This window comes from Lissotriton helveticus, chromosome 5_1 (genome assembly GCF_964261635.1).
Source record: "Lissotriton helveticus chromosome 5_1, aLisHel1.1, whole genome shotgun sequence".
NCBI lineage: Eukaryota > Metazoa > Chordata > Amphibia > Caudata > Salamandridae > Lissotriton > Lissotriton helveticus.
The window spans coordinates 2,045,332,087-2,045,476,265 of NC_136065.1; the positions used below are offsets into that span (position 1 = coordinate 2,045,332,087).

At 46.4% G+C, this 144,179-nt stretch overlaps 2 protein-coding genes across 2 annotated transcripts; both read right to left on the minus strand.

The window, feature by feature from the left end:
* Positions 1-18,093: 18,093 nt before the first annotated feature.
* On the minus strand, positions 18,094-38,895 carry LOC144756250 (uncharacterized). The gene is made up of 2 exons (XM_078645888.1): positions 38,158-38,895; positions 18,094-19,903 (listed from the first exon to the last, which is right to left on the minus strand). Exons 1-2 carry the CDS (start codon positions 38,698-38,700, stop codon positions 19,328-19,330), a joined length of 1,119 nt encoding a protein of 372 aa, XP_078502014.1. The 5' UTR covers positions 38,701-38,895; the 3' UTR covers positions 18,094-19,327.
* A 7,318-nt stretch (positions 38,896-46,213) lies between these two features.
* LOC144753966 (uncharacterized) lies at positions 46,214-108,674 on the minus strand. The gene is made up of 4 exons (XM_078641488.1): positions 108,541-108,674; positions 64,239-64,601; positions 62,226-62,333; positions 46,214-46,929 (listed from the first exon to the last, which is right to left on the minus strand). The coding sequence occupies exons 1-4, from the start codon at positions 108,596-108,598 to the stop codon at positions 46,886-46,888; spliced, it is 573 nt and encodes a 190-aa protein (XP_078497614.1). The 5' UTR covers positions 108,599-108,674; the 3' UTR covers positions 46,214-46,885.
* Between the last annotated feature and the right edge of the window lie 35,505 nt (positions 108,675-144,179).

Here is a 144,179-nt window from a genome sequence, read left to right on the forward strand (position 1 = left end):
CCCCACCGAAACAAGAAAGACGGTCACCCAAGCACTTGTCACTAGCCGACTGGACTACGGAAACACCCTCTACGCCGGAACCACAGCCAAATTACAGAAAAAACTCCAACGCATCCAGAACGCCTCCGCCAGACTCATTCTAGACATCCCCCGCCACAATCACATATCCAGTCACCTGAGAGACCTCCACTGGCTCCCCGTCAACAAAAGAATAACGTTCCGTCTCCTCACCCACGCACACAAAGCCCTCTACGACCTAGGACCTAAATACCTCAACACGCGCCTGACCTTCTACACTCCCACACGCCAACTACGATCGTCCAATCAAGCCCTAGCCGCAGTTCCAGGCATCCAAAGATCCACCATGGGAGGAAGATCTTTCTCCTACTTAGCAGCCAAAACCTGGAATTCTGGAATTCTCTCACCACCCACCTCCGCCTCACACAGAACCACCTCTCCTTCAGAAAACAACTCAAAACATGGTTATTTGATAAGTAACAAACACCCCCTCCCCCAAGCGCCTTGAGACCCTCTGGGTGAGTAGCACGCTATATAAATTTTGACTTGACTTGACTTGACTTGGCAAATGTGTGCAGGGGACTGTGCAAAAAGTGTGCAGGGGACTGTGTAAAAAGTGTGCAGGGGACTGTAGTAAAAGTGTGCAGGGGACTGTAGTAAAACTGTGCAAGAGACTTGCAAGGGACTGTGGTAAAAGTGTGCGGGGAACTGCAGTAAAAGTGTGCGGGGACTGTGGTAAAAATGTGCAGGGGACTGGTAAATGTGTGCAGGGGACTGTGCAAAATGTGTGCAGGGGACTGTGGAAAATGTGTGCAGGGGACTTTGGAAAAAGTGTGCAGGGGACTGTGGTAAAAGTGTGCACGGAATTGTGGTAAATGTGTGCAGGGGACTGTGGTAACAGTGTGCAGGGGACTGTGGTAAACGTGTGCAGGGGACTGTGCAAAATGTGTGCAGGGGACTGTGGGAAATGTGTGCAGGGGACTGTGGAAAAAGTGTGCAGGGGACTGTGGTAAAAGTGTGCACGGAATTGTGGTAAATGTGTGCAGGGGACTGTGGTAACAGTGTGCAGGGGACTGTGGTAAACGTGTGCAGGGGACTGTGGTAAACGTGTGCCAGGGACTGTGGTAAAAGTATGCCAGGGACTGTGGTAAATGTGTGAGGGACACTGTGGTAAATGTGTGCAGGAGACTGTGGTAAATGTGTGCAGGAGACTGTGGTAAATGTGTGCAGGGAACTGTGCAAAAAGTGTGCAGGGGATTGTGGAAAAAGTGTGCAGGGGACTGTGGTAAAAGTGTGCAGAGGACTGTGGTAAACGTGTGCAGAGGACTGTGGTAAATGTCTGCAGGGACTGTGGTAAAAGTCTGCAGGGGATTGTGGTAAAAGTGTGCAGGGGACAATGGTAAATATGTGCAGGGGACTGTGGTAAAAGTGTGCAGAGGACTGTGGTAAATGTGTGCAGCGGACTGTGGAAAAAGTGTGTAGGGACTGTGGAAAAAGTGTGCAGGCGACTGTAGTAAAAGAGTTAAGGGGACTGTGGAAAAAGAGTGCAGGGGACTGTAGTAAAAGTGTCCATGGGGCTGAAGTAAACGTGTGCAGGGAACTGGAGTAAAAGTGTGTAGGGGACTGTAGTAAAAGTGTGCAGGGGACTGTGGTATAAGTATGCAGGGCACTGTGGTAACAGTAAGCAGGGGATTGTAGTAAAAGTGTGCAGGGGACTAAGGTAAACATAAGCAGGAGGCTGTGGTAAAAGTGGTCAAGGGACTGTGGGAGGAGGTGAGGAGGATGAAGGAACAAACTGAGAATGTTGACTGAAGTGGGGGGAGCATGTAGTTCTTCTCTCATGCCTTGTACGAGCAGTCATGGAAGGGGTCCGGGCCCCAATGCAGGCTTTACCTACAATGATTAGGGTTTGTTGTTTCAACATTCAGTAAATCCGCATGTAGGAACACTGGTTTTCGCATAATTGTGTGGAACAGAATTCCACATGGGAGTTCACCTCCTCTCAGTTCCTAATTGGAGCTTATGTCTTTTACGGAAACCTTACAAGTGAACTCATTAGGCAGAGATATCTCAACAGCATGAGGCAGAAGAAACCTCGCTTTAAAATGCTTTTCGATGCAGCAGCGTCTTATACAATTTTGTAATTCAGTGATGTCACTGACCATGTCATGAATGGTGTAATATTTGACGTCATCAGCAGTGCATAGCGGGGGCGCAAGTTATAGTTAGCTGAACTAACTATAACAGCCAAATTTCTCTTGTTTTGTACGAGTGAGATGTCTAACTAACTATAACGTCCCTGAAACGTGTTTTTTTCAGTGAATTTCTAAGGTTTTTTAAGTGCTAATTTCTAATTAAAATGTCCCTGAAAACTTTGTTTTTTTCAGTGAATTTCTAAGGTTTTTTAAATGATGATTTCTAACTATAACGTCCATGAAACCTGTGTTCTTTTCAGTGAATTGCAAAGGTTTTTTAAATGCTAATTTCTAATTATGCCTACAGAGGTAGGATATGCGCAGATAGAAATGCGGAAAGAAAGTATTGCGGGGAGTCTGCTCATACATAGAACCTTGCACAGAGACCCTGGACCTCAGTGAATTGTGGTGTACCAAAAAACTCACCTCAGTACCTAGAACTCCTAACCGACTAGCATCGGTGTCTCATTAGATCTCCGTCCTGTAGCAAAGCTACCAATGATTAGACTACCCAGAACATGCGACTTAGGTTACATTCACGAATGGTGGGAATCAAGAACACTCTTTCGTATGTCATTCTCATACCAGTCCACAACATGAGTAAATAGAGACACAGAAAAGTTTAAAATGTTTATTTTAACGACATGCTCCAAGATGCAGTATTTTTGCTGTACAGACTGAGGTCGCGATGTAAGTCTAGGGATGTTGAAAACAAGCCTTTCTCATGTGAAGAAATTCAAGCAGTCTAACTTACAACAACAGTTACACGCAATGTTGTGTGCAAAAGCTGCAAAGTGGCAAAATGGCGTTTAAACGTCTAATAAGCTTAGGCTAACATAGCAATGTGTGCACGCAAGGCCCTGCCTTCACTACAAAATAAGCAAGAGATGTGCTCAAAGAACCAATAGAGAAGCAGAAAGAGTCCTTGTTGCAAAGTTATCCTGTGCCCCCAACTTTTTGCTGACTGGTACTGGTGGTAACTGACTCTTACTAACCAGGCCTAGCACCAGTGCTATGCTAAAAGACACTAGGAAAACAGTGAAAACACCTACATACACTAGGGAACACTGTGCGTTGGGGTAACCCTGTGATTGGCATGACCTGCTCTGTAAGGCCCTAGTACATAATAGGGCAGGGGGATTAAAACTACCTCTATTTCAGAGGTGCAGAAAGATGCTTCTTTAAGTAGTAGTTACGTTTGCAGAGTGGTGGAGAAAGGGTGCTGGGCCTCCGTCCGGCGCTCAGGAATTCCGCTGCATAGGACTTAGAGGAGGTACCAAGAGGGCTTCTTGGCCCCCAAAGTCCCTCAGGAGTAAATTGGACTTCATCCCCCATCCCGTAGTCTGCCAGGATGCGCGTTAGAAGGGAATGCCTGGGGTCAACTACCCCTCCTATTACCCCCAGTAAGTCCCACACAGGAGGATTGCTAAATTCTCATAGCAGGCCTTGCCCCCTTTGCCCACCACTCTGCAAACGCGCTCCCTGGCACGCTCATGGATGGGGATTGAAGTCGCTTTCGCTGCTGGGGGTCCTTTAGGGGCCAACTAGCCCACCTCTTACCTCCAGTAAGCCCTACACAGTGGGATTGCTGAGAGGTGGCCAAAGGCCACGCCACCTTTCCCCACCACTCTGCAAATGCGCCTCCTCCTGGCACGTTATAAGTTGGGGTATTAAGTCCCCTTGATTCCTGAGGGTCCCTGGGGGCCAACTAGCCCACCAGGTACCTCCAGTAAGTGCCACACACCACTCTCCAAACGCAGCTCCTGGCGCACTGCTGCTCGGGGGATGAAGTCCACTTGTGTCCTGAGGTCCTCAGGACACAATAGGACCTCATCGTCCCACCAGCAGTGCGACAAGAGGCGAGTTTGCAGAGTGGTGTAAAAAGGGGCGTGGCCTCGATCCACCTCTCTGCAACACAGCTCTGTGGTGCATACTGGAGGTACCTGGTGGGCTAGTTGGTCCCCAGGGACCGTCAGTATTCAAGGGGAATTAATTCCCCAACTTACAACGCACCACGGGCGCGTTTGCAGAGTGGTGTAGGGAGGGGACGGGTCTTTTTTTTCTTTCTTTTATTTTTTAGAAGGGGGCTTCTTTTACCATTTTTGAGGCCCTGGAGACCCCACCCCCTAGGGCCTGACCCCTTTTTATAAAAAACAATTTCTAAAAAATAGGGAAGGCGGGCCGCGTGGCCCCTCTCTCCCGAGGCCAAATTCGGCCCCGGGGAACCCATCCCCCGGGTAATGTCCAGACTTTAAAATGTTTTAATTATTTACTTATTTGGAGGGGGGCCACGTGGCCCCCCTCCTCAGGCCAATTATAACCCCCGGCATTTCCGTGTTTTTGTTGTTTCTTTTAATTCAAGGGAAGGGGGCCGCGTGCCCCCCTCCCGAGCCATTTCTGACACCGTGGAGCCCATCCCCCAGGGCAGGCCTTTCGATTCATAAAAAAAAATCTTTATTACAGGGGAGGGGAGCGCGGGCCACCCTTCCAGGCCACTGCAGGCCCCTGGGACCCCATCCCCGGGGCCTGGCCTGACCATTGGGGACCGTGGGGGGAGCCCCAATACCCCCATGGTCCCACGGGCACCCGCCCTGCCATAGCAAACAGCAAATGTCCCAGGGTTGGGTACCCCGGGACATTGCAGGAGCCGGCCCTAGGGGGTGGCAGTCCCCAGGGCCATTAAGGGCTCCAGAAGGGGGCCGCGCGGCCGCCCTCCCTTCATTTACATAGCCCCGGGGAGGTGGTGGTCCCCGGGGGTCGATTACGGATCCCCAAATTTGCATAATCAATGCCCTGGGGAGGTGCCGGTCCCCGGAGCTTGGAGGGGTCCGTGAGGCCCCCCTTATTTCATGATGCCCCAGGGAGGTGGCGGTCCCCGGGGCTTCAGGGCGCTGTGTGCCCCCACACATCATAAATCAAGCCCCTGCAACTTAAACCGGGTGGGCCAGGTCCCGGGGGGCTTAAATACAACGAAGCGCGCGAGACCGAGCTTCGTTTTTTAAAAATTTTGCCTACCGTATTTGCGCACCCAGCGCTAATAGGGGTGTTTAAAAATAAAAATGCTTTCTTTGGCCCTGCGGTCCTTGTGGGACCCCCTGAGCAGGCCTTTTCTTGTTTTTCACTTTTTTTTTTTACTCTTTTCTTGTGACTTGGTTACCGAGTCACAAGATGGCTGCCAACACTTCCTGGTTTGGAGTGTTGACAGCCAATCAGAAGAAAGCTCGTGCCCGGGAGGGTTCACGAACCCTCCTTGGTGCTCAGCTATTGAAAGATTTTTTTTTTAATTTCTCAGGAACTACTGAATGGATTTACACCATTTAAAAAAAATTGTGCTTTCTGAACCAAGACCTACCTTTTTGCCAAATTTGGTGTAATTCCGTTCAGCAGTTCGGGCTATAGCTTTGTCTAAAGTTCCTATAGAAATTAACATGGGGAAACCTCGTTTTGGGCCCCCCCTTTTTTCTCGGCCCCCGCTTGACGAATCACCCCAAAACTTTCAAGATACGAGCTGACCGGTGCTCCCATTAGTTTTGAAAATTTCGCGAAGATTCGTCAAACGGCGCCAAAGATATTGTCAAATCAAAAAACGCTTCTCCTAAGGAAACTAGGTTCTAACTATAACTACCTACTGGCGACCTAAAAATTGAAGATGCTCTCCTCGGCCTTTGATTTCTTCAAGAACCTTTATTTTCAATAAGCAGAAACCAGCATTTGCATTCTGATTATTTTCTTGTCTGACGGTTTCGGAGCAGCCAGCTCCTTGTTCACAGTCTTTATGAAACTTTGCAGTTGAATTAACCAACAACTTTATCTGCATTCTTAAATACTTATATTGCTCTCCGGTGGGCCTCTCAGGTGAGATCAGCTGTAATATGCATTCTGGGACTTGTGGTGATTTTTAATCTAATTCTTACCCTCCAGTGGGTTCTGCTCCATGACGTAGCATTTATAATGTTATTCATAGACCTCAAGTGGGTCTAAGAATACAATTGCCCGTATTATTTATTTTTCCTAATCTGTTTTTTCCGTTGACAGGCTCCGATCATTTCCAAGCCCTGCAACCCCACATTTCAATTCGGTGGTGGTGCAATCTTCCCAGCTTGACTGCCGTGATTTATTGTTTTCAAGTTGCCCTCAAAATTGAAAATGCACTCCACTCATGCCTTTACAATGAAATGTGTTGAAAAAGCATGCGTAGTAAAGGCATATGTGTTGTAAAATTCTGCATAGGTAATGGTAAGGCGTGGTAAATGAACTCACGTTGGAAGGGCCATGTTGTAAAGGTAATGCGTGGTAACGGCCGTGTTGTAATGACTGTTTCCCCAAGGAAACTAGAAGAGGGTTTCTCAAGTTTAGGACGAGGAAATAAACCAAGCAGCACTACTCTGGGAATTTGTTAGCGTGCGGCCTGTCCTGGTCTACAGCAACTCAAGAATTCACAACCAGTCTGAGAAGAGCGATGGGCAAGACCAGAGCATATGGAACAGGTTGGTATTTAGGAATGTACAGAAAAGGCACACATCCACTGCTCCTGGATATATTTTAATAATCCGGGCAGACATACGCTAGGCCTGGTTCAGGATATTAAAATGGATATGTATTTAAAATGGGAACCACATAACACTTTGTGGGGATATTCCAGTATATTATCCCTTTCGGAATCATGTAACTGCCTGGCCAAGTCTATGTCTATATCCCAAGAAGCCCTGAGAGAGACCCTTGATTGCACCCCCCTGTTGCAGGAAGGCACTGGCAGGAATTTGATCAATATGCCGCCAGTCCCTGCTGTGGGAGGCATCCCGTATGCCTCGGGTGGGCTTGGTGCAAGATCACTGATGCGAAATAGAGGGTATAGTTACTGCAAAATATGTTCTTAAGTGAGAAAGTGACCTGGGGAAAGACCATAGTCTGTTTTAAGCACCAGGAAGTCTAGTAACGTATAGTTAACAAACAGATACCCCAATGATGAAAGACCAGAGGTCTTCCACTTGCGGAGTGGACCTGAACGTAACCATCCTGTGCGAGTGGGCAGGCCCAGCAGGGGGATAGCGGGAGCATAGAGTGTTGTGGCTTTGGTAAGCATACGGGTTCTCGTGAGACAGGACAGGGCCAGGATATACAGCCCCATGAGACGCATACTAGGATGAGTGTTAAGGAATAATGAGTAGTGTAGTAAGCCACCTTAAAAGTCTTTGAGAGTAAACCCCATCTCAGACAGATATCATCCTGGTAGTCAACAAAGGTGGGGTCTTGACATTCATTGTTCTGCCCTCTGGCTCTGAAATCTATTCTGGATTTTCTGAATACCTGCCTAAAGAAAGACAGAGTTCTAAAAGAGTAGTCAGAGGCTGAAGAACCTGGAGTATACAACATGGCCTCCGATTGGGTGGGATCCTCTTTAAACACAATCATCTTGAAGAAGTCCCACCTGGAGCGAAACATCTGACGTGTAAGGTGATTGGTTTCCTGCATCACCTCATAGCCTCAGACATTTTGGAGTTAAAAGAAAGAGGGAGCACGGTGCAAGTTACCTAGTTCATTCACAGTCTCAAGCCAGATCTTTCGTACATATACAATAAATAAACTGAGATTTTACATATAATGGCATTCAAATGGGTTATTTGCAAGTTTCTTGGTCACTCTTGAACCTAACTTGATTCTACAATCTGGTGGTTTGATGAGGCCAGCTGTAGTGCACAGAAGCAAACAAGTGACATCATGGACAAATGGAGAGTTTGGGTGTGTTCATATGGGAACAGTGGTTGATGGAGCACATGTTTGAGGATGTTTGGGGGTGGGATTTATTGAATTGGAGAAGGTGATTTGAGTATTTTTAAAGCCCAGAGGCTTGTAATTACACTGAGAAGAAGATGGCTCAGACTGAACGTTCTCCAAGATCACCTGCCTTGTTTCTTGAGGTGGAGGTGAGAGGATGGTAATTCTCTACTGGCAAAGATGAGTGATTTCGTTTGCCATTGTGTCTATTGATTGAGTGACGATTGCATTATATCTGATACCAGGCAAGTTTTAAACCCAGATTTGTTATTGATGGTAAATCACAAGAGATGTGTGACAGTGGGCAAGAAGGTGTCCCAAGAATTGGCCATTTTTAGTTTACTTGTTACATTTTATTTGGTTGGTAGTGCGTGGTGTCTGATCCCTTGAGGCCTAAAAGTGGTAGTTACAACATTTATTTGTGTTTGCCCCTGGCAAGCATTTTGATCAAACACTATGTACATTTTGTGGACTTTGTGGCATTTTAGTAGGAAGAGGTGGTTCTGTAGGAGGCTATGAATGCTGGCAAGAATATGGCCAGCTCTAGTCTACGTTGATTGGCCCGTCTACAGTGATTGGTCAGTGTACGGTCATTGGCCAGTCTCTAGGGATTGGCTAGTCTATGATGATTGGCCAGAGTACGTTGATTGGCATTCCAGTAGAACATTTCTATGAAAGAGAAGCATCTGAAACCCCTGCCTACTGTGGAAGCTGCAAGGGTGGAAAGGCTGTGTTTGATTAGTGAGTGAAGGTGGTAGCAAGGTTGGCGTGCAAGATGGTCTTTGTGGAGTTGATTTGAAGATTAGGGCAAATACTTGTTATATTCTTAGTAGTGGGCAGTGTTCCAGCCTGCCGATTGTAGGAAGAGGCCAGTGTGTATTTGGCATGGCTAATGAAGATGAGAACTTGCTCGCAGGGCAAGTATTGGGTATCAGGAGGACAAACAAAAGACTGGTGAAAGGTTTCAGCAACAGATTAGGGATGATTTTCAGCAATTACAATAAATTGCAGAGGTGAATATTTAGATGTTGAGAATGTATATGTTTGGGGTGATGAAAGTGAAAATACATGTGACAATGTATATGAACTTCAGGACTTCCTTCTGATGAGAAGGGAGTAATGAGAACAGAGGAATGAGATGCGAGATGAAAAGGTCTTTGGAGTCATCGATGACAAGCAGTAAATAATTGATATCTCAACTATGTTCAGCCTGAAGACCTTCTGTGCAGTTCAGGGTCAAATTACTTTTAGGATGCTTGTAGTTCGCTGCTTGAAATGAAGGGAGGATGGAAATGGAGAAGATTAGGGTGTTGTTGATGCAGAGCTGGTAGAACAGTGCAAAGGTGTCCAGTGGGGTGAAGGAGAAAGAGAAGAGTAGAGTGAAAGGTACAGCCTTTGGACGCCTGTGTGCGGAGGCATGCGTGGAGTCACCTGAGCACCAGGAGTAAAACTGAGACAGAAGGCAGATGGTATACTAACATGATGAATATTACGGCTTCTGTGACAGTTCTGAGGTGCACTGGTGGGAGGAGGAGTTTGAAATTTTCTTCAGAGATTAAGGTCGTTATAGAGAGTTAGGTACCATTTCTGATGGAAATATCTGATGCAGAAATATCATCAGAAAAACTATTATGACAAAAAATATCGCTGTCAAGAATATCGATTTTTTTGGGTAAGTAATATCGTTTTCAAGCATATCGTAGTTGTAAATATTGTTTTCAAAAATATAGTTGTAAAAAATATTATTTTTCATTCATCTTTATGTATGTTAATTTATATATACATTTTTGGGGTTATTATTGTTTGTATAATTGTTAATAATAGTTTTAAATATAGTTTATTATGTTAAGTGATATAATAATAATTTATATTGTCAAAGCGGGTTTCTAGGTTTGTATGGGTGTAGGTTGGCAAGTTAATTAAGTATCATTAATTAATAATTCATTATTAATGTATTCATAATTATTCAATTGATTATTAATTACGTAACGCGTGCAATAATTATATTTTTAAGTTATTTGTTAGGTGCAGGTTGCTGGGATTGCAGGGCTATAGGGTGGGACGTTAATTAAGTAATATTTAATAAACAATTAATTCGCAATTTATTAATTTTGATGTAATTGATTATTAATTATGTACATTTTGTAATAATTATATTTATTTATTTATTTGTTAGATCCAGGTTGGTAGGTTTGTAGGAGTTTAGGGTGGGAAGCTAATTATTAATGAATAAATATATTAATAAATAAGTATTCATTGATTAATGAATTCATAGTAATACATAATTGATCGATTAATTATTGCATGATTAAATATTCATTGATGTTTGGTTAGTTATTAGTTATGTTAATTGTGTTACATTTATTTATTTTAGTTATATTTTAAGTGTTGCCTGCTATATTTGTGGTGGCATGGTGTGCTAAGTTAATAAAGTAATAAATAATGGCAATTTTTCAAAATTGATAATTAATTATTAAATAGTTTACTAAATATGTTAATTGTTTGTTTTTTACATATGATAGTTTTTTGGGTTCATTTATAAAGTTTATATTAAGAGTTTAATATTTGTATTACATTAATAGGGTTATGTTTCATATATCTTATGTGTTTGAAGTGAAATACTTTCCCTACTGTTGCATAGACTGGAGTGGGAATAGCACATTTTACCCCTCCAGACTCCAATGCTCTCCCTACTGTTGCAAAGACTGGAGTAGGAAAAAGTAGATTGTACTGCTCCAGAGTACAATGCTTTCCCTACGGTTGCACAGATGCAGTGGGAATAGTAAATGTTTAAAAAAAAAATGTTATGTTACTTCTCCAGGGTCCAACGCTTTCCCTACTGTTGCACAGACTGGACAGATTGGAGTGGGAATATTAAATTTAACATCTCTGAAGTCCAGTGCTTTCCCTACTGTTGCAAAGACTGGAGTTGGAATAGTAAATTTAACCTCTCCGAAGTCCAACGCTTTCCCTACTGTTGCATAGACTGGAGTAGGAATAGTAAAAAAAGAAATGTTGAAGTCCAACGCTTACCCTACTGCTGCACAGGCTGGAGTAGGATTAGTAAATGTTACCCCGTCAAAAATTGTGCTACTGTTGCAAAGATTGGAGTGGCAATCGTAAATGTTATCCCTTCGAAGTCCAGCGCTTTCCCTACTGTTGCATAGACTGGAGTAGGAATAATATATCTATTATTCTGGGACTGCAATACTTTTAAATGTTGTTTAAATATATTTAATATTATCGTTTGTTTATTTGTTTAATTTTACATAATTTTTTTATATATACTTTTTTATATAGTTTATAAGTACCTGTATTTATTGTGTTTTTTTATGTAATTAATTTGGTAACTTATAACATGTTTTCCAATTGATTTGTAAAAGTTTTTTATGTTTATATGTAAATATATATATATATGCTTTTTATAATAGTAAAATATAAAACAAATTATATGTCATATTTTTTTTATAGTGTTATATCATATTGATTTTATTTGAATGGGGATTTGATTTGAGAGGAGAGTTGATAATTGGCAAAAAGAGTTTTGAATTTTTGATTTTCTGTTCTGTCGATTTGTGATCCGTGATTAAAACATGTTTTTTCTGTCAGTGGCACAGAGCCAGTTGGAGAGACAGTGGCCGAGACATCAACAAGCAGTGGAGGTGCATTGTCTGGACCTTGTATGACGACACTTTCATCAAACATATCTATCTATGTGATTTGTTAAGCACAAACCTAATTCACAAATTCAACTGCAGATATATAGGGCCTCATTCCTGTCCTTTTGCCCTGCGCCGGCGCACAATGGCCTGCAGTGCACCAATGCAGGCACCTTTGCACCATAGTGCAAGAGTGCCCTTCCTGCACAAAAACAATCACAAGAGGCTTTTTCCTCTTTCTATGTGTACTGCATAATGCAGCACGCGTAGAAAAAGGAAAAATTAGGAGAAATAAAGATATTTCTTCTAGTGCGTTTTGACGCTGCCTCAGATTTACGATTTTTAGTAAATCTAGGACAGTTTTTAAAAAGCCATGGATGTTGCTGGGAACGCCCCCAGCAACACCCCTTTGCACGCCCCTTTTACGCGGAAACTGGGTTAAAAGGAACAATATTTAGGAGCCAGCATTAAGCCCAAAAAAGTGGCTTAGTGCTGCCTCGTAAATATGGAGCAGGCTCCTGCGCCATGGATGTCACAAAAAGTGATGTTCCGGCGGCACAAGGGATCTCATAAATGAGGGCCATAGAGTCAACAAGTGATTGCAAGGGCAGCTGGGTTCTCTGAAGTGGAGAGGGATCAGGCACTCCTGATGGATTCGGTGATGTTATTCCAGATCCTGCGTGCAGAGATGGAGAGCGCCTGTTGTCTTGTCAAATAACCTGCACCAATCTTCCTTGATGCATCATGAGGATTTGTACATGACTTGGTACTATTTTATCACTGAACACAAGCCTGCATGCTGAATGCCCCATTGTTGCCTAAAGAGTTTTACGGTAGAAAGGAAAAAGACAGAGCATCCTTTAGGTACGCAGTGGGTAAATGCAAAACACCTCGTTTGAGGGACTGTCATTGTTATAGACCATAGGGCCTTGTACTAAGACTGTGTTTTAGGGTATGCAGTGTTATGAAGTGGAAAGTTCACTGTGTCTGAGTCTAATAATGTAAAAATAAATGGTAGAGCTGCTGGAGAAAATATTACCATGGAGGCCCAGCTTTGCCGCCATTTCACCCCTGGTATTTCAAAAAGGGGGTGGTGATGGACAGCGTATCTGAATTAATCAGAACACTCCTACCCAGTCAACAGATCAGGGCTTGATCTATCACCGTTTTTTAGCTCGCTGCACCATCCCAGTTCAGAACCTGGCTACATGCAAATTAGTCTGTCCCTGGCCCAGTGCATCATGGGAACAGGGCAGACCAAACTACCAAGCCAATTCTTTACTGGAAAGGAAACAAGCTTCCGAGGACCGGTTTCTGGCATTGCAGCCGTCTTCGGCCCGGCTTGCTTGAATCCTGATGGTGCAGTGAGCAAGGGACTCATGTCTGAGCATACCCTTCCACACTTGTGGTGGCCAAAATATTTCAAGAAGGGGGTGGTGATGGACAGCGTATCTGAATTAATCAGAACACTCCTACCCAGTCAACAGATCAGGGCTTGATCCATCACCGTTTTTTAGCTCACTGCACCATCCCAGTTCAGAACCTGGCTACATGCAAATTAGTCTGTCCCTGGCCCAGTGCATCATGGGAACAGGGCAGACCAAACTACCAAGCCAATTCTTTACTGGAAAGGAAAAAAGCTTCCGGGGACCGGTTTCTGGCATTACAGCCGTCTTCGGCCCGGTTTGCTTGAATCCTGATGGTGCAGTGAGCAAGGGACTCATGTCTGAGCATACCCTTCCACACTTGTGGTGGCCAAAATATTTCAAAATAGCCAATTCTTTACTGGAAAGGAAACAAGCTTCCGGTGATGGATCAAGCCCTGATCTTTTGACTGGGTACGAGTGTTCTGTTTAATTCAGATACTCTGTCCATCACCACCCCCACTTTTTGAATCGTTTTAGCCACCAAAAGTGTGGCAGGGAATACTCAGATGTGAGTCCCTTGCTCATTGCACCATCAGGATTCAAGCAAGCCGGGCCGAAGACGGCTGCAATGCCAGAAACCGGTCCCCGGAAGCTTGTTTTCCTTTCCAGTAAAGAATTGGCTTGGTAGTTTGGTCTGCCCTGTTCCCATGATGCACTGGGCCAGGGACAGACTAATTTGCATATAGCCAGGTTCTGAGCTGGGATGGTGCAGTGAGCTAAAAAATGGTGATGGATCAAGCCCTGATCTTTTGACTGGGTACGAGTGTTCTGTTTAATTCAGATACTCTGTCCATCACCACCCCCACTTTTTGAATCCTTTCACCCCTGGGGCAGTGCACCATATTTAGTGGTGCCCACCTTCCTGATAGGGATCTCTGTGATGAAAGTGCATCTGCCTTTTCATCACACTTTAACACTGAGTGCAACCCCATGCTGATGCGGCTCACCCAGCATTCTCTTTTGCGTTTGAGCAACTGAGCTCCAAACCAGGGTTTGGTTCAAAAGCAAAAAAGACAAACATCCCTTATGCATCAGAGACAATGATTATTTAATTGTTTCTTTTACCTGCCTGGGAGTCTCATGCCTCACATGATAGTTCCGACTGGCCGAAGCCAGTCAGTCAGACCGGCCGGTTTACACTCCGACCGCCTTCATTGTCATGAGGTGGTCGGACTGCAAACCTTAGATCTGGCTTTCCGACCGACATCATAATAGGGCCAATAGGGTTTAATGTCTGATGCCTAGGCCAATAAGTGGCTTTCATTCTTTTTATTGTATTGTATTGTATATGGATTTATATAGTGCTGTGTCACACAACGGGTATCCTGGCGTTTAAGATTATCCTGCAGACGCTGTGCAACCTGCAACTATACAGCAGAGAAGACAAAGATACTAAGATTAAGCCATGTTAGACCTTAGGAAAGAGCCACGTTTCAGCTCTTTTCTGAAGCTCTGCAGATTTTCAGTTTGTCTGAGATCAATCGGTATTTTGTTCCACAGACGCGAGGCTGCAGAGCTAAAAGATCAACCTCCCATCTGGGTCTTCTTAAATCTGGTTGTACATACTAGTTTGGCAGATGATGAGCGGAGGTTTCTAGCTGGGACATACCAGGAGAATTTGCTCTGCAGTGGTTAGGTCCCACTCTGTGTACTGTTTTGTGGGCAATGCAGAGAGATTTAAACTGTACTCTCTGCAGGATCGGCAGCCAGTGGGGATTCTTCAGTGATAAGGACGCCGAGGACCTACAATGTCTCTTTAAGGCTAGTTTGGCTGCTATTATTTGGATTCTCTGCAATTTCTTTATCAGAATAAATAGTGCTTCAAGTAGCAAGGTATTGCAGTAATCTAGCCTGTTCATGATGACACTCCTCACCACCTGTGTCCTGGCGGACGGTGGCAGCAGCGGAATTATTTTCCGTGGGGCTCTAAACAAAGCCATGCAAGTGCCAATTGTTCTGTTTACTTGCAAGTCTAGTTGTAAATTACTATCAAATAGTACCCCCCAGATTACGTACTGTCTTCGATCGAATCAGCTGGTTATCTGTTGGAAGAGGCCAGAAATCAGCTGTGAGAGGGCAAGGTATCATATTCGCTGTGCAATGTACAATCTCTGTTTTACCCCCATTAAATTGCAGACTTGTCCCCAAGCCATTTTGAGTTTTTTTTGCATACATTCATAACATCTTTCCAGAAATACTGCTTTAGAGTCTTCTTGTGAAAAAATAAGCTGTATGTCATCAGCATAATTCACTGCTTCAATTCCGAAGGATTTAATAAAGGAGATGAGAGGGCGCAAATAAATATTGAATAGGATCGGGCTTATTGCTGATCCTTGAGGGACTCCATGCCTCATAGAATTGTTTTTAGAGACAAACGGAGGAATGGCCACAACTTGCTGTCTGTCTGACAGGTATGACTGAAGCCAGTTAAGTGCCGTCCCTCGAATCCCAAATTCCCTAAGCCTTTCGAGTAGAATCTAATGATTCACTGTATTAAATGCGGCCGACATGTCCAGTAGTATCAGTATAACCGCTTGACCGGTGTCAGCACACATTCTCATCTCATCCAGGACTGTCACCAATGCTGTCTCCGTGCCGTGTGCGGGTCGAAACCCGAATTGGACATCATCTAATAGATGATTTTCTTCTAAGAATTGTGAAAGAGCTTTACTAACTAGTCTTTCCACAATATTTACTGGATAAGGCAACAGAGAAATTGGTCTGTAGTTGGCTGGGCATAGTGGGTACAGTGTGGCTTTTTTCAATAAAGGGGTCCCCACCGCCTTCTTCCAACACCCGGGGGCCGTACCGCTACTCAGTGACTGACATCAGATTTGGTAAAGCAGAGGAAATAGCTCAGGATTGAATTTTTTCCCCAGTCTATGCGGAAACGGGTCCATTGATGATCCAGATGAGACACTGAAAGCAGTTTTTTAAAATTCTTCCTATGTGGGGATCTGAAACTGACCCACAGTTACCTGTGTATCTTTGCCTATTCCATCATTCTGTTTCTCTAACGTCACTGATTCCAATGAATCATTTGTATTATTCATCCCGGCCGCCTATGTTCCAGGCCATCAATGATTTTGTTAATTTTCTCCTCAAAGAACAATGCCAGGCCATCGCATAGCTCTTGTGTGGCTACAATCTTATTTTTCGTACTGTCGGGTTTGGGCAGATCCTTCACTATATTAAAGGTTGTCCTGACCCTATCGGGTGCCTGTAGGATGAGTTTCTCATAGTACTCAGCTTTGGTTTTCGCAGTTGTTCCTTTGTAAGTATACAGTTCTTTTCTTAAAACTATTTTGTCCTTTTCCTCAAACAGTTTCTGCTATTTTCTCTCTGCCTCTTTACAAATTTTCCTTTGTACTTTTAGTTCCTCGCTATACCATGGGGCTGAAGGTTTATCCCTATTTTTTAGCTTTTTCATAGGTACCAAATGGTCAAGCGTGTGATTGATTTGCCTACAGAGGTTGAGGTCATTTTCTTCCCCCGTTTTGTTGATATCAAAAAAGCCCTCTCCAGAGCATAACGGGGGGTGTTTCATTTTCATCAGCTTGGCCCATTCCCTTCCCTGGCAATAATATCCAGATTGAGTAATTTTATTACTCACTTTAGGAGGTGTTAGCAGAAAGTGAATTAAGAAATGATCAGTCCAACACATTGGCAATATTTCTCCTATCGTTACCTCTGTGTGGTTCGCAAATATTAGATCTAAAATATGGCCACCCTGAAGTGTTGAACGTTGCACCAATTGTTGCATGCTTATATTTTCACATGCTTGTAGTAGTTCTTTCAGAGCTGAGTCAAGATTCCCGTTATCCCACAGATTAAAATCTCCCAAAATAATCATTCTAGAGTGGGTAATTGACATATTCTATATAGTGTCAATCAAGGCTTGGTTATGGGGGCTTGATCCTCCTGGGAGTCTGTAACATACTATGCCAGAGAGCAATTGTCCTTTCGACTCTTGCGGGAGAATCCTAGTGTTTCAATGCCTTCCACTTCATCAATGTTTATAGAGGCAAAGTTCCACTTCTCTTTGTGTATCACTCCCACCCCTCCTCCTCTCCCGCTTAGCCTGGGTTTTCTGGAATAATTTATAAATCGGCGGCAGGCTAGCCCCAGTTCAATTCCGAGTCAGGCTGTGTCCAAGTTTCTGTTAAAAACAATGCCTCAAAACCATGGCCTTCCAGTAGCATATAGATCTCTTGATGGTGTTTTACATGGGATCGTACATTGATTACACCACATTTGAGACTATCTGATGTGGAGTTTGATGAGGGGTTCCTGCCTTCTGTCAATTCCTCATCTTTCTAGCCTGTGACTCCCTGCTTACCTATTGTCAGTGGTTCCTCCCTCAAGTAGCAAAATCTAGTATTTCCATGTATATGGTGTTCTTATTTGGCAGCTTGGCTGGCGCAGACGGGCTTGCCTTAGGCGCCCCTTTGGCACACCTGTGGCGTGCCCGCAGCGCCCTAGCATAGCCTCTCCTTAAATAGGAAGGAGTGTTAGGGGATTCCAAGTGGAGCGCTAGACCGCTGACAAAGATGGCATGGGCTCGGTGACCCGCTCTAACAGGCAGAAGTACACCAGCTGACCTTGGCCAATCAGCGTGAGTTAAAGTGCTAGTGCAGGGCTCTCAATAGGTTTTCAATACTATAAAATCCGTTGAAAAACACAAAGTCAGAGAGAACACAATCCCAGTTTTAAAACAAATTGGTGAGCGTGTGCAAAGTGCTAAAGCTGAGTCGCGATGTGTCAATGTCCACATTCATGGACGCTCCAAGGGTAATCTTAGATTCCTCTGGCTTGCATAGCCTCTCCTTAAATAGGGAGGAGCGTTAGGGGATTCCAAGTGGAGCGCTAGACGGCTGACCAAGATGGCGTGTGCTAGGTGACCCGCTCTAACAGGCGGAAGTATACCAGCTCACCTTGGCCAATCAGCGTGCGTTAAAGTGCTAGTGCAGGGCTCTCAATAGGTTTTCAGTACTATAAAATCAGTTTAAAAACACAAAGTCAGAGAGAACACAATCACAGTTTAAAAACAAATTGGTGAGCGCATGCAAAGTGCTAAAGCTGAGTCGCGCTGTGTCAATGTCCGCATTTAGGGACGAGCCGAGGGTGATCAAAATCGTACAGCAACTTTTAGCATTAATTTGTTACTGCACAGAGAAATCAATGCTGCTTACACAATCTTTGTTGGTACGTAAGCTGCTAAGGCCTGAGGATCTAAGGTAAATTGTCCAACATTTAACATTGGGAAACATCCATTACAACTCAGGCATTACAACGCAATGCCTTTACAACACAGCCAATACAACGCAAGTTCCATGACAACTCATGCTATTACAACACATTCCATTACAATGCGGGCCAGCACCTTCTCTGATGTAAGCACCCGGCTGTGTTAGAATAGTAAATTATGTTGTAATGGTGCATGCATTGTAATGGCTTGCGATGTAATAGCATGCGTAGTAATGATACTTGCGTTGTAAAAAACATGTTGTAAAAGCATGCGTTGGGAAAATTTGATTTGTAACGTCATACATCCTTTAACATTGCATCCCGAAGTGCCCAAGCTATGAGCACGTTTATCAGAAAGGATCTCTGTGATTTTCATGCACCTCCATTTGTTGGGGGTCCGCCCTAACACAAGTCAGAGCTTGTAGCCACTCAAGTTAGCTGGGAGATCCAACATTCAGATGTTCTTTGAGTTCATGTCGGGGCAGCAGGAAGGCTGGGACTGTCCATATCAAGTTCACTGTAACACTCCCAACCGGTCATCCTTGGAGACCACTGCTGGACAGTCAACCCCTTCTTTCAGTTTTGCACCCTTAAGTTACTCCGGTGAACCTGAAACTGAGCTGTTACTCCATGACGACATATAGTGACTTTTCCAAGACTACATCAAGAGTCCGTATGGAGCAGGTGGCTCTCATTCTTTCTGCTTCTGGAAATTCAGGATGCACTGAAAACCTAGAGTGCAACATCTGCAAGATACCCTCCCAAAACCTATCTCCATGAGAGAGTTTGTACCCTGATGGAATATAGAAGATTCCAAATACCAACCCACAGGACAACTGGGAGAACCTATGGCATTTTGACTCAAGAACATGAGTCTGCTTTTGATTGACTCCTTGACATGTGCAGTGTTCGGGTGGCTATATTTGCTCCCTCTTTTGTTGCTAATTGTAATCCTAAAGAAAAATCTGGATTGACCTGGAAGCCTCAACACGGCAGAGCACCTCACTCAGCTGTCCCACCAGCGCCATGAGATGCACTGCTGCTGGCGCAGCATCTGGATTTCCAGGACATTGTGTATCAAGATGGCTGCCAAGGCTTTCTGTCTGCTGTCCTCCTGCCCTGTCAGCAGAGCCTCTTTAAGTATGGTGGCTGCTAGCTCGGTGGGTGTTGGAGGATTATGGCTGATGTCCTCAAGCTGCATCTGTAGTGCTTTTTGCAGTATGGTGGCTGTCCGCTTGGTGGTTGTGGCAGGTTGTATGTTGGCGTCATCTTGTTCTATGAGCAAAGCCTTCTTGAGTATGTTGATTGTCTGTTTGGTGGTTACTGACGATTCACCCCTGATGTCTATCAACAGTGCTAGCCTGGTCTCCTTCAGGAGGGCACCCATCAGGTGTGTGGATGAAGGAGCCTCTTGGCTAGTGCAATCCTGCCCTGTCAGCAACTCCTTCCAGAGTAAGGTGGGAGCTGGACCGCCCTGCGGAGTTCTATCCGGTTCTGCCATCAGACGCTTGTAGCGATGAGAGCCCTCTTCTTGTTCTTCTTTGAGGGAGCCATCTTTACTGCTTGAGCCTGCAACAAGTTCCTTGGGAAGAAGCACAGAAGAAATGTTTCAGGTATGTTAAGTTAAGCAGTCATTGCATTACATATATTTGGTATTCACACTGCCTATAGGGGTGACTGGATGTCTGTAGGACCCCACTCTGTGTGATGAGTGGAAGAGTATGTGTAGCAGGTCAATGTATGTTTCGTGGATGAATGCTATATGTTTTTGCACTTGGTGGAATTTACTAGGCCCATCCAGGATCTTTAAAGCAGCTGTATTAACTCTGAGTGCTCACAATACCTGGTATCAGTCGTTGGAGGTTCACCTTCATTTTACTTGGTGACTTTAATGATGCATCCATATGTTCTACCCTCCTTTCTTCTTCTGATCTACAATTACTACCCTCTCCTTACTTGCATTGTGAGAGGCTGTGTTGGACTTCATCTATTTGTCTTTCAAGTATTTCTAGTATTTCTACACTGGGTTCCATTGAGACTATCTCGCCTGGACCTTCCAAAATTACTATATGTCTTTAAAAACTCCTTCAAGCTTTGACTCTGTTATTACTGACTCTTCTGCTTACACGTTATTCTCTAGTGGAGAAATGTGACTCAATGGTTAGAGCAGGCAGACCTCGATGCAGAGCTCTGGCCAGGGACCAGGGTTCGATTCCCGCCTCGGTGGGTCTCGGACTCATTAATTCCTCTGACCGGATATTCTCGCCTCAGTGCCTATTCTGATCATGGGTCCCACGCTGCAACTCTGGGCAATAGCTTGCTTAGTCTCCACAACGCGAGGGATGCCTGGTCTGCACCATGGGGGTGCCCAGGAGTGGACACTTCACAGGGAAAACCAGGAAGGGTTCCCCTGCGGTATTCGTACAAGCGCCGGGAAACCCACTGCGGGTAGCTGTGCGCTATACAAGTACAAAAACATTTACATTTACATTTACCAGACTTCAGTCATTACATTCACTCTGTCCTTGCCAACTCCATAAGCTCACACATAAACCTTGATTTACTCCAACTTTTGTTGCTCAGCCTTACTCTGTAAAACAGAACACCAGTGGCAAAAGTGTAAATCTCCATTACTTCTTAAATCCATTCTTCGCTGTCACAGTTCTTATTGTCAATCTCTTAAAAATGCCAAGGAGGGTAATTTTAGGTCTCTTATTTCTTGTTAGCACTTTTCTCAACTAAATGTGCTTCTTACCTCTGTTCTCTGATCCACTTCTCCCAATCTAATCTAATCTAATCTAATATTTCTGCAAACAATTTGTCTGATGATTCAGGTGATTCATGCTTATTTATTCATGATGCCTCTGAGCCAAAAGTTGTTAATTTTATTTCTTGTGCTAATCCCACGGACTCATCTGCCTGCTCATCCTCTTCCTGTTATTCCTATTAATTCTGTCTACCCTCTGCATGTATATCATCGTTTATTTTCTTTAATCTAACACTTTCATCTGTATACTAGGTTAAATGCTGAGAAGGTCTGTTGAGTACCTTTCTAGATTGCCTGAGGAATGGGCAACTCCTCCAAGTTGCCACAGTGTGAGATGATGAGCGAGAGGTGACACATGCCTACTTTAGAGGGTCACAGTTAGGAGGAAAAAGTCACAAGGGGTAAAGACTTCTTTGGCACTCTTGTAGTCCTTGACTGCTGATGAAAATAGAAGACTTCAGCAAGGCATCAAACTCCTCACAGAGCTAGACTATGTCAAGAGATGAAGCCAAAAGAAAAATATTTAACCTGCTGCAAGCAAACATCTGTGACAATAATGGAAGCTAGTAGTGAACATTGCAATAAAAAATATGGAAACGGAATGCAGTGTGTTGTATCTTCCTCTTATACAGCCTCCATCATATATACTTTAAACAGGAGCTGACATCATAGGAAAGGGTCCTGCAACATCTTGGATTGGGAAACTCAGACATCCTCCAATGCCAAACCACCATCTTGGAAAGGGCTGTTAATATAGTTTATGTCCGCTATTTCCAAGAGCTGATTGTATACATTTGACTGTAGGATAGGATGGGATAGGATGGGTATTTATAAAGTGCACTAAAACCAAAAGGTATCAAGGCGCTGGACGGGACGAAAGAGAGACTAGTACCAACCAACTACAAGGCAAGAGAAGGTCTTTAAGATCTTCTTAAAGGACGTGAGTGAGTTCGCCGCGGTAATAAAGGGAGGCAAAGTATTCCAAAGTCTAGCGGCCGCCACAGAAAATGAGCGGCCACCCCACCTGGACCTATGAAATCTAGGCGAGACAAGTTTTTTCTGAGTAGAAGACCTCAAGGTTTTGCCTGGGGTGTACCAATGGAACAAGGTTTTAAGATGTAATGATCACGTACAATGCATGGCCTTGTACACCAAGTTCAGAGAATTAAAGGTGATACGCTTCCTGATCAGTAGCCTATGCAAGGCATGGATTCCTTCCCTAACGGACTGATGTTTAGGGATGTTAAGAATAAGTCTTGCCGCAGCATTTTGCACCACATGAAGCTTGTTCAAGGAGTCTTTGCTGACATTGAGGTATAATGCATTGCAATAGTCTAGCCAAGAGGAAACTAGGGCAATGATGGTGGGCCAATGTAGATCCGAAGGAATGTATGGCAGCACTTTCTTAGGAGTTTTTAGAATATGGACACAAGAACTAACTGTGCAGTTCACCTGGGCATCAAAAGACAGGCCCTCATCAAAACTGACTCCCAGATTTTTAGCCATTGTCACTGGGACAGGAAGAGGACCGCAGATTTTGAGCCACCAGGCAGCAGACCAAATTGAGGACTGAGGGCCAAAAACCAATACTTCAGCTTTGTGCGTATTGATTTTAAAAGAGTTGTCCTTCATCCAACGTATTATGCTGGTCATACATAAATTAAACCTTTGAGCAACCAGCTGCAAATCATTAGAGATGGAGATTATGATTTGCATGTCATCCACATAGGAGAGGACCTGGAAGACAAAAGATCTCACCAATGAGGCCAAGGGGTCACATAAAGATTGAACAGAGAGGGGCTGAGTGAGGAGCCCTGGGGGACCCCACAAGGAAGACTGAAGGACTTGGCTTTGAACCCGCCGTAGCTGACGACATTGGTTATGCCATGCATAAAAGAATGGAGAAGGTGCAAGGCCTTCCCGGTGACACCTACATTCTGCAGTTGCTGAAACATGCGAACTGGGGAAATGGTGTCAAACGCCACTAAGAGGTCCAGCAGGATCAACACCGCTGATCTGCCCTGATCAACCTACATGCGGATGCAATTTGAGGCTGCAAGGTGGATGATTCAGTGCTGTGGCCTGCCCGAAAGCCATTCTGAGAGCTGTCCAAGATGTCATGAGTTTCAATAAATTTCATAAGTTCGATATTGATACATTTTTTCAGCATTTTGGCAGGACAGGGAGAAGGGAGATAGGCCTATCGTTCTTCAACTCTGAGGGGTTGGCATTGGGCTTCATAAGGAGGGGTGAGACTGTAGCTTCCTTGCAGATGTTCTGATAATGCCCAGATAAAAGAATGTTGTTAAAAACTTTGCACAGGAAATCAGCTATAAGTTCAGGTGCAAGTCTAAGTGTAGAAACCCTGCAAGGATCAGTGGGGGAACCAGGTTTGATGCAAAATAAGAGTTCCTTTATGCAAGTGACTGTGATAGCAGGAGACAATGCCAAGCTAGGCATAGGAGGAAAAGGCGAGATCTGCGGCAGGCTCAGTTTCCTCGGAAAGGGAGAGCTTGTGAAAAATGTTCAAGACTTTCTCCTGAAAGTAAAGGGCTATATCATCACAAAAATCTAGGGTAGGATTCAGGAGCGGTGCTCCTGGAGGTTCAGCAATTTCTTTGATGACTTTTAAGAGCATGCTGGATGAATTATCAGCTGACTTAATCTTTTCAGTAAAATATTGGAAGTTTGCCTGGAAGATGGCATGCTTATAGTCCTTCAGCAAGGATCTCTGTTTCACTTTTTCCAGAAGACAAGGGTCCGCCCGCCATCTCTGTTCTTGCTTTCGACAAAGTCGTCTAAGAGTCCTGAGTTCATCCAAGAATCACGGGGCTGAGGGGTTGACTCTATTAATGACACAACATTTGACTGGAGCATCAGTATCTAGTGCGTTGGTAATCCAATTACAGAACCCCTCTGCCGTTGTAGGAGAAGCAGTAGGGCTACTGGCCGAGGCTGAAATCAAAGCGGCCTTCCAGTCCGTGACCTTATACATTCTTCTACTTAATATGTTTTTGGGGGGTAAACTTAAAGTGACCTTAATGGGAGAAGGGAAAGTAATATTGTACTCAATCAGCCAGTGGTCAGCCCAGCTAAGAGGCTGGACAGCCTTGATTCTAAGATTACTGTGGTAGGCAAAGATGCCGTCCAGAGTGTGACCGGCCCTGTGGGTGGGAGAGTGAATAAGTTGTTCGAAGCCCATCGAGGTGATGAGGTCGAGAAGGTGTACAGAATCAATGTCCTGGTTACATTCAAGATGGAAATTGAAATCCCGAAGAACTGTGTAATGTGCCAAAGTGGCGAAGGGTTCAAGAGTCTGGCTCCATGTCTCAAGAAAGGTGGCCCTGAACCCAGGTGGACGATAAACCAAAAGGCCAGAGAATTTGCGTTTTTCTCCAGATTTGATACCAAAAATGTCTGCTTCTAGAGGCATTCCGGGGACACCCTCCAGAGGGGTAAGAGTGCAGTTGAGAAAGTCCCTAGCCACCAGGGCTAGGCAGCTGCCCATTCTGCTGGGTCGGTCATATCTGAGGATAGTATAGCCTGGGGGGATGTATGACGTTACAACGCATGCTTTTACCACGCATGCTTTTACAACGCGGTTTTTACATCGCATACCATTACAACGCATAGCGCTTTGGGGTGCTGGATAGTGAATAGTTTAATTTACTATTCCAACTCCAGTCCCCGTGGACACTAGGGAAGGTGTTGGATAGTAAATTAAATCTATTCCCTATCCTAGAGCGCCCCCCAGCGCAATGCGTTGTAATGGTTTGCGTTGTAAAAGTTGCGTCGTAAAGGCATTGCGTGGTAAAAGTTGCGTTGTAAAGGATGTTTCCCAGCCTGGGGGAACTGCATCAGTCAGATTGGGGCCCGAGTGTTCCTTAGTCCAGGTCTCAGTGATAAAGAGGCAGTCCAAATTAAGCGTTGTAATAGTGAGGGCGATTTCAGTCTTATGCCTAATCATGGAGCGTTGTATAAACCGCAGGAGCAAAAACCCATCAACCGTGTTGGGATTGGGGTAAATATTATAATATAAACATATGGTATCCCAACTGGTATTATTTAAAGACAGTTACAAAGGATATGTTGAAAACATTATCAGAAAGGAAAGAAGGAGACTCATTCGTATTTATAAATGTGCTCTTGGCATCATATTTCTCCAAAACAGGAAATGGACAAGTTACAGTTGTATCAGCACTGTAAACAATTCAATTAATACAACCCTAATTGTACTTGGTGCTCAAGTGGTGCAAGTGATGTACACGGTGGTGACGCAAGTGACAATGTGGTCAGCAAAGACGGCGCAAGGTGACTAGTGCATGAATATATACAGTGAGTTGAAGAAACAATATGGTTCCAGCTGAATTGTGGTCTTTTTGGTTCTACTTTGGGCTGGCTGTAGTTTTAGCCACATTGTATGTTGCACCTTGGCTTGCGCTGAGTGGTCGACGGCGTTTCGATCCTCTTAAATTGGGATCTTCATCAGGACTGGGTTGAGTGATAAACGGTGCTGTAAGCCGTGTCTGGTGGTGTACGCTGGAGTAGAAGAGTGGTTCCGTATCAATTTAGGAGCCTGATGGCTGGGTGTGCAGGGGTAGAAATAGGAGGTCCGTCCCGTCAAGTGGGAACAGGGCTCCGAACCAATTCGAGAATCAGGGTAAATCATGGAAGTCCCGTCGGGCGGGAACAAAGCATCGATCTAAACGTGATCGACGGCGAGAGAATGAATCTGAAGGCTGGGTGTGCAGGGGAGGTAATAGGAGGTCCCGTCGAGTGGGAACCAACTCGTCAATCAAGGTAAATCATGGAAGTCCCGTCGGGCGGGAGCAAGGCATCGATCCAAACGTGATCGACGGAGGGAGAATGAATCTCTTCGAGTGGAGCTGGTCTGTCTGATTCGGATTTAATCCAGGTTGCCCTTGACCCTTGGCAACCTGGATTGCCAAGGGCCAAGTTTCTTATTTTTACTTTGTACTGAAAATGTGTTATAGTAGTGCTTTGGATAAAATATATAAATGTAAATACAGGAAAAGATAAATAACCATTACCCAGCACCTGTGGACCAGTGGTCATTGTGCCATGGCAGGTGCTCAGTCCCTGTCGCCTTCCCTAGTGTAAAGATCCATAGTGCCGGGGACCTGGAACCTTCCCAAACACCACCATGTATGAGTGAGCTTAGTCAGTCATGTACGAGGCTGTTATGAGGTTCCCTTGGGCTGAGCCCAATAGTTTGGCCGGATCTTTGGCCTTCCCCAAAACCCTGCGCGTATTGAGTGGATCATTTGTATGGTGGTTGTTGATTCCACCACAGTAGAACCCATTTGGAGGTTCAATTGACCTTGCTTTAAGAATGTTGAGTTGCCATGTGTTTGGTTATAGTGGAGTTCCATATGATTTTTTTCTGCATTCGGTTTTGGTTGAGAAAGCATCCACAACACCCAGGCGGGTGTGCGTGATGGGCCATGACATGGCTTTCTCTAGGGTTGAGTCACATAAAGAAATTGGGTCTTCTGCCTTCCTTAAGACCCTTGTATGGTCATTTGTCATATGCTCAGTCTTACGCTGCAGGTACCATTGTTGGTATCAGTGTTGGTGTGAGTGAAGGGTCTGGTGTGAGAGCCTGAGTGGGTATTGGTTACCATTTATTATCTTGACCCCTGCAACCTGAAAGAAACCCCTAAGTCTGTTGAGCAGTGACTTGCTGCTATGTTATAAGGATTTTTAGAGCTCGAACAAATACCCCGAGGTGTCTAGGCGCAACACATAGGGAGCATGTAACAAGTTCTAAGGTAAGGCTAAAGTTGGGGGGTTTCTAGATCAGATTAGTGGTGAGGGTCTTAATAATAGGACGTTGATCTAAGGAAGGATAGGGAAGGGAGCTCTATGAAGGGAAAAGCCATGTTTTTTTTTTTTCTGAACGAGAGTAAGTTTGAGATGGATCTGATAGAAGAAGTGAGTGCATTCCTTTCTTTGACAGTGAACAGCTAAGCTGTAGGATAAAATAAGGGTGATGTACTGTACATTGGTACACAAAGCACATGATCTCAGGAAGGCCTAGCCCATTTGTGTTCTTCCGTATCATAGTGGATGGCCCCGAAACTCTTACATGTTGATAGGCGTAGACATTTCATGGAACTGCCTAAATCCATGGGCATTTAGATGTGGCATTTGAACTGTGCGGAAACCTGTAGACATTTGTGAATGTGGACATTTCCCAGAACTGCCAAAAAGCTGTAGAAATTAGTAGATGTGAACATTTGAGGGTACAGCCACAAAGCTTTACATACTTGTAGATGTAGTCATTTAATGGAACTTCTCCAAAGCTATGTCCATTTGTAGATGCATACATTTTATGGAGCTGCTCCAAATCCTTAAATGCTAATAGATGTGGACAAGCCTTTAGACTTCAGCAGAAGTGGATATTTCAAGGAAACGCCCCAAAGCCGTAGACATCAGTAGATCCGGAGGGTTGATGCAACTGCTAGGAGACAGTCTGAGATGTCACTGACACGTGGTGTTGTTTGGGTGTTGCATGGCACCTATTTGGTGTAACAGTGGTGGTGTTGAAATATTTTGGTATTTGCATCTCCCAGTTCTCACATGTCCCAGTGTTGCAGTCTCCTATGCTGAGTCTATGACTCGTTTCGTCTCCATGCCCATGTCATGCATTTTCTGGTCTTCCGAAATCTGAGTTCCTGTCTTCAACTTCTAATAGCCCTGTGTGGCGACTGTGTATCCCTGTCTCCTAGACCCAACGTATCTGTCTCTCAGCGACCTGTTTTCCTGACTTCTAGGCCCAGTGTCTCAGTCTTTCTCTGGCAGACTCAGTGATTTTGGGCCTCTTGCACAAAGAGGCTGCTTTCAGTGCAGTGGTTTGCATTTCACTGCAAGCAGCTTCACACTTTTGGGTGCAAGGGATTCTCAAAAATACCTTACCGTGAAAAGGAGCTTTTTGATGGGGTTCTCCATGAATATGGAATGGAAGGTATGGAAATATCAAGACCGTAATATTGAAAGGTAAGTAAGTATATATTTTCTAAACCTAACTCCATATATATGTACCTTGATGACATATATATATATATCTTCAAGGTGTGTAGATTTTAGGAACAGTAAATCTACACTTCCATTACATGCACTTATATTTTGATACTTTAGGCCTCAACACTATGTGGACTATGACTTGTAATGTTAGTTATGAATTGCAATGTACACTTTTGCATATGGTAAATTGAAGTTTCCATTTGCAAAGTCAGTGGCACTGGCTTTCCAACTATTCCCAGTATCAAGCAACTCAGTGACCTTGACTCATATTTCCCATTGCCCGGTCACTCGTACTCGGTGAACCCGTCTCATGTTCCCTCCTGGACTCAGTGACCCTGGCAGATATCACATACTCTTGGATCCCATGTTGACACCTGTTATGTGCTATTATGTTGATTTGTAACCGAGAGGGTGTTCAGGTGATTGGCTATCAAGACCTATGTCACCGGGGCTAAGACTGATGGATATTTTGCTGCATGGCTATAGATATATGATAGTTTTACCAACCATGTATCTTTCCTTCCTTCCACATTCACAACCACTGCAGACACTCTGCCACTGCGAGCCCGAGGAGACTCCCACTCCCACAAAGATCCCCCACCCAAAAGCATTCAGTACACAATTAGGTGCATTTGTTCACATAACCGCGTGCACAAAGCGAGCTACATCAGTGCCTCAGGATTGTTCCTAATGCATCGCAGAGCTTTGTCAAAGCATACCCTCAGGGACAGCAGGACATGCAATAATGCAAACTTTAGCTACCCAGAACATGCATAGGACGTTGGACTACAAACATCAAGAGGCCACGTGCCACATATGTATGACCTTTGCAGCCCCAGTCCAGTGTAAGGAAAACCTGTACTGGGGTTGGACTGTCAGTTAAAACAATGCCATGGTCACTCTCTTAATCTCCAAGCTTCACTATGCAATCAGCCTGTACCTCTGTGCACCTATTTCATCATACGCAAAATACAACTAATCCAAAATGCTGCCAAGAAGTTCCTTCTCAGCCTTCACTCAAGAAAAAATGCACCACTCCAGTCCTGCAGTTGCTCCACTGGCTTCCTATAGCCAGAAGGGCAATGTACAAGGCTCTGTGCGTTGTCCGCAGAGCTTCGCGAGGAAAATTACGGCTATATCTCTGAGTTAAATTCATCAGCATAAACAAAATAGGACACAGCTCTCCAGGCTTGCACCACAAATCATCATACCACCTTACCATAACAAATCCGTAGGAGGCAGTACTAGCCGCCAAACTCTAGTAGTCGCTACCAGCCAAGATTCAAAGCATTCGGGAACATATACACTTCAGAAACAGTTGCAAACATGGGTATTTCCAAAATAACCACATCATCCCACAACCCTGCGATTGAGCAGGGAGAAAGATAATTGAACTTTCAAGTTCAATCTACAGTTTACTACCCACAGATATGTAACAACCCAACCAGCACATTACTTTCTATATCCAGGTAAGCTAAGAAAGGCTACCAATGGTTAACCTGTGTATTATAGAGTATTGTAAATGTATATATAACTCTTCTGACCCACACTAATACTAATGCCATAGCACCCAGCGGTCAGCAGCCAAGTACAGCTTAATCAGTTTACACTCAAATAAGACATATACAACACTGGTCTTGTCCATCATCCAGTACTTTACCACACAGTAAACCAGCCATCACCAGCTGAACAGGCTGGAATAACTGAAGAGACCTGTCACACACTGCTGGACAACCAAAGGGCTGTTATCCAGAAGAATGGTCCAATTATAGACCTATCTCTCTCCTGCCAGGGGTTAGCAAAATTGCAGAGAAATATGTCAACCGCATACTATCAACATTTATTGAGGATGTGGGCGCCTTGCATGTCACCCAAACGGGTTTTAGAACGAGGCATGGAACTGAGACTGCTCTGGTCGCAGTAGTGGAGGAGGCAAGGAAAATTGTGGGTGGAGGAGGCTGCGCTGCGGTGGTCCTTTTGGACCTCAGCGCAGCCTTCGATACTGTAAACCACACACTCCTTCTCCAGCGGTTGCGGGAGGTTGGCATTGTGGGGACCGTCCTTAATTGGTTTCGGTCCTTCCTTGCTAACAGATCTTTTGCAGTTTTCGAGGAGGAAGCAGCATCCGATCAATTCCCACTGCATTACGGCGTTCCCCAGGGATCCTCATTGAGCCCGACCCTATTTAATATCTATATGAGGCCCCTGGCTAAAGAGGTCCATCTCTGGGGAATCCAATTGGTCACCTACGCCGACGATACGCAGTTGGTGGTTTCCCTGGCTAGGGCAGATGCTGTGGATTCCGGGGTCAATAACCTTTCCCCGTGTCTCACCAAGGTCCTCGATTGGATGGACGCCTCTTTTTTGAAACTTAACGGTTCAAAAACAGAGATTATGATGCTGGGATATAAGGCCCCCATCAATCTTGACGCTTGGTGGCCCATATGTTTGGGTCCTCCCCCTCCCCCGAAGGAGTAAATTAAAAGTCTGGGGGTGTGCCTTGATCCCACCTTTAGTTTTCAAGTTCAAGCCCGTAAGGTCGCCGCTACCTGTTACGGCCTTCTGAAGATCCTACGGAAGGTCCTGACCCTTCTTCCGTTCGAGGCAAGACGGATCCTGGTTCAGTCCCTAATCCTCTCGGGGCTTGACTATGCGAACGCGGTCTACTTGGGGGCACCATTAGGGACCATTAAGATACTCCAGTCAGTCCAGAACTGCGCAGCCCGAATGCTTATGGATGTCCCTAGACACAGCTCGGCGAAGACGGCCATCCGGGCTCTACACTGGTTACCTGTTCAGGAAAGGATCCAGTTTAAGGCCTTGTGTATGGCCCACAAATCAATAATCAACAAGGGCCCTGCCATTCTGTGCCCTCTTCTGAGGCACCATCAAGGGCCCAGAGCTCTTAGATCCAACCACCGCAATCTGCTCTCTGTCCCGAGGATCAAGCGTTCTCGTACAGGGGGCCGACGTTTTGCAGTACAGGCAGCAAAAAGTTGGAATCAGCTGCCCGATTACCTGCGGCTTGAGCCTAATCATTTACAGTTTAGAAAGCGCCTGAAGACCTTCCTGTTCTGCTGAGTGATTTGTCTGAGATGGGTCTAAAGCGCTGGGATGCCCCCGGGTAGCCAGCGCTATACAAATCTGTACTCATTCATTCCTTGATTATCTAGTCACCATTGCAGGTCCCAACGAGCTGCACACTATGACCAAATTGTTACATCTAACAATGACATTCAGAATGGAATGATAGGAACAATGTCCTCTCCGTAGATCCCCTGTGCAATTTCTTTCCAACTATGCCTGCTCAGGACCAAAACAAAAATGTTAAAGAAAATATCTGGTTGGATAACCCAGTGCATCAACTAAGTGGTCAATTATTATAACAAAGCCCATAAGTGGATGGCCAGAGCTGTTCAAAGCTGCCAGCCAACTGAAAACCACAAACTACGCATTTCTCTCTCACACTGCTAAGTGCTGTGTCCCGAAACACGATCACCACATCTCAGTGGTCATCATGCGCAACATGGTCACACTTCCCACATAGAATCAAAAAAATAAAGGCAATACCCTTCCAACCACACACTCAAAGGTATAGTGTCCTGCCCATGCACGCAAGAGCTTCGGCCCCCCACGTAGGGGTATAAGCGCAATGTAAATTCTGCAATACAACATGTAAAGCTACGCACTGGGGCTGGACTACAAGCAAAGCTGTTCAAGTGAAGACATGAGCTGGAGCTCACCACTTGCACCGGAGCATGACCGCGAGCAAAGCCTTGCCCCAGAGCGTGACCGCAGGCAAAGTCTTGCACCGGAGCATGACCGCGGGCAAAGCCTTGCACCGGAGCATGACCGCAGGTAAAGCCTTGCACCGGAGCATGACCACTGCACCGGAGCATGACCTCAAGCAAAACCTTGCACCGGAGCATGACCGCGAGCAAAGCCTTGCACCGATGCATGACCACGAGCAAAGCCTTGCACCGGAGCATGACTGCGAGCAAAGCCTTGCACCGGAGCATGACTGCGGGCAAAGCCTTGCACCGGAGCATGACCACGAGCAAGTATTGCACTGGAGCATGACAAGGGCAAAGTCTTGCCCCAGAGCCAGACCGCAGGCAAAGCCTTGCACTGGAGGATGACCGTAGGCAAAGCCTTGCTCCGGCGCATGACCGTGGGCAAAGCCTTGCACCCGAGTATGACCTTGAGCAAAGCCTTGCACTGGAGGAGCATGACCGCGGGCAAAGCTTTGCACCGGAGCATGGCCGAGGGCAAAGCCTTCCACCGGAGCATGACTGGAGCATGAGCATGGGCAAAGTTTTGCACCGGAGCATGACTGCGGGCAAAGCCTGGCACCTGAGCATGACCGCGAGCAAAGCCTTGCACCAGAGCATGACCGGGAGCAAAGCCTTGCACAGGAGTATGAAAGCAAGCAAAGCCTTGCAGCGGAACATGACTGCAAGCAAAGTCTTACACCGGAGTATGGCCGCAGGCAAAGCCTTGTACCGGAGTATGACCGTAAACAAAGCCTTGCACCGGAGTATGGCCGCAGGCAAAGCCTTGCACCAAAGTATGACCACAGGCAAAGCCTTGCACCGGAGTATGACCGCAGGCAAAGCCTTGCACCAGAGTTGACCGTGAGCAAAGCCTTGCACCGTAGTATGGCTGCAGGCAAAACCTTGCACCAGAGTATGACCGCAGGCAAAGCCTTGCACCGTAGTATGGCTGCAGGCAAAGCCTTGCACCGGAGTATGACCACAGGCAAAGCCTTGCACAGTAGTATGGCTGCAGGCAAAGCCTTGCACCGGAGTATGACCGCAGGCAAAGCCTTGCACCGTAGTATGGCTGCAGGCAAAGCCTTGCACCGGAGTATGGCTGCAGGCAAAGCCTTCCACTCGAGCATGACTGGAGCATGAGCGCGGGCAAAGTCTTGCACCGGAGCATGACCACAGACCAAGCCTTGCACCGGAGCATGACCGTGGGCAAAGCCTTGCACTGGAGCATTACCTCAAGCAAATCCTTGCACCGGAGTAAGGCCGCAGGCAAAGCCTTGCACTGGAGTATGACCGTAAGCAAAGCCTTGCACCAGAGTATGACCGCAGGCAAAGCCTTGCACCGTAGTATGGCTGTAGGCAAAGCCTTGCACCAGAGTATGACCGTAGGCAAAGCCTTTCACCGGAATATGACTACAAACAAATTCTTAAAATGTGGTCTTTGTCTAAGAAAAGAGATGCATTGAGGCAGGACTACAAGTAAACCACTGAAGAACTGCAGGTAAAGCTTTGTACTGATGGAGGACTACAGTCAGTGTCAATGACTAGAGTAGGACTATGTTATACAAGGGGGGTTGTACCCATATGGTCAGTGGGACCTGGGTGATCAGTAGCGTTATATATAGGGGGTCCCAGACCAAGAACACAATTCCTGTTTTTAAACACACACTATTTAAATGAATTTAGGAAACACACACTAAATGAAGGTGACCAGTGTTTTTAATCCACTGTACCAGGCAAACAATCAATATTGAAAAATCAGACATAAAATATACATGATTCAATGCGCCCACAAAGAGAGGAGGAGGGGGGGGGGGTGCAGGGAGGGGGATGTATTTCACTGGATTTTACATCACTAGTTAACATTCAAGAACAACAACATAATACATAATTCAAAACGTAATTCCACATACATGAAAAACCATGGAACATGACATATATCATAGCAAAAAATTCCTAAGAAGATACTCCTATAATGATTAATATATCAAACTGGGGTTAGGAGTTCCTGGTTGTAAGGTGTAGATGTCTACGTTTCGACCCCGATGGTGTAGGACAGTGGATCCTTACTGCGTGGGTCTTCGTCAGGACGTGATGGGTGAAGGGGGGGGGGATTGATGGGGCGTTTAACTCTGGCACACCGGGAAGGTCTCGTCAGGCGGTTATGCAAAAAAGGGGGGCTGCCACGTGTGGAGTCAAGATCTTGTTGTAAAAACCGAGGGTTAAGTCATGGGTCAAAGCGATTGCCGGCTACATCAGTGTGGGTTGTACACCGTGCTAAACCGGCTCTTTATCCACAAATTAATTTGAGTGACGTGCGTTGTCAAGCTTGCCTCCGCAGTATTACTCCGCAGTATGGTTTGAAGGGCCGACCGGCCTTATTCCAAAAAGACCAAATCTTTTTCAGTGGCGCGCGTTGTCAGAAAAGCATCTGCAGTGTACAAATCCGCATTGTTGTTGGAAGGGCCAAACCGGTTTTTTTCTTTTTTCTTAAGACCAAATCAGGGAAAACCTCGTCGGTATTAAATGCCGCGTGTCACCATCCGCGCTGCTGACGGAAAATTCCGATAGTGGTGCGTGCGCGCCGCGTCTCCTGGAAACAGGGGCCTGTTTCCAGGAGACGCGGCGCGCACGCACCACTATCGGACGAGGTTTTCCCTGATTTGGTCTTAAGAAAAAAGAAAAAAACCGGTTTGGCCCTTCCAACAACAATGCGGATTTGTACACTGCAGATGCTTTTCTGACAACGCGCGCCACTGAAAAAGATTTGGTCTTTTTGGAATAAGGCCGGTCGGCCCTTCAAACCATACTGCGGAGTAATACTGCGGAGGCAAGCTTGACAACGCACGTCACTCAAATTAATTTGTGGATAAAGAGCCGGTTTAGCACGGTGTACAACCCACACTGATGTAGCCGGCAATCGCTTTGACCCATGACTTAACCCTCGGTTTTTACAACAAGATCTTGACTCCACACGTGGCAGCCCCCCTTTTTTGCATAACCGCCTGACGAGACCTTCCCGGTGTGCCAGAGTTAAACGCCCCATCAATCCCCCCCCCCTTCACCCATCACGTCCTGACGAAGACCCACGCAGTAAGGATCCACTGTCCTACACCATCGGGGTCGAAACGTAGACATCTACACCTTACAACCAGGAACTCCTAACCCCAGTTTGATATATTAATCATTATAGGAGTATCTTCTTAGGAATTTTTTGCTATGATATATGTCATGTTCCATGGTTTTTCATGTATGTGGAATTACGTTTTGAATTATGTATTATGTTGTTGTTCTTGAATGTTAACTAGTGATGTAAAATCCAGTGAAATACATCCCCCTCCCTGCACCCCCCCCCCCCCTCCTCCTCTCTTTGTGGGCGCATTGAATCATGTATATTTTATGTCTGATTTTTCAATATTGATTGTTTGCCTGGTACAGTGGATTAAAAACACTGGTCACCTTCATTTAGTGTGTGTTTCCTAAATTCATTTAAATAGTGTGTGTTTAAAAACAGGAATTGTGTTCTTAGAGTAGGACTACACATTGAACAGCCATAAGTGAGGTCATGCACCCAGACCAGACCACAAGTAAACCATGCACACCCTTAGGACCTGGAATCTATACACTAGTGCTTGGCTACAAGGATAGAGATACGCTAGGGGGGGATGTGGCCTAACGGCTAGACTGGTCACCCTCAGAGCTGGGGAACTGGGTTTGAGTCTCGACAGGGATGCTCAACATCCTGTGATTCAGGGCAAATCACTCAATGTCCCCGTGCCTAACAAAAAGTAGCAACTGGTGCTCATGTAAAGCACTCTGATACCTTTGGGTCTAGTTTGCTCTATATAAAACTCCAAAAACAAATAAGGGCATGGCTAGAAGTAACAACTGCAGTGAGGCTGAACAACATGTGAGGTTTTGAACTGGGACAGGATTACAAGTAACTTATTGTACTTTGGCAGGACTCCAAGTAAAATGATTCAATATGGATGGACTACACCTGAAATTATGCACCTGGGCTGGACTACAAATAAAGCCATGCAGTGGGCGTGGATACCAAGTAAAGCCATGCACTGGGACTGGCCTACAAGTAAAGCCATGCACTGGGACTGGCCTACATGTAAAGCTACGTACTGGGGATGAACTGCAAACAAAGCTACATACTGGGGCTGAACTACACGTAAAGCCATGCACTGGGGATGAACTACAAGTAAAGCCATGCACTGGGACTGGCCTGCAAGTACAGGCATCCACTGGGCCTGGAACGGAAGTAGAGCCATGCACTGGGACTGGCCTGCAAGTACAGGCATGCACTGGGGCTGGAAAAGAAGGGCAGCCATGCACTGGGACCTGCCTGCAAGTACAGCCATGCACTGGGACTGGCCTGCAAGTACAGGCATGCACTGGGCCTGGAACGGAAGTAGAGCCGTGCACTGGGACTGGCCTGCAAGTACAGGCATGCACTGGGGCTGGAACAGAAGTACAGCCATGCACTGGGGCTGGCACAGAAGTACAGCCATGCACTGGGACTGGCCTGAAAGTACAGGCATGCACTGGGGCTGGAACAGAACTACAGCCCTGCACTGGGGCTGGAACAGAAGTACAGCCATGCACTGGGTCTGGAACAGAAGTACAGCCATGCACTGGGACCAGCCTGCAAGTACAGCCATGCACTGGGGCTGGAACAGAAGTACATCCATGCACTGGGGCTGGAACAAAAGTACAGCCATGCACTGGGGCTGGAACAGAAGTACAGCCATGCACTGGGGCTGGACAGAAGTACAGCCATGCACTGGGGCTGGAACAGAAGTACAGCCATGCACTGGGGCTGGAACAGAAGTACAGCTATGCACTGGGGCTGGAACAGAAGTACAGCCATGCACTGGGGCTGGAACAGAAGTACAGCCATGCACTGGGACCGGCCTGCAAGTACAGCCATGCACTGGGACTGGCCTACAAGTAAAGCCATGCACTGGGGCTGAACTGCAGGTAAAGCTACGTACTGGGGCCGGACTTCAAGTAAAGCCATGCTCTGGGGCGGGACTACAAGTACAGCCATGCACTGGGGCTGGACTACAAGTAAAGCCATGCACTGGGGCTGGACTACAATTGAAGCCAAGCACTGGAGCTGAACTACAAGTAAAGCCTTGCACTGGGGCTGTAATAGAAGTAAAGCCATGCACTGGGGCTGGACTACAAGTAAAGCCTTGTACTGGGGCTGTAATAGAAGTAAAGCCATGCACTGGGGCTGTAATAGAAGTAAAGCCATGCACTGGGGCTGGACTGCAAGTAAAGCTGTGCACTGGGGCTGTAAAAGAAGTCATGCACTGGGGCTGGACTACAAGTAAAGCCTTGTACTGGGGCCGTAATAGAAGTAAAGCCATGCACTGGGGCTGTAATAGAAGTAAAGCCATGCACTGGGGCTGGACTGCAAGTAAAGCTGTGCACTGGGGCTGGACTACAAGTAAAGCCTTGCACTGGGGCTGTAATAGAAGTAAAGCCATGCACTGGGGCTGGACTGCAAGTAAAGCTGTGCACTGGGGCTGGACTACAAGTGTGCCAGCAGTGCTTAATTTGAGCCAGTGGTTTCAGGTACTCAGCACCTGCACTTAATCATCAACACTTTTACTTTTCATGAGCACCAGTTACGTACACATTAATTTAAGGGGACATTAAGTGATTTGCCCAGAATCACAGGAAGTTGAGCCAACTCCGAGACTCGAACCTGGTTCCCCAGCTCCAAAGACTGCAGCTTTGGCCTTTACTCCACACCACATCCTCTCCTCACTTTCATGGTTAGCAGTTGATTCTGTTTTAGGCGGTGCTAACAGGAGAAATGGGCTGGTGCAAGCAGCCTTCTGAAGAGAACCCAACACTTATTTTTTTTCACGAATTAACCAGTGTGTGCGAGTAGCAGTCCTGCGGAGCAGACATGTCTGGGTCTGGGTGGTTGGTGGAAGATATGACTGTTCGTGTAGGTGGGTTGTGAGGATGTAGTGCTTTGAATGTGTGTGTGTGTGAGGAGTTTGACATGAGCATGTTTGTGTATCAGGAGCCAGTGGAGCTCCCTGAGGTGAGATGTGAGCCCTGTGGGGGAGGCCGAGGATGAGTCTGGTTGCCTGGCAACAAGTAGCAATGGGTCTGGAAACTCCTGTCCGAGCTTGTAAACAATCAAGGTCACGTGTCACCCCTGCTGCTGTTGGACACCCTTATGTGCTCCTGTGCTTATGCTCTGAGGCGCTGCACACATACCTCAGCCTTCTGCTTCCGGTCAGAGGGTGTGAACTGAAACAATATCCCTGCTGCAGGTCTTCCCACCTTCCACACCAGCGGCCACTTCCAAAGAGCCGGGGCCCCTGGCCCCAACATGAAGTGTAGGGTGGGGGCCTTCCGGGTACTTCGCAGCGTTCTGGGGGCAGCGACAAGGCTGTACTGATCCTGTGGGGACACCAGCCCTCTCCTCATCATCCACCAGTGGAAAACAAACCGGGTCTTCCCCAGCTGCAGTGACCCGCAAGGGGCCCGGCTGCGTGGGCAGAATCCACCGCTCAAGATAGGGCCAAACATCTGCTGAGCGTTGCCCCAGAGGCCTGTCGTGCCCACCTCGACCCTGCACTCCAGTCTCAGCCTGGCACCCCTGCCCTCATTCCCTGCCCAGCGGCAGTGGCCCCGGAAGGCCCCGGGCGCTGTGTCGTGCCGGCTTTGCCTTTTCTCTATCGCGCCCTTGGCTTGGAGCACTCGACGCGGGCACCGGGCGACGGCGGCCCTGGCAGAGGTGGAGGGCACAGAAGCCATTGGCACGGCTGCACACTCCGAGAAAGGGGCCGGCTGGGCTCGGGGCTGCGCTTCCCAAGGATGGACGGGGTGCCCGGAGGAGAGCTGGGCACGGCGCGCGCGTCCCCTCTGGATAGGATGGTGGCAGCCGGGGCCCCTCGCTGGAAAGACAGCTCGGACCTCTCCAAGTGCATGCTGGGGGGGAGTTGGAAGGGCCAGGCGTCACCTTTCCAGTTGAATGATGACAGTCAGAAACTCCACCCTAAAAGGAGAGCCCGCGCCTCTCACACTGGCATGTCCTTGGGTGGTGGGATTGGATGGGGAGGGCACTATCCACTCTCCAAGCGCACGTGGGGGGAGGCCCGAGGAACCTGCATTCTTGACGGACAGCCAAGGCCGGCTGGCTGCCGTCCAGCAGCAGCGCATGCCAGGCGCATGGACTGACCCTGCTGACCGGCCCCAGCCGGCGCGGGCGAACTCCCCGAACCCGGCCCGAAATAGACCAGACGGCAGCCTCGCCAGCTCTCCGCGCACATCACCGCCCGGAGCTTTCATCATAGGCGCTGGAAGCAGGAGCCCGGGGTGCTGCAGCACCCCCAAAATAACCATGCTGAAGTCCGAAGTAGTGAATGAGCTACAAAGACGCTTCCTACCTCGTTACATTTGCTGTGTCTTCAAAGAGAGTTAAAATCTCCGGCTGACTTCTGACAAACTGCTGCTTATTTTAACGCGGGGTCCCGGTTCGGTGTTTACTTTTCCTTCTTTAATTGCAAAATTAGAGGATTTTGTAAAGTGAACTATCTGACAATTTTGCTGAGGTACAGGGCATGAGAAAGGAAAGGCTATAATATATCAACATTTAAATTCCTGTAATTAAGCTGTACAAATAAATGTTTCAAACTATATCAGCAGTTAGGAAAGGACAAATGAAGCAATTTGTTTTGTAATTTGAAGTGTAATGGGAACCAACGTTTCAACACATCAAAACAAAGCAAGGAGTTCACTTGGTAATGCACAAATGATAAATATTCGCAGAAATCCATTTTCCACACATTATCATTTATGAGCTACAGAGTAAACGTGAATGCCAGTCTGAATTCTGTGGCCAGTTCAACGGAAAATGTACTGTCTGCAAATGGCAGTGTGCTATCACTGCATGTTTTAATAATATATTTGCAACGGTGCATAATGCTAAATACCACACCTTTATCACTCTGCTGCTGGATGGGCGTGGCTCATTAGCTATATTTTGGTGAAATGCTTAGATTTTCACAGCCCCTAAGACTTCAGTGATGTAACATTGATGGCAGCACCCCCACTCTGAAAATTGCTTCAGCACTACTGCAGTTCATTCATTTACCGTTGTGTCTCACATCGCACTCTCGCAGCCAGGCTCCACGACGCTGGTATACGAGGAACCGCCCTCAACTGGATCTGATTCTTTCTCTCCGTTAGAACCCAGAGGGTCAGACTCCCACCCTTCCTCTCTGAACCCACTGAGATCACCTGCTGAGTACCCCAAGGATCCTCTCTCAGCCCCACGCTCTTCAACATTTACATGGTCCCCCTCGCCGCAATCGTCAGACAACATGGGCTCAGCTTAGTATCCTACGCAGATGACAACCAGCTCATCCTTTCCCCCACAACGAGCCCCGAAGACACCAGACTCCGCTTCCAGGAAGGAATGAAGGACATTGCAGCCTGGATGAACAACAGCTGCCTCAAGCTTGACTCGGAGAAGACTGAGGTCCTTGTCCTTGGTCCCTCCACCTCCGCTTGGGACAACACCTGGTGGCCCTCTGCCTTTGGGAGCCCACCCACTCTGTCAGATCACGCGCGAAACCTCAGCATCATCCTCAACTCCTCCCTCACCATGACCCACCAGATCAACTCTGTCGCCTCCACCAGCTTCAATTGCCTCCGCATCCGCCACAAGACCTTCAAATGGATCTTCCCAGAATGCAGAAAGGCCGTCACCCACACACTCATAACAAGCAGACTGGACTACGGCAACGCCCACTATGCCGGAATCAACAGGACTCTCCTACACAAATTCCAAACCATCCAGAACACCGCAGCCAGACTCGTCCTTGGAACCCCATGGCACGAACACATGATCCAACACCTACAAGACCTCCATTGGCTACCCATCGAGAAGAGAGTAACCTTCAAATTACTCATCCATACCTACAAATCCCTCCACAACATCGGACCCAAATACCTCAACGAGAGAGTCTCCTTCCACAACCCAAAAGGAACCTCTGCTCCGCTGACCTCACACGGGCAGAAACCTCAGGCATTCGCAGAAACAGAACCGGCTGAAGAGCCTTCTCCTACGTCGCAGCCAAGGCCTGGAACGAACTCCCGGTCAACATCATTTGCACCAACACCCTGCACACCTTCAGGAAGAGCCACAAGACCTGGCTCTTTGACCAAACCGAAGCTGCACCCCCTCCCTCCCCCTGGCCCTTGAGACCCTCACGGGTAAGTAGCGCGCTTTATAAGACCCCTGATTGATTGATTGATTGATACATTGTTCGTCATTTGAGTAGTTCTGTAAATAAAATACAAAATATATTTGGCACTTAATTTCACTGATTTTGAAGTGCCGTGACAGCCGTAGCTGCCAAATTACCCAGTTACATAGGTAACGTGCTGCCCCAGTCCAGGTGTTTTATTTGAACTCTAGGACTGGAATAAACAAGACTACAAGTCCCATAATTCAAAAAAAGCCCTGGACTGGCGCAAGACAGAACAATGAACCTGGGAAGCTTTGCTAGGCTGGCGAGCCTGCGGGCTAAGTCACAAGAACTTGCCAGCTTTTATCATGTCTCACACCTTGCACACTTTATCGGGGAGAGGGCTCCTCATTCTATTACAATTTTTGTTTATCGCTGTCACTGGCCTTGTCCGCTGCTCCGTGTTGGCCAGCTCCTTTTATTTTGTTTTGATGCTCAGCAGATTCAGTGTTTGGCCTTGTTAGACCTGTCAGCCCTAGGGTGGTCTTTCCCCGTTTTTTTTCCGCCCTTGCCTTGTTTTTTCCACCACCTTGTTTGTTGGACCTAGGTCTCTGGGCACCTTACCACTGCTAATCAGTGCTAAGGCGCAGGTGCTCTCTCCTACCAATATGGCTGCCACAGGCCCCTGCTACTGCGGAGTGGTCTTTTTAGTAGCATAATAGTAGCCAGGAGCTGGCTGGGACATTAAGATACTGTAGCAATGCCAGCTCGCCTTTTCTGCCCATAGCTTAGACTGTGGAAGGTCCTGGAACCTTCCGGAATAGGGGAGGGGCTACACGTTACCGCCTTAGAGAGTGGTCACCTGACCCAGGGATATTTAGGGAAAGGAGGGAAACCTTTTTGTCAGTTGGGGCATCACTGAACCTAGGGGAACCCCTGCAGTAGTTTTAGGCGGTAGGTCCTAGGGGAGGAACCTATACCACTGGAAGTGACTGGGCCTAAGCACTGCCTTCTAAGTTGAGTAAGGGACTCTGCCAAACCCACTGATCTGGCCCAGTGCATGGGGAGCCCAGGGAATCACCTGCAGTGATCTAAGGGAACCATCCTGACTCTAATCCACCAACTCAACCCCCCCTTCTACCTATCCCTCAAGGAACTACCTGAGAAGGGCATAGAAGCCATCAAGTGCCAAAAGAGCACCTACTAACCAGAAGGACTGCTGGGGGATCAACCAGGTATTAGCGCTGTATCATCCAACCGCTCCCCTGCTCAACCTGTGCCCCCCTGTGCTGTCCTGCCACAGTTGTATGCTAAACTGCCAGAGACTGCCTTCAAAACGCTCTCCTGCTGGGCCCCCGAGAAGCGCTGTGACTCTGGAAGCTGTGGTGCCCCCAAAACGCTTTGTACAGCCCGAACGCTATATCTCCCAAGCGCTCCCCTGCTATGCCCCTTTGAAGCCGCGTGTTAGAGGTGCCGCGGCTTCTGGAGTGCACTGGGCCCTGCCGATATCGCCACAGCCTCGGCGCTTGGCTGGAGAGGCCACCGCGGCTGCCCTCATCATCGCGGCAGCCCTCGGAGCCAGGAGAGGGCCGCCGTAGGGCCGCAATAGGCTGTGCCAGGCCTGGGAGGCCGCGAACACTCCCCACACGTGACGGGGGCACCCGGCCGCGTCATCGGCAGCGCCCCGCCCTTGCATCACAGCCATTGGCCTTCCTGGCCACGCCCCCTGAAGGTGCTCCTGATTGGCTCTGGCGGCCGGGCCTGTCTCCACTGCCCAGCTACTGGCGGAGGCTGCCGCCCCCTTCCTGGAGGCTGGAGGTGCCGTCAAGAGGCCCGGGACCGGTCTCCCAGCAGCGGGGGGCCCGCAGGAGGGTCGGAGCCCTCCCCACCAGCCACTACACGTCCCGGGCGACCGCTTCACCGGCGGGAGGTCCCCCGGCCGGAAACCACTGCAAGAGCTCTCTGAGGAGCCGAAGACCCAGGAAACCGCTCCGGGGAGGAGGGCGGAAGGCCAGGGAGAAGAGCGGGGCCCCCAAGGAGCGGAAAGGGAGCCCTGTGGCCGCCCCGCCCCACGGGAGAAACTGCAGTTGGGCCCTGTTGGCCCCCGTTGTATTCATGAGGTGCCCTGAACTGGGCAAGGACCCTGATTTAGCCTTTGCTGACTGATTCATAATAGAGGTATCCCCTCGTTAGGGGACTGTTTGGGATAGACTGCCTTTACGCAGGAGCTGGGCCCATATTGTGGATGTGTCATAAAGGTTACATCGCCCCTGCTTAGGCCCATGTTGAGGTTATGCCACAGAGGTCCTGATGGTAAATGATTAGGAGACCCTGCTTTATTGAACCTGCTGAGGTCCCAAGTTGTTACTGAAGCCTGCCTAATGAACTGTTAAATGAGTTCTCCTTTAATGAATTATTTACCTATGTTTTTATGATGAAATGTTGCCTGAGTCCTCATGAAATGGATTTACATGTGCCTACAATAAAATGTCGCTAATGAGTTAATGCTGAATTGATTACCCTGAATGATTTGCCAGCCCTGAATTTGATCTAGATAAAAGTATGTTGATTTTAACAGACCAGCTGGTGTGGTGTCAATTATAGCGTGCATTTTCTGTCTCAGTGGGAGTGTATGCTGCACTGCTACTTTACACCTGAGCTTTCAGGTGCCTTCCTGCTCGCGCCAAGCTACCCCCGTGGAATTGGTGACCCCAGTTCTCACAGGCCTAATCGATTACCACCCGTCCCGTCCTCAGCATACTTTATGACGTCACAAAATAAGGACCCATTGCAACATCACAATGCAATTAAGTTACATTGGGACAATTGATTTCTCATCCCACAGAAATTAATACAAATCGCTGGCAAATAGATAGCAAACAATGTGGTTGGCATATTTATGGGTATGCATTTAACAAAATACCCCTTTCCCATTCTCTGTGGTATCAATACTAAATTAATGCAAAACCGAACGAACTACCCTAAAATCCCCCAAATGAGCATTTAATTGGGTTGACTTGAATCCCCACACTCTTAACTCCTGTAAGCTGCGGAGTAACATTGACTGGTTACCAGTGGTCATCTGTAATGGATTTGGTGCCTAGTTACATGAGTAACCTGCGTGTAATTTGGTGCCAAGTTACATGGCACATCCAAGTTACAAGAATAATCAGAAAAAGAGACCCGGTGTCAAGTTATGTAGATAATAAAAAAGCAACCTGGTGTCACTTGACATGAGTAATTAGCAAGAAATCTGGTACATTGCATCATAGCCTATTATTATAAAATTTTTATAGTGCCTTCCTACCTGTTTTTGAGGCCCCAAAGCGCTTCTAGTCCAGCTGTCAGTGGCTCTAATTCTGAGGTTCATGGAGGAGAGAAGGTAGTTGGTGACCGTGTTAGTGCTGCATATTGGTGTAGTGCGAGATACCCCTAGTGTGCTCCTAGCGTGACACAGCTGCACATAAACGTTACGCAGGAGGCGGAAACAGTTTGGGAGGACAGCTTTACAAGTTGGACATACAGACCAGCACGAGGCATCACAAGGGCTTCATTCTTGGTTACCGGAAGAGTTGATAGATTTGATTATATGTGGCAGCTAATTCCATAATTTCCATGTGTGCACTGAGAAGCAGGTTTTGTGGGAAGGTGGGGTTACCAGCAGTAATGTAAATGGCCATACAGTCTCCCCATAAGAAAACCCTAATAACTTACTTCCACCTAAAATGCACTCCAGACTGTTGGGCAGTAACAAAGTGACATCTCACCGGTACTAAAGAAACTTCACTCAGTAGCAGGAGCATCACAAGGGACAGGTGGGTGCCAGCGGGGGCTCTGTGCCCCAAGCCCCACGCATTATAAGTTCTCATTCACCTGTAACAATGTGTTTTCAAATATCAAAACAGAAAGACTTATCCGGTCCTATTTGTGGAATTTGGCGTGGCAACATCACAAGGGGGCATCAAATAGCGTGTTCACCCTCTCCCCACTGGGTGTCCCCTGAGGTGCTCCTCTGATCAGACGTCAAAGCGAGCCCCACAAAAGTCTCGGCCATGGCCCCACAAAAGTGTCTGACATGCCTCTTGGCTACTAAGACAAGCCAGAACTGGTTATTTGGCTGACAAGGCCTTTCTTCTAGGTACCCCTCCCTGGCTAGGTTCATTGTATCACTTCTCTGGACGTTAGCAGGCTCCATGGAGCAAGGACTCTCTCCTTTTACACACACCTGTCTTGATGACTGCTACTCTGGAGCTGCGATGGCCTTGTGGGGGGGTCAGTCTCAGCCTAACACTGGCCGTAGGACTATGCTACGCTCGCGGAGCGTGCGTAGTTTGCGCTACCACGCGCTATGCGTATTGCACATAGCACAATGCAAAAACGCGAAGCGGGCATTTATTGCTTGCTCGCTGTCCTCAACGTCAAGTTGGCGACCGCGAGTGAGCAAAATAACATCCCGGCGAGATTCTCAATGCGGGGAGGTCAGGTTTCTCATTTCGAGTGTTCGCGTATGCTCGCAACCGCTTGCGATGAGAAACAACCAGTCCGCTTTGAGAAAGCTGCAGCTCGAGTACAAATTAATTGAGCGGCAGAAAACGACCACTTGCACTGTGCAAGATGCGGTTTGCAATGATTGCACAGTGCGGACAAGCATCCGGCACTGTGCAATCAGTGCAAACAGCATTTTCCCTACCGCACTACGCAGTACGTGTAGCTTGCGAAGTGCACTTCGTGTAGCTACGCGTAGCGCTACTACGCAAACTACGCCCAGGGTTATCTCAGCCGGACAGCCTCACCTTCAGGAAACTGCTGAAAAAAGTCACCTCTTCCAGCGGTGCCTGAACCGACTGTACCTGTAACACATTTGTTTCAACTTTTCCTTCTTTTTATAAGGCCTTCCTGTTACATTCTATGATCTTGGAAATCTCGTCCTTCATTATATGTACCATGTTACTTGTGAAGGATGGTTCCCTTAGATCACTTCAGGTGGTTCCCAGGTATAGCTGCACTATATAAAACATACTTATTCCACCACTCATATCAACATCACATAAGAGGAAAAACACAAATAGTGCAACTTTTCAAATCTCACCACAGTTTTTTTAATTTTGATTCATAGTGAAAGTTTCACTCTTGCAAAAGACACGGAAGGCTTCCTCCCCCACGCCCCGTGACCAAAAAAGGTAAAAGCGAGAGATTACTGAATTTCGGAAAGGCTGCGGTTTACTTTGAACTACTGTAAACCCTGTTTTTTATTTACTAAAGGAAATACACGTGCACATATTTCAGAGACTCTCAGATTACAGCTTTCATTGGAACAGTCATTTAAAAGTTGTAAAACATAAGTAATCTATAACTAGCCATGAGAAAAAAAAAATTGAAACATGTTGCCAAGTTCCTCTCACTGATTGGTGAAGAAAATGAACCCATCATCATGAGTCTGGAATAATTGCTGCATGCAGGCTTTCACAAGACGAGGAAAAGTGCTTCAAAGGAGCCTTTAAAAACATAGCTGCTGACAGGAATATTTCCTTGCTGGGGTCTTGCCATAGTGTGGTTGCCATAGCTGTCAAGTCATCATTCTATTTAATTCTGTTCTTGAACTCTAGAAAGCGCTTCACCCTTTCCGCTTTCCGCTTTGGTGGCCAACATGTCCAGCCCATCTCCAGTTGTTACATCTTTTTTGCTTCTTTGTTGCTAAGTTGTTATTCGCCATCTGTGATTATTCAAAGATTAGTTCAGTTGTCTGGTCATTCGGTGACGTTGGCATAGTTTGATGAGCCTTTCTTCATACCTGTAATTGGGGGAAAAAGACACAGCTGTCTTACTTCTCTCTACACTCTCTCGGGGAGCCTGGCACGGAATCTAAAGTGCATAGGACGCCCTATTAAAGAAAACATAGGTATTTGCGTGCAATGCCAGGTGTACACACAGCTATAAGAACCAATCCTCCAAACAGCAGTGCCCAGTCCTATAGGTGTAGGAGTTAACTAAATGTATAAGTGTTAGTGAGACAGGGCCGCAACCCAACTAGTAACAGTTACCCAGTATGATGACAGCTGAACGTCTTTCACTCCATGTAACAGGAGCACTTCTCACTGACAGAGAATATACATAACTACTGACACTGACTACCTTCAACTAAACCCTCACCACACTTGCATTCTAGACACAGGCAGAAAAATTCTGCCTCCCCGCTCACAAAGAACTCAGTGCAACAGTCAATATTAGACCACTTTCGCTCAACCATCCACATACTATCTACAGCAACACAACATGTGCCGAACACTCCACTTTTTAAAAATTTTCCATCTGCGATGTTGAAGCTCTGCCAAACCCTTAATCTGAAGTACTTACTGACGTGCACTCTGTAACCACAACTGTGACAGACGTTTAATGCTCAGTAAATCCCCTGGTTCAGCCTACGTCTGCCTCCCATAATGCACTTCCCTTGGCACTTGCTGTTCCTCCACAAAATCTCTCAACTCCCTTGCGCTGGTTTTCTTATTGACATGTTTCCATTTGTCCCCAAAACACACCCATCATTGGCACAAAATATATGATAAGTTCACATGGCAGTAATCACATAGTGTTTTGTGTGGTCGTGTAATTAAGTACAACTTTGCTTGCACTGTCTCTTACGCCAAGATAACTCCACTTTCATTGTTTGCATAGACTCCATTAAAAAAGTCATTAGTTCCTTCAACTTGACGATTACACTGTGGATTGTATAATGCATACTGCCAATTTGTGCCAAAAACCATACATTCGTCGGGAAACATAATAGAATCTATTACAGTTTACAGTTTGCAAAGAAAGACCTTTCCTGCTACTAACTTGTTTAAAATACTTATCATTCTTTTTTGTGGTGGAAAGTTTGGAAACCACAAGAAATTGTATTTTCTTCCTTTGAGTACTAGCATCCAATCCAGATACCTGTACATCTAACTCCTTCAGTTATATCACTAAACGTTTGGATGAAGCAGCAGACCCTAGATTTATGACAAAGTGTTTCTGGTAGCAGTGCCAGTATCATCAATCTAATGCTTGTTACAAAAGATGTGTCCTCAATAAGTCTCAAAACAGAGGGTTGCATGAGAACATCCATCTCCTGATCAATACTGAAATACTATTTTAGAGAGGATAACGTTCAAAACACTTTGCTTGGCACATTTATTTATTTATTTATAAAGTTTTATATAGCGCAAACTTGATCCCGAAGGATATCAGAGCGCTTTACAATTTGAGGCAAAGGTAACAAATCAGAACATCACATAAAGGGCTTAACTTTAAAGGTTCCTCCATGATCAGGACACTTCTGACCCCCTACCTGCATGCTAGGACTCTATGGTGTGACACAGGACGGCTCCTGAAGTGCCCAAAATTGAAAAAATCCAGGTGGGATGGAAGGTCTTTTTCGCAAGTAGTTCCTAAACTTTGGAATTCACTACCCCTAGAGTTAAGACGTCTAGACAAGCATTGTATCAGAAATTGCTTAAGGCATGGCTCTTCCCCATTAATATACTCCCTGTAGTCATTCCCCCTTGGTGTTCTGCTAATTTCTCTCCAGCGCTGGGAAGCCTTAGGGTAGCCATGAGCTTTACAAATTTGCATAATAATAATAATAATAATACCAAAACCAACCTCGACTTTTTCTTAGTGCATCTGACAATAATCAGCAGACTATTACCTTCCAGCCATCAAGTCTGCCTTGTAGACGTATTCATTAAAGGCAGAGAGTCATTTATTCAACCTAGATCATAGTTTGTGAACCATGGGCCTCATTTATGAAAAGTGACGCATCGCTGCGTCAAAACAGCGACGCGTCACTTTTCATTGCGCCCTCCTTGCGACACCAATGTTGCGTCATATTTACAATATGACACATCATTACGCAAGGAGTTACAGATACGTCAGCATTTCTGACGTATCTGCATGGCGCAAAAGTGACGCATTGCTGGAGTGTGTCACAAAAGTGACGCAACGCCAGCAATGTGTCCTTTTACATGGGGCAAGCCCCATGTGAAAGGGCCTGCACCAGTCTTACGCCTGCTGTGAGGCAGGTGTAAGAAATTGACGCATTTGCGTCACTTCTATGACCTTTTCTTGCGTCAGAACGCCCTCCTGCATATGTATACCTGGCGCAGGTATAATGTAGTGCAGGGGTTTACAAAGTGACGCATCTACCTAGATGCGTCACTTTGTAAATTTGGTGCAACAAGACACATTTTTTACGCTGCTGGTGCGTCACAAGAAGTGATGCACCAGCGGCGTAAAAGTGACGCACGGCCTCATAAATGAGGCCCCATGTCTCCATGGTCAGTTTTCAACACAGTTAAGGCCAGCTTTCAACAAACTTTGATCCCATCAGAAAAGTTTCAATCCTCTACACCGCCCATATATCAGCTTTCATTCTGTGTTCAATTGCAAAACTTTTATGATTCATGCTCCGGTGCATACCCTTTGGTTCTTTACTTTTTCCATCATCTTGTGAAACACAGCACCCAAGCACTGTTAACAGCTCTAACAGATTTCTTTCGTCAAAAGATTATACATCTAGAAATAGGTGAGATTTTACTTCATGCATTTCCATCCACTTGGACACGAGCCATTTTGGAGAAAATAAGCATACTTCTGGGAATGCCCTGCTCTTCACTTAGAGGGTTATTGTGTGTACTGAGATTTAAGCAGTATTGTTATTTTGCCTGTGGAGTCTCAGTGCTGACTCCTAACCTATGAAATACTCTTTCATTGTCTCTGTGCCTCACCTTTAACCATGTTCGCTTTTGTGAAGGTCTTTAATTCTGCCGGGTTGCTACCTTCGGCTTGAAGTATGTGCTCCTGTCTTATATTGCGTTATGCTCTATAACTTATTTTGTGCACATACTGCACATTGTCCTACATTGCCTCCTAAGGCCTCCTTTATTTTTGGGCCTAAGAATATGTTATTTACAACTTTTTGAGCCTATTCCATTCCTGGATGTCCTGACCAAGGTGTTTCTTTGCATTGCTTCAACACTTCCTCTTGTAATCATTTTTGCTGGTAGAAATATTTTCTTTTTCCGGAAATAAAACTTCTTTTCTTTCTTTCTCTTAGTTGCATTTTCTTCAAGTCACTCTATTTCTTTTACAGTCTGCTTTATATGAAAGAGCAGTTTCTGAACTAGTGAACCTTGCTAGGTGGACACAATAGTTGGTGGTGAATTACCAACAGGCTCTGCTTCCTCATGCTCCTGTCGTGCATGCAGGGGTGCTCCGGTCTTATATGCGGCAGATTGGCTCAATTGGAGTCGGAAATTGGGGAGCTGGATTGGAGATACAGGGAGACAGCAGAGCAGCTGTTATTGGGAAATATGCAACAGCACGGGCATATGAGGAAGGAGAACGTCCAGGAGCAACACTTGACGCACTCCTACACCCTAGGTGTGAGGATGACACGATTTTATCATTACAAGATGAACAGGGGACGCCCCTATATACGACTGACCAGATCTCAGAATGGCTTCGCTGGTACTATTCGGACCTATACACGCCAAGACTCTCGCAGGATGACAGTGCCACAGCCGATTACCTTGCACACCTTGCCATGAAGTGACTTTTGGTAGAACATAGGGAGCACCTTATGGCCCCATTGCAACCCACTGAGATCTCGGCGGCTCTGAAGGGCATACCTATCAGTAAAGCACCAGGCACTGACGGGGTAAGGCCTATCAAGATTTGCTCGTTCCACACTTGATAACTCTATATGAAAAGATGGCAGAGGAGGGCTGCATGCCTCTATTGTTGCACGAGGCACTGTGGGCCACCATACTGAAACCAGGCAAACCGGCCGATTGTTGTGTGTTCTATAGGCTGTTATCACTACTGAACGTAGATACAAAATTATTTGCAAAGATACTAGTCAACCTGCTGGCACCGTTGAGCCTGGGCGTAGTGGGCCCGGAACAAGCGGGTTCATACTTGGTAGAACACTATCGTACAAACTTCAAATGCTTTTTGGTACAATTACAAACGTCGACCCAGATGTGCATGCAGTGATGATATTTTTGGAAGTTAAGAAAACGTTTGATTCAGTAGAATGGGGTTTTATGCTTGCAGTTTTGAGGCGCATGTGTGTTAGAGATGTATTTTAAATATCTCAATAAGGTGTATTATACTCCAGATCATCTATTCAGATATGGATTGGGCAACAACCCTAGTACCCGTTGTGCGGTAGAAGATGCAGAGTTTACCCATGTGGCTTGGTTTTGCCCAGGTATGCAACAGTTCTGGCAGGGGGAGCTGGAGGAGATTACGGGTGAGCGTATGGAGGCGACCCCTTTGCTCGTGTTGTTGGTTTACGATAGAGATGTTCCGATGGCTATTCGGCACCTAGTGGTCATTGGCATGCATCTTGCGAGGCGTAGAATAGCACTGAGATGGGCTCGAGGCCCACTCTCGGCTCTGAAAGATTGCCACGTAGATATGGCATACTGTAAGTAAAACACAATCAGATATCTATCGCAAATTGTTACTGATTTGCAGCCGTCCAAAGGATATCTGGGGGCCCTATCAGGCTTTCTTGGCCCAGGCTTGGGAAGAAGCAGGTCCCACAGTGAACAAACAAACGGGAGGTTGAATCCCTAGCAGCAGGGGAAACACTAAAAAAGCAGTCAAATCAACAATCAAAGTAATAAGCTGAAACGTGGCTGGATTAATCACCATGCTGTTCAATAAAGGCGTTTTTGAATACTTGAACACAGCGGCCATCCTATGCTTCCAAGAAGTATGAGCTACAATTTCACCCACCTCCATTCTAGGGTACCATGCAATCCACACAGCAGCACAGAAGAAGAACTTGTTTGGGAGACCTACTAGAGGCCTTTCCATCTTTGTCAAGCTTGACCTGTGGCTAAATACAAAGGAATTAAAAAACCTGATGCATGATCAACAAGCCCTTGAACTGGAAGGCTTGACAATGGATGGGAAAACCACTCCTCATTATGGTGATAAACTTGTACATCAACCACATAGGGACGAGAAAAGAAAGGTTTTTACAAACATCTCTGACCAGATAAAAGATGTTGCTCTACTATGAATACCCAGGGCATAAGTGAATCGTAGACGGCGACTTCAACATTCACAACCTGTGCCAACCTGGGGTCGATCCTAAGGTTATACATCATAATTTATTAGAGCACTGCATCAGGGAATTTGACCTCCGCTCGTGTGAACCGAAAGACTCCCCGGAGGACATATTAAAACCCCCTTTTAGAAAGATTTCAACACTGGATTATATCTTCCTGAGCAAATATCTTCTGAGCAAATGCAAGATTCACCAAGTTCAGACCAGGACTGAAGGTGGCCATCGTCTCCTCTAAATCACGGTCAGTATGAGCGCTAAGACCCACACGGCCCTCAATCCGGCTGGCCAACAGATCCCAGAATTAACTGGGGCTACGGCAACAAACTTTTATAGCACAACTTTAATGCAACTTTTACAACTCCTGCCACCGACCACAGAATTACTCTAGTAGGGAAAGACTGGGGGGCCATAATAAGAGAACTACACACAGCTTTAACTTCCCATAAGGATCAAACCAAATTCTGCCTGCTTATGAGACACAGGTCCTCCTCATACCCCACAAACAAAGGACCTCATTTATGGGTTTTTTGACGTAGGGCAGCGCAGCAGGCCGAGCTGCAGTGGTGCCGTACGGCAAAAGAAAAGGGCAGTGCATTTCTGTCCTTTTCCCCTGCGTTGGAGCACAATGGGCTGCCATGCACCAACGCAGGCACCTTTGCACCATGGTGCATGGGTGACTGCATTGCGTGGAAGATTATTTTTGTGCAGGAAGGGAAACCTTAACAAGAGGCTTTTTCCTCTTTCTATGTGTGCTGCAGAATGCAGCACACATAGAAAGAGGAAAACGAGGAGAAATGAAGATATTTTTCCTCATTCTCCTCGTTGTGCCTCCCTTATGCCTCCCCTGGGGAGGAGCACGTTTTTGGCACAGCCTCAGAGTGGGGCAGTGTAAAAAGCCATGGATGTTGCTGGGAACTCATGCAGTTTTCAGGTTGAAAGAGGAACATATTTAAAAGGCCATTAAAAGCCACGTAACGTGGCTTTATGGCCATATAAATATGCCAGTGACACATTGTGCCACTGGAACGTCAAACAAAGTGACGTTCCGGCGGCTCAAAAGTGCTGGTAGGGCCTCATAAATAAGGCCCAAAGAGTTTAAGCTTAGCAAAAGGACGTCATCTGGTTGAACTGAGATTCAGAAGAGAGAGGGGTTCAACTACTAAAAGCATGCTGAAAAAGGCAAGAAGGAAACACAAAAAGAAAACCCAGCTCTGAAACAAAAGTACATGGAGGATGAGTGGAATCACATTTACACTTAGGTGGCCTCAAGTAAGTTGTGAGAATTCTGGGGCTACATTAATGCCCTGTGAAGTAAATCCATGTATAAAGAGAACGCGGCCTCAGCAGAAGAATGGATCGACCATGTGACAAGCCTCTATTCAGACAAAACAAATTCAACTGCCACATCAGAAACCCTGCTCACAGGAGCTGTAGAGGGTCTAGAGGAAAACCCAATTGTAATAACTGAAAAAGGAGGCAGCAATCATCCTAAAGTTAATTCGCAAGGACGGAGGCCCATGCCCAAACATCCTACCTGGTAGCATCTTCAGGGAGGAGACCAAGCTGTGGGCACCTTACATGTCTAAACTCTTTAATGAATTCATTCTATCATCCACCATCCCGGAGTCACGGAAAGGCTACATCTTGCACCCAATACATAACAAGCATTGGCATAGCCAGTAGGTCTCGCTTTTGGGCCCTTATAAGTGGTTAGCCAGAGCTTTTGGCTTTACCAATGTGTTTAAACTATGGTGTAAAGCAGTGTGGCTGCTGTGCAGGATGTTGAAAAGTTATATAAAAAAGTGTTGTAAGCATTTTTGTTATCTTATATATAACCAAGCAGATATTATGTACAACTAAACAACCCTATTAAAAAAAATTAACATAAAAAATGTCTTCTAGTAATTTTGTTTTTTCAATGCTGGCAAATTATTCCTGCCTGTTCTAATGCTTGTTTGTTATAGCTTTTTTTGTTATGCTACACACTACGACAGTCAGACATGGGATGATCGCTACAAAGGCCCATTCCAGCAAATCTCCTTCACCATTTCTCGCTCCGAACCGCCCTCCTCAGAACTAACAACATTAAAGAAAATATCATGTTGGAAAACTCAGTACAGCAATCAGCTTAGTATACTATGATCATAAGAAATACAAAAAAGAGACCTGCAGGGCTGCTCAAAGCTGCCAGCCTATTGAAAACCATAAGTTTTGCACCTCTCTTACAGCTCTCCATCCTCCACACTGATACCTGCAGCCTTCTATAGCATAACTCCAGCTTGGTGGTCATCAAGCATGATATGGAAACACTCCCGACACAGAATCAAAAAACAAAGACAAAAGTATTTCGACCACACATCCTAGATGATGTAGCTTGTTGCACATGCAGGCAGCACCCCAGCGCCCCACAGGGATAGTAGGGCTAAATATGTGCAACAATACAATATACTGTGGTTGCTGTTTATAATTATCCTCCACTCTTTTCTCTATCTGATGGGAACCACTCCGGCTGGAGACTGCCAGCAACTGTTATACTAGTAGAATATTTGGATCATATTTTTTCCCAGAGTGACATCAAATCAACCAGGTCCAAAATCAGCTTTTCTGTTATGAGAAGTAGAGAGAACATAGGCTATTACAAGTAACTACACCGATGATGGAATATTTGAAGAAAGTGGTGTAATGACGAGCCTCACTATAATTTTGTAACACTAAAATAGTGCACAAACGATCACTCGTATTAGATTTGGTGCTTTTAAAATGTTATTTTTGCTCTGTGTTTAACTCTTCTCCGTGTTTACATTCCTCCTGTAAGGAGCATTTGTTATTCCCTCAAAGATATGTGCATATTAGGCAATACGGGGAACATTCTGTTAAATACTAGAAGCACAATATTATTAATAATGCTTACATGAAAATCCTTTCGAGTGAAAAAGAAGATTCCCAAACGTGCAACCTTACCTCCCTTCTCCTCAAACATCGAAATGCCTTTACTTTGTTTCTGACAGTAAACAACTTTAATATGCCCCAAAAAATAGAGAAGGGTTTTCAGAGAGCTGGCTTTAAAGTGACTGACATGGAAAGAACCAGTAGTAGGAAGGTCTTTGTAGCTGTCCTTCCCATTAAGGGTTGTGATTGGTTATAAAATGATGAGCCGCCCCGAAAACCACAGTCCACCCATCTCCGAAGCAACCTACAATAGCGGAAAAGTCTGCCCCTAAGCCTTTACCGGAAAATACCTCACAAATGCTCTGGAAACAATGGCCCAGTCGCAATACAGTCAACAAAAAAATAATAAAAATACAAGGAGGATGGAGAGCTTGGTTTACTGGTGGAAGACAAGCTCTTCACAACACAATCCAACACGGTCTTTTGAGCGAGGCGAGTGAGACTCTAGTTGTCGGTGGATCTTCACTTCATTTGCCGGCAGTAGCCTATGACCTACCAGGAGGTGTCTAATGTTCAGACATTGACAGACGTGGAGGTGTCAGTTGGCAGTGGAGCAGGAGGCGGGCTGTGTAGCGGCAAGAACAAGAAAGAACAAGCATTGGCCGCGCGGCTGCGAAAGTCATTGCGATCGTGATCAGGATGAAGCGCTCTGTGCTCGCAAAAAGCTCCCCAAAAAAACACGCGTAGTGACGAGAGTGTTGCGCACACGCGCGACAGGAAAAAGTGTTGTGCACGTCACGGCGCTTGTGCGCGTAATAGCAAGCTGTAGGCTGGCAAGGTAGCACTTTTGAAGCAGCTACTAAATGTTTAGCCAGACAGCGCATGCGCTGGCTCAGGCGAGACCTAAAAAAGGGAGTAAACTCAATACCGGGAACCTACAGGCCGATTGGGCTTTTAGATGTAGATAGGAAAGTCTTTGCGAAGGTCCTCCGGCATGAACTAGAGTCCTGGATAAAAGGTCAACAACATCATTCCATTCTACCAAAAGGGATTCTGGTCAAATGCATCAACAATGGACAATGTGATCACTTTGTCCGATTTGGCGTCCAGGGCCATTAAAAAATCTACAAACCCACTCTACGCCTTTTTCATCGATTACAGTGCTGCGTTCGACGGAATCGACCAAAACACACTATGGGCCAAACTCACCACTTAGGGGATCCCAAAACAACATCTAGCAGCCATCACTGCCCTGTGCACTTACGCTCATTAAAGAACAGCATGGCTTTTTGGGGGGTACTACCCATATCCATGGCGGGTAGGATTGCCCTGATAAAAATAGTGGCTCTGCCCAGATTACTGTATTTCTTTACCACACTACCTGTATGGGTGCAGGGTGCGTGATTCCGAGAACTTGATCCATGCTTGTTTCCTTTCATATGCAGGACTGGCCGACGAAGGGTGGCCTTCGCGACACAGAAACGCTCTGCAGCAGAGGGGGGTCTAGCTGTCCCGCACTTCGAATCATACTACCTGGCAGGGCAATTACAGAGGCTTACACAGTGGGTAGCTGGGAGACTGACATCAGATAAGGAGGTAGGCCCTTTCCCCCCTGAGGGAGACATACTACTGTGCACCCTCCTGAGAACCGCGGGACGCCGCAGCAAGCACAAATGAATACAAAGTGAAACGGCAAGGCTGGCACAGGTGCCTCCAGAAGACACGGACGACGACCCGACGGCCCTACTCCCCGGACCTACCAATGACCATGATCCGAGCACTACCACGTGGGGGTCAGTGGAGGGGGCTAAAGGACTGGACGCAGGCAGGGGCTACACAAGTGGAAGCTTTTACAAGGACGCATTTAGAATGGAGTGGGGGTATCCCCCAAGGCCAGTTTTTGCTACATAGAGCGATCACCAGAGCCATACGAAAGCACTGGGGGGTGGGTAACTTAGAGCAGACCATCACTCCACGTGTGGATACTTAGGAACAGAGGGGGCACCATAAAGGCCATCACTTGTCTTTACAGAGCAATAGGCAGTGACGCCATCATACCTCTGACAGCAGCTGAGAGACTGCTGGACAGAAGACCTAGGCAGATCCTTATCGGACAAGGACTGGGAGAACATAATGGATAGGACGCTCAAGGTCTCAAGAAATGTCTGCTTTGGACTGATCAGTTTCCACATTCTACACCGGGTTTAGCTCACCCCAAATCGTATTAACTGTTATTTCCATAGGGAAGATGCGGGCTGCCCAAGATGTGGAGAGGTGGGTGCGGATCTTCTACATATGTTATGGCACTGCCAGGATTTGACACCTTATTGGCAGGCAGTGACAAATGAAACAGCTAGAATTATCGACCGAGAGGTCACGTGCACACCGGCACACTGTCTTCTTAACCTATTCCCCCACTCGGCTAAAACAAAGGTCCCCGACAAATTTCAGGACTTGGCTTTCAATCTAGCCAAGTGGGAAATTACTAGTCGATAGAAAGCACCAGGGGGGGGCGGCATAGCTAGGTGGAAACATGAATTGGATAAATGGGTGGGCTGTGAGGGCAGGATCCTGCTTAGGAATGCACAAATGGAACTAGGCAAAATTGAGAGGGCCAGGGCATGGGAGGCACTAGCAGAGAGCATCAGCATGAGACACGAGGACCTGGAGTCTAGAAGCACAACACCGGCGACACAATCCCAACAGGGAAGCCCAATACATTACGAGCCAGAAAGGACCAGAGAGCAGGCACCACCAGCGGAAAAATCCTAGGATTAACCGGGGAGAACAGAGGGGGTTCAAAGATGAAGACCACCAAAGGGAGAGAGGGATATCACCATAGTAACCAATAAAGAGCATCACATGTACACATAGACTGACACACAGCGACCTGCAGTCGGGACGCGGGGGGGGAGTTGTGGGGGTTTGTTATCACAGGAACAGCTGCATGATATAGTTAATGCATTAAACAAAATGAATAATGGCCGAAAGCCAACACAAAATATGTATGTAACTGGACAAATGTTAATAAGCAAATGGAAATAAAATCTTTTTGCAAAAAAAAACTCACTGCCCTGAACACAGATACCTGAGTTCAGATTAATATAACTCAAATTCATGACACATCAGAAATTTACACAAACAAATGCCTGAAACAGGGATGTGTTATTGCCCCATCCAGTTTAATCTGTGTACATCAGATTTAGGCTCGAAACTGATGAAAGAAAATCTCTTTCCACCAAAGTTAAGGCCCATAAAAATACCCATTATACAGTACACGGGTGACCTGGTGATTCTGGATCACACACCCATTGGCATGAGGAGAGCACAGAGCATACTACACATCTATAATACTACCAACTCTCTGCCTGGTCGCAAACGCCATAAAACAAAGTTCTGATCTTTTGACAAAAGGTCACAAAACACCACTTATCATGACACCTGGGCCACTTAATCATAGCCACAACTTGTAAATATAACTATCTTGGTGTTTGGCTGTAATAAGCAAAGGCCTTTGAAGAAAAAGCTGCCAAACTATTGTTTGCCCTAACTTCACCTCAACAGCCCTATAACTACATTAAACTTTAGCACAGAATGCTTCACCAACCCAGCTGTCACAACGCAGCACATGAAGAGCACCCTAAAGAAACACTATCTGTCAAAGGAATGGGATCTAAACATAATCAAACACACCCCGGGCGCCATGGGCTTTGCAAAATCCTACAAAAACGTTTAATGCCAAACATACTTGACAGCGCCCATGGGAAGACACGCCCTAAGAAACATATTATTGACTACACTCCTGAGACTGCCTATGTGGGAATACAGATCCCACTGAGAAAAAAACCCAGGGCAAAGGCAGCGCAGGCTGCTCCCCTACACTTTGGAATCCACAGGACACCTAGTATCCTGCTGCCCTGTGTTGCTTCCCCAAAGGCAAATCCTCTTAAGGCCCCTGTTCTTGCAGCAGGGAATAAGAACGTTCACAGAAACCAGGGCTTATATTCCCTCGTCTAACGTCCCCATGGAAATAGCAAGCATTGGCAAGTTCTTTGCCACAGTCGGAAGGATACTGAGGGACCATAGCCCACGAGTGGGTCTACACCACCAGGTTGCAGCAACTACTAACTTGCACAAATTTAAACACACAGCCTGCAGACCTGAGGGCTTGCATACTCTATTTTACCGGGACTTTAAGGCATTGCTTCTTTTAGCCTTTCACCAATCCTCTTATCCAAGCAGTATCTTATTCTTGGCACATATTTGCACGTACGTGCATCGCGTGTTGTATTCTGCGTAAGTTGAGCACTCCTTGTCAAGCTCACACTTGACTGATTCAACCGCCTCTATTGCTCCTTTTATAGGTTGGCCGTTCTTAACTTGCTTTTATGAGATACACGCATTGGTCCGTCTCTATGGTACTTTGAAATATATTTGCACTCACTACCTGCACACTGCACCCCGGGCCCGCACCAGTCCATTTGTATGGCACTTTGCACTTTGAAAGATATCTGCATTGCTTGTTGCATCCTGGGCCAGTAAGACCCCTCCCTGTCAGCACTAGCATTACAACATTGTTTTTACTGTGTTCTGCGTTCAAATAGTTTTTTTTGATGAGTCACCCGCATTGGGGCATTGCATATTGCACTTTGAAACACTCTTACACTTACATTCTCTTTTTGCTGCTCTTTTGTGTGTTATGCACAAGCTTTATGCCGCCTAAGCCACACGATAAGAGACTATGCCTTATGACTTCGATGCAAGTGCCCCCAAAGCAGCTGGTATTGAACATTGCACTCTCATTTGCTGACATAATACGTCCGTCAAAGGGCAGACCATATTCCACGCCCTCCATTCAATTTCTGGATCTCAAAGGGTTTTAAAGGATGTATGGTCTGCCACCTGGATTGTAAGGATTTTCGGTACAATGTCATGTTAACTTGTGGATTTTAATGGACGTATTGCCTGCTTTTATGTCATATGATGGAGTTGTAAAGATGTTAATTAATCGTACAATAAACATTCATATTCCTTCATAGGGAAGAAGCAGCGAATGGTGAGGGGAAGTGTGGACCGGGCTGGGGCGGTACTGATCGGCAGAGGTGGTGTCTACCGACAGACTGGATCAGAGGAAATGTTGGTGTGTCTCCTTCCTAGAGGAGCTGTATTTACCCTGGAATTAGTGTAACCAGAACCATAGGACCTCCTTGGGGTGCTCTGTATCCTGTCAACATACTGGTAGCCCTGAATGTCTGATTTTTGCAACTCACTTTTTTGTACTTCACAACTCAGTTTGGTCTGTGGAATGCCAATAACATACCAGTCATTATTTTATGTATGGTTATTTGAAATTCAAAATAAAGTACTAAAAGAAAAACACTGCTTAAGCACTAGAAGGATCTCAACTATTCACCAATCTGGGTGTTTTATTGAGCAGTTAATGGTTGGGTCTCACAATCTGTCACACACCTGGCTGGATGAATGAGACTGTGGCTCTGATACTGAAGCAAACCCATCACTCTTGTATCTAAAGGGAAGCGGATGTGAGAGATGGTGCAAATCTGCAATAGAAACACTCCAGTTGGCCCCACCGCTCGCTCTTATGTTGGGGTTCATCCAGGGAACCCCTCCCTCAGGGCTCATGTTACTTACCCATCGGCTTCTCATAGTAAACAAGAACAAAACTCTAAAGACCATTTATCAATGCATTAGATCACATCTCATACTTATGTGATGTTCCTGGGAAGGGGCAGATGCCAACCCCAGAGTCCAGCAACACTCCCCAAGCAGCATCAGCAGTGGTCACACATGCAGAGCGCCAACAGGATCAGTAGTTAACATACAAAGCACAGTTCAGACAAGTAATGGGTACCAAGGTGGGAAAAAAGGAGAGGCCTGGAATAGAGGGAAGATAAGTACAACGAAAGTGCAACAGAATGCCAAACAGTGAACGAGCCCCCTGCAGCGGGAAACCTCACAGCGATTGAAGTTGCAAGGCAACTTCCACCTTCCTGACTCTACTTAAGCTAACCCAGAAGGGCAGACCAAGCTGCTTCTGTGCTCCTATTGGTCCTCCACCAGTCTCTGATCTGGCTCCACTTCCTGTTCTGTCTCCCCAGCCCCCACAGGCCCAGTCTCCACCTTCACCATCCTTCTTTCAGTTCTGATTTTCTCTGTACCCTATTCTCCTGTTATTTCCCTCATTTCGTGTCCTTCATTAAACAAGCTTTTGCCTCAAATTATTGACACATACAGAGGCAGCAGATCAAGATCCAAAAAGTATACTCTTGGTAGGAAGGTTTTTTTCCTGGAGCACTACATACTGCTTTACCGAGTAGTATGCTGATGCTAAATCAAGGATAGAAAGAAAACTCTGAACTTCTCTCATAAACACAGGAAAGGGAATTTGTCCACCCATGTTTTATGCTTCACACCCCGCAAATCCTTGCACAATCTCATATCTCCCAAATTTGTTATGGCAATGTTTGTTGAAGAAAGCCACAATGAATCTGTAACAGGTTATGCAATTCCCAGATCGCACCATTTCACTTATTTGTTTACCACCTCCTGCCTCACCATTAAGGGCACGTTTCTCAGATTGTCTTAATTGGCGCAAACCCAGATTTATTGAAGAATCCCTTCAATTCTGAACACTTCCTTGAATACTTGCTGCATCCCACGGACTAGTACAAGTCGCATGGTCAGTCATTTCGGCCTGAGGGTTGTCATGTAAAGCTGTGGTGAGCTTTAGATTCAATATGTGTCTGCTTAGTCAGACTGTACTGGATGAGTTGGACTGACCCTTTATGTCCTTTTCTGGTGAGGAATAGCGGTGGAGTTGCTCACTCTTCAGCTGTTGTAATTTTTATGCTTGCAACATAGCATTCGTACAAGACCCTTTCCAAGCATTCATCACTCGACTGACTCCAGGCATTCGTACAGAGCACGCTACTCTGTATAACAACTGCCCCACCACTCTACTTCATACTGCAAATATCCAGAGAGTAAATATGCGGGTGCCTTGCAAGGATTTCATGTTCAAATAGTGGTTGAAGGGATGGGGAGGATGTACTCACCTTTTACAACACAAAAGCTAACAATCAAGATCAGCATAAGAACTTTGGCACCTAGTAGGGCTCCCAGCGAAGCGTGAACTCCGTAGGATGTGCCTTCGATATCAGGACCTGCGTATACAAAGGATAGTGAGATCTGTCAGAAATGATCAGTCTTCCACAAAATGCAGATCTACGGATCAATGAGATGCAGTAAGAAATGTAAACAAGCCCTTTATCAACAATACTACCAATGCCTGTACTAGGGGCGCGGGACCTGTCTCTGGGCCACCTTCATATTCTCGTATCTGCACCTGCCGGCTGCTCTTTTTCCTGAAGTTCCCTTTTACAATCTACTGAGTGGGAGAGTCCGTTTACTTCTCACCAGGTCTGGTGGGTTTGTCAATGGGACAGTAACAGCACCTCTCAGTTGGGAACATCTACTTCTAATAGCACAGCACTTACACTTCCTAGCAGGAGGCTTCTTTACTGGAAACAAACAGTGATATCACTTCTATGCAGGGCCACTATCCTTTAAATAAACAGGACTAGCGCCTTGCAGCAGGCCAACAATACTTTTAATGGATAGATACTGTAAGTTTAATGAGGAAGTTGCATCATTCTCAGGAGACCTGCTATAATTTCATGGATAAGCTGGATCACTTTCTAGCAGCCTGCTGGATTTATAATGGGGTAGTTATAGTTACACCACTTCCCAGCATGTTTGCTGTATATTTAAAACACCCCTCTCATTAGGTATGCTATACTTTACATGGGACCCTTGCATACTTTTTTAACAGAGCTGTTGTATTTTTAATATGATGGCACCAGAACTCCCCACGCATTCGCAGGTATACTAATCTTTTCATGAAACAGTTGAATCACTGCTTTGCAGATTTCCATATTTATAAGGGGACAGCTGCACCGCTTCCTAGCAGAACTACTGTACTTTTATGGAACAAGCAACCCTCAGCAGGTCAGCTGTCCCTTTCATGGAATAGTACTGCCATTTCTCAGCAGGTTTATTGTATCATTTTTGATAAGTGTCAATATACTCCATGTACATCTGTACCTTTAAGGAGAAAGCGAAGTTGAGTAAGTGACTTTTTTGCACTTGTGTGCACACAGAGTGTGGGGCCTGTGGTATAAAATTGTCTCTAGCAGCAGCTCTATACTCAGGACGTACCTGCAGTAAATGTGGGAGAAGTTTTAGGGGTTCCTTAAGAATCTGGCAACTGGGTCGGCAAGCCACTTGGGTGGTAGAGGACTCGCCTCTGCCTGCCACGCAGTGACCCACCCACCCTACCCAGACATCCCCGCCTATTGATGGGAATTTTTCATTGAAAGTTCTACTGCTGACACACTGGAGCACTTTTACTGAAATTAGCTTATTGCTGGCCACCATACTGCGTCATGCTAGCTTGCTGGAACAGCCAGCTTGCAAAGTGGGAGTTTGTTTCTGAAAAACAAAATGTCAGTCAGTTCCTGAAAAAACAAAACTCCTGTCACCCTGATGTGCTGGCAGTCTTCTCGTTGCAAGTTGGGATACTGCCTGGGACCACTACGCCGGGCATGGTGTATCCAAGCAGCAAAAAACAGCTTTTGCTGTCCCACTCTAAAAAAGCTGGCTCTTCTAGTACTATAAAGTCATTGCAAGGTGTTTCTGATGCCGAAGCCTCATGAGAATTGCCTTTCAGAAAGACAGTCATTCCTCTTCTCCAGTTGAGGTAAGAGACCCTGGCATCTGACAACTTTTGGTAAATGGCCGGTTACTACCCACTTGCAAATGAGCATATTAGGTCTTTATAGGTAAGAAACCTCAGTGTATCAGAACCCTGCAGGCGATAGGTTTAAATCTCTGTGGTTTCAACTTATGCTTCTATCCTTAGGAGTTTAGCAAAATGTGTGCCATGGAGTTGGATAATAACAACTCCTGTTATCAGCTTAAAATGGCAATGGTGTGTGATATGTACATAGTCAATAATAAGATTGCCCTCCACCCCATGTTCAATAATAACATTGCATTGTATCGCTCACCTGTGATGATGAGGGTAATATTCTGAACAAATGTGCTGTTCCCAACAACGTCTGATTCGAAGCAGATGTACCTCCCCGCGTCCCCCAGCCGCAGGGCCTGCACCCGCAGTGTAGCATTGTCCAGCATCTCCACTCGGGTCTGCCGGGTGCCACTCGCGCGGTAGATCCGTCCACCGGAGAGCCAGGCTGCCAATGGGTGCATCTCTCCAGAAGGAGCCAGGAAGTGCCACTGAGTGGGAGGCCGGTCGTTGGCAGGAGATGCAATATTTGGAGAGTCAGATAATGGATCTATCTGGGGTGGCTTCCACTCACAGGGGAGAAGAAGTGACTCTCCTAAACTGGAGTACACAATCCTTTCAGGGTCTGGAATGAGGAAGGAAACAACAGTAGGTAAGTGACAAGTCTGTCAACATTTGTAAACATCTCAAGGACCACAGTGACCTGCAGGGACATCAAACTCAAGTTGTGTGTTATCAGTGCCTCTTTGACTTGTTTCTACCTAGCAACAGGACATGGATTAGGACAAATCCAGAGCTTAATTTGTAAAACAAAATAAAACCATATGTATTCTTTTTTAAATATATATGTTAGGAGCCTATGCATGGCGCTGCTGAATATTGAGTATGCCGAAAACCAAGTCTACCTAGTCTTGATTCCATCTTTCTTCTATCACCCTTGACTTCCTCGCCTTAATGAAGGGGTCACCAAAAAGCACCTTGTGAGCTACTGGTAGCTCTTCAGCTAAGTATAAGTAGCTCCCCAAAGTACAAACCAACCAACTAAATTAGAAGCATTTTCTTGGCTGAATTTTATATCTAAACAACAATTGAAAAGCATGAAGAGAATGTATGTATTTTCAGAACTCACAAGCTGATGTATTTAGAAAAATGGTAGGAATTTCTAAAATATATTTAAAGCTGATATTTGAGTGACAAATCATGCAGCATTGGAGATACTTCTTACTGATAGTATTACCTTGGAGCCAGGGCCATTGCAGCAATGGCTGTCCTATATTACGCACATGCATTTCACAGTGACAAAGCCTTTTTTACACTACTGCTAGCAGCTATGCCTGATGAACTGAGGTGATCACTGCTGTTACTCTTATATATGAGGTCCACTATTAAAATGTGTCTGAAGTGGTCAATATTGCAGCACTAATAATATTAGTAGCTTCGGATGATTTTCATTGAATGTAAGTTACTCTTATATTAGATATACCTGTCATTTCGTCAATTACACAACAAAACGTAGCAGACTGCAATGCAGTTTATTTTTGTTTTATTCCTTGTCACACATGACACGTTTCGGTCTTCTCAGCGACCTTGATCACATGCTTTTTTTCCGAACGTATCGAGGACTGACCAAGCTAATATCGAACAAAAACTCCTGACAACATTTTATAGATCGTTTTTCTGATACTTTGGACCATAATTAAATTAATTAAATTATACACATTGATTCATGTCGAGAGGAAATTTCATCTCCCAAACAAAAACTTACTATAATTAACGAGTACAAGAATATTGCAACGACCTATTTAAAGTGCATTAAGCGCATTGAATTAAGCAAAAATCTTTACCCTAACCTCCTTATTTTTCACAGAGCAACCGTATAAAAAATGACAGTACCATCATGATTATGGGCAAGTGCCCGTTGCATGCATTGGTTCAAATTCCTGGTAATTAATTTACTTTCATTCCTTGTATATATCTTTTTTCATTAGGAAAATGCAACCTAATTCATCATATAAACTACATTACTTATTTGGCCAAGTGCCCCTCACTAAATGGGATTCATTTCCATCCAGTCCTTAGTTCACTTTCTGTTATACCATCTATCAATGTTGTCATACAAAATGTATAGTTCGGCTTAGCAGGGATTTTGTTCATTATATATTAAGTACTCCTAAGTGCCACAGAGCAAACATTACAGTTCTCCACTTCCCCAATTTACAAACAAGAATGAAATTCCTCATCGTGATTCAAATCATTGGGTGCTTTACTATCTAGTGCCAGAATGTATCTGGTCTTTAGTTCCTGGAGTTTCCTAGTGCGGTCACAACCTCTCCTATCAGCTGGTACTGCATCAATGACAAAATACCCAACATGTGTTGGGTCTTTTTGGTGCACCATCTCACAGTGTCTGGCTACTGGGTACGATCGATCACCATTAGTTATGGCCTCATATGCTGTAGGATTCTTTTGTGGACTTGCAGTGTAGTACTGCCCACATATTGTAGCCGGTAAGTGCATGTTAGCACATAGACCGCAAACTCAGTTTTGCAAATATATGACTCCATGATCTTTGTTGTTCTTCCTCCAAATGGGATAGAGAAAGTAGTGGTATCCTGACCTATGCTGCAAGCTCTGCAGCGGTTACACTTCTTAAAGTCCGGGGTTGGTTTCAACCAACTTTTTTCACGATCAGTTTCTAGGCTGGTTTTCACGATTGCATCCCTCAAAGATGGGGCTCTCTGGTACGTTAAAGGAGGGCGTCTGGGAAGGATCTTACAGGGTCAGCTTTAAGAACATGGCAATTTATATTGCACAGATCCCTGAATTCTCTATGTTGGGTATTGTAGGTAGTTAGACCTCACCTGGGGTTTGCGTCCTTCCTCCCTAACTTCTCTCTTGTAAAATAGGATTGTTTCTCGTTTCTTTTTGCTGGCAGGCCTACACGCCTTCTCTACTACTCTTCTACTGTAGCCCCTCTCTAGCAATCTCTGACTCATTTCTTTCTGGCATTTGTTTAATTCAGTTTTATGCTGCAATTTCTGTTATCTCGCAGCATTTCTCCATATGGTATACTGAGTTTAGTGTGGGTTGGGTGAAAACTAGTGGCATGCAACCTTGTATTGCCTGCCATATCCTTCCTGTGGAGTGTAGTCTCTAGTTTTCCCGCCTACACAAATACTTCAGTATCTAGGAATGTTATACTACTCTTGCTGATGGTATGAGTGATTCAGATTATTGTTATTCAAGAGATCAAGAAATTACTCTACAGATTATGTGGTTCCTCTCCAGATTACAAACAGATCATCTATAAATCTTATCCACATGATTATGTGTCTGTTGCATACTTGTGCATGTTCCCTGCGGAGCACCTGTTCCTCCCACCAGCCCACATGCAAGCAAGCATGCGTAACAGGTGCCCATTGCAGTCCCCCGCTGCTGTTGATATAGCTCACCCCCAAATAGGAAGACATTATCCTCCAGGCATCTCTTTGCCATAGATATTAGCATCTGGATATGTTTGAGCAAGCCTGCAGGTCTCTCCTGTAAAAAGTGTTGCATTGCTCTCAACCCACTAGTATGGGCTATGCTGGTGTACAAAGATGTTATGTCAAGTGCTATTAATACATAATCATGTTCCATTAGAGTGTCATAAATCATTTTGAGAAAGTCACCACTGTCTCTCACATAAGATGATACATTTGATACGTGAGGTTTTAGAAGGACTCAATATTCTAGTTTCAGATTTCTAGAGTTTCTGTTATGGCCTGCGCTGGGAAACCCTTGGTTGGGTAGCTGTGTGCATTAGAAAAATAAATTAACATAACATAACATAACAATATATTTGGACGTATTTTCCATCATGCTCCCAATAGCTGATATAATGGGGCGTCAGGGGGGGGCAACTGGCATTTTTGTGTACCTTTGCAATTAAATAAAAGGCCAGAGTTCTCGGTGTATCATACTTGAGGTACCGCCGTTCATCATCTGAGAGCAGACCGTTGTTTCTCCACCTCTCTAAGTCTTGTGCAAATTCCGCATGAGCATTCGTCATTACTTCCTGCTTGCACCATTTGTAACAATCCCTTTGTCCGAGTTGAGAGCCTGCTTCCTATAGGAACATGCTAACTGGCCACAGAACAACGTTACCCCCTTTATCTGAGTTCCGTACTACCACTTGCTTATTTCTCAATTTCGACACCAAATCAAATACTTCCACTCACTGGCCAGTTTCTTTGTTCCACTTTCATTTACCCCTCTATGGATCCTTTTCAGGTCTTCAATGATCAATTTGTGGAATGTTCCAATATTATCTTTCACTATAGTTGGAGTCGTCCTTGATCGTGGCCTAAAGGGTGTAACTGCTGCTTCCCCAATATCAATGTTCACTTCCCTGATGACACCCTGAATTGTTAGTTCCGTATCTGGATCATCATTTTCCATTTCCAACTGTCTGCGAGTCCTTGATATAGAGATATCCGCAATGGTTGTGCCTTCCATTGGTATCAGTGATTGGCTCTGCTCAGTCCTGATTCTGGACGGTTTTTAAATACCAGTGTGGATTTATAGGAGCTTAAGTTTCCTAATGTACTTGAAAGTGTCAATCCTAGCTTGTGGGTAATTAAATGTATTCCTAGGATAAAATGAGAGTCCAAGCATTAAAATGTCCTCCTCAGATGCTGTTAGGGTTAAGTCCGACAGGTTCATAATAGACTTCCCCCTACTCAATTCTTTATTCATTACTTTTGTTTCCATGTCTTCTTGGTATTTATGTTTTGTCTTTCTGTCTCTTTGCCGTTGCTTCCATCTTCGGCACCTCCTCCAATTGGTTTCTGAGACTTTGGATTCCGTGGTCTGAGTGTGGCTTGACGGTCCAATCTTAAAAAATCCAGTTCATCAGACATGGTTATCTTCTTCCTTATCGCTGTAGTTTCACTCTGCCCCTGGCCTCTACTCAGATCTTCATTGCTTGTCCCCACCTCTGAGCTCAGTTCAGTTTCCGAGACCGTAACTGTAGTCTTCTTTCTCCCATTTATTCCCCCGTCCTGCTGTTGTCTCTGTTTCCTGAGGCGATCAAATGTTCGGGCAAACTTGAAAATCTGGCCATTCTCATAATCAATCCTATCTCTCAAGAACTTGTTTAGTTTCCTCTGTTTGATTAAATATTCATGCTTTTTTAAACTTGTTTGCGTTTCAGTTTTAAAGACCCTCCAGGATATAGTGGCATGGATTAGCAAATTTAGCACCACAAATATGGAAATTTAGCAGCACAAATATGGAAATTAGCGGTATTTTTGCGGCACTTTATTTTACTCATAATCATCCATTTTCAGCTTTAAAACAATAGAAACTGTTTTAGCAGAGTATTCCACTTTGAAATAGGCCCTGCTGTGATGTCATTTCCTTTGATGTCCCTTCCACTACCCCAAGCATTTTAGTGAATTGACGCCCATGCTCTAGTTGGCCATGTTACCCCCTCAACTTCCATGTCCAATGTGCCTGTATTTAAAATATATCTTGATGCGTTGAGACAACCTATTCTTTCATATATTAAAGCAACTTCCAAATTAGAAAGGTTTATTCTGTCCTACACGGAGAGATGGGCGGCTAAGCTTAGTGTCGCCTTACTGGATGTGGCAGATATGGTATTACTGAAATGACAGTAAAACCCTGTATCTTGTTTATAATTACACAACAAACAGCCACCTTTTGACTCGGGTTGGCGGATTTTCCACCCCCCTTGCTGGCAGACTTACTCCCTCTGACAAGGCAGCAGTTGAAAATTCACCTTATGAAGGATTAACCAGCAGGGCACAGGAGGGTTGTCCACCAAAGTTGCAGCATCGGCCATGGGAAGAAATACTTTGGTGGGTTTCGGCCTTAATATTTTATCACCAAAGTGGCTCCTCCCATGGGGTGGTGCAGATACTCTGTTGAGTAAGATCCAACGCTGAGGAGATTCCACCAGTAATATAGCATAAGTATTTGTAAAGCAAACACAAAGGCACCTTGACGCTGAATAACAGATGTTTGTTACCCAACTACGTGGTTTAATTTTATTGACCTCAGAAAGATGAAAGGCTGAGTGGACCCACAGGGATTTGAACCTGTGACTATGAGGACCTGTCTTAACTATGGCCACTGGGAAGGTCACGCAAAGTGGAAATACAAGGTATGCACCACATATCAGCCTGGATTTGGCACAGATTTGGGGCGCCATGACTACCTTTCCATGAAGGCCCACCACTTACTCCCTTGCTGTTCTTGCACAGAACTAACTCCACTGGCCCGATACTGGACCAGCCACAGCAGACTGGTCAGGGGTTCTGCACCTATGTGGTTAGTGACAACTAGACATTAGTGGCCGCAAAGGCAGTGCGGGAGGCGTCTACACCGGCTTAGTGCCCCCTTGCGTACACTACACAGAGTAGATCTTGGGTGAGCTATCCCTTGCCACCATCCTCATCAGGCTGTTAACCTGAAAGATTTGGCCATCTTAGCATTTTTTTATGCTGGCCAAAGTTTTTTAAAGGTGACTTTGGCTTTCTGTTGGAACAATAATGCACTCTTAAAAATAATACACAGCTGTGTATCCCATAAGTTAATCCATTCTGTCAAATATATAATTATTTGATTATGTTTAAGATCAGTCACATAGCTTGCTTTCTCATGGACGCCAGTAAACTTACACATCACAGTGTGACAGGTGGGATGATGTAAAGAGCTTTATGTCCTGTGAATATCCAGATCAGGGGCCTCCTGCTAGTAATGGTGTTAATTGAGGTGCTGTGCCGGATACTTAACTTCTTTATGCCAACAAAAGTGTTGGTCTTGGTATTATCACATTTAGTTACCGGGCACCCAGAGCTCACTGCCAGGCTCCTGAGCGTGATGGAGGAAAGATGTCATCCCTGCACAAATAGGAGCCAACATTTATCAGAGGATAATGTGCAGGACAAATCTGGTACATGCGAAGTTCAATGTCCCATCACTAACCCATAGTAGGAGGTATTTATCACATCCAGTTAATATCTTGCCCAGGAGTAACATTATTTACCGGGTGCAGTAAATTCTTCAGTATTCCCTGCCCACTTCATATTCAGGGTCCAGGAAATAAGCATTACTTCTAAAAGTAATTTAATATGATGTCCAAACAGTTGTGGTTTTTACAAGTATTAATTTAAATTATTGAAACTTTTACCTTGGGTTGCTATCACTGTTTAGAATCACCCCTTCCAACCTTTAGCAAGTATAGTTTTTCGCGTGAATATTCTTTAAAAATTGGCTGTTGGGAATCCACTGATGTGTACAGATTCACACTGACCCTTGTTTAAATAGCATACGCTATCCTATAAGATGAAGAAACAGCAGGGGATTGCCACATGAGTCACGTCGCCAAAATTCCAGAGTGTGTACAGCATGGCAGAGTTCCTCATCAATGGAGGCCATGAGACCTGATTAGTTGTAAAATACACTCTACTAGGATGCATTAAAAATGCAGGTACAGGAAGATATATCTGATCTCTCTTGTCACCACACACAATGTCATGCAATCACATTACATTGAACACCCTCTGCATCATCTGGAAGGTAACTCAAAGATCCCCCAAAATACCTCAAAGATTTAGTTACTCAGCCCAAGTCTGGATGTAAGCTACACTCTAGCAAAGACGCTAAGCTTTTCATCCCCGAATGGAGGAGGTAAATACTTGGAGGGAAAAGAAACTTGCAACAGAATGTACTGAACTCTGGAACTGTCTCTCACATGAAAAAAACAACCCATCTCTGTGGACTTTCAAAGCCAACTTGAAAAAGCTTCAGATGACCCAACTATCTCTTGCCTGCTTAATGACCTCCTCATCTGCATGTATTGTCCCCTCTTGAAATTCTGTTCTCTCCTCACATGACATTCCCTCCTCCCTCCCCTTCTCCTCTCCCCAAACATCACTCCCCAACTACTTCATTTTTGCGGGCACTTATGTAAAAATCGCTGTATTTTTACAAAAGTGCGGATTTCGCGGCAAACCGCAAAATCCTGGAGGGTCTGTTTAAACTTCGTAATTGCCTCTTTCTCTGGTCTAGTGTTAAGGTCAAGCTCCAACTTTTCTATTTCCTGTAAGATTTTGGACCGGTCTTAGTCGGCATATTTGACTAGAATCCAGACGAGTCTTGTCGATGCTTCCAAATTACTTGTAGCCACTCCTCATCATTTCAGGGTCTGGGTTCTCAAAACTTGGTGCTATGAAGATTCTCACGCCTCGTGGGATCCTGCCCACATCCAGGTATTTTGATAAAGATTTAACTTCCCACCACTTCGTTATCTCTTTTCGGTTCAATTTTTCCAATGTTCTCAAGACTTGTTGTAAATCTGTATGTTGCGGTGAACTCCCATTACTTTGTGCTTCTTTCCTTGCTCCCTGCAAGCTTTTGTTGCTGAACATATGTTCAGCCTCCACTTCCCTCTCACGCACTGTAGTGACTGACATGTCTGTTAAGATGTTTAGGGCCATTGTATCTGTAATGCTTACGACTATCGTCTTCTTCCGCCCCCACACCTGTACCATCCTGCTCAACTGGGGTCTTCACAACTTGCCAGTCAACCCTCCAGTCAACCCTTTGCCGGGCCGATCGTCCAATACTCCAGTCCTGGGTTTCCAGTATGGGGGCCTGCGGCTGCTTTCACTTCGCTCCACTCCGACCTGCCACGTAGTCACACAGCCTGTCTGATTCAGCTGGAGCCGCTGGTCCGATCGTTGGTGGTCCGGTCGCGGGTGCAGCCTCCCTGCCAATATCTCTGTAGTTTCGTCAAATACACAACAAAACGGAGCAGACTCAAATGCGGTATATACATATCTTACTGGCGGTCGCCAGTAGATAGTTATAGTTAGGACCATGTTTCCATAGGAAAAGCGTTTTTTAACTTGCCTATATCTTTGGCACTGGTTGACAAATCTTCACAAAATTTTCCACAAAAAAGGGATTTGATAATTCTTGATGCATATGGAAAGATTTGGGGTGATCCGTCAAGCAGCAGCTGAGGAAAAAGGAGGGTTAAAAAAAGTGTATGTCCCATGTTAATTCCCGTAGAGATTTTAGTCCTGACTCCTGACTACGTTGGACGAAATTACACTAAATTTGGCAGGAAGGTAGCTCCTTTTTTAGGTCGAGACCTGCGTAGGCTGCGCTTGTGCAGTCTCGCAGGGAGAGATCTTATGTTTACAGGGTGGGGGCTTGAACCCGCCCCTCTTCTCCATTGGCTGGCTTCCTAAACGGAGGCCAGCCATTGGAGGAGAGGGGCATCACTCCGTTCAAGCCCCGTCTTTTTGGGACTCGGGTGTGTTTTTTCGTTTCTTTCTGTTTTCTTTCTCTCCTCTTCCCATCGGCTGGAATTTTACCTTCCAGCCAATGGGAAGAGGAGAGAATGAAAAACACGCCCCCGAATCCCAAAATGACCGTGCGTTTCTCCGAGGCATTTCTGCCTTGCCTCAGAGAAACCTGGTGGTGTTTCCAGCACCTCGGCTCCTTTCTCCCGGTTGCCTGCTCGGACCCCTTTCTCTTCGCATGAAAACAGCCAGTCATAAGAGTTTTGCACACAGACTAAGGGGCCATGATCTAGGAGGGACACGCACCCCCAGGGGAACGGGGGGAGGCCGGGCCCGGCGAGCCATTGTTTCTCTTATCTCAGCGAGAGCGAAGTCTGAGTGACAGCTCGGAAATCTGATCCCGTGAAAGAGCCGGCACGGGCGGGGGGCGGGCGGGCGCTGGGATTGAAGGCCCCGGGAGGAGAAGCAGAGGAAAAGCTGCTCTTGTCACTGGCTCTCTCCCTGCTTCTGAGGGGGGACGAGACCTGTACGAACCCCCGGAAGAAACACTCCATGCGTCGGAACTGGGACCTTTAGAAGCACACCCGTTAGCCACAGCACGCTGAGCGCCATTGCTACTTGTGCGCACATTTAACCACCCGAGCAGGGAAGGCACAGGTGCGGGGTCTGCCCACACCCTGCAACCTGCTCCCGACCCCCCTGGCCAGCCCTCCCCCGCCTCCAGATCCCTGCTCGGAGGGGGCGGGGGCGTGCGCGCTCTCAATGGGTCTGTGGGAGGTGGATCACCCATGCAAATCCCCAGCGGTTCATTCATGCTTTTCCCCCCCCTCTAAAGCCATCTTGTTGCCTCTAGGTCATTAGCGGAGCCCGGATCCACAGGAAATTGCTAGATAAATGCACAGGAGGACGCCAACACGAGCGCCGAGACTCGCCTAGGGACCCGCAGGATGGATGGCTTTTATGACCAGCAAGTGCCTTACACAGTGACCAGCGTGACTGTGGCCGTGTTTGTAAACTTGAACTGTTGATCTCAGGGTGGCTCGCGGGCAGGGTCAGGAGGGCAGCTACGTTGAGTTGGGGTGACGGGGGGCTTACGGGCACGTCCTGAGAGTGACTCGAGAAGCAGCGCTGCAGACCCCGGCTCTGTGGATTTAGCTTTGGAAGGGATGCACGGATTGTGCCCTCCGAGCAGAGCGCGGCTCCGTGGCGGGCTCTAATCACAGTAATATCCCCCAGGTTCGTGTCATCGTTAGCCCAGAGAGAGACACGCACCGACAGATCTGACTCTGAATGCTGCTCAAAGTTTCCAATCACACTCCACATTTCCACCAACACCCCCTTTAAGCACAGGGGGCAGAAAGTGTAGGGGTTTTGGTCCCTATATTCTTACTTTGATTGGTGTGGCATCTTTAGATGTGTGTGCAGTGATAGAAAAACATGTATTTTCAGCGCACTGTCATTCACAGAGTATGCTAACTTTGTGCGTGTTTAAAATAAAGCGAGGCTTGCGCGGCCCAGATTTTTGTTTACATCAGCAAAGTTATTGTATTAAGTTGTGCTTTAATAGACCATGGTTTCTGATAGGCCAATTAACATGCAAGGCATTGTTTACGAACATATGGCAGTTTACGTACACGAGTCTCAGAGCTTTAAATGAACATAGAAAAGTGCATGAGGCGAAAATGGCAGCACCTCACAGACATCAGACGTGCACGGGTTTATAATAAACAACGCGCTGCCATTGGCCCAGCAGTGCAGGAGTTGCACTACTTCACACGTGCCCCGGAATTTCAGGGGTTAAGCATACTGCCCCTGGGAACATGTTCCTATCCGATGCAGAGGCCTATGTGGGTCAGAGCTTCCTCCAGAGCTGGAGATGCGCAGACAGCAGCTTCCTCTTCGCATCAGGTATTCAAACCAGTTTTGCAGGTTCCCATCAAAGCGCGCGGGAGTGAGAGGAGACAACAAGGGGGAGAGGGGGTGAGCCGGCGAGGCTGGAGGAAGGCGGGGAGGGGCAGCGAGAAGAAGAAATAGAAGATGGAAGCAGAGTGGGTGAATGACAGAAGGAGTCCGAGTGGAAAACAGGGACAGGGGCTAGCAGGACCAACAGAAACCAACTAGGTGAGTCCAGCTGACAGAGAGGGAGAGCAATAGGAGAAGGGACCTGGGCGTTAGAAGGGAGACAGAAAACACTGCAGAGAGGGAAGGAATGAGGGGCTAGAGATCGATTGAGAGAAAGAGGAAATGTATTTTAATTACATTTATATAGCGCTTACAACCCCAGACGGGCATTGGAGCACTTCATTGTAGGTAGTACACTCCTCTGGAACACAAGGTTAGTGGTTTGTCCAGTAGCTATTGGTTTATTAGCAGAAATACAAATGGGGAAATTATTTCCCAAGCCACATGAATGTATAAAACACAGAAGAGCAAATTAGAAGTAACTGTTCCACGACATCTAATGATTTTATCGATCAGTACAAAATTGCCCTGCAGTTGTGCACATGTATCTGTAACCCGATCTCAGATCTGTGGAGGAACAAAACCTGAACAGAGACGGCCAGAACTGGTGGGTGTGCCCTCCGTGGAGTGGACGCTGCCTGGCATCGTGAGTGCCCTATGACACTGACACAAGAGCCCTCTCCTCACCCCGGTGCTCCCTACAACCATCCCATGTGCCCTCAACCACTCCCGGTGCCCTCCTCCACCACCCCAGGTGCGCTGCTCCCCCGGCCCCCCCACGAGCCCTCTCACCTCTTCAGCAGGGAGTCCCGGGAGCCTGCCCCTGTCGCTGTGGGGCGAGAGCTCGGGCAGAGCCACGGAACCAGTCTCCCAAGCTTGATGGGTGAGGCAGTTGTGTTTGTGTGTGGCTCTGTGTGTGTGTGTGTGGCTCTGTGTGTGTGTGTGTGTGTGTGTGTGTGTGTGTGTGTGTGTGTGTGTGGCTCTGTGTGTGTGTGTGGCTCTGAGTGTGTGTGTGTGTGTGTGTATGTGGCTCTGTGTGTGTGTTTGTGTGGCTCTGTGCGTGTTTGTGTGGCTCTGTGTGTGTGTGTGTGTGTGGCTCTGTGTGTGTGTGTGGCTCTGTGTGTGTGTGTGTCTCTCTCTGTGTGTGCAAATGCAATAGGTCTCGCATTTGCGAGAGGTTAAGGCATTGGCATTGTAAATGACAATGCCATTTATTTATCTGTTTTCAAAACCAACACATAAATAAAAAGTTTGTCATTTACAACGCCAATAGCTCAAACTTTTGCAAAGGCGAGACCGTTGCATTGTAAATGCTTGTCTTATTTGGTGTAAATCTGTTGAGTAGTTTTTGCGAATTAATAAAAAAACAAATAAGGATATATAAGGACGCAGATCCTTTCAGGATCCGACAGTCACTGTCTTGAAATGTGATTGAGTGCCAGCACTTCAGCCAGGAAGTATTGGCAGCCATCGTGGGAGTCAGCTTCAGCCAAATCCCACAAAAAGTAAAGAGAAGGGGGCAGGGTAGTAATACCCTGACCCAGAAGCCTCTTGGGGCAAAAGCATTTTTATTTTTAGTGCGAGTTGCGCTGGATCCGCGGCACCTGCCAAAATTTAAGGAAAAAGTTGTGTTTCTCTACAATGCAAAACCCGGGTAGGCAAGGGGCATGTGGGATTAATAAAATGAGAAGGCACATGGGGCCCCCCCTCCTGAGGCTTTTAACCCAGGGGGACCACCACCTCCCCGGGGCTTTTTAAATATAATAGAGGGGGACCACACGGACGCCCTTCCATGTCTCCCATTGAGCCCAGGGGACCACCACCTCCCCAGGGCTTTGTTTTCAATTTGAGGGCAGGCGGTATGGACCACCCACCTGGGGCGGATTCAAGCCCTGGGGACCACCACCTCCTGGGGCTTTGTTTTCAATTCGGAGGGCAGGCGATATGGACCCCCAACTAGGGTGGGTTCAAGCCCCGGGGACCACCACCACCTTGTGGCTAATTTAAAAACAATGGGGTGGCTGGGTGACACCCCCCCCCGGGCCCTGGGGACCAACACCTCAGAGATGTCATCAGTGATGTAATTTGAGATGTCATCAGTGATGTCACTGACCATGTCATGAGTGATGTAATATGTCTTTGAAGTGGATGACAGGCGTATAGACTGTACCGCATAAGAGTTGAAGGGGGGAGCGACATGTCTGACGGGTGGGGGGGAGTGGGCCTGGGGGGGAGGAGGGGAAGGGGGGGAGTTTGTTGTAGGTTGATAGTTGCTTATATGATATGAGGAGGAATTAGACTGTGCGCAAGCCTAGAGCAAAATGGACTTAACGCCCAGGTCAGCATTGCAGTTCGTAATGACAGACAATTCTACTGCATAGACAGCATACACGAAGAAATGAGTGCCGAGGGACAAGAGGGAGATAGATGGAGTATGGAACAGATATTATAGGGCCAACGTCTATCAACCATTGTATGATGGAATGTACTATATAACTGAAGTATATTTGTCTAATTGATTGAAAACTTGAATAAAATTTGTTTACGAAAAAAAATGAGTGATGTAATATGTGAGGTCATAAGCAGTGCAACTATAACTCCTGAATTTCTATGGTTTTGTGTGAGTGAAATCTGAACCTATCTATAACGTCCCTGTAACCTTTATCAGTACATTTCTAAGCTTTTTTAAATTCTATTTCTTAACTATGATGACCTGTAACCTTTGTTGTTTTTTCAGTGAATATACACGTCACTGAATATATATATATAGAGGTGTGGCGCCGCGGCCAGGGCGACTGACGCTGGAATCTGGGGACCACGGTTCGATCCCCGGCTCCGGCGGCAGGTTAGCCCAGCACCATGTGACTCTGGGCAATAGCTCGCTTAATCTCCCCGACGGCCCCCCAGCGCCTAGAGACCCTTACGGGTGATTGTGCGCTTTACAAATGTGGACTTTATACATATATATATATTACCTACTGGCGGTCGCCAGTAGGTATATATAGTTAGGATTTTTTCTCTATGGGTTTTTTGAAAATTCTATGTCTAATAACTTTGGCGTTTGTGGACGGAATTGGCTGAAATTTTCAGGAAAATTGCACATTTTGTTTCTGAGCATCCCTTGAAAATTTGGGGGGGGTTCGTCAAGGGGGGGCCGAGAAAAAAGGGGGGTCCCAAAACGTGTTTTTAACATTGAGTTTTCCATAGGGCGGTTGGCCTCACTTTTAGCCCGAACGGCTGAATGGATTTGCACGAAACTTGGCAAAATTGTAGGGACTGGTAGCCCGATGTGCCTTTTGTAGGTCTCAATATATGTGCTCCAGTGGATTTTGAGAAATTAACGTTTAAAAAAAGATATATATCTGTAACAGCGGACCTGGCAGCGTCCCAGGACGCGTACTTTACGCGCAACGGAGCTTTGTGAAGCGAAGCTGATTGGTTCTCCGGCGTCTGTCAACATTCCAAACAGTCCGTAGCGGCCGCCATCTTGTCTCTCGGTAGGATCGAGAGACAAGAGGAGGCCAAAGCGAAGGGGCAAATGACCATAAGGGGGCATAGTACATTGTCGCTCACCCCCTAGGTTTGATGTGGAGGTTTTAAAAGGGCCCCGCGGGGCAAAAAAAAATAAAAATAATAATAATCGAACAGCTGAATGGATTTGCACGAAACTTGGCAAAATTGTAGGGACTGGTAGCCCGATGTGCCTTTGCTAGATCTCAATATATGTGCTCCAGTGGATTTTGAGAAATTAACGTTCAAAAAAAGATATATATCTGTAACAGCGCACCGCTTCGCGTACTTTTCGCGTTACGGAGCTTTGCGAAGCGAAGCTGATTGGCTCTCCGGTGTCTGTAAACATTCCAAACAGTCCGTAGCGGCCGCCATCTTGTCTCTCGGTAGGATCGAACAGCTGAATGGATTTGCACGAAACTTGGCAAAATTGTAGGGACTGGTAGCCCGATGTGCCTTTGCTAGGTCTCAATATATGTGCTTCAGTGCATTTTGAGAAATTAACGTTCAGAAACAAGATATATATCTGTAACAGCGCTCCGCTTCGCGGAGATAAAATTATATGTGTATTACCTAGCTGTTGCTAACACCAGTTAGCGACGGCTAGTAGAAGATAGCGACCATCTTGGGCCCCACTTTGCATGTGAGTGATATTTATCACTAATGACATGCAAAGTGGGCATGCCAAGATGTTAGCGACTGGAAACAGTCGCTAACATCGCTATCTCCTATTATCAACTTTTGGAAATATTCGAGATAAGCGCGAATATCTCCAAAAGCTACCACCTGCCCTGAGCAGTTCTTAGCCATGTTATCCAATGGGAGGTGGATAACATGGCTAAGAGCATTAGCTCGGTAATGCATGAATATCGCTGAGTTTTCAGCGATATTAATGCATTGCGGTCGTTTTTTATCGTATTTCCGATAAACCTTGATAATAGCAAGGTTTATCTGCGATAATTTCTGACGGTAAAAAAATCGTTGCTAAGCATCGTTAGGGATAAATATCGCTTAACTTTGGTAATATGCCCCAACGTCTGTTAACGTTCGATTCGAAGGAAATCAGGAAGTGTTGAAAAACATTGTCTGCGCCATCTTGTCTTTTTTCAAATGCCACACTTTTGTCGTGCACGGCAGCCATTTTAGATGCCTTGACCAGACCCACTCTGTGCACGCTGTCGATCCTTAGCATGGCTCCCCACCCTCGCAAGCATCTCCCCCAGGCAGTGGTCACCCCCGCTCTCTGTCTTATGCATGGGTAATAAACCTCCCCCCATCTGCGCTGCTCTTCCCTGAGAATCACACCCTGTGCCCGCCCGACACCTCCCTTTCGCCCTATTCACTACCGCACCCTCTGATACTCCTTTTCCTCTGTGTCCGATTGTCCAGGCTGGTCCTAGGGTATCAGCTAGCCCTGCAGATGTAGTTTATGGCCACAGCTGTAAAGAATCACCCCTCTTCAAAGGAGTTATAGTAGATCAAGGCCCACACTCGATGAGATCCGTCACAGCAGAAGCGTTGCTATTATCTGAAAACCATCCTGTATTGTGATTGGGGAGGGGACCGAGCCTGAAGCGGAAGATTCCAGGGATGACTCTTTGTACATCAAAGTTTTTACAATTATGTGTCACATTAAAAATATATAGCACTCCGACAAAGTAGTAAGATTATAAAACTTTAATAATTTATAAATATATACAAGAAAACAAAAATAGTAATAACATATAAACATTTTTAGGGAAAAACAACGAAGTAGTGGTCGGCTGTGCGAATAGTCCCAACGCAGCACAACGTCCAGATTTCCGGCGTGGGGCGTCGCGGGGGGTGGGTCATCAGTAGCAAACTGTTGTGCGAATAGTTCCAAGGCAGCAGAACGCGCTGAAATCTAGATGACACTAAAGTGATGTCTAGTAAGTTGCCACCCAGCAAATAACGGCATGGGGCGTCGCGGGGGGTGGGTCATCAGTAGCAAACTGTTGCGCGAATAGTTCCAAGGCAGCAGAACGATGGCACCAAGGTGATGTCCAGTAAGTTGCCGCACTGGTTTTGGTATCCTACAATGCTGCTCCGAATAACGGCGCGGGGCGCCCCGGGGGAGGCGGTGAACGGGCCTGTCCAGGTGGAGTGTCATCTGTTGTAGTGGGGCGCCCCTTTACCGTTTCAGTTGCCATTCCGTCCGTTTTTGGTCCACTGTGTCAAAAGCCGCAATTCAGCTGAGTTGCGCCCACTCTTGCGGTGCAGCGATAGGCGGCTGTCACAGGACTCTCAAAATGGCGGCAGGCTGTTTCCTTTTTGGGCCTGGTCCACTGAAATGGCCCTGGGACACCTTGGAAATCGGACGCTTGTCTGCTAGGTCTTGGACCCCATTCTCGAAAGCGTCCCCTCCGCCTTGAGAATTCATCAAAAGTTTTGGGGGCTCCGACTCCTGCAGGCTTCTGGTGGGGAGCGGCTGCCATGATTGCTCGCGGAATGACCACGACTGAGCTACGAGATGGTGGTGCTCTCATGCTGACGCCAGCTTCAGTCTGAAACATCCAGAAACAAGGTGGGGCTTTCATCGTTTGGGAAAAAAAAAAAGTTTTCATCCAATGAAAAGTGTTGTTTTTAGGTCACATGATCAAGCCTTCCATCATTAGGAAACCAAAAGTAAAATGAACCAATGAAAAGTTTTATAAACAAGTCACATGACCTGTTATGCGGCATAGGGTGTAAAATGCGGAGAAAATACGTTGGCACGTGAGGCGGCGTCAGTAGCGGACCGATGTGCGAATAGGCCGAAGGCAACACAACGCGCCAAGATCCGGATGGCACCCAGGTGGTGTCCAGCAAGTTGCAGCACTGGTGTGGCCATCCTACAATGCTGAAAGTCGGCGTGGGGCGCCCCGTTGGCACGTGAGGCGGCGTCAGTAGCGGACCGATGTGCGAATAGGCCGAAGGCAACACAATGCGCCAAGATCCGGATGGCACCGAGGTGGTGTCCAGCAAGTTGCAGCACTGGTGTGGCCATCCTACAATGCTGAAAGTCGGCGTGGGGCGCCCCGTTGGCCTGTGAGTTTGCGTCAGTAGCGGACCGATGTGCGAATAGGCCGAAGGCAGCACAACGCGCCAAGATCCGGATGGCACCGAGGTGGTGTCTAGTAAGTTGCCGCACTGGTGTGGCCATCCAACAATGCTGAAAGTCGGCGTGGGGCGCCCCGTTGGCCTGTGAGTTTGCGTCAGTAGCGGACCGATGTGCGAATAGGCCGAAGGCAGCACAACGCGCCAAGATCCGGATGGCACCGAGGTGGTGTCTAGTAAGTTGCCGCACTGGTGTGGCCATCCTACAATGTTGAAAGTTGGCGTGGGGCGCCCCGTTGGCCTGTGAGATGGCGTCAGTAGCGGACCGATGTGCGAATGGGGCCAAAGGCAGCGCAACAATATTTTCTGAATAGAAGACACCACAAGGCGCTGAGATGCCAAGATCCGGATGGCACCGAGGTGGTGTCTAGTAAGTTGTCGCACTTCTGTGGCCATCCTACAATGTTGAAAGTCGGCGTGGGGCGCCCCGTTGGCCTGTGAGATGGCGTCAGTAGCGGACCGATGTGCGAATGGGGCCAAAGGCAGCGCAACAATATTTTCTGAATAGAAGACACCACAAGGCGCTGAGATGCCAAGATCCGGATGGCACCGAGGTGGTGTCTAGTAAGTTGTCGCACTTCTGTGGCCATCCTACAATGTTGAAAGTCGGCGTGGGGCGCCCCGTTGGCCTGTGAGATGGCGTCAGTAGCGGACCGATGTGCGAATGGGGCCAAAGGCAGCGCAACAATATTTTCTGATTTGAAGACACCACAAGGCGCTGAGATGCCAAGATCCGGATGGCACCGAGGTGGTGTCTAGCAAGTTGTGGCACTGGTGTGGCCATCGTACAATGGTAAAAGTCGGCGTGGGGCGCCCTGTTGGCCTGTGAGATGGTGTCAGTAGCGGACTGATGTGTGAATGGGGCCAAAGGCAGCGCAACAATATTTTCTACAATATTTTCGGAGTAGAAGACACCACAAGGCGCTGAGATGCCAAGATCCGGATGGCACCGAGGTGATGTCTAAGTTGCGGACCGATGTGCGAATGGGGCCAAAGGTAGCGTAACAAGATTTTCTGTATGGAAGATACCACTAGGCGTTGAGATGCCAAGATTCGGATGGCACCGAGGTGATGTCTAGCAAGTTGTGCCACTGGTGTGGCCATCGTACAATGGTAAAAGTCGGCGTGGGGCGCCCTATTGGCCTGTGAGATGGTGTCAGTAGCGGACTGATGTGCGAATGGGGCCAAAGGCAGCGCAACAATATTTTCTGACTGACACCACAAGGCGCTGAGATGCCAAGATCCGGATGGCACCGAGGTGATGTCTAAGTTGCGGACTGATGTGCGAATGGGGCCAAAGGCAGCGTAACAATATTTTCTGTATGGAAGATACCACTAGGCGTTGAGATGCCAAGATTCGGATGGCACCGAGGTGATGTCTAGCAAGTTGGTGTGGTCATCCTACAATGCTGAAACTCGGCGTGGGTCACCCCATTAGCCTGTGAGATGGCGTCAGTAGCGGACCGATGTGCGAATAGGCCGAAGGCAGCACAACGCGCCAAGATCCGGATGTCACCGTGGTGGTTTCATAGTTGAGAGGCTCTTCATCTGCAGTGGGGCGCCGAGATCCGGATGGCACCGAGGTGATGTCTAGCAAGTTGCTGTACTGGTGGGGTCATCCTACAATGCTGAAATGTAGTGGGGCGCCCATTTACCGTTTCAGTTGCCATTCAGCTGAGTTTCGGCTGCTCTTGATGCTACAGCGACAGGCGGCTGCAAGAGGACTCTCAAAATGGCGGCCTGTTCTTTGGATTTGGGCCTGGTCCACTAAAATGGCCCTGGGACACCTTAGAACTTGGACGCTCGATTTTTTTTTCCTTTCCTGTACATGCAAAAAAAGGTAAATGCCCGGTACGTTACACGCTTCATCTGCCACGATGAACTCTCCAGAGGAACCGAAAAAAAATATAGTTGTGGTAACTATACCATGCATCGTCATATGGAGAGGTGGCACCAATTAATTATAGTGCTGCATAAAAGAGAGATTTGGAGGAGAACCCCTGACCTGCTAGTACATTCATCAAAGAAGTGGCACTGAGAGCTTCAGAGGCAAGGGAAACAGTCCCAAATATTTAGAAGAACTTTGGAAAGATTAAAATGACATGTTTAGATTGTGGTAAATTAATTTCATGTGGACAGATGAGTGTTACTCTAATAAATACAGCATATGAACATCATCATAGTCGATGGTTGGTAGAGACATTTTGACTATATCCTGGACCTGCCCGTCCTCGCCCAAAATGGCGCCAGAATAAATGGGACTCGTAACTCCTTGTTGTGTACTGGTTGCAGAATCTTGAAATCACGAGATACGTATGCAGTTTTGAAGCACATGGCGGGCGGGGACAAGAATTGATTGAATATTTCGACATCCAATCATCCGATCATCCGATCCGATCCGATCAGATATTAAGTTCTGATGTGTTATTGATTACTGTACTGTTGAAAGTTCGAATTAACGTCACCCATGGTACTTGCCCGCAAATGTATATCTAGATAATTTTATTGTAACTGGCCCTGTCGTATTTTAATTATAAAATGTACGTCCACCGATTCCGTAACTGTTAGACACCTTAGTTCTTGCAACCTAATGGCCCGCCCGTTACGTTCCTCTACAGTGTAAATGTCTATTCATCATATACGATTACAGTTTGCTCCGTGGCAGGCCCACGTGGTTATAGGCTCGTATTTGTATAATGAAATTTTCACAATAAAGGTTTTTAAAAGAAAACATGGTAGTAGTATATACATTGGTAAAGTTTTTAATAATAGTCACTGTTTTAGAATCATTAAAAGGCAAGTGAAATAAAGCAGACCAATTACATGAAGGGTAAAAGGTATAATACGAAGGAACGCAGTAAAGATAAATGGTCAAGGGCTGTTGTGTTTTCTATTCCTGCAACATAAAGTGATCGATAAGAATCTCATATTCAGGCGTATCGGCGACTAAGACAGCAGGTCGACCCTCTTTTGCTCAACGGCTCCGTCATGGGACGAAGAAACGCTCTTTTTCTCGAAAAAAGAATATATTTTACTTGCAGGACAGTTGTAAAATTTCCGGGAAAGTACATTAGCCTGGAACATTATAACATATATTTAAGAAAAAATAATGTTCGGAAGTAATTAAAAGCGTAATTTTTAGGTGATATGACCAAGGCTTTCATCATTAGAATAAGAAAAGTAAAATGAACCAATGAAAAGTTTTATTAACAAGTCACATGACTTGTTATGCTTACGTTACGCGCTGCGCGCCCCGGATGACTTCCGGATGCGCTAACGCGGCGCGTCATATGACGCATTACGCGACAACGCAGGTCCAGAATATAGTCAAAATGTCTCCACCAACCAGCGGTCGAAACACAACCCCTTTCAGCAGGCTAAATTGTTCTGTTAAATGACAACAGAAGGGACAGGCAACAAGAACCATCAGTCAAAGAGGGGAGGGCTAGTTCTTCTCTACCGGGTTACATTGGGGCGCTACCGGAACTGATCGAATTGGTAGTCTACAGTGTTTCTGGATGTTTCAGACTGAAGCTGGGGTTAGCATGAGAGCAGCACCATTTCGTAGCTCCGTCGTGGCCATTCCGCAACCAATCATGGCAGCCGCTCTTTATCGTTATTTTGGGCGGGGTGGGTGGCGGAGCCGAGCTGTTTTGCAGCCATCATTGTGTGGAGTTCAGTTCATCTCACTAGTTTTGTATTTGTCATGAGGGGTTGTTCCTAATGTTTCTATTTTAGCGAGGTCAAAAAGAGATCCCATTAGTGGCCTACTGATTTTGCTCGATTCCTTTTCTTTTTTTTTACACGATTTTTCGTTATCTGCAAAGACTAAACAGAGTATTGCGACTCTGTGTTTGTTTGTAAATAGAGAATGAACCAAAGAGAACTAATTCTAAAATAGTAAATACTTGGATAACAATCAATCAAATGGAGAGAGAAGCAGGCACGACGGATTACAACGGGGGCAAAGGCCTGCGTTAACTACCTTTCACTATCTGCAAAGAGAGAGTACTCCTAATAGAAATGAGGGGGGGGGGCACCATTCAAAGCAGATCAGTGTGCATAAACACGAAAATGTTTTCACTTACCACGTACTTGACATTCGACAGCTTATGATATTTGCTATTAAAAAACCATTGAAATTCACTGAAAAAACCATAGGTTATAGACCATATATAGTTAGGAATTAGCATTTACAAAACCTTGAAAATTCACTGAAAAAACCATAGGTTATAGACCATATATAGTTAGGAATTAGCATTTAAAAAACCTTATTTTACTCACACAAAACCATTGAAATTCCATATATAGTTAGTTGCACTAACTATATATCGCGCACCCGCAATCCACTGCTGATCATGTCACATATTACATCATTCATGACATGGTCAGTGACATCACTGATGACATCACTGATGACATCTCAAATGACATCACTGATGACATCACTGATGACATCTCATTTGACATCATTCTTGTGCTAATACGATAAACCTCTTCAGACTCTAATATAACCTTAGATACACTCAGTGTATACAGACACTCACACACTGCCACTCATCCATGGAGTTACTCACACACCCAGTCAGTCATGCAAAGAAACAATCTCACCTCCATTTCTTCAACTATACAGTTAAACACACCTTACTTATTGAAACATATACTAACACATATTTACTCTCTTATACAATCCCTGATACAAGTTCACAATGATCGATACAACCACTCACTCATTCAGTGGCTCTCATGCACAGTTATTTATATATGCCAACTCTCACATGTACTGTGTTTTACATATGTAGTTACTATGACATGTAGCATTGAGATATCCATTCACTCATCAATACACTCATGCACACAGTCAACTGCCCATGTAGCTGTTTCCACATGCACTCTTGAACTCATACACCTAGTGAATAAACTGCTCACACATCTATGCATAGAGTCACACACCTTCCAGCCACCCCCACACAAACTCAATCTCCCATAGAAATACTTGGGCAACCAATTAATAACACATATAGCCTCTCGTATAGCTAATGATCAACACATGCAGCAGTTTACAGAACAACAGACATAATGATGCACAAATTAAGACAGTTTAGTCACTAACCCATGCATTCAGTGAGACACATTTAATCACTCACTCATACAGTCAGTCACGCACCTACTAAATCCTTCATCCAGACACTTATACATCCACTCATTCTTCAATATGTAAGACATATTTTAACTTTACAGAAACATACAGTCACTGGATGTTGTCATCAGTGATGTCATCAGTGATGTCATTTGAGATGTCATCAGTGATGTCATCAGTGATGTCACTGACCATGTCATGAATGATGTAATATGTGACATGATCAGCAGTGGATTGCGGGTGCGCGATATATAGTTAGTGCAACTAACTATATATGGAATTTCAATGGTTTTGTGTGAGTAAAATAAGGTTTTTTAAATGCTAATTCCTAACTATATATGGTCTATAACCTATGGTTTTTTCAGTGAATATATATATATATACATATATATATATATATGCATATATACTCATATATATATATATATATATATATATATATATATATATATATATATATATATATATATATAAAAACAAAAGTATGTCTGTCTGTCTGTTTGTCCTTTATGCATTACTACACCATTCATCCGATCGCCATGAAACTTTGGGAAGTTGTTGAGTACACTCCCGCGAAGGTTTCTGGCATAAACATTTTTTTAAATATCGGCCCCCCAGGGCCCTCATAATCTTTCGAATACTGATGTACGCACCAGACGGAAAAACAACAAATCGTGTATCCACAAGTACTCGAATAAATAAATAGAATTAAAACACCATTCATCCGATCGCCAGGAAACTTTGGGAAGTTGTTGAGTACACTCCTGCGAAGGTTTCGGGCATAACATTTTTTTAAATATCGGCCCCCCAGGGCCCTCATAATCTTTCGAATACTGATGTACGCACCAGACGGAAAAACAAAAAATCGTGTATCCACAAGCACTCGAATAAATAAATAGAATTAAAACGACACTTTGAAAAGTTTTCCATATTAAAATGAATAAGTTTCAATAAAAATGACACAATGTAAATTGAATGTTATCATGACGAGTTTCCTTGAAATTCCTTTCTTCAGAGATCGCAGCAACGCGCGACGGGTAAGCTAGTATATATATATATACATACATATATATATATACCTATACATATACCTATACACACACACACATACATTTACAAGGCTACTTTATATAACCTTAGCTTTTTCAGCTGTGACATGATCAACACCGCGAGCTCTCCAACTGATAACTGAAATCAACTCTGACTTTAGAAGCACCTTTTGAAATGAGAGCACAGTTTCAATTCAGCTTTGAAGAATCACTTAGCCTTTGTCCCAAAAACTGGGACATGTATTGAAAATAAAGAAAAGCGTTGGGACACTCCGAAAGTCCTCTGAAAGCCAGGACTGTCTGGGGAAATCCGGCACGTCCATTCACCCTAGTCTTGATCCCAGAGTTAGTTCATTGAGCATGTGGACCATCACAGATCTTAGCCAAACCAACGAATTCAAGGAAAGTGCACACACGCTGTCAGTGTTACAAGCAACCAACACAATATGACATTTGTATATTAACAGACTTTGTGGAGCACCCATAGTGCTTTGAGGTTGCTACAGAGCACTGGGGCAGAGGGTGGAGGAATTGTGGTCTTTCATGGGGAAAAGTCACTGAACTTGTAAATCTTATTATCGCGCCCAACTCACTCCCAGAGGAGCATCTCGGCACTTGGCACAGCCGGTTGGCTTGAATGATCAACTGAGAATTAGGGAGGGACATCAAAGGGCCATGTTTTTGATTTCTTTTTCAATTTAGCATGATCCTCACAACATCGAAAAGACACGGGACGTTTATTCCAAAGATATGGTGCCAGATAAGCAAATAATCTACCGCCAACTCTGACCGTGCGAATGGGAGGTATTTTAAAAAAAGACTTAATAGAAGATCTTAAGGCCTGGGAGGGCTGATACAGCCAATGCTTAGAATGCAGATAAGTGGGCAAGGCTTTAATTAAGGCTTTCTGTTCCAAGCAATCTATCTTCAAGAATTATTTTTTTTTTAATGGGCAACTGAAGATGGGGGCCATGAAGGTACGGCGAGGCAAGTTGCAAATTAACTGGGCGGCAGTATCCTTTACCACTTGGTGTTTTGGTACCAAGTGGTCATTAGCAGCTCCAAGAAGTACATTACCACAGACCAGGCGACTGGTGATGAGCTTGGACTAGCAGCTTTATAAATCTAGAGGGAAGCCATGGAAAAATCCTCCTTAAAAGCTGCATAGTGGCATAGCAGATGCTGCAGGTAGAATTCACCTGCGCTTTTATTGATAAAGACTGATCGATTTTGCCCCCTAGATTTTTTACTACCTGCTTGGGGTCGGGGCAGGGCCAAGCTCAGATGGCCACCAATCAGCTGTCCAGATTTCCATGGCTTAGCCAAAAAGTAGAATCTCCGTTTTTTTTTCTTTGTTCAACTGGAGACAATTATTGGTCATCCGTGTTGCAACATCATGCATACAGTGGAAACACTTTTTGGGAATTGGGCCCAAAGGAGATAAGCAATTGCATATCATCCATGTAGGATACGATCTCAAATCCATACATTGTCACTATCTGTGCTAGGGTGCCTTATAAATGTTAAATAGCGTTGGGCTCAAGCAGGATCCCTGTGGAACTCCTCTGCCGATTGTTAAGGTTTTGGACCTGAAGGAGTCAAGACAGATGTTTTGGGTTCAATTGTGTTTGAATTCCTTGAGCCGGAGCAAGGCACTACCACATATGCTAGCCTCATACAGCCTGTGAACAAGAATGGAATGAGAGACCATATCAAACGCTGCAGACAGGTCCAGAAGGACCTGCATAATCGCGGGCCCAGAATCAAGGGAAAGTCTAATGTTATCAGCAACTGCCACCAAGGCTGTCTCTGTACTATGGGATGCTCTGAAACCTGACTGTGAGATTTTATGTTCAACTGCCACCAAGGCTGTCTCTGTACTATGGGATGCTCTGAAACCTGACTGTGAGATTTTATGTTCTTCCAGAAATTACGACAAGTGGGAGTTGACATATCTTCTAACATTTTGGTCAGTGATGTTAGTAAGGAAATCGGGTGGTAGTTAGAACAGTTTGGTTAGCTGAAGGCTTCTTTAGAACGGGTCTCACTTGTGCAAATTTCCAGCATGCTGAAAGCTTGGCTGTTGTTAAAGAGAGATTGAGTAGCTCCCATATGACTGGGGTACTCACGAGGCTCAAACTAGTTGTTATCCTAGGGGGACATGGATCAAGAGGGGATCCCGATTTGGCCTTTGACAGCGTCCTTTGCACCTGCTCCCAGGAACATAGGTCAAATTTGCTCAATGAATTGGGGACATTAGGGGGGGCATGTTTAGTATCACATGCTTTCATTTAACCTTCTGGGCTGTTGGGAAGTTCTTATAAATTAGGTTGATTTTATCCTCAAAGAATTCTGCCTATGAGTGAAACATTTTTTGAGACGCCAAAATAGACTGGGTGCAAGCACTGGGTTTTAAGAAGCTATTCGGAGTTTTATATAGGTCTTTAGTTGAACTGCTCACATCATCAATAGTAGACAAGAGGGAGTCCACTGAAGTCCAGGGGTAGATCAGAAGTTACTGACCAGGGGTTGTTGAAGTCCACGTGCGAGTATGACAGGATGCTCTTCTGAATTTCACATGGTAAAGTTCCATGTAGTGAACAGATAAACAGGAAGTTACAGGGAGTAGAGGGAGTACATGTAAGGATCACCCTTGAATCACTTGCACCTTGTGCACATAAGGAATAAAAGCAGAATCTGTACTGTGAAATTAAACACACCGAAAAGCATTTAGTAATTTGTTGCAAAAATATATTTGAATCATTTTAATGTTGATCAGATAAAAAAATGCTATTAATTAGAATGTGAGGGACAAGAAAAGAGTTTCTTTCCTGTATTTACCTATAGTGTGTTAGGAATAAACATGTCCCCATAAATATCTCCTTTCTGCTTATCACTGTTTCTTTTAGAAAAATAGGTCAGAATGAGGCAAAGTCGGCTCTCGTTTCCTTTTTTTTAACTCTAGGTGTAATTGCTCTGCTTGTACATTGGCTGCTGGTTCTGGCTGCAGGCATTATAGCTCAGTTGTAATGAGTCATTACAGTTGAGCAGCTATGATTATTACTTAGTTGGACAAGAGGCGGCACAACTTGATTGCAATAAATACATTAGAGACAGGATTTTATACACAAATTGTACAATACCATGTATTATGGAGAGTAAAGTGGGCTACTTATCTGGTGGACTAGATGGAGTCCTTGAAAGGTTAAAAAAAGTATTTTCAGCAAATGTATAGGAGTTTTGAAATGTTTTCTCAGTAGTTCAAAATAGACCCGCTTGCAATTAGTTCTCTTATTACGGTTTAAAAACAAGATTTTTGTATGTTTAAAAACTTGACCATATACATATTGACTTTCATTAGTATAAGTTCTTAATCTCAACATGCACAATATTGTCAAGATGCGCAACAATATTGGAGTGTACACTCACTATTCTAACTTCACATTGACAGCAATCAAGGCTGCCATGTATTGTGGAGGGCCCTTAAGGGAGGCCTAGGTGAAGTCTAGGGGGCCACCGTCCAGTTGCAACATCAAAGGCGTAGAAGTGAATCAACTGCCCATTTTATGATAAAGGTGGCACAGAAAGAAGCAAAGCTTTGGCTCAAAGGATGTAAGGAAGAAAACACATAGCAAGGCTAGCGCATAGAATACTGAGTTTGCTTACAGGTACAGATCTGACTTATTATAGCTCATACATTTTTCTCACAACTCTATACATTTTGGTGTGGCTAGGCATCCCCCTTTATTCAATGCAAGGCACACTTGCTGCAGGCTGCGGTGCAGGGCCTAAAAATTCATAAAAAGAAGCACTATGATTTTTGTTAGGGGTTCTCAAAGAAACCTTTTGTGGGACTGTGTTTATGTTATGTTTTTGAGGGGGTCTTCTTTTTGCTGTTTTTCCATAACTGTTATTGCAAACTGGCCATTACCTTCATTTTTGTGCTGATAGAATGTTTACAGTGTCACTCTACCTTTTCCTTCCCAGTTTTTGGGTTGTGTCTCTGCACTATATATTGATCCTGCACTCCATGCAGTACACTGTAAACATTTTCAGGTGTGGGTTGTTTTCTTCCTTTCCTTGGTTCAGCATCTCTGCAGAATATGTGGCAGAGTGTTTAGCTCCTCTACTTCAGCTCTAGACGTCTCTTGCTGACACCTCAGGTACTCAGGCACTCTTATGCTTTGACTTTAGGTGTTGATGCATGCTTGATGACCTAAAGGACTGCAGTCATCTCTGGCCTCTACTGAACTTCTGATCATTAAGCCTACATGTGACCGTCTAGAATTGAGTATTTTCTCACTTGGGGAACTGCTGAAGAATTTATAAACAATAGAAATCAGGGTAATCTTCTCAGGCTCCACCATCTCCCCAGTGTAGATCACCACGTGTTTTTCTGATAAAGAGGTCCTTCTGAGTGCTGTCTGCCATTGCTCCCTGTAAAGAGACAGCAGCCACACAAAATATCAATAGCTCAGATTTTATTTGCTTTATAAAATGGTGAAAGTTTTGCCTGTTAGCAAGGTAAAGGCATCGTTGCATGTGGTTGTTGATTACCTAAACTTTGAACAAATGGAAAACTCAAAATGCCATTTAAAATGTGAAGTATTCCAAAGTTAGAGGATCGTAGCCAAGCCGCCGACCGTAATGGCTGCATAGGCTTGTAGCTCTGCCGCTGGCTCCCACGCGCCCGCGACCCTCCATTTGCCCCCCAGCAAGCCTAATACCAGCGGCATGCCCATCGAGCTGTGTTGAGCCGTGTGTAGGACCCTGGATATATGGGTGCTGTGCGCGTGCACACTGGATAGCCGGGCACATGCTGCAAGGCCCGGTGAATGACACCCGAGGCCTGGTGAGGATTGCCAGAGGGACCTGCTTGCAGCGGGGGTAGTGCTGGCGGTCTTACCCCCACTGGCGTCTACACATCCACCGTGCTGGCGGCAGAACCTGCCCAGACTGGCTACACCGTGCTTCACCAGACTTCAGAACCATTGGCACGTGCACCGGGTGCTACAGTGGTGCTATATTGTCCACGCAGCTCCCCTCACGACGGGGCTCCATTTTATACCGCCTTACAAGTCAAATATAAGGGGGCCGTATTTATGAATTAGACCACCTTAATCCACAATGTTGTGGTATGGGTAGTAAGGACCCTAAGCAAAGAACCTTGTCCTTCAAAGCGCCTGGAACCAGTACGGCGACGCAACAGATCAACATGGCGAAGACGGAGTGACGCACACAACTGAGGCAACTGGGCCTGATAATTTGTTGTTGGAACAGAAGACAGGCTTCAGGGCGCTGGACACCCATTTTGATGCCCTGGACAAGAGGTTGGAATCTATGGGGGCCCAAACGGATCAACAGGAAGGGCGTCTGACCACGGGAGAGGGTAGAGTCTCCGATCTAGAAGGTGGCGCTGCCCAGACCACTAAGAAGTACGAAAGAATGGAGAAACTCCTCAAAGCTGTAGCCATTAAGAATGAGGATTTAGAGTCATGTGGGCTACAAAATAACGTTCGCATTATGGGGGTACCCGAATCTACCAATACTGGGTGGCTGGACCAATTTGTGGAAACACTTCTTTCAGATCTTTTTGGTAGTGAGTCCTTTACCACAACATATGTAGTTGAAAGTGCCCATCGCGTTCTGGGACCACAATCAAATCCGGGGTGCCCGCCAAGACCGATCATTGCCCGGTTATTGAACTTCAGAGACAGGGATACTGACCTACGAATTGCGCATGAGAAGGGCCAGCTCGATTGGCAGGGGTCGACCATATCTATGTATCTAGACTTCACTGCCATGGTACAGGAGGCACGCAGAAAGTATGCCGGAGTGAAGGGGTCCCTACGGAATGTTATATCCAGCATGGTTAAAGGTGGACGTGGATGGACGGTCCAGAATCTTCAATTCACCCCATGATGCCCAGGAGTTCTGCCAGAAGTACTCTAAATCGGGGAAACAGCATGGCACAATGTCACCGCAACTGTCACAGAATATACTAGACTCTGGTGCTAGTGCCGACCTCTTTTATGCCAGCTAAGTTGCATTGGGGACACATTTGAAAATCAGTGGACTGGTTAGGGTGCGTTTTACATAACACCTCTTTTGCATCACCATGGACCTGCGCAAGTGGCACGTTGGAGTGCCATCAGGGACAAATCTGAGGCACATATGCCAAGAAACTGGGGAAGCAGCAGGGTGTTCCCACCCACCGAATACGGATGAAACTGCTTAATTCTATGCAAGTTTACTGTATAATATTTCTTTATTTGCATGTATATTCAAATATGGTTATAAGGGTTGGGGCTTTTCCCCTGCCTGAAGTTAGGAATGAGGGACGGGGAGGGGTATTGGATTCGTAGACAAAAGTTAGTAGTATAGTTTTCATATAGTTGCAATTCGCAGTGTAGCAATAATAATCCGGGTACTAGCAAGTCGGACACGCAAGACATACATCATGGTTAACAAGGTGATCGCAGAGGCCAATGTGGTAATGATGTCCTGGAATGTTAGGGGCCTTAGTAATGCCCATAAATGTAAACAAGTGACCAATTACATGCAACGCCATCAGGTTGGCATTGTGTTTTTACAAGAGACCCATCTGGCAACAAATGTCATGAAGTCGTTGGCCTCAAGCTGGGGGGCACATAAATATTTTGCAGGGTATAGTTCCTATGCCAGGGGTGTTGCAGTGTTGATACACAAATGAGTGTCGTTCCGGGAGGAGGCGGTCTTTCGAGATGCAGGGGGGCATTATTTATTGGTTAAAGGTTGTATGCTAGAACACTCTGTGTTGTTTGTTAATATAGCTGCGCCAAATGTTGATGACCCAGACTTTTTTACACTATTCATGCTCACATGAAACGCATGGGGGCAGACCACATATACATGGGGGGATTTTAATTTACTACTCGATCCGGAGCATGATAGTACAGTACACACAACCAGCACAAAGTCCAGGGCAAGGCGTGCGCTTTTGGACACTATAGAACAGTTTGGCTAGTGGATGCATGGAGATACGACTGTAAAGAGAGTGAGGGATTTACACATTACTCTGCATCTCACAACACCTGGACAGGCTTGGATTATTGGTGCCTTTCTGCTGGGGTGGCAATATGGATAGGCACAGTTAGCCACCAGTCGCATGCATTATCTGATCATTCTCCTGTGTTGGTAAAGTTGAGGGTCCCTAGAGTGGGGGGGGGAATGGGGGTAGAGCGTCCGTGGAGATTTCCTGATATGGCCCTGAGAGATCCTGTTTTTTCAGAACTGGAGGAAGCGATTACCGGATACTTTGCAATAAATGTAGGATCAGTGGAATCCAAGGCCAAATTATGGGAAGCCTTTAAGGCATATGCAAGGGGAGTGTGCATCTCAAAAAGTGCTGGGGTACTTAGGGATCTGCGAAGTACGCTAGCACAGATAGAGTCGCTGCTAGCTGAGCTGGATCGTATGGAAGCGACCACCACAGGTCCCCCCGCTCTGCAAAGACACACAATACTGCTGGCTGAATTTCGGGAAGGAGCAGAGCACGAGGCACACTTTTTAGGCAAATATGCAGTGGCTTGGCGGTATGGGGAGGGCGAGAGGCCGGGTAGAACACTAGCTAGAGTTGACGCAACAGTCCCGTAGGCCGACCTATATTGCCGAAATAACGGGACATGACGAAGTGCCGATAACTGGTAATGTTGGGATACTAGAAGAGGTACTTAAGTATTATACAACATTATACACCACAAGAGTTACCAGACTCCCTGCAGACAACAGTGCCTACCTTGATGAGGTTACGCTGGTCTGGATGGAATAGGCGCATCAGGAATTTCTGGCTGAGCCCTTTTCGGAGGATGAAGTAACCGAGGCTATCAATGCTCTGGATGGCTCTAAATTCACCAGGACTGTTCTTTATAAAAAATACAAGACCCTCATTACACCTCATCTTATAGACATGTATCAGGAGGCAGTCAAAGTGCTCCCACCCACATTCAGGGAAGAGGTTATCATCTTGCTTCCAAAACCCGGGAAGGACATTGCCAAATGTATCAACCACTTTCCCTCTTAAACTTTGACAATAAGATACTAGCTAAAATACTGGCAACTAGGCTTGCATTAATTGTTGAGAAACTGATCTCTCCAGCACAACTCAACAGCTCTCAATCTCTGTACGTTATTTGCCACAGTGCACAGAATATCACTGACAGTCCCAGCAGCTGCTGTCTTACTCGACGCGGAGAAAGCGTTTGACTCGATTGGGTGACCCTTTTTATATGCTACAATGGGAAGACTGGGGGTACCAAGCGGTTCTTGGCAATTGTTGGGTTATTATATAAGCTGCCCACAGCACGCATTCGACTTAATGGTACATTGACTAATGCGTTTCAACTCACGCAAGGAACACAGCAGGGGTGCCCACTCTCTCCCCTCTTATTTGTAGTGGCACTCGATCCATTGGTGCGGCATTTACAAGAGAGGCATTGTCAGCGGGGGCTGCAATTTAACAGCGGTCCTCTGTTACTTACGCTGTATGCCGATGATATATTATATGCAAGGCACCCGGACGAAAACTTAACTCCACTTCTCCAGTAGGTGACGAGATATGGCACCAAGTCCGGCTTACAGATCAACTGGGAGAAGTTGGAGTTTTCCAGTTGACGGAGACGGCTTGCGTAAGAACGGTGGAATACCCACTGTCCTGGTGTGATGACTCAGTGAGGTACCTTGGAGTCCATATCCATAGAGAAAAGGATCGTATTCTCCAGCTGAACTATGGTCCGGTTATGGAGAAACAGGGACGCAATATAGATCGATGGTTAAAAGTGCCCCTGTCAATGGCAGGTAGAATAGCTATAATTAAGATGGTGGTTCTTCCACAATTTCTATATATTTTCCAAAACATCCCTATTCCTTTACATAACAGTTTCTTCACGGATCTTTGTACGCTACTTCTATGACTCATGTGGGGAGGTAAACAGCCTCGCATTGGTTGGGATACCTTGGTGCTGCCGTATGAGAGGTGTGGGTTTGGGGTACCAAACTTTCAGATTTAGTACTTAGTAGCACAGGCGAGTTTTGCCCAACACTGGTATCATGCTGATGTCAGGATTCCATATCACAGACCAGAAGCTGATCTGGCGCTTCCAGCACCACTCAACACTCTGTTGCCTGTGGGGTTCCCTCCTGACCCGCACGACATCCAGACACTATCTGCAACCAGTTGGGCTTGGTATAAGTTATTACGGGTAAAGGGATCCCGTATCCTATATTCATCCACGCTGCCACTGGCAGGTAATGGCTGGGTTCCCATTTTACAGGATACCTTAGTAAAATATACACTGGCCAAATTCAAGCTCTCGACATTCGGCGACCTGTTCCCAGGCGGACATACTTTCTCACGCACAGAGGACCCTTGAGTTAGAGAGGCCACTATTATGGACCATTTTGTGCTGCTAAGGCTGCAGTGGGCATTGCATGCATGCATGTATAGCTACCCGTTGGAGCCCCCTGATTTCCCGATCCTGACGGGGTTAATTAGGGATGGGGATGGGAGCCATTTGATGGCTCGGATGTATAAAGCAGCAGTGGCTCTGCTCCCGTGTCGTGATGCGGGGTTTCGGCGGTTTGGGAACATGACCTTGGTTTCCCACTTACAGATGCGCAATGGGGCAGGTGCTGTACGCAAACCCGCCAGGTTTCTCCTAACCACCGGCATAAGCTGCTTCATTTTAAATTTTTGTGGGGAGCATACATGACACCTAAAAAAAGGCATCTTATAGACCCCTTGCGTCCACATGAATGTCCGAAGTGCCGGTCCCCAGAGGCCGATTTTGCTCATATAACATGGACCTGTATTAAGATTGAGTGCTATAGGAAGGCGGTCTTTTGGGAAATATCCTGCATGGTTGAACTCGAGGTTCCACCCAAGCCCCTGCTGGCGCTGTAGGGGTACACGCAAGATCTCCCCAAATCCAAGCGCCGATTCGTTGCAATTGCAACCCTCATTGCTAAACGCAAAGTGGCTATTAAATTGGGAAGTAATTATGCCCCCACACTATATGCATTGCTTCATAGCATGACATACTGCAATACCATTAGTGACACATATGCACAACTGCAGCTAGGCCCGTAGATATCTGGCAGCCATTCCAATCTTACCTTCTCATGACGCGGGACGGCAATGATGCCTCGACACAGCCGTGGATAGCATCCACTGGAACTGAACTCAATATGGACACATCTGGGGTTAATGTACCATTGTAGAGTTTGCTGTAATATAAATGGACACTGTGCCTGATCTTATGAAGTATAGACTTGGTAGTTAATGTTGTACAGGTTTTAAAGATGCATGTACCTGGACATGTGACCTATGTTATTTTTTGTTTAATTATGTTGCTTAACACTGCCCTGCAATGCCATGTTTCTTTTCTTTTTCTTGTTGTGACCTTAATAAAATCCTTAAAAAAAAAGAAAAAAAAAAGAAAAGAACTATTCCAAAGTTTCGATTGGAATTCTACAGAACTATAAAGGAAGTCCCATCCTTGTTGCTAGGTGTGACCAGTCCACTGCCTCGTGATTCAGGCTGCACACGAGGCACATTGAAAAAAGTTGAGTTCACTTTGTTCACTCTCCCCAAAGTTAACTCTGAGGGCAGTCCACACATAAGTGGACATTTTCTTGAAGAGGATATTTGGTTTTAAAGTTTTTAACAGTTCCCAAATGTCAATAGTTCACGGACTATTGTTTGAGGTTACAGACTCAACACACCCGAGACATCCAAAATGGTTCCCATAGTCCATGCTCTTGTTGTGGAGACTGCAGACTATACAAAGGGAGCAAAAATGATCTTGTGGTCAAGGCCACAGGTTCGTCACATTCAAAATGGGGTCCATAATGTCATTTAGGGTGGGGCGAGCCCAACTCTTCGCCATCTGGGAGGCCGCTGAAGCTGGCCGGTCCACCTCTTTATTCCAGCCTTTCACCTTCCTTCTCTCCTCCATTAGGTTCCCAGAAATGACTGAGCGAGCTGATCATGTGACAGGATACACTTGTGACATCCACCATTTTGCAGTCAGAATCCTATGGCGTCCACAAGAGGGCGTCCCAGAAAAAGGCCCAAGTAGACAAGAATGATTTTCTGCGGCGACTCCAATCAAGATTAGAGCAACTCCCTGCGGTGACTCCGCACTTTGTCCACGTTCACACCTGCAGGGGGGGCCCAGTGTCAGAACCCCTGAACCTGCATGCTCTCATCACTGGCCACTAGACACCTGCACCCTGCAATGCCTGTCACGAGCTGTCTCCCACCTGCTCACAATCATTTCCGCTAGGGCTGGGGCAGAGTCACATTTCCCCAGGGATCTCTTTTGCTGAGTGAACTCTGATGGTGCAGTTGTTCCCGAACAAGCTCCACAGCAGAATGAACTGTCCGAGTATATGTGCTTCCTGTCGTGGTCATCGATTTAGTGAGCTGTAAATGTATTCCTTTCTTTATTTGCTCCTCAACAGCATCAGCATTTGAGTAAACTAAGTAAGAATATATGCTCCCTCACAAACACTACATTTCATTGAACTAGGACAGCACTCCTGCCCTCTCATGAAGTTTGACATACTATGCATTTTGGTGATCCGTGCTAGCATATAAGAACCCTGAGCAAACTCTTGCATTTATTCATGGCGGTAACATCCACCTCAACTGACCACAATACACCAAAGAAGACCTAACTCATGTTTTGATCCTTCAAAGTAAAATAGCATGACAAAGGCATCCTTCAAATCTCTTCTTCAAAAGAAGCTTCCCCTACACTGTGCCACCACCTCTATACAGGAACATTCAGCACAGCCACAAAACATGGGCAGTCACGGTTACCTACTAAAAAAGCCCACCTTTGACCCACAAGACCATACAATCATTTGACTCCTCATTCACTGTCTTTTCCTGGGCACAATTCTTGAAAACAACAATAGTCCCATTACTTCAACATTACATTGGCCAGTCCCAAAATAGTGCAAGCCTGTAAATCTGGCTTCCATCCTCAGCACAGCACCAAGGATGCAACCCTACAGGTTTTCAATGGCACCCTACAAATTGCAAACAAGTGGGATGCAGTCTTTTTGCCCTTTTTGATGGCCTTCAACACAGTCAGCCACCACCCCCTACTAGACACTCATCATTTCCGCCCCTAAGACAGAAATGCCTCTGGCCAATCACGATATCGATCTTCACTAACAAGACAACATGCAAGGCCGTCTTAAGGTGCCCTCTGCAAATGACCATCTAAAACGTTACATTTACTTCAGTCTTGGAGGTCCATCAACTGTCTAAAATTAAATCCAACAAAAATTAAATTCATACACATCAATAGTGGTGAACCAAAAGCTGCAGATTATGAGTTGAAAGATGGCTTCGTCTCTGACAATTCCAAAGCCCTTGGTTCCTCTACCGACCTCAGCCTTTCTTTCAAAGACGACTTAATCCCAGATCAGCCTTCTACGCAAGATAAAATGCTTCACCCATCACCAACCACAGATGCCCTTGTCCCGTCCCACATTACTGAAGGCACTGAGCAGCACAATGACTGCCCCGACTCCATGATCATCTCTCTCAAAGCCACCTCCTGTTTACCCAGCCTTGCCTTTCTTTGAGCTAGGCTTCACTGTAGCCAATGAACACCTTGGTAGTGGTAGTGGTCCTCATGAACCGCGTCCCATTCACTTCTTGCGGTGGAGCACAGCCAGATAAAATGGTTATGGTGAGTTTTAACTAGAAACGTACTGTGTGCATATGACTCCAATCACCGAAGCCTGCATTGCAGGGAAGGTGTCTTCCAATGGAAAATGGCCGCCCAGAAGGAGACACCCCTACAGACTGCAGCCCATCTCGTGTTGAGGTCTAGGGACATCTGGGCTTCTGACATCTTTGGTGCAAGGATGTCAGACCCATAAGGAAAATTAAATCTCCCTAAGCAGCGGTCATTTCAAACGCAGTGGGTTAATCTGGCATCTGATTGTGGCCTTTTTTGGTAGCGGCGTGAAGCAGTTATCTACCGGGCCTGAGTTTAGCACTCGACCCATCTCCTGAAATCCAATGCCGCAGGGAACTTGGAATAACCCTGATAGTGCAGGCATGGACTGTGCTGGAAGGATGGCAGGCATGGCCTGTGCAGGCAGGGTGGCAGGCATGGTTGAAAGGCATGGCCTGTGCAGGCAGGGTTGCAGACATGGGTGACGGGCATGGCCTTTGCTGGCTGGATGGCAGACAAGGACTATGCTGGCAGGGTGGCAGGCAACTTTGATAGGCATGACCTGTGCTGGCAGTATGACAGACATGGTTGAAAGGCATGACCTGTGCAGGCAGGGTGTAAGCCATGGGTGACAGGCATGGCCTGTGCAGGCAAGGTGGCAGACATGGGTGACAGGCATGGCCTGTGTTGGCAGGGTGTCAGGCGTGGTTGACAGGCATGGCCTTTGCTGGCTGGATGGCAGGAATGGCTAACAAACATGGACTGTGCTGGCTGGATGGCAGGCATGACCTGTGCTGGCAGAGTGGCAGGCATGACCTGTGCTGTCTAGATGGCGTGTATGATTGACAGGAGTGGCCTGTGCAGGCAGGACTGTGCATCTCCTAAGCATTCCTTTTTTTCCTATCTTCTTTATAATAAGCGTTAGACTAATCTGGTAAAAAAAACTCTTTTCACCCATCCCACCCAGTCGACTGATCCAGTCTCCACCATTCCTTCTCCGCCATCTTTTAAAATTGCTGCTAAATCTCTGTGAATACCCCAGATGGAGTGATTACACGTCCCAGGTGGGATGTTCAATGTTATATTGTATTTAGCATTTTCTGCACACAGGTGGGAGATACGTTCAAATTCAACTTTATTAACATTTAGACACTTGTCTTTAAAACATACCTTTAAAAACAGAATACTATTTTAATTTAAATGACCCCCACCTGTCCTCCTCCCTTCTTGTAAACCAAGCTAGTACCCAAGTACACCGCCATTTAATACATACCATCTCCACTACCATAACGCCCCAGCACTAAGATAACTGGCTTAACCTCTTGCGTCACTAATCCAAGCACATTTTAAAAAATGTTGCCAGGTCGCTTGCAACATCAAAAAATTCCATGTTCAAAAACAGTGCAAGTGCATCATTAGGATGATTTATAAAATATCGCATAAAAAGCGGTTTTAAAATCAAAGGGCGAAACCTATTAACATTACAACAGTCAATTAACAGATGAACACTAACATTTTGGAAACCCAAACCACAATTATTCTCTGCATCTAACTAAACTTCACATTTTTCAGCCCTTATATATCGAATATTTAAGGCTACCCGAAATGTAGGTCGGAGATAATGCGCTGGATGGCGCCCTGTAGAAGCTCCTGCAAGGAAAGCCCTCCTAAACTTTAGAGAACAGTTTCTCTTCCCCACTGGTCCAGTGTGCACGTTAGGAAGGGCAGATAAACCACAAAGGGTAACCACAGTCCCTGGCCCAGGCTGAGTGCAGCTGTGTACAGGAAAGCGTAGGTTTTCTTGCCTACCATCTGTACCATGGACATTGGTTTCTTTCTCAGACACAGCTGCACCTAAGAAGGCTGGCAAGGACAGAAGCCAGTTTGTGTTGATTGGCCAGAAGGTCATCCAAGGGCATCTTCTGCATGGACGCATCAAACCGAGGAGCTCCTGCTAGTCCGGCCGGTCACTGAGGGCAAGAGGACGGGAGACCCTATGCAATCCGCATGTAGAGCATTAGCCACAAGTTTGCCCTCCTCAGGGTTTGGAAGATCCTTCCTTCTGTTCTTCTACCCATCTTTTGGAGGACCGGCTCACATTCCCTCTCTTCCTCTCTACAGGAAGCCACAAAGAAGACAATGTATGCTTCGGAGACAGGGAGCTTACATAAGCCTAATTTCCTTGGAACCACAAGCAGTACAGGGGGAGGCAGAGGAAACAAGTGTGAGGTTAAGTCTGCCACCTGAGGAAGTGGCCAGTGATTTCTCTGCTCGTTTTTCAGTCCTTCCTCCAAGCCATGAATTCTCACAACTATAACTTCTAGAACTAGTAGTTTGTAAACGCCAGAATCATTCGAATCCTCCTCCGCTCGGAGGCAAGTACTACTACAAAGTGAGGTTAGTCCTTGGAAGCAATTGTTGGGGGTTGAATGCCATCCTTTTAAAACTCACCCAACAAAGACTGAGGTCCTTCCCATAAATCTCAACCCCTTCTTTGGTGTCCAAGACCCTGACCTCCTAGTATGGCCTCTTGCCCCTGTCTTCACAAGAGTTTAACATCTCAGGCTTTGATTGAATGTTTCCTTACCCTGGATGCCCACTACAGGGCTGTGCCTCGAAGCTGCTCATACCAACTCCAGCAGCTGGTGATACTGCACACTAGTATTTACACCTTCATAGGGTCGAGTGGCCATTCTTCTGACCCGCCCAAAAAAGCGATTGGGTATATTGAGCAGTTCTATGGATGGTTGGCAGTGAGTACACAAGCTGCCACTCAGATGCTTTACATTTTTGCACCTCAAGTAGCTTTACACCTTACCTAGAGGATTTTTTGTAGCTTTATATAGTGCGAACTTGACCTGACGGTATCGGTTATCAGAGCACTTTACATGAGCACCAGTTGCGTTACAAAAGGACGCATTCATTTTTTTGTAGGCAAGGGGACATTAAGTGATTTGCTCAGAATCACAGGAAGTTTAGCCATTGCCGAGACACGTACCCGGTTCCCCAAATTAGAGATCGACCGCCCTAGCCGTTAGGCTAAATCCTCTCCCCTTTTCTGTTTTATTAGGATCATAAGTAACATGGGTAGAGTTATCTCTGTTGAACCAGGTAGACAAAGTTGGAGGGCGATACTTGTGTCTAGACAGCCAAGATCCTGAACTCTCTCACCTGCTTTGTCCAGAAGGAAAACAGCCATCTAATGATATGGAACTGAAGGGTCTGTCTTACCTGTCTATCTTCTACTCTTGACCTTTGGCCATCTAATAATATGGAACTGAAGGGTCTGTCTTCCCTGTCTATTTTCTACTCTTGACCTTTGTAGAGCATTTAGTTCTTTCTTGCATTAATGCTGTTCCTCTGCAGTACCACAAAACCCTTCGGGCATCAGACTGCTGTACAAGTTCTTAAAACACAATGTACAATAGAAAAAACCTGAAGAAGTTCAGATTTAAAACTGCATCAACAAATAGCGTCAGTGTAGTGACTCCTTTAAACATCAGTCGGTGGCCAACAGATCCGGAAATTGGGAGTTCCCTTCAAGAAGCCGGTCACGATGCATCTGAGATGCTAATGTATGTAGCACAGTCGCATGTCTGGGAGGACGAACAACACGAAGATAGGCATCTCGCGTGCAGCGACAGAGGAGAGGCCTCGCCGTTCTAGGGGCAGCCAGAGGGAAGTGACGTAATTTTATGAGCAGGGATGAGGAAGCGACCTGAGGAGCCCTTGTCCTGGGTGTTGGGGAAGTCAATGCTTTGTAAACAGTATCCGTCGTATCTCTGGGTCTTGGGGAAGTCTGTGGTTTCCTGCGCAGTGTCTGTCTGTCCTGTCCCAGAACATTACGTACTTTTACACTCCAAGTCAGTAACCAAACTATTCCAGTTGAATACTTCTCTCACAGGGCAACTAGATGGGGCAGTCCCGGCTTACTGCAAGACGTGGTAGCAGGTTTAGTGCTAAGACTTTGAAACAGGTATGTTATGTTAATTTAATTGTAGAGGATGCTGTGTGACCGCGTAAGCTGCCGACCTCGGAGCCCATGGGAAGTAGGTTCAAGTCTCTGCGTCGTCAACATCCTGTGATTCTGGGAAAATCACTGGGGCCTTAATTATGAGGCTTTGCAACAGTTTTGCGCTTCCGTTGCGTCACTTTTTGTGATGCATCGGCGGCGTAAAACATGCCTCCTGTTGAGCCCTATTTACAAAGTGACGCATCTAAGCAGATGCGTCACTTTGTAAACCCCTGCGCTACATTATACCTGCGTCAGGTGTAATGTATGTAGGGCCTCATTTATGAGAAGTGACGCATCGGTGCATGAAAGAAGCAATGCGTAACTTCTCAGTGCGCCCCCCTTGTGACATGATTGATTCGTCATATTTACTGTATGACGCATCATGTCGCAAGGAGTTACGCTAGGAAATGTGTCAATATCTTACGCCTGCCTCACAGCAGGCATAAGACTGACGCAGGCCCTTTCACAAGGGGCTTGCCCCATGTGAAAGGACACATTGCTGGAGTTGCGTCACTTTTGTGACACACTCCAGCAATGCGTCAATTTTGCGCCATACAGATAGGTCAGAAATACTGATGTATCTGTAACTCCTTACGACATGATGCATCATACATTAAATATGACGCATCAATCATGTCACAAGGAGGGCGCACTGAGAAGTGACGCATCGCTGCTTTCATGCACCGATGCGTCACTTCTCATAAATGAGGCCCCTAATCTCTCCATGCCTACAATTCAGCGCCTTGAGATCCTCATGTGTGATTTGCCGCAGCTTTACACATCCTTGACACTTGATATAGCGCCCCCTTAATGGTATCTCGGCACTGAAGATTGCAACATGCAGGTCAAACAATCACACCAAGTGATCACAATCAATAAACGTAATTGAGATTATACAAAAAAATAATAGGTCTTTATTTACAGGTAAGTAAAGTGGGGCAGGGGACATTAAGTATAATACAGGCATAATATATGTGGTCCTGAGGCCCCCTTAAAGCCCGATGGTCCAGGAACTTTGTCTGCAGACATGACCCCATATAGTTCTGACTGCACCAGTGCGCTGAGGAGCTATAATCAACGTAAATACAGACCGCTAGCAATGTTATCCTACAGGGCATATATCTGTAGATCTGTGGCACACACCCTAAGTAAGTAAGCATGAAAGCCAAACCCAGGTTACTGGTAAGAGTCAGAGGCAGGTTGATAAAACCTCTCACAGGGTCAAAGGTTCAAGGAGCAGTGGAGATCGTGCTTAATTTGAGCCGGTGGTTTCTGGTGCTGGGCACCAGTACTTAATTCTCAACACAGCATTTATGACAGCCCATGGCATGGTGGCACTTTTTCTCTCATTTTGGGATGAACCCAACACAGGAGCAGATTTACTAGCCCCTTGTGACACATTTACGCTGCCGTTGCGTCACTTCTGTGATGCAGCGGCGGCGTAAACCATGTGTCACGTTGCGCCTTATTTACAATGTGATGCATCTAGGGAGATGCGTCACGTTGTAAAGCCCTGCGCCACAAGAAACCTGCGTTAGGTTTCATGCTGGCGTTCCATCGCAGGGTGGGCGTTCCTTCGCAGGAACCACTCGTAAATGTGATGCAGCGAAATCTACAAGATTTCATTGAGTCACTTTTCCGAGGCCGCTGTGACAAAACTTTACACCTGCTTGAAGCAGGCGTAAGGAGTGGCGCACCATGTTAGGTATGGGCAGCCCCTGTGCTTGCGACACAACTCCAACAATGCGCCGCCCTTACGCCACAAGATGCAACACGCACCTGCCTATCCTTGCGCCACAGTGTGCCACATTGTAAATGCTTCATAACAGGGGGTGGTGATGGACAGAGTATCTGAATTAAGCAGAACACTCCTACCCAGTCAAAAGATCAGGGCTTGATCCATCACCGTTTTTTAGCACACTGCACCATCCCAGTTCAGAACCTGGCTACATGCAAATTAGTCTGACCCTGGCCCAGTGCATCATGGGAACAGGGCAGACCAAACTACCAAGCCAATTCTTTACTGGAAAGGAAACAAGCAAGCCGGGCCGACGACGGCTGAAATGCCAGAAACCGGTCCCCGGAAGCTTGTTTCCTTTCCAGTAAAGAATTGGCTTGGTAGTTTGGTCTGCCCTGTTCCCATGATGCACTGGGCCAGGGACAGACTAATTTGCATGTAGCCAGGTTCTGAACTGGGATGGTGCAGTGAGCTAAAAAACGGTGATGGATCAAGCCCTGATCTGTTGACTGGGTAGGAGTGTTCTGCTTAATTCAGAATACTCTGTCCATCACCACCCCTTTTTCTGAATCACATTGTAAATGCGACACACTTGTGATGGCACAAGGAGAGACTTGCGTGCCGCATCTGTTCTGGCACATCCCTGCTGATTTGCAGAGATGCGCCAGACATTGTAAATATGCCCCACAGAGTTAAAAAATTCAATATACATTAAAAATTAATAATTCCTGACACCCACTCATTCGTATAGCTTTGGATGGCCTAGAAGAGTTTGCATTGTCACACTTGTAGGAGTGCGATGGTTAGTAGATGTGTTGGTACCGCCATTGGCAGCGCTGGCAGGGGCAATGGGTGGTGCACGCTGCAGCGGCCGCCTGCGAAGGCCCCTGGCACTTACTATTGTTTACAAATTAAGCACTGAGTGCAGGGTCACCAGCAAGTACAGTGCATTGCCTCAAGCTTGTGGGAAAGAGCAGCAAGTGTGTGGGAGGGGGGTGCCCTGATGCTGGCCCTCTGTGCCTCTAGGTGGCTCATGCAGAGTCCAAACTCAAGCTCGATACAAGGGACAAGATGTGGAGAGCTGGTGGGAAGTCAGTGCCAATAAAAGTGTGAGAGAGTTTCAAATACATAATTAGCAAATCAGGGTAGAGGTTCCCTTCCTAGGGCTTTTTCACTTTTCATTAGAGGTCACAGGCACCAGACTGTCAGGATTCTCCAGAGCGACTAACCTAGTTTGAGGCACAGAAGAGAGATGAGGCGTACCTTGAGACTCAAAGTAAAAGTGAGGCTCTCCTTGAGCCACGGAGGAGGAGTGAAGCTGACTTTGGGACACGGAAGGGAAGTGAGACCTAACTTGGGCCACGGAAGAGAAAAACGATGCAATGGACAACAGAAGAGAAGTAAGGCCTACCTTGAGCCTGAAGGAGAGGTGAAGCCCCTTAAACCACAGAGAAGAGGTGAAGCCTACCTTGAACCCCGGAGGAGATGTGAAGCCTACCTTGAGCCACCTAGGAAAGGTGAAATCTACCTTGAGCCTGGAGCAGAGGTGAAGCCTACCTTGAGCTTGGAGGAGAGGTGAAATCTACCTTGAACCACCGAGGAGAGGTACAACCTACCCTGAACCACCGAGGAGAGGTGAAACCTACCTTGAGCCACTGAGGAGACGTAAAGCCTACCTTGAACCACAGAAGAGATGTGGAGCCTACCCTGAACCACCGAGGAGAGGTGAAACCTACCTTGAGCCACCTAGGAGAGATGAAGCCTACCTTGAGCCACCTAGGAGAGATGAAGCCTACCTTGAGCCACCGAGGAGAGGTGAAGCCTACCTTGAGCCACCGAGGAGAGGTGAAGCCTACCTTGAGCCACCTAGGAGAGGTGAAGCCTACCTTGATCCACAGAGGAGAGGTGAAGCCTACCTTGAGCCACCGAGGAGAGGTGAAGCCTACCTTGAGCCACCGAGGAGAGGTGAAGCCTACCTTGAGCCACCGAGGTGGCAAGTCCACAGGAGAGGAGCATCAGGACAGTCGACAGCATGCTGGCAACAGGATAAACTGAATATCTTTATTCTCTCTCTCCTCGAATGCATCTCTTGCCTCTATTGCAAATAAACAGGAAGTGGTGACGGACGACTCTTACAGGGTGACAAAATCCCCCAAGACGGTTTCTGTCCATTGTGCAATGCAGCCACATCGAAAGGATATGTCACAACTGGGTGGGACTGGCCTTGATGGAGAGTGAGGGAGCTTTCTCTGGAAGGTCCGTTGGGTAGGTCTGTAGGCTCTGCAATGAACGTGCCTGACCCTGCCCCAGCCCAGCTGGCCTTTCAGAGGCCTCCTGTTGGTGGATTTCTTCCGATCCCTTTCCAGGTTATTTTCACAATAAAATCGCAGTGGGCCTCAGACCAGACCCCAGGGCTGACCTGCTCGTGGGACCTGACACTTACACTTCTTTTGTTTCTCAATGGCCTGTTTCCATGGCTACCCCTCCCTCTCAAGGGCCTTTAACTAGAGGGACGCATGATTGTGTGTAACCCTTAAGTTACACCTCACGGAGACAGGTTTCTGGGGACCCAGAGACAGACTGGAGCCTGCGCTAGGCCATCCTCCCAGGGAGAGCCCCGCCAGGCGCTGGGCACGGGTGTTCCTGGAGGAAGAAGCGGAAAAAATAGTGCTTTTGACGGAGTCTGTGCGGGCCTTAACGCCAGGTCAGTGCGTGCCTCACGAACACACAATGTTCATGCATGGAGAAAGCCTGCTGGTGCCAAGACAGGCACATGCCAGGGGGGCAACATTTCGCAAGATATATATATATATATAGATATATATTTATATATACCGGTTGTACGGCATTACAACGAGGGCTTTTCCCCCGCGTGCCATTACAACGCAGTTTTCACAACGGAAGTCGTTACAACGTCTTGCGTTGGGGGGCGCTGGATAGTGGAATAGTTAAATTTTTTATTCCAACTCCAGCCCACGTTGACAGTAGGGAAGGTGTTGGATAGAAAATTAAACTATTCTCTATCCTCCAGCGCCCTCCAGCGCAAGTCGTTGTAACGACTTGCGTTGTAATAACAGCATTGTAATAGCAGTGCGGGGTAATGCCCGCGTTGTTATGGATGTTTCCCATATATACCTGTGGAATAAGCACACAGAGCAAGGCGTGTAGACATGAAGGCATGTAGAACAAACTAAGTGGAAAAACACTTGTGGAACAGATAGACATGAAGTTAAAGTGCTGGAAACCATACACAATCCCCCGCAGTGCCACAAAAACACAGGCTCCGCCTCTGGAGCGCGACTCCTGTCCCACTCCGGAGACTCGCGGAGACTGTGCCTCCCCCAGGCCCGGTTCTAGCTGGGTTGCCAGGTGGGCCAGGCCCACCCAAACATGACCTGTGGCCCTCCCAGTCACGGCAGAAGAGGCCATGGGTAAGGCACCTGTTCAGGTGCTTCCTGCATCTCAACGTCAAAACGGTTTTTCCACGGCCTTCAACACTGAAATTGGGATGTGTGTTTTGGGGTTAGAGGTGGGCGAGCAAACAAATTAACAGGGAGAGCGGAGCCAAGGCTCTGGCTTGGCTCTTAGAGCCACGGGCAGGGCAGGTCCTCCACTAAGGCGGAGGAGAGTCGCCCCCCTGCTCGCAGAGCAGATTTTATTATTTTTTTAAATAACAAAACTTCGTTATTATCGTTTTATTTTTCTTTACTACTGGGCAGGTGCGGTGCGGGGCAGGGCTGGGGTCACTGGGGAAGTAGTGGTTTTAACACTCCAAGTATGCATGACTGCTTGGACAGGCCAAACAATCATGCGCCCTTTGCATGTTCTCTACCCAGGGGGCATTACACAGCCTGGTGGGGAACATGCACAGGCTCCCTGCCCCATCTGAGCACCGAACTACGGCACTCAGACCAATCACAACACTGCATTGCAACAGCTATGGAAATCCTGGATGCTTCCTGGTAAGGACAGAAGAGTGACAACACGACGGAGAGATGTCGGCAGTTTTAAAGGTAAGTGCGTTTTTTTGTTCAACCCCCCTCCTCCGCCCGCCACCCCTGTTCCCTGCCAGCTGCTGCTACTTAGAGCCAAGCACAAGCTGAGCCCTGAACATGTTTGCTAAGTAAAACATACAACAAAGATCACGTAAAATATGATAAAGTCTCATTATAGCGCAGCACTTAAGAAGTACTTATTAAAAGTGATAGTTTTTAAACATGAACTTAGAACCATTCCTCCCACGACCTCACACTGGTGAGAGCGCCACTAGTGCACCAACAGGCAAGACACTTGTCTTGTGGACGTAAAACTCAATTCATGTGAGGGTCCAAGGGGAAGTGAGATTAGAGACCTTATAGTACCCTGTCCCCCACTCTCAGTATACAAATAACAAACAAGAGGGTACTAGTGGTCTGAGCTACAAGAAAGAAAATGCATTTGGCAAAGGTCGGGTGATGTAAGCATCTGTATGTAGGAAAAGAAACCCATCAGCCCACCCAATGGCAGAGCATCATAATCTGGGTTTAGTTGAAGAGACTGGTATCTGTTTCGGGTATTTTACTGTTTGTATTGTGAGAACACCCCATATGGATCCACCAGTGATCTGCCTAGATAGCCATGCACGTGTAAGTACACACGGCCGGTACAGTGAAACTGCGAATGGCTCATTAAATCAGTACCATATGTACCATCATAAGATAGTCACTATTTTTTCAGACTATCCTACACTATTTTTTAATCTTGACATTATGATGACCGCACAATAAAGTCATTTAGGCATCATAATAGTCAACCTTAAATTCACTATTATATTTTGCTTTTTTCACTCTTTAGTACACTGCAACTTACCTTCAGCACCACTATATCCCTGCACCATATTTGGTCTAGGCACATCACTTGTCTTGTGGACCCTGTGGACTGGCCATACTGGATTTCTTCTGGTGATCTGGCACGGTGGGTGCCGGTATTACTGCTGGTGGGGGGCGCTTTCGAAACTTTGTGCCAGCCGGACGCGTTTCCTACCTGCAGCGCTGCAACGCTTTCAGCCCTGTCAACTTTCACAGATTCATTTGTGATGCTCTATTGTGATTCGTTCCTGTGTTTTTTCCTTTGATTTTTGGGACTTGTAGACTTGTTCGTTCCACCAGAAATCTGGATTACCAACTCCAGAATGTGAAGAAAAAAACCTGGAGTGGACCAGCACATAACACATGAACCTGGGAAACTCGGCAGCTGTGCGCTTTACAAACAATACATAGCAAGTGATTTAAAGGTGCCGGTCAGACCAGACATGTTTCAAAACTATCAGCCCGATTCATCAAGCCGAAATCGGCTTGCAAAGGGCCAGATTCTGAGAATCTGGCCCTTTGCAAGCGCTATTTTTGCATTTAGGATTCATCATGCAAATGCAAAAATCGGTAATAGCGATTTCGCTATTTTGCGAGGAATTACATTTAAGGAATCTCTATTTGAGATTCCTTAAATGCAATTCATCATCCATTTAAAAATTGCGAATTCTCAATTTCGGCCCGCTATTTACCGCGAGGTCAAACCTCGTGGTAAATAGCGAAAACTTAGAAAAATGCTTTTAAAAGCATTTTTCTAAGTTGCATGTTGCACACACACATGTCCTTTGGACATGTGTGTGCACAACACCTGTTTCAATTTGCATTTAAGGGGTGCTACAGGGTGTCCTTTGGACACCCCTGGCACCCTTTAAATCGCTATCTTATTTGCGAGTAGCTAATTGCTAATCGCAAATAAGGAATACTCCCCATTCATTCCTATGGGCCTTTTGGCCCATAGGAATGAATGGGGAGTTATTCCTTATTTGCGATTAGCAATTTGCTAATCGCAAATAAGGAATGTGTAGGAATCGCAATTCTTTTTGCGATTCCTACATGAATCCCGTTTTGCGAGTCTGTAATAGCGATTCCTTATGAATCGCTATTATAGACTCGCAAAACGGGTCTTTGATGAATCAGGCTGTATCTGTTTTTGCATTAGGTCGGTTGCTGTCATCTATAGGGTCCTCAGGAGCAGCGTTGTCCTACAGGGAGAAGGGGGATGAGGGATCCACTGTCATTTGTCTCAGAGAGTCCAGTACATATATAAAGACTCTTTAAAATTCAAAACAATGTACTTCTTTAAAATGTGACAGCTGTGGCACATTTCAGTTCAGTATATTAAATTATACCAGTCTATTGAGTGACAACTGTTAGAAGTGATTCTAATCATGAACTTAGAAACATTAATCGTTGGGTGGTCACGTACCAGCCGTGTAGGAGACAGCCAGGGAGCCCGCGTGTCGGGAAGGAATTTACGGTGTCCATAGCAAAAAATTCGCCATTAGCATCATCCAGGCCACTGGAGACATTCACCTGGGGGAGTCTGCATTCTTTCTCTGTAAAACTGCGGGAACTGGTGAGGCCACCTTCCAATGGTTCAAGCCAAATGGAGAACAAGTTGAGGAGGATAATGAGGATTATCGTCTGAAACCTATTGATGAGAGGTCGGTTGAGATCAACATCACTGTGTCGCGAGCGGATCAGAGTGGCGTGGTCCGGTGCCGTGCTGAATCCGACAGTAAGAGTGAGGACGCCGAGCAGAGTATCCACATCCGCGTGATCCAGCGGCCCACCTTCACTTCGAATGAGAACACCTACCGAAAGATTGAGCAGGGCTCTGAGGCTGAGATCCGCTGTAGTGCGACTGGGATCCCCATGCCCACCATCACCTGGATCCGCAACAGCAAGGACGTCGCACAGTTCAAGGATGGTATTGCTGCCTGATTCACTGTGATGAAGATAAGTAAGGAGTTACTGATTCTTCAGTCAAGCAAGTTAGCCAGCCTTGAACTGCCACTACCGCAAAAGGAACAGGGGCCAGGACCGGGAGTGTAGCGAGCGAAGGAGCTACACTCCCCAGGGTCCTCGGCAGTCAACCACGCTGTCGCGCACCCGCTGACGCCATCGGAGCGCCAGGAGGTGCGCTCAAAAGAGCCATCCAGCTCCCACAGTGCGGGACGCCCTTTGATCTGATACTTGGCTCCTGTTTTCCTTGCCAGCAAGTAAGCCAGCCTTGAACGGCCACTACCACCACTACCGCAAAAGGAACCGGGGCCAGGACCGGGAGTGTAGTGAACGCAGGGACTACACTTCCCAGGGTCCTTTGCAGTCAACCACGCTGTCGCGCACCCGCTGACACCATCGGAGCGCCAGGAGGCACGCTCAAAATAGGCCAGGGGCTCCCACAGCGCGGGGCTCGCGAGGGCGTGCCCGGGCCAAGGGCGGGCCTGTCTGCGCCCGTCCGAGACTGGTAGAGGCCAGGCTGGGTCATCCTATGTTCAATTGGTTATCTATATTGCCTTGAAGCCAGGGGTCTGTATCACTGCTTAACTTATCCTAGGTCATGTCATCTGTGGGGAAGGGGCCCCAATGCAAGCGCAAATTAGGGGCGGAAGGGGGGTAGTGGGAACGCTCAACACCTTTCTGACCAGGGCCGAATCAGTTCTGATTCATGAGATCCAACTAACCGAGCGGATGTTATCCCTAGAACTGCTTCCTCCAATCCCACATTTGAGTATTAGCCCCCAGGTGGAGACAATATGCGCAGGTTCACCACTTTCGCCACTCTTAATGGCTTTAAGTCAGCATAGTCATGGCTCGGAGATTTTACCTGAGTCTTCACCACCCCCCGCTACTAATTCAAATCCATCAATGGTTACTACCAGGGGTAAAAGAGCTCTGCAGACTGGCCAAGGTGACCTTCCCCCGAAGAACAGGAAAGGTCGGGGCCCACGAAAGTCTATCACACAGTCTACAGCAGGGGTGAAACAGAAGGCAGCACAGAGGGGGCATGTTGAATGTAGTCAGTCCAATCAATCGAGTACAGTAGACATTGGCCCCACTGACATGATTGATGACTCCCTCTTTAAGTGAATTAATCAGGGCTTTGCTGACCTTCTAGATCCCCTGACCCATAAACTGAGCCAGATCGAAGGCAGATTAAGTAAATTAGAACTGGCTCTATTCCAACCTTCTATGAGCCTGGCTAAGGGACAGACAGCTGTTGGGGGTGGTGCCCTAAATGCGGGGGTGGTGAACGGGGAGCGGAGGGGACACCCCCGTAGTACGAAATTTCTCTGATCCAGCTCCTGATCCTAGCCACCCGACCATCTCCCCACTTGGGGGACCTTCTCTATCTGGGTCGCAACCCGCTTCAATGGCACCTAGATCTTGTCCCCCCAATTTTCCGGGTCCGCCTACTGTTTAAAAAGGGCCTACCACTTTGCGCATTCCTCCGGAAGCCACCCCCTACACTATAGTTCTGGGCAATGTTCCGAAACTGGCGCTATTGGTAATCGAGGATTGGCCAGCATTAAGAAATAAGGCATTACATCTACTGGGTTCGAGGACGGGGCTTAATAACCAACTCTTTAAAGAATTTAAAATGGTTCGAAGAGTACCATGGATCGGGAAGGGGCATAAGTCCTTCCGTGGTGATTGAGTGGTTCTAAGCTTTGGCTCGCCTGGTCTGGTCCAGCAAATCTTGGAGAGGGCAGAGGATGCTATCGCCAGAGACCCTATCTCTGTCCTTCCCTTGGGGTACTTCTATCGCCATACCCCTACTATTAGCTATGATGGGAGGCGATGGTCTTTACAACCTCCTGGGCACTTCATTCACCCAATTCCCCTTCAAAATCGATTAACCGCCCTAGCATCACTCGTAGATATTGATTGACTCCCAGGTCTAGCCTCCAGTATGGTTGTTGGGCCCGGTCCCTCCGGGGCCTGAAGGGACCAGGCTACGTTTCCTCCTCTTTTAATTTATCTGAGTTCCGTACCGTATCGGATCTAGAACAACTTCTCCAGTGGGAGATGTATTGTGTAATAATCTAGGACAACAAGGGAGAGACTGTATTACCCAAGAGAGACAGAGCAGGGTAGTATTGACTAATAGGCTTATTCTACATTCACGGGGTCATACATCCAATCATGGGTCCTCGGGTTATGGTATGCAGGCGGGGGAGGAAACCCCGTTCACCTCTCTTCCAGCCATTTCCAGGTTAGACGAACATTTGTCTCATATGACAGTAGGCTCCTGGAACATTGCAGGTCTTTTACCCAAAACTGCATCGGGTGAATGGTCCGGGTTTGTCGAACAGTTTGATCTCCTGGCATTCCAGGAGACTTGGCCTACGGAACAGGTCCACCACCCTGGGTTTTTGAACTTCTCCAAACCACTTGCTGGGTGATACAGCAAAGTGGGTTAACGGTGGATGAGGTTACCATAGACAGCCGCGACATCTTGGCAACGCGGCTCTGGGTAAATAGGGCCCCTGCAACTCTGGTTATCAACGTGTATGCCAGAGGCTTACCGGGGGGAGGCGATCTGAGACTGTCGACCAACTCGACAGCTTTTTAGATAATTGGAGGGCAAGGTGTAACTTGATAATTATGGGAGACTTCAATTGCACCTTTGTACCGCTGGATTCAGAGGATGGTATGTTAAGCGCAGATGAAGATAAGCAGTGGGCATCCCTTGTCTAGATTTGAGCCCAGTCAAAAAATGAACAGAAGCAGCCCTTCAACTCAAAGGGCTGTGCCTCCAAAGGGGTGTGCGAGCCGCAAATGGGAGGACTGACTCCGATAGGAAGGGTGCTTGCACCTTCAATAACGGTAGGAGCAGTCGCATTGACTATATTTTTTTAAATGTTGAATCACGGAATTCTTTAATTGATATGAGGGTCCATGATCCATTGGTTTTGCTATTAAAGGCTTTGATACTACATGATCCCAGTGTAAAGCAGGTAGGCGACTCCCACCCTGCAGTCTTTTTATCTAACGATATGAGGAGTGTAAGATGGTCCAGGGTTATTGATAATGAAGGGGACCTTGCTGCAATGAAGGATTTGGTTACCCAATCAATTTCTTGTTTTGAAAGCTGCCCTACTCAAGCGGACACTGATTTAATTTCTCTGCAGGTTCATTGTGACCTGTTCTCTAATCTTAAAACCTTTAAAAAGAAAGTAGAGATAGGGGCAATAAAGGCCTCCTGGTATAATAAAAACTGTAGAGAGGCGTATCACTTGTTGTCTAGGGCCATCATATCTAAAGATATGGGTGAAGTGAAGGCTGCGAGGGCAAGTGATAAGGCAACCCAATTGAAGGCCAAAAAAGAGTGGGATGAGGTGCGCTGGAATGATCTTCTCCAAGCCAGTAAAGAGAAGAATATGACTAATTTCTGGCAGCTGTTGAAATGGGGGAGTGATGGGACACCTTTTAAACCAATTAACTATGTCCCGCCAGACCAATGGGCCGAGTATTTTATGGCCCAGTTCTCTAACACTAATATTGACTGGGATGGATTTGAAATATCTGGCCCAATCCCAACATTGATATTTAGCAACTCTGAGGTTGAGACTGTCCTTTCCCTTTTTTTCCAAGAGGCAGGGCTCCGGGGCCTGATTGGGTGCCTGCGGATCTATTTGCCTATGATAAGAAGAATTGGGTGATTTACATTACTTACTTGGCAAATTCCATTGCCAGGGACGCCGAGGTCCCTGACACATGGACTGGTGCGGTGATTATACCGGTGTACAAAAAGGGGGACAGAGCCCTGCCAGGTTACTACAGGCCTATTAGCCTAATAGATTCCATTCAGGAAATTGTGGCTAGATTCGTTTTGGGTCGGATCCAATCATGGATAGAGGATGCTAAGATTCTATCTCCAGTGCAGGCAGGGTTCCGGCCATGCACAAGCACCATTGACCTGTTGTTGAGGTTTGCGATGATCTATTGGAGGGTAGTACTTGTAGTTGGAGGCACGCTATACGCGGCATTCATTGATTTAAAGTCAGCATTTGATCTTGTCCCTCGTAACAAAATGTGGAGAGCCTTCTTAGATGAGGGGATGCCCCTAGAGCTGCTATCAATGTTAGCTAAGCTCCATGATTCTAACCTCGCCCAGGTTAGATGGGGTTCACACAGAGAGGTTACAGATACATTTCCGGTGACAAAGGGCGTGCGTCAAGGATGCGTCCTTGCGCCTACCTTGTTTTCCATATTTATAGACAGGGTAGTGCAATATTATTCCACTTGCCCCACAGATGCCCCAACTCTTTGGGGAATGAAATTCCCCCTACTCATGTTTGCGGATGACACTCTAATATTATCTAAGACCCAATCCGGGCTACAGGTGGATCTGGCCCGTTTTGAGGAGTTCTGCCACGAACATGAGCTGGTGGTCAACGTGGATAAGACAAAATTTATGATTCTCCACAAATCAAAAGCTGTAAGGGGAAAAGTTTATATGAATGATGTCCCTCTTGAGCAGACAGATGTCTATTTGGGGATAACATTAAATAGGAAGCTGCATTGGAAGCCGCAAATTGACATGCTTGCTTTGAAGCATGCTCAGCTTCCCGGCGTCCTCCTTAAAGAACATAGGCTGTCACACACCAAACCTATAGCTCCTGCCCTCACAATATATAACACTAAAGTGGTAAGCGCTGCTTTATACGCCGCTGAATTATGGGGCCATGAGGATCAAGCCTAGTTATAGCCCTAAATAAATTTATGAGGGCCCTTACAGGACTACCGCAATCCTCCCTTTCCCTCTAAAAAGGAGCTTAAGGCTGCTTATATGGATTTAAAGAGGGTGAAATACTTTTCCTCCACAACCAGTCCTTCCCTAACCAGAGATTTGTTAACAATAAAGCATGAACCAGAGTTTGACCCCTGCTGGGACTTCATTTCAAAACCACTGGATAGGAAGTTCTATCACCAGTTTAGTGTAGGCTCTATATCCCATATGTTATTTGTTTGCCCGGCCTACAGTCTACAGAGGAGGAAATGGCTTAAACCTATTTGTCTTATCCTTGACACAAGGGTTGCCATTGAAGCCTTGAGGATCCTACAGACGAGTCCCCAGGATGCCATTGTTATTGCTACCACCAAATTCCTGGGGTGGGCATGGAGGATACGGGCTAACAATCTCAGGGCTCACTGTTTTGGTTTGACCACAGTGTCTTTAGCCGTGGGTTATTATGAATTGTCTCTACCATCTATATAAAGTGCTTCTGTCCTCAATTTTAATTACCTTTCGCATATTAATTTGCTTTTTAACTTTGAGTCTTGGATGTGATTTAATACTTATTTTAAGCATACCTTGTGTACGTTTTAACTATTTATATTGATGAATATATAATGAATCTACGTATTATTGTTGTAAATGTCTTTTATGGTTTTATAATCGAAATAAAAACTCTATGACTGACTGACTGACATTCATGCTCCCACTGCCCTGACTACGATGCTGTCAGTTGTAAAGTCAGTTGTCTTGTGCCCTCCATATGTACTATAGTGTTACTATAGACTGAGTAACATTGTATTCTTTGGGGCAGATGTACAATATGTGGCGCATTCCTGAATATCAGCAGGTATGCGCTACTTATTGTGCGCTGTGGCTCCGCCACCATTGGTGCGCCGCATTTACAATGCGGCGCACCATGGGGTGAAAACGGCACAGATGCGTCACGCATCTGTGCCGTAAAGGCGGCGCATTGCTGGAGTTGCGTCACAAGCGCGACGCAGCTTCAGCAATGCTCTATGGGGCCTTATCTGTCCAATCCTTACGCCTGCTTCAAGCAGACGCAGGGTTTTGACGCAGCATGGGCACAAAAGTGACTGAGTAAAATCTTGTAGATTTCACTCAGCCACTTTTAGGAGGCGTTCCTACGCCGGAACGCCCGTCCCCCATGTGCGAAACATTTTTGTCTGGCGCAGGGCTTTACAACTTGATGCATCTCCCAGATGCGTCACGTTGTAAATACCCTGCATCACAAAAGGGACGCAACAGCGGTATAAAAGAGGCGCAAGGGGCTTGTAAATCTGCCCCTTTGTTTTTTACATATATACACACATATATACATACATACATTCATATATATATATGTTAGAAATGGGATCCCTGATTGGCCGAGGCTTGTGCCAAGGCCAGGCAGAAATCACCATTTCTAGTTAGGGTAGGGAAGTCACCCGCCAAGACAACCCCTGCTCACCCCCTTGGTAGCTTGGCACGAGCAGTCAGGCCTATCTCGGAGGTCATGTGTAAAGCATTTGCGCACGCACCCCCAGCACAACCTTCCGGGCCCCCCACAAAAGGACTCCACACAAGATATATACGAAAATAGCTTTTGTATTGAAGAACACACTTAGACAGGAATACGCAACTTACAAGGTGCCAGGGGCACGGGCAGGGTTTACAAGGGACTATATACAGGGCAGTGCCATGGGGCCACTGCCAGGAATATGCATGTGATGGAACTGGCATTAGAACACATAACCCCGGGGAGCTTCCTCGAACTAGCACTAGAACACATTACACCCAGGAGCTTCAGGGAACTAGCGGTAGACTCACTCTAACCAGGATTACATGCATGGGACATCGGATACTCAGGAGGGAAGGAAAGACAAGGTACATAGCACAACAGAGGCATCATCAGAAGGCAACACGTAATAACTCTCAGAGTCACATTAACATTAATCGATACTTCCAACAGGCAATGTCACGATGTTCAGGGCAGGCTGCAGGTAGCCAACAATCAACCTAAATGGGGCAGCTGCCCACGAAGTGCTGGGCAGCTGTAGATGGTGAGGGCAGTACGTTGGAGCCTCGCAGGCTCGAAAGGGGCAGGGGACATGCGGTGGAGCCTCCTCGGGGCTCTGGACGCGGGGACACAGTGGAGCCTCTCGGGCTCATGGGTTAACGGAACACGTGGGAGCCTCTCGGGGCTCGGGACACAGGGCCACGTGGTGGAGCCTCCTCTTGGCTCAGGGATTATAGATGGAGCCTCTCGGGGCTCAGGGGCTAAAGTACCGATGGAGCCTCCTGGGGCTCAGGGATGTGGCGTGGAACGAGCCTCGCAGGCTCGACATGACCAGGGACCAGGGCGGAGCCTCTCAGGGCTCAAGACACGTGGGAGCCTTCTCAGGCTCATGGCGCAAGATGGGGGAAGGCGGGGTCCCCCTCGGGGGACCCGGCATCACTGGGGGCCCCACGGCATCACTGGGGGCCTTTCGGGCATCAATGGGGGGCCCCTCGGGCCTCGGGGCGCCACCGAAGGACCTTTGGAGGGGAGGGGCGGGCACCGGCAATGTGCCCCGACGCCCCGCCTCCCCTCCTGCAGTACTCACCGGCCGGTCTGACGCGCCGGTCTCTTCTCACTCTCCGGGGCTCCCTCTCGCTCCTGGGGGCCCCAGGGGGGAAGCGGCAGTCGTCTTGGGGGACGCAGGGGCGCGGAGTAGGCTCCCGCCGCCCCCTGCATTCTCGGCTCTCTCTCACCTCGCCTCCACAGCTCCCCGGGCCGCCGGCCAATCAGAGCGCGGCCCGGGGGAGGGCCTCACGAGGGTCCCGGGCTGCGGCGGTGAACACGGGGGAATAACGAGGGCCAGGCACCCTCGATAACATAGCGAGGGTGGGGGCAAGCGAGGTAGGCACTCGCTGGGGGGCTCGGGCCCCCACACGAACGGGGCAAATGCCGGGTGGGCACCGGCTGGAAGAATATAGCGCTCCCAGCGCTAGGAGCAGGAAGGCAGCGCCCCAAGGCGCTAGGACAGCCAGGGAACGGGAAATAAAGCGCCTCCAGGCACTAGGGTATCAGAAAGCAGCAGAGTCTTGGTAGGGTCCAGGACAGCAGTAGTTCAGGGGCTGGGCAGGGCTCATGGAGGCAAGCCTTTCCCCTGAGCCCAAGCAGCAGCACGCCCCTGGCAGGATACCAGTCAGGACAAGCAGGAAAAAGAGAGAGAGAAGAGGGCACACCCTCCTTTTATACAGGAGACCCCTTTGTCTAAAAAGGGGCAGGCAGGATGAGAACCAGCTAGAACTGGTTATAAGGAATTTCTTGTTACTGGCCAGGACAGACACCAGACGCACCCCAGGTGGGTGGAGCCAGCATTGTGGGGGAAAGCCCAGACCCATACAGGACACAGGCACAGCCCCTCCCTCACATCAGCATGTTAATCTCTCCATTCACAACCGGGGCAGACCCACACAGACTCCTGGAATCAGGCTCCCCAGCTGGCTTCAGCCAATCACGCGCCAGCATACTTACTGCACACACACACCGATGTCTAGAAGTGGCACTTCCCTTCTAGACACACACACGCCGCTTACATCATCTTGCAGCATTCAATCACACGAGTCCACACATACCAGACTCGAGCCTGTACCCCCCACGCACCAGGAACTATCAGGGACACACCCATTCCCCATGCAGTCCTATGGGAGGGCAGGCTTCTTTCATCTACACGCACTCAGAGTGGGAATCACCATCCCCAGGTCACATATAACAAGCACAACTTCAGGGGTGGACCTGCCAGAAGGGCCCAGTCCAACACGGCCCCCTTCCAGCCAAAACGCAGGGTAGGCCAATCACCACCGTGATGGACTTCCCTGCTTTGGGCGAAAAACATGGACGCAGGCCCGCACTGCAGGGCCCCCCTCCAGTTCTACGCCACCTTGATCTTATCGACACACACAGACTTAAAAATAAAAAAAAATACAGAAAAAAAATAAAAAACATAGGCCCAACTAGGCTACCCCACTGGTACTCCTTAGTTGACCACGGCTAGGACCAGGCCCTATGCCACCCAGATACCACTGGTCCATGCCAACCCGGAGTGGGGGGTGGTAACCCCTGGCCCACGACAGCCACTCTCCACTCCCCTTCTTCGTGTAGTTCCACTTTACCACTTTCTCTCCCACCTAGGGTCCGCACCCTCAGGCTGGCCAGAGGTCACGGGCAAAGATGCCCCACTCTACCTCTACTTCTGAGGTTCCGCGCTCTCCCAGGAGAAGCATCCTCAGAACACGCTCTCCTACCAGTTTCGGAACTTCCTCCTTCCACTGGTCTACCACCTGGGAACTAAGTTCACCGGATGCCCAGGGGTCAGACTCCCTCTGACCCCCGTCCAGTTTCGCACCTAACCTTCATTCAGCAAGATGAGCCGCGGCAGCGCCAGCAGGCCCAGTGTTCAGCTCTCCCCAAGGCAAGCCGCGGCAGCGCCAGCAGGTCTTCCTTGTCCGGGATACAACTTAACATACATTCCACAAGATGAGCCGCGGCAGCGCCAGCAGGTCTCAGTGTTCAGCTCTCCCCAAGGCAAGCCGCGGCAGCGCCAGCAGGTCTTCCTTGTCCGGGATACAACTTAACATACATTCAGCAAGGGGGACACCTGATGCATAAAACACATTCAGCGGTGTACGGAACACATGATGCATCAAACACATTCAGCGGGGAAGGTAGGACACCTGACGCATAAAACACATTCAGCGGGGTAGGTAGGATACAATTATCGTTGCTTCAGCAAGCTCCCCATCCCAGAGAACTTACACTCCATTATTCAGCAAGCTCCCCCTCTCAGAGAACTTACACTCCATTATTCAGCAAGCTCCCCCTCTCAGAGAACTTACACTCCATTAATCAGCACACCTCAACATTCATCCACACCCTCCCCTGGACTGGTAAGACAGTTTTGACCGCCCCTGATTCCTCAACCTGACCCATGTGGCACAGGTACCATTACTCTAGGGAAGGGACAAGGACCGCACATATTGGACACAATTTCGCTGCCACCACTGTATCCCACCCTTCTGGTGAATCCAGAAAACACATTGCACTTAGGGGGATGATCGACCCTCCCGAGCTAGGGACACCTAACTCACAGTGCACCAGAACCACATTTTTCCCAAAAACAGACATCTTTAGCAAGGTGCACCAGAACCACATTTTTCACAAGAACAGACATTTTTAGCAAAGTGCACCAGAACCACATTTTCCTCAAAAACAAATATTTCGAGCAACGTGCACCAGAACCACCTTTTCCACCAGAACAGACATGTTTTTAGCAAAGTGCACCAGAACTACATTTTCCACCAGAACAGATATTTTTTAGCAACGCGCACCAATCGTTTCTTTTCTTTACGACAATCTAAACTGCAGAGTGTTGTAGTGGGGCCGGTTATCACTGAGGTACTGCGCAAACACAAGTCCAAATCCCACCGCTGCCACCAATGTTAGAAATGGGATCCCTGATTGGCCGAGGCTTGTGCCAAGGCCAGGCAGAATTCACCATTTCTAGTTAGGGTAGGGAAGTCCCCCGCCAAGACAACCCCTGCTCACCCCCTTGGTAGCTTGGCACGAGCAGTCAGGCCTATCTCGGAGGTCATGTGTAAAGCATTTGCGCACGCACCCCCAGCACAACCTTCCGGGCCCCCCACAAAAGGACTCCACACAAGATATATACGAAAATAGCTTTTGTATTGAAGAACACACTAAGACAGGAATACGCAACTTACAAGGTGCCAGGGGCACGGGCAGGGTTTACAAGGGACTATATACAGGGCAGTGCCATGGGGCCACTGCCAGGAATATGCACGTGATGGAACTGGCATTAGAACACATAACCCCGGGGAGCTTCCTCGAACTAGCACTAGAACACATTACACCCAGGAGCTTCAGGGAACTAGCGGTAGACTCACTCTAACCAGGATTACATGCATGGGACATCGGATACTCAGGAGGGAAGGAAAGACAAGGTACATAGCACAACAGAGGCATCATCAGAAAGCAACACGTAATAACTCTCAGAGTCACATTAACATTAAGCGATACTTCCAACAGGCAATGTCACGATGTTCAGGGCAGGCTGCAGGTAGCCAACAATCAACCTAAACGGGGCAGCTGCCCACGAAGTGCTGGGCAGCTGTAAATGGTGAGGTCAGTACGTTGGAGCCTCGCAGGCTCGAAAGGGGCAGGGGACATGCGGTGGAGCCTCCTCAGGGCTCTGGACGCGGGGACACAGTGGAGCCTCTCGGGCTCATGGGTTAACGGAACACGTGGGAGCCTCCCGGGGCTCGGGACACAGGGCAACGTGGTGGAGCCTCCTCGGGGCTCAGGGATTATAGATGGAGCCTCTCGGGGCTCAGGGGCTAAAGTACCGATGGAGCCTCCTAGGGCTCAGGGATGTGGCGTGGAACGAGCCTCGCAGGCTCGACATGACCAGGGACCAGGGCGGAGCCTCTCGGGGCTCAAGACACGTGGGAGCCTTCTCAGGCTCATGGCGCAAGATGGGGGAAGGCGGGGTCCCCCTCGGGGGACCCGGCATCACTGGGGGCCCCACGGCATCACTGGGGGCCTTTCGGGCATCAATGGGGGGCCCCTCGGGCCTCGGGGCGCCACCGAAGGACCTTTGGAGGGGAGGGGCGGGCACCGGCAATGTGCCCCGACGCCCCGCCTCCCCTCCTGCAGTACTCACCGGCCGGTCTGACGCGCCGGTCTCTCCTCGCTCTCCGGGGCTCCCTCTCGCTCCTGGGGGCCCCGGGGGGGAAGCAGCAGTCGTCTTGGGGGACGCAGGGGCGCGGAGTAGGCTCCCGCCGCCCCCTGCATTCTCGGCTCTCTCTCACCTCGCCTCCACAGCTCCCCGGGCCGCCGGCCAATCAGAGCGCGGCCCGGGGAGACGTCATCAGCACAGCCCGGGCCGGCAGCCAATCAGAGCGCGGCCCGGGGGAGGGCCTCACGAGGGTCCCGGGCTGCGGCGGTGAACACGGGGGAATAACGAGGACCAGGCACCCTCGATAACATAGCGAGGGTGGGGGCAAGCGAGGTAGGCACTCGCTGGGGGGCTCGGGCCCCCACACGAACGGGGCAAATGCCGGGTGGGCACTGGCTGGAAAAATATAGCGCTCCCAGCGCTAGGAGCAGGAAGGCAGCGCCCCAAGGCGCTAGGACAGCCAGGGAACTGGAAATAAAGCGCCTCCAGGCGCTAGGGTATCAAAAAGCAGCAGAGTCTTGGTAGGGTCCAGGACAGCAGTAGTTCAGGGGCTGGGCAGGGCTCAGGGAGGCAAGCCTTTCCCCTGAGCCCAAGCAGCAGCACGCCCCTGGCAGGATACCAGTCAGGACAAGCAGGAAAAAGAGAGAGAGAAGAGGGCACACCCTCCTTTTATACAGGAGACCCCTTTGTCTAAAAAGGGGCAGGCAGGATGAGAACCAGCTAGAACTGGTTATAAGGAATTTCTTGTTACTGGCCAGGACAGACACCAGTCGCACCCCAGGTGGGTGGAGCCAGCATTGTGGGGGAAAGCCCAGACCAATACAGGACACAGGCACAGCCCCTCCCTCACATCAGCATGTTAATCTCTCCATTCACAACCGGGGCAGACCCACACAGACTCCTGGAGTCAGGCTCCCCAGCTGGCTGCAGCCAATCACGCGCCAGCATACTTACTGCACACACACACCGATGTCTAGAAGTGGCACTTCCCTTCTAGACACACACACGCCGCTTACATAATCTTGCAGCATTCAATCACACGAGTCCACACATACCAGACTCGAGCCTGTACCCCCCACGCACCAGGAACTATCAGGGACACACCCATTCCCCATGCAGTCCTATGGGAGGGCAGGCTTCTCTCATCTACACGCACTCAGAGTGGGAATCACCATCCCCAGGTCACATATAACAAGCACAACTTCAGGGGTGGACCTGCCAGAAGGGCCCAGTCCAACAATATATATATATATACACATACAGATATATACAGACGAATGGCAGTTGCCTCAATAGTTTGTTTCTTCTGTGAAACTATGCCTGAATAAATGCACTATTGTAATCCAACAGCGTGGAGTGGTCCGTACCTGTTTGGTAGCAGTATCAGTTGTGGTGTGCCAGGATATGTATATAGATAGATAGATAGATAGATAGATAGATAGATATAGATATATATATATAGTCTGACCACCAGACAGTATTCTGGAACAGGTTTATTTGTTCCTTTCACCAAGTGCAGCACCTGCGTGAAGTGGCCTAGACGTTTCAGTCAACAGGGTCATTGAGATGTGTGTGTGTGTGTGTGTGTGTATATATATATATTCACTGAAAAAACCATAGGTTATAGACCATATATAGTTAGGAATTAGCATTTACAAAACCTTGAAAATTCACTGAAAAAACCATAGGTTAGAGACCATATATAGTTAGCTGGACATTTTATTGACATAAAACCAATGAAATTCCATATATAGTTAGTTGCACTAACTATATATCGCGCACCCGCAGTCCACTGCTGATGATGTCACATATTACATTATTCATGACATGGTCAGTGACATCACTGATGACATCACTGATGACATCTCAAATGACATCACTGATGACATCACTGATGACATCTCAATTGACATCACTGATCACAACACTGATGATATCATTCATGTGATAATACGATGCACGTCCTCACACTCTAATATTACCTTTGATACACCCAGTGTTAAACACAGACAACCATTCTTGAAGTCATTGACACACCAATACCAGTTACTACATATGCACACACTGATTCCTAGGTCTATACACACATCCACTCATTTACCCATAGAATTACTCATACATATAGTCACTCATCAATACAACACTATCATCTGCACTCAAACACCTATACAGACACTCACATTCTGCCACTCATTCATTGAGTTACTCACACATCTAGTCAGTCATGCAAAGATTCAATCACACTTCCATTTCCTCAACTATACAGTTATACACAAAACACCTTACTTATTAAAACATATACTAACATATACTTACTTTGGTATACAATTACTGATACAAGTACACAATGATCCATACAGCCATTAGCACAATTAGTGGCTCTTATGTATAGTCATCTATATATGCCAGCTACCTACACACACACTCAGTCTCCCATACAAATACTCGGGCAACCAATCAATAACACATATAGCCTGTCGTATAGCTACTGATCAACACATGCAGTAGCTTACACACCAGACATACTGTTGCCCACATTCAGACAGTTTAGTCACTAACCCATGCATTCAGTAAGACACATTTAATCACTCAATCATACAGTCAGTCACGCACCTACTGAATCTTTCATCCAGACACTTATATATCCTCTCATTCTTCAATATGTAAAACATATTTAAACTTTACAGAAACACACAGTCACTGGATGATGTCATCAGTGATGTCATCAGTGATGTCATTTGAGATGTCATCAGTGATGTCATCAGTGATGTCACTGACCATGTCATGAATGATGTAATATGTGACATCATCAGCAGTGGACTGCGGGTGCGCGATATATAGTTAGTGCAACTAACTATATATGGAATTTCATTGGTTTTATGTCAATAAAATGTCCAGCTAACTATATATGGTCTCTAACCTATGGTTTTTTCAGTGAATTTTCAAGGTTTTGTAAATGCTAATTCCTAACTATATATGGTCTATAACCTATGGTTTTTTCAGTGAATTTCAATGGTTTTTTAATAGCAAATATCAAAACCTTTAAAATGTATTCTTCTTTAATTCGAAAAATATATTTTATATGTTTTTAATAAAAAATTTTAATGTATTTTTTTTAAATTATTTTTTTTGTTTTGCTCCCGGTACGCGAACCGGTGAGCTTCCCGTTAGCTCAATTTGGTGCCGCGACTCAGTCCGCGAACCGGTAAACGTTCCGTTTGCGCAACTACCGCGTTAGAAAACAACATCGTGACGCGGCGCGTAAACGCGACGTATCGCTTTGTCGCGTAATGCGTCATTTGACGCGCCGCGTTAGCGCACCTGGAAGCGCTCCAGTCCGCGAAGCGCAGCTTCCCGGAAGCGATCCGGGGCGCGGCGCGGAGTGCGTAACGTAAGCATAACATGTCATGTGACTTGTTAATAACACTTTTCATTGGTTCATTTCACTTTTGGTTTCCTAATGTTGTTAGGCTAGGTCATGTGACCTAAAAATAACACTTTTCATTGGTTCATTTCACTTTTGGTTTCCTAATGTTGTTAGGCTAGGTCATGTGACCTAAAAATAACACTTTTCATTGGTTTAGAACTATTTTTTTTCCCAAATGATGAAAACCCCTCCTTGTTTTTACCTCATTCTTACTTTCTACTTCCAGAGAGCAAGGCCTATTTTTGGCAATGGCTTCTGTAATAGCTGCAGCTGGTGCTTCTCAGCAACCATCACCACCACCACCACCACCACCAAAAGGACCACCTCCAACACTGGACTTTGGTAGAGAGGAAGATAATGAGGACGAAGAGGAGGAGGAGGAGGAAGAGCAAGTAAGGCAGTTCCTGCCAGAAACACCAAGGCAGAGCCATATTAAAGAGCACTACATATGGCAATTTTTTAAAATTCCACCTGGACAAAAGAAGGTCAATGCACCCCATGTGTCTTGTTTGATATGTAAAAATATACTTTCTCGTGGCAACCCCAACAAGAAATACAGCTTTGGGAATCATACAATGATTCGCCACATGGAGCGATGGCATCCTAATAATCTTTCCGAAGCACAAGTAAGGGATCTTGCTGCCAACCCCCCAAATGTCATCCCCAGCACCTCCAGTGGACAAAGCTCATTCGCCGGACCAGAAGGCCGAGAAATAATCCACAATACTCAAGCTCCTTTTGAACACTTCAAAATAGTTTGTATATATTGTGGAGGAACTATTTGTTATGGAGAGAAGAGTATTACTTTGATTAACCGAGCTGGAGAAAATCATAAATGCAACAAGATGAGAAAACAATGAATCCTTTTTATTTTTTTTTGCTCCTGTTGAGACATATTCAAACCCTGCTTTTTTGTTATTTCCCCTAAAAAAACACAAAAAAACCACAAAATAGTTTTCAAAAATCAAAAAAAATCAAAAAATTGTTCAGAAAATTAATTAAAAAAAGAAAAAAAAGAAAAAGAATAAAAAAACAGTTCTTTTCAGAACTACCTTCCATTTATAACAAAATTGCAAAATTTTGTATACCCTGTCTTTCTTTTTTCCTCATAGTACGCTCCTTGGACCGCTTCCCGGTGCGCGTACCGGGCGCTCCCCACGCAAAAAAAAGATTTTTTTTTTATTTTGTTTTGCCCCGCGGGGCCCTTTTAAAGCCTCCACATCAAACCTAGGGGGTCAGGGAGGATCTACTATGCCCCCTTATGGACATTTCCCCCTTTGTTTTGACCTCCTCTTGTCTCTCGATCCTACCGAGAGACAAGATGGCGGCCGCTCCGGACTGTTTAGAATGTTGACAGACACCGGAGACCCAATCAGCTTTGCTTCGCGAAGTTCCGTTACGCGTCAGGTACGCGAACCGGGGCGCTGCCCGGAGCGCGCTTACAGATATATATATTTTTTTGAACGTTAATTTCTCAAAATCCACTGGAACACATATATTGAGACCTAGCAAAGGCACATCGGGCTACCAGTCCCTACAATTTTGCTAAGTTTCATGCAAATCCATTCAGCCGTTCGGGCTAAAAGTGAGGCCAACCGCCCTATGGAAATTAACATGGGAAAAACGTGTTTTGGGACCCCCCTTTTTTCTCGGCCCCCCCTTGACGAAACCCCCCCCAAATTTTCAGGGACTGCTCAGAAACAAAATGTTCCATTTTCCTGAACATTTCAGCCAATTCCGTCCACAAACGCCAAAGTTATTAGACATAGAATTTTCAAAAATCCCATAGAGAAAAAATCCTAACTATATATAGGGGTGTGTGTGTGTGTGTGTGTGTGTGTGTGTGTGTGTGTGTGTGTGTGTGTGTGTGTGTGCGTGCGTGTGTGTGTGTGTGTGTGTGTGTGTGTGTGTGTGTACACACAAACTAATGCCGTATCCTGACAGCCTGAAGTCCGTGCCTGTTTTCATGGATGTTTCTGTGTGAGCTGGATGTTGTTCTCATTCAAATGCAGCGTGGGCGGTCGTCACGCTTTTCACGGAACACCAGTAGTTTGTGGCTCTCCCTTCTGACCGTAAAGTTGTTTGGAGCAGTACAGAAGTGCTAGTGGGTGAGCCCCCAAATTGGCAGCCAGGAGAAGGAACAAGGATGGCAGCAGGGGGAGACTTGGATCATGCAGCGGGGCGGTTTTCGCGACTGCCAGCACGTAGGTCTTTGTGTCCCCGGCAAGAAATGCCTTGCCCAGGAGTCTGGCGTCATTTGGTGACTGGGCACTGCAGAGGCCCATGCCGATGCGGTGAGGTTTGGTCGGCTTATTCATTTGTTGTGCATCAGTCCCCTTCAACCTGGAGTTTGTACCTGTTTTAAACTGGATTTTCATGCTGCTGGTTAATTCAGACATTGGAACGTCAATCTCTGGTCCTGGTTAAATTCATTCATGGCACTGACTTTGTGATTCGGAATATTCGCTGGTGAACTTCCACATAACATTCCTATCATCATAAGGCATTATGGGATTGGTAGTCCCTTTGGTTTTCAAGCATGCGCTTGGAGTTTGACATTAAAGTCATTTAGTTTAAAAATGGTATTTAATCTGATCCAGTGGGATAACTACCATTATTGTACCAATGCTTTTCGATATTTGCTGAGGGATTGTGGCATTCCCAACAAGATTGAAGTTTACACTGCTTCCGTGCAGAGGTCAGAGGTCGTAAACTGGGAGGATTTGCCAGGAACCTCGGCAGACATCCTGGGTCAGAGGCTGTTTTTCATTTTGACAATTTAGTGACTTTTAGCAGCATGCAGTTTTAACACATTTATATATTTTGTTTTAATATATTCAGGTGACACGAGATAAAATGTTTGGCATCGCATTTAAAGGTATATATTTTCCCTTGAGTGTTGAAGTTATACAAGTCATGTATGCAATTGAATTTTAGTTATGCTCGTTATGGCAATGGTACATTTTGTCAATTTATAGTTGCATTATGCAATTTATTAACAATTATCTTTACCTGCAGCTTTGCTGACACGTAGTTGCTGAGAGCTTTCAGATGCCATATGGGTTGCATACTTTTGTTACGTACTTGACAGTATGTTTTCTCTGTCTATGTATACCTTTCTAGGGGGAAGGGCTATATATAATGCTGTTAGTTTTGGCGCCAAACAGATTGATAAAGGCTTCCAGTAAGCCGAAACGCGTCTCTTGTCTCATGGGTTGAGGGTAACCTATGACATTAAACTAATGCCGTATCCTGACAGCCTGAAGTCCGTGCCTGTTTTCATGGATGTTTCTGTGTGAGCTGGATGTTGTTCTCATATATATATATATATATATATATATATATATATATATATATATTAATTACCTACTGGCGATAGCCAGTAGGTATATATAGTTAGGATTGTTTTCCATAGGGAAATCGCAACATTCTATTGGGAATAACTTTGGCACCGGTTGAGAAATCTTCCTGACATTTTGCTTAACTTTGCCTCGCGGCGCTCCGGTCCTTCCCTGAAAGTTTGTGGAGGATTCGTCAAGCGGGGGCCGAGATAAAAGGGGGGTCCCAAAATGTGTTTTTCCCAAGTTAATTTCCATAGGGCAGTTGGACTCACTTTTAGCCCGAACGGCTGAATGGTTTTCCACCAAACTTGGCAAAATTGTAGGGACTGGTAGCCTGATGTGCCTTTGCTATGTCTCAAGATATGTGCTCCAGTGGTTTTTACGAAAATTAACTTTGAAAAATATATATTGGGCTACATTGGGCTATATATATGTTAGAGCCCAAATGTAGCCCAATGTAGCCCAATGTAGCCCAAAGATGGCCACCAGAGACCAAAAAAACAAATGTAGCCCAAATATCAGCCAGATGTAGCCCAACTATAGCCCAATGACAGAATGTCCCAGAGTGTTCTAAAGAACAACTAGAGCACTAACAGTCTTACTTATGACAAAAGTATGGCACACCTGAAGTCATCTTGATTGGAATAAAGTGTTAACACTTAAAACATTTAATTTGCAAAGGAACAAAATGAGGGGGTTCATTTTGCCATAGAAATTATGATTAGTGCTGAAGAAAGAAAAATTAGGGCACATTTTGAGTGACTTCTCAAATCCTCTTATATTTCATTAAAAAAATTCTGATATGCAGTCTCCCAAGATGGCCACCAGAGACAAAAGAGCCTGTGCTTAAAAACTCTGTTAGCAAAGCAGGCATTTGAGATTTAAAAAACGTTTTAATATATAAAAACGTTATCCGCTAATAGAATTAGCATTTAAAAAACCTTGCGAATTCAATGAAAAAACCATAGGTTTCAGGCCTTATATAGTTAGGAATTAGCATTTAAAAAACCTTGCGAATTCACTGAAAAAAACATAGGTTTCAGGCCTTATATAGTTAGGAATTAGCATTTAAAAAACCTTTGAAATTCACTGAAAAAACCATAGGTTTCAGGCCTTATATAGTTAGGAATTAGCATTTAAAAAACCTTGCAAATTCACTGAAAAAACCATAGGTTTCAGGCCTTATATAGTTAGGAATTAGCATTTAAAAAACCTTTGAAATTCACTGAAAAAACCATAGGTTTCAGGAGTTATATAGTTAGGAATTAGCTTTTAAAAAACCTTTGAAATTCACTCAAAAAACTATAAGTTTTAGTGGTGTTATAGTTAGCTGGACATTTTACTCATACAAAACCATTGAAATTGCTCCTAAATAGTTAGTTGTACTAACTATATTTCGCGCACCCGCAATCCACTGCTGATGATGTCACATATTAGATCATTCATGACATGGTCAGTGACATCACCTGCGTGGAGTCCCGTAGTTACTGGAGGACTTCATTTCCCAGAGTCCAGTGTTTTAGACCCTTGAAAGTTGTGCGAGGGAGGGGGGGTAAAAATCAAGGATAGTTACCAAAGTTAGTTCAGGGGGGTGCAAGAAACAACATACATCCACTGGAACGGAGGAATGTTCTATTGCTTTGGAGTCCCACATGAAATTCGCTTCCTCTGGTTCCCAAATACCGCATCAGCCACGTAGCCCAGGAGTCCTTTCAACAGGGGTCCAAGTGGCAGTGCACAAGGGCCCGGCGTGGGATTGGAAATCCCAACACTGTAGTCTCTTCTCCCGGTATCCGTGGCGGGCTCCAGACTGTCCAATTAACATTGACGAAAACAGACGAACTGCAACAGTTCAGTACCAGTAAAGTCTGCAGCCACAGGCGAGGCGGGGGTATCTGAAGAATATATATATATATATAGGGAAGGTGGTTATCGTTTGCAGTCTAAGGAAATTTTCGCTGCGGAAAGTTTAAAATATTAAAGTGGAAGAATCGATTGGCCACAATATGGATGAGACGTTTGCTAACAGGGAAAGGGCAGCAGAGGAACTTTTCCTAAATTTACCGTCTATTGACGTTCGTGCAAGTCGGAATGAGGAGCCGAAGGCACAAAGTGTAGATTTGTGAAGCCTGTTTTTTTTTTATATGTTTATTACGACCATAGTCTTTAAACAAGTGCAAGAGACAGTATAACAGAATACAAATATTCACATAAAAAGCAATAAAACATTATAAAAATTAATCCGATAACGGTTAAAATTCTTACGCACCCTTATACGTTTGCCAACACCAATAAAATTACATTTGATTTAAAACTTAATATTACATTTAAAACACATTCCTTTTATTTAATTCAAATATAGTTTCATTAATTTAAAATTCATACAGTACTACAGATTATTCCTGAGAAGCCTGTTGAAACAGTTAGAAAAACATCACAAAAGCGAACTCACAAAGTGGTGGGAGGTGAAGTCGCTAGAAAAATACCACGAAGCAGGGAGGGTGCCGAGGGGTTTAAGAATCATGCTGGCGCCTAGTTTTCATAATCCAAACCCGCAGCTCCTAAAAGAGTGGGTGGAAAACAATCTCGACGCGTCAATGCGCCTTGTGTGCCTGCTCATTAAGTATGCGAGAATAGATCGTGAAAATGATCTCAAAGAAATAACACGCTTACAAAATGAAGTTGATGTGTTAACTAACAACGATTCATAAAAGGGGGTGGTGATGGACAGAGCATCTGAATTAAGCAGAACACTCCTACCCAGTCAAAAGATCAGGGCTTGATCCATCACCGTTTTTTAGCTCACTGCACCATCCCAGTTCAGAACCTGGCTACATGCAAATTAGTCTGTCCCTGGCCCAGTGCATCATGGGAACAGGGCAGACCAAACTACCAAGCCAATTCTTTACTGGAAAGGAAACAAGCTTCCGGGGACCGGTTTCTGGCATTGCAGCCGTCTTCGGCCCGGCTTGCTTGAATCCTGATGGTGCAGTGAGCAAGGGACTCATGTCTAAGCATACCCTTCCACACTTGTAGTGGCCAAAACGATTCATAAAAGGGGGTGGTGATGGACAGAGCATCTGAATTAAGCAGAACACTCCTACCCAGTCAAAAGATCAGGGCTTGATCCATCCCCGTTTTTTAGTTCACTGCACCATCCCAGTTCAGAACCTGGCTACATGCAAATTAGTCTGTCCCTGGCCCAGTGCATCATGGGAACAGGGCAGACCAAACTACCAAGCCAATTCTTTACTGGAAAGGAAACAAGCTTCCGGGGACCGGTTTCTGGCATTGCAGCCATCTTCGGCCTGGCTTGCTTGAATCCTGATGGTGTGGTGAGCAAGGACTCAGTAGATAAATCAATCAAGGAAATGCTGGAAAGAAATAATAAACAAGAGGAAACCATTAAAAACCCAGAAAATATGGAAATTGACACCAGACAAAAATGACTACGAGCGAGGGCAGGTTTTTACCTTTGCTCATAAGTATGACTCAGTTAAGAAACAGAAGGCGTTGAAAAAATCCAATACGCTGCTGGCCAGTTCCAACAAGACGAGTCAAGCCACAGCTTTGAGTAATGCGGCCTCAAGTTCTGAATCAAGCAAAGTTCTGAGCGATTTGGATTCCGATAATGGTAGTTGTTCAGGCAGTTCATCTTCCTCACTTTCAGTATTAGGTCCAATTTCCTATGCAGAGGAGTTGGATTTTATCAGTGAACAGAGACTACAGTCCCTACGACCGAGGAACCGTCAAGGACCACAAATAAAGAAAGGAACCGACGGAGGAGAGAAAGGAGGAAATGTGCAAGGCGTCACCGGCAGGGGGCAGCCAAAGAAAAGGAAATGGCGCAAGTAGTAACTTCGTGCAATCATACTATCATTAACTTGACGGACACAGAATTAAATGATGTCGAAAAACAACTGTTGGCACTGGGTTTAAGTTTTTGCCCAGAAAGCAATTTCGGTTTGTACAAACTCGAGTGGATGTGTACAAATTCATTCGAAAACTAAAATTGAAAAAGTATTTCATGATAAAGAACCATGGTCCAACTAGGGCAAAGAATTCAACATCGGCTCAGATGCCTAAAGGGACATTTTTTTGCAGGTGATATTCCAGTATTAACAACTCTCCATGCATTATTGGTAAATACAACAGAAATCGTAACCAATAATTCACAAATGGTAGCGCAACAGGAAAATATTAATATATCTTTACCTGGCAATAGTCCCTTTAGAGCCACATCAACTTTTGTGCCTATAATGCCTAGGGATGCTTTGGACATTTTCCACGAATGAGTCACAGACGAACTCAAATCACTATATAAGAACACGTGCAAATCTAAGACCAAGACTAAAGGCAAGGAAAAAGAATATTTCCAGCTGATGAAGAAGCTCAAAGAAAATGATACACTGGTTATCAACAATGCGGACAAAGGTGGTAATATAGTCCTGTGGGACAAGGAACTATATAGATCAGAAGCTTTTAAACAATTAAGTGATTCCGATTCTTATGAGCTGAGCAATGGTGTAAAAGTCCTTAAGATCAATAGTGAATACAAGAATGATCTTATGAGGTGGCAAAGGGAGGGTTTGATTTCTAAAGATGAATATAAATTTCTGTTCATAGAACATTCGGTCTTACCCACATTTCACCTTATCCCTAAGGTTCATAAAGGCCTTAATCCACTACAAGGAAGACCCATTATCTCCACCATTAACAGCACTTTTGAGAATACCTCGAAATATGTAGATTTCTACCTGCAGGAATTTGTTACCACTTTACCAACTTTTTTACAGGACTCTAGAGACTTTTTATCCAAATTAAGCACTGTGCAATGGACTAAAAACTTGGTGTTTTTAACCCCTGATATTTCCTCGCTGTACACCAGCATCAAACATGATGATGGCCTCCATGCAGTAGAATATTTTCTCCAACGGAGAGAAGTTGGTATGTACCAACACAACAAGATGCTTATGGGGATGATCAAAAAATGTTTATCTAAAAATGTCTTCATGTTTGACGGCAAGGTGTATAAACAGAAACAGGGCGTGGCTATGGGGGCATGCTTCTCCCCCAGCTATGCATGTTTACATGTTGGCTAGGGTATGTAACGTTTACAACGAAGTTTTTACAACGCACTACCATTACAACGCAGGTATTACCACGCATACCATTACAACGCATAGCGCTGGGGGGCGCTCTAGGATAGGGAATAAGTTTAATTTTCTATCCAACACCTTCCCTAGTGTCCACGGGGACTGGAGTTGGAATAGAAAATTATACTTACCACTATCCAGCACCTCTAAGCGCTATGCGTTGTAATGGTATGCGTGGTAAAAACCGCGTTGTAAAGGTATGCGTGGTAAAAGTATGCGTTGTAACGTCATACATCCGTTGGCTAGTGGGAGGAGCATGTCCTCATGTACAAGCACAGGGCACTTTATGATTTGCATGTGATGCATATGTGGCGTTACATAGATGATGTGTTCATTGCGTGGAAGGGAAGTGAGGAGGAGGCTAGGAGGTTTGTTGAACTCATTAATGTCAATGAGCTCAACCTTACATTCCCTTGCCATATAGAGTCTAATTCCACAAATTTCCTGGATATTCAAATCTCTTTCCTGGATGGGAACATAGAAACAACCTGTATCAGAAACCTACGGCTGGTAACACTTTATTGCATGCCTTTAGTTTCCATCCGCATCACACGATAGCCAGTCTTCCTTATGGGAAATTTTTGAGATTAGCTTGTAGCTCCGAGAAGGCATTAAAGGAATCTCAGGAGATGCCAAATGTAGATTATTGGCACAGGGATACAATGCACACAAACTAGATATGGCCATGAAAAAAGCTAATGAGACTGAAAGATCGGCATTGTTAAAGAATACCCCAAATATCTCTACAGAAGTGAGTATCACTTCTAGGGCTAATACCACTGATCTTGAGATTAATACATCTGAGACCCAATGCAGATTCATCTCTACATACAGTAGGCAATCTCACACCATAAGGAAGATAATCAATTCTCAATGGCCTATAGTTTTAACAGATTGAGTGCTTAATGCGGTTGTACCTTCTAAACCCAATTTTACGTACCGAAAAGCGCATTCTATGAGGAGTGACCTAGTAAAAACGAGTCGTGAGCTCTATAAGTAAGACAATTGGCTCTCTCCTAAAAAAGGTTTTTTCAAGTGCAGTACGTGTAGAGCGTGTAGATTCTGGATTAATCCCAACTCTTATAAAAATGCATTTTCTGATGAGTTGATCATGATAAGAGGTCATTACATGTGCAAAACGGATCATGCAGTTTATGTCCTTTCATGTATATATGGTCTCCAATATGTGGGGAGCACGAAACTCCAGGTACACGCTCGAATTTTACAGCACTTAAGAGCAACTGTAAATTCAGATCCTTCCTATCCTGTAGCCCGACACGTCAAAATAGAACATGATAACAACCTCAATGTTCTACAGTATTTTGTAATTGATAGCGTCCCTCTTAATAAAAGAGGGGGCAATAGGGAGAAGTTGCTTAGACAATTAGAGACCAGATATATTTTAGAGCTCGACACCAAGACCCCGAGAGGATTAAATATTTGTGAGGATTTACATCATTACCTCTAAATCGTCTATATCCTCCTTCAATAGTAGAATAAGCCATACATACTCGTGGTTTAATTCTATTTTTAGATAACTATTATACTATAGGCCAGATGTAGGTAATTTTAATTTACCACCTCTTAAATACCGATTCATACCGAATCTGTATTTAAGAGGTGGTAAAATAGAGGGGGGGAGATGTAGGTATTTCAGATTCGGTAAATACCGAATCGTTAAGATTCGGTATTTACCGATTCTGTAAATACCGATTCGGTATTGCCCATTGATTCCTATGGGCCTTGCAGCCCATAGGAATCAATGGGCTATACCAATTCTGTAATTACAGAATCGGTAAATACCGATTTTAGCAAGGGTGCAGGGGGTGTCACTTTGACACCCTCTGGCACCCCAAAAATAGGCATGTGCGCCATGTGGCACACAGACATGCCCTAAGGGCATGTCTGTGTGTCACATGGCACAGGTGTGCATGCACACATGTGCATGCACACCTGGATTCGGTATTTTACCACCCAATTGGATTGGGTGGTAAAATACCGATTCTTAAAGCCCTGTGGCACTCTGACATGTGCCAGCTACATCTGCATTTACAGAATCTGTATTTTACCGAGTCTGTATTTACCGATTCGGTAATTTTACCGATTCGGTAAATACAGAATCGGTAAAATACCGATTCTGTAAATGCATGCCCTACATCTCAAAATCCAATTACCGGTCGGTAACGGCCGAATTCGGCCGTTACCGACCGGTAATTGGCCACCTACATCTGGCCCTAAGTCTTTTAGCTATTTATTCTGGGTTTAGTTTTATATCTCCATCTGGTGTCCGGTATTTGTGTGTTTTATCATGAATTTATATATTTTTATGAATTTACGACTGCACTGTGGCCCTAACCAAGCTAAAAACGGCCCTTAAACAACCACATAGAGTTCAACAGCAAATACAACACCTCAGGCTCCAATATAATAAGGCAAGGAAGCTGAGAAAACAGGAGCTAAAACAAGCACTATGGGCTGATCTCCATAAAAGCGCACTCATGAAAAATAGCGAGTCCTTCTGGCGGATAGTCAAGACCCCCTTTCTATCTGATCCTGATAGCCCTAAGATCGAAGTGGCTATAGAAGAGGAAATCTGGGTAGAGCACTTTTCAAAAATATTTAAATTAACATCTCCGACCGAAGGGCTAGACCACCCTTTTCCCCCAGTTGAATTTCCAATTCCTTTGCAATTTGACATCCTTGATATAATACAGGCATTAAAATCAAGCAAAGGTGGTAAAGCACCTGATGGGGTGCCAGTAGACCTTTTTAAACATCTTCCGGACCTCTGGGCCCCTATACTCACAAGAGTATGTACTGCAGCAGCGAAACTGGGATTACTCACAAGAGTATGTACCGCAGCAGCGAAACTGGGATTGTTGGAGTCTTGGTCCAAATCGATCATGGTGCCAATTTTTAAAAAGGGGGACCGCCAGGACATCTCATGTTATCGTCCCATTTCATTGTTGGATTCTCTGGGCAAAGTAGTTGGCAGAGCGGTACTCGAGCAGCTCCAGCAATGGGCAGTTGATAGGAATATTATATCTGACCTACAATTTGGATTTAGGGAAGGCTTCGGAACTGTAGAACAGGCCCTTAATCTAAGCATGATCGTGTCTAAATACATTCACGCAAAGCAGGGGACAATGTACATGGCATACGTTGACCTGTCTGCTGCGTTCGATTGCGTATCTCATGCGAAGCTATGGGCTCTCTTGAGAACCATGGGGGTGGACCCCCCCCCCCCTCCTGGATTTCCTGAGAGAAGTATATTCTGAGGCTTCTGCAAGAGTGCGCTATGGTATAAAAGGGGAGCTCACCGCGTCTTTCAGAGTGGAGCGGGGAGTCAGGCAGGGGTGTGTTCTGGCCCCCTTTCTCTTCTCGCTGTACACCAATGGATTGGAGGGGGAGATGCTGAGAGGGGGGCAGGACCTCCCCAGATTAAACCAACGCTTGATCCCCGCTCTACTCTTCGCGGATGACGCGGTCATCCTGGCCCGCACACCAACTGAACTTCAAAAGTCCCTGACCAAGTACGCTGACTTCATGAGCGCTTTAGATCTACATGTAAACGTCAAAAAAACATTTGTTATGGTGGCTGGTGGAGGACGAAAACGAACAAAGAATATTTATTTAAATGAAAAAAAACTTGAGAGGACCCCCCAGTACCCCTATCTGGGTATAATGATTGACGAAAGATTAAACTGGAGGGCAGCCATAGAGGCTAGGAGGCATCTTTTTAAGAGGGCAATTGTAGCACTGATGAACTTCTCCCAGCGACTGGGAAGGAGACCACCAGTTGAACTGTTAAGAATTTATGCCGCGAAATGCCAAGCAATTGCGCTGTATGGGGCCGGGGTATGGGGGTGTTAGAACCTAAATATGTCAGGTCACCTAGGGTAGCCTGGCCTAGGGTAAGACACTATCACTAGAGGCATATGTGTGAAGGTTGCAAACCACCCAGCAGTAAACCAACGTAATTTCACTCAAAAAGGACGCTACACCAATGTTTGGAAAAATATGGATTGCTTTATAAAAATAATTAGGTTCTTCTGTATATCTCTTTTCTTTTTACACCAATATTTCTCCTTATTCCTTCTCACTTTGCTTAACAGATAACATTTACAATTTCATTTCACATTCCATTGGTCAGTTTCATTACAGTTCAATATGGCTTCCTTTACATTTACTTAACAGTGCTACACATTTAATGAAGAAGGAAAGAGTTAAAGAGACCAATCTATGCTGTATTCTCATTGAACAATGGCCTCCTAAAAGTATTTCCAGGAGCTCACACCAATGATTTCCTTAACTTTTAACTCCCACACCGTTTCAGGGCTACTGGATAAGTAATATATCCTGCACTACATTCCTTGTGCAGGGAGACTACCACTCCGTCTCCAATCAGGTACTGTCCTCTCTTAGCAACTCCCAGAGGACTTATTACTGAGGCAGAATTCCCCTCTACCCCCGTTTATCTGGCGCCTTCTGCTCTGAACTCGTGTAACCACCCACAGCGGCTTCCTCCTATTAAAACAGGCAACCCACTGTTACCACGAAGGGAAACCTCTGACCCTGCATCAACGGAGAGGTGTAGTTCACTCGGCCGATACCGGCCAACTGGGTTACTCTGGGGCACCCCTTCACTCACTGGCTGCTGCTGACTTACTCACAGCCCTTATTCAGCAGGGCTGCCGGTGTGCTTGGGGTGGATCCCACTCTTCCAGTCACCCGACAATCCTCTTTCACCTTTTCCCCCCTTTCCGCCACCTTACTTGGCTGATTTGACACAGGGATGAGGCAAAGTCCCTCCTGATTTGTACTCTGGCTGGACCTCTACCAGACTACGGGTTCTCCGCACTTGCTAGAAGGACGAAGGAAGGCCAGACGGGGGCTGCCGGTGAAGTACTCTCCCGCGCTGCTGCCGTCGTTCCTAAGTTGTCGGCGCTTCCGCTCCTGCGCGTCGGAGTAGTGTCTCTGTCTGGCAACGCCTCAGAAGCCCGGGGTTCAAGGACACTCCCTGGCCTGCTCACGTACAGCGCCACTCCTCACACAAGGCCGGTATCACGGAGCCTGCGCAAGACTAAGCGCTCCTCTGCTCATGCGCGCCGCCTGCCACTACCACAGTCAACGCCGGACCCTGTGACTCGCTTGAATCTCCCTCAGATCAATCGGTAAGGGGATCTGGCGAGGAGGCAAGAAGCAGGGAAGGAGCTTCTTTCAGACAGCGTCACTTAAAGCAGGGGTTGCAGGATTCACAAGGGCCAGTCAATGTTCCACCAATGCCTCCAGCTACCAAGCCGTAGCGAGAGGGTTTGGTCAGGGATGAACGTTGGAACGTCTCCTTGGAGAGGCTGCCTATTCCACCGACAAACTAACTTCTCCTAGCGCGTCCACCTCCTCTCACCACTGCCTCCCTCCTCTAGCTCAACAGTCTACACAAAATGGCTTCCTGACCCCTACCCTTATATAGCCTATCCTTACAGGGTCCAGTAAGGTCCAAAAGGTTCTGGAAGGCCTAATACTAACCTATGGGGCACTCTAGGGGACTGACAGTTGTGGCAGTTAGAAGCCACCATTTTATTGAACTAAGGAAATTCCTGTCAGGAAGGGCACCTAAACTGAGGTGAATGATTATGAGGGTAAAAGAGCACCTATCCCCTTGAGCAACACCTTGAAAAATCTAGTGGACACAAAAATAATTAAAGGCATGAGGGGCAAAAAGGGGACAAACTAAATGATACATTGGAGGGACTACGCAAAAAGTCAGACAGGTCTAACACGCGTCCCCCCCAGCTGAAAGTGGGGAGAGCTACCCAACCCCTTGGGAGTCCTCTTCACTAAGGCGGAAATACCTGGAAAGACCGTCTGCATTGGCGTGGTCCACTCCAGGTCGATGTTCCACCCGGAAGTCCATTCCCTGTAGGGAGATGGACCACCTCAACAGCTTGGGATTCTCCCCCTTCATCTGCATTAGCCAACGAAGGGGGCGGTGGTCAGTCTGAACCAGGAAGTGCGAGCCAAACAGGTATGGCCGCAGCTTCTTCAGAGCCCACACCACCGCAAAAGCTTCCCTCTCAATTGCACTCCACTTCTGTTCCCGGGGAAGCAGTCTCCTGGATAGGAAGACTACAGGCTGATCCAGGCCCTCTTCATTCAGTTGCGATAACACTGCCCCAATGCCATGTTCTGATGCATCTGTCTGGACAATGAATTCCTTGGAGAAGTCTGGGGCCCTCAGGACCGGTGCTGCACACATTGCCTGCTTCAGTTTCTCAAAAGCTTGCTGACAAGCTTTCGTCCAAACTACCCGTCGAGGTTGTTTCTTGGAGGTGAGCTCTGTGAGGGGCGCTACCATAGTGCCATACCCCTTCACAAAGCGACGGTAGTATCCTGTGAGGCCCAGGAAAGCTCGGACCTCAGTCTGTGTCTTGGGGGGTTCCCAGGCCATGATTGCCTCAATATTTGCCTGCAGGGGCTGCACTGTCCCCCTACCCACCAAGTGTCCAAGGTACACAACCGACCCTTGCCCAATCTGGCATTTTCTGGCTTTGATTGTCAATCCAGCTTGTTTCAGGGCCTGGAGAACTGCTTGCAAATGTTGCAAATGGTCATCCCAACTGCTACTGAAGACAGCAATGTCATCCAGGTAAGCAGCGGAGAAACCCTCCATTCCAGAGAGGACCTGATTCACCAGCTGCTGAAATGTGGCAGGGGCATTTTTGAGCCCAAAGGGCATCACGCGAAATTGGAAGTGTCCCTCAGGCGTGGAGAAGGCTGACCTTTCCTTTGCTCCATCTGTCAAGGATATCTGCCAGTACCCTGAAGTGAGGTCAAAGGTACTTAGGTATTGGGCAGCTCCTAGCCGGTCAATTAATTCATCCGCCCTAGGGATCGGATGAGCATCAGTCTTTGTAACTGAGTTCAGTCCCCGGTAATCCACACAGAACCTCAGTTCTGGCGTGGTGCCTGGTGGAGCGTAAGCATGGGCGTAAAATCCGCTCCGCTCGCGGATTTTTCGGATTTTCGGCAAATTCGCAATCCGCGAACTCTCGCGAATTTGTCGAAAATCCGTGAATCCGCTTGCGGCGGATTTTTTGCTTGGTTGCGGCGCGCGGCGTGGTGCACGGCGTTCACTTTCCGTCATTTAGCGTTTGCCGAGTTGTTTTTCTTTGCGAGTGCCGCGCCATTTTGGATCTTGCTGCGTGATCCCGCGGGAGTTTGGCGCCCGCGAATACATAATCGCGGCTTGCCACCTTGCACAGCACACCTCGCGAGAGTTCGCAATTGCGAACACGTAGTTGCGGCGGAAAGGAACAATCTCGCACTCGCGAAATAGAGATTTTGCAATTCTGC

Coding starts and splice junctions, on each gene's coding strand:
- LOC144756250 (XM_078645888.1), bottom strand. CDS start 38,700: ATGGCTTCTGTGCCCTCCACCTCTGCCAGGGCCGCCGTCGCCCGGTGC. Junction 19,904..38,157: donor ACCGGAAGCAGAAGGCTGAG/GTATGTGTGCAG, acceptor CTTCTTCCCAAG/GAACTTGTTGCAGGCTCAAG.
- LOC144753966 (XM_078641488.1), bottom strand. CDS start 108,598: ATGCTGTCGACTGTCCTGATGCTCCTCTCCTGTGGACTTGCCACCTCG. Junction 64,602..108,540: donor TGCCACCTCGGTGGCTCAAG/GTAGGCTTCACC, acceptor TCCTCATTCCAG/ACCCTGAAAGGATTGTGTAC. Junction 62,334..64,238: donor TATTACCCTCATCATCACAG/GTGAGCGATACA, acceptor TTGTATACGCAG/GTCCTGATATCGAAGGCACA.